The sequence below is a fragment of the Mesocricetus auratus genome, unplaced genomic scaffold, assembly GCF_017639785.1.
Source record: "Mesocricetus auratus isolate SY011 unplaced genomic scaffold, BCM_Maur_2.0 Super-Scaffold_100010, whole genome shotgun sequence".
In the NCBI taxonomy this organism is placed as follows: Eukaryota; Metazoa; Chordata; class Mammalia; order Rodentia; family Cricetidae; genus Mesocricetus; species Mesocricetus auratus.
In genome coordinates this window covers 56,432,469-56,576,647 of record NW_024429194.1, presented here as the reverse complement: position 1 = coordinate 56,576,647, position 144,179 = coordinate 56,432,469, and the positions used below count along the sequence as shown (strand labels likewise).

Genomic DNA, 144,179 nt, shown 5'->3' with positions numbered 1-144,179 from the left:
AAATTCCCAATATAAAAACAGCCTCTGTACTTAAGAAAATAAAATAAACCACCGCCAAAAGAAACAAACAACCAAAAATTGTAACCAAATAAAATAACATACCCACAAATCTTTGGAATCTATTATATGTTATCCAACCACTCCTGACTATTAGGCCTGTCTTGGGGTGGTTGATGCCTAATGAGAGCATGATTAAGGTCATTCGTTAATGTGTTGTACTTTTCACCTCTCCTCAGAGCTTAAGAATGTTTCTCCTCCTTAGTCACACAGTTGCCATCTTAAGCCTACCTAATAATTTTTCCCTCTGAGCCATTGCACTGACATCCCAAAAGACACTGATTTTCTTAGAATGCAAGTGTTTACCACCTTCGTGACAAGGTAAATATATGCTACTTGTTTTATCATAATTTCAAGATTCTAGACAAGGATGAGGTCATGTGAATTTATAAAAGGACATTTAGGTTCATTCAAATCACTGTGAAATTAGCATTATTACTTATTTTGAAAGAATCATAAAATTTTGTTTTATTGTTGTATGAATTGCTTTGGTTGTTATAGCCAATACAGTATGCTTATACAAACTTTGATTATAGGTATGGAGACACAGAAATGTTGTCAAGACTGATTTAAAACAAATGGATCTTTAGATCTATACAGGTCCTTCTATTGCATTAGAGCAGCATTCTAATTGATTACCTCTTAATACTGCTGAGCATATTGGTACTGGTTGCTGATGGTTTACTCATTTATCACCAATTCATGAGTTACTAATATCAACCTAAACAAAAAACTTATATCTTACCACCTCATCTATCTAGAGTTAATCTTCATTCGTGTATACACATGTTAGATAAAACTACAAATCCTCCATATATTCTATTCTGAAATATTGTTTTAGCCCAGAAAGACAAAAAGGCAGAATTTTTTCTCAGAAAGACAAATTACTCTACTAACACACAAATGGCAGTCTCTTAGGCTGAATTGATATTTTCCACAGGTTTCCAGCTAAGTAGCAGAAGAAATATAATAATACAGCTCCCATATAATTAAGGTATTTTCTTTTGTAACATCTATGTCTCATTTCAGCATTGAAAAGTATCATTTTCCTGTTGTTTGACATGGAAATAGAAAGCTTTCCTAGATTAAATCTTAAAGAATTCAAACACAGTATAAACTATTGGCTATAACAGTGTTGAAATATAGCAAGAATTTAATTCATGTTGAGATTTGCTCCTGAATAAATCTTGAGTTTTACTACAAATAGATGAGTATCACATAGTTTTTTTGTTATGTATGATACAGACATGTAAGGAGAGAAAGAGGAGTGCCACATAAATTGTTCCTGCAAAAGGCTCATAGTTTTTGGTTGATCATAGAAATCAGTTTATTTATCACGAATTGTAACACAGCAAGAAGAGAATATATGGGGTCAGAACTTAAGAACGTATCAGCAATATGTATTAGAACCACTTTAGTTGTGAAATGTGTTTCATTTTCATGGAGATGCTCATGAACTTGAAGAATCAGCCTAATAGAGCAAGTTATGGCTTCTTAATATGTTTCCATCTCTATGTAAAAATTATGCCTCTTTATCAGGTTAGGATAAAACATCAGACACTTGAAATTTGATCTGCAAAAATCACTAAGAAGTTAGCACATTATGCAGTCACAGAGCTAAGCAATCTATGCAGTAATGTGTAGAGAAGGTAGGAGAAGGGGATCCCAGGAGCTGGTGGCACTCCAGGGAAGTGTTCAATCAGTTGATAGGTGTCCTTGAATACCCACTTTCTCTTGTTTTTGCCGCAAGCAGTAAATGAAGACTTATTTTTATTCTATCAAAATCAGACTAGTTTTCTATTATATAATTCCCATGGCTGTACAACTTCATTACTTGAGTTATAATAGATAGGCAATTCTTTTAATTATCACATAAAATTCACTAGTTACAATAGTTTATCAGATAGATTAATTACTCCCTGACATTTACATATTTAATTGCCTCATGCTGTGCACACAATGCTTAACAGAAATCAATAGTTTTGACAGCACTTTAACTGAGTTATTTAATAAGGTGAGTTGAATAAATGCAGTTCTTGAGGTTAAGAATCAAATTCTATTGGTAGGTAAGCAACACACAGAATTTAAGTTCATTGCTGATTTCAATATTCTATGTAATAGATTTGATGAGAAAACTCATTTCATGAATAAAGCCACTACTTCTCAAAATTGACTGAAAAATGCCTCTTGCTTTCTAAATTGGTATAGAGAATTAAAGGCCCATTTTCACCACGATGTTTTGTTCTACCAGGCTGTATTTTATATTAAAAACATTATTGATTCTGTGTAGATACCACTTAAAGATTAACATAAAATATTTATCAAATTTCGTTAATCAGTGAGGAGATGAAAATGACTGAGTTCCTTATCTATGTGAGTGTATAGCAATTTGTATCTTTGATGATTTTCAACCCCTACCTGCAGGAAGCAAATCTTCAAATGTATTGATTCACTGATGTTATCAGATACCGTATTACCTACTCCATTTTTGTGTGTAAAAAATTAAAATGCCAATTTGTAAAGGTTTTTATCTGAGTTTTATTAATTTTCAGGTTTTTTTTACTTTTTAATTTTATTTTATTTTGAAAATAGATTCTTTTTCTCATACAACTTATCCTGATTATAGTTTCACATCTCTCTGCTGTTCTCAGTTCCTTCCCACCTCCCTCACTTCCAGATCTACTCCTTTTCTGTGTCTCATTAGAAAAGTTTCTAAAACTGGGTCATGGATTTCATCCAGATTTGTCATTGACATTATTATAGAATAGATGGGTTCCTGAGAAAACAAGTTCACAGGTGAGTTAAGACTGCCAGAAAAAAAAGGAGATTCTTGTAAGTAACCCAAATTTAGAGGTAAAGGCATGACAACCTTAAGCAACCTGACTTAAACACAGTATTACTAAGTAATTTTTGGATAACAAAGTATGGAAGTATGTAATCATTGATTTCCATTCTCAGTGGTTTCCAACATTGCTCAGTTGTCATTTCTGTTCCCATCGTGCCATCCACAGAGCTAGGACTTACTGCTTTGGAAGTCACAATTTGTAGAATGAGATATTTATCAGTGTTACATTGTGTATTCATCATGATAAATCAATGAAACACTTGTAATTATGTGGGGATCACAGACCCTGCCTGGAAACCCACTCCTCCATCAGCCTGGGAGCAGGTGGCAGCTGTGAGAAAATGTTTACTGAAAACGTGTTTACTGAAAACAACCCAATGCCATAAATTCCTGATAAGGGCTTGATGAGGACTCACTCACTGAAACACCCTGACTTTGATTTTCCTGATGGCTAGCTACTTCTTTCTGCTCCCTGTGGTTCCCAATTCTGGTGCCAGAGATTTAACCACCAGCCAGGAGGAAAGAGGAGAGGTGTGTGAGAGGTCTGTTGGAGATTTGTGCGTGGATGTTTGGCAGAAGCTTTTCTGGAGGGAAGCATTTTTCTTGGGAAGTTCTCCTAAGCCGATTTGGGGAGCATAAAGATTTCTTAACGCAACCGACTGGTCTCTGCGTCATCAATCCCGACCACCTCGCCACAATCTCGGATACAGGCTGCGCAGCAGGTGCGGCATAATTACTTCACTTTTCTTATGCAACTTTGAATACTAGGTTAAAATTTTTGTCTTAATTTTCAAATTTATTGATTTCCAGCTTCCAATCAATTTGAACTTGAACCCAGGAACTCTGACTCAGATGATCTACTGTTTCTCTGGAGCTTGCATTTTTGAAAGAAAGCAATTGTAGTAATTTGTGTTTAATTGCATCACTCTAAACAAAGTGGTGCTATCACATGAGTTGCTGTTAATGTGTGAACATGGTAGGGCACAGCAAATGTCACACAAGCAGTAGGAGCTCCGTAGGTTTGCTTCTGGCAGTCTCAAAACATTGTTTTCAATCTTTATCAGGACTGTATCAAATGCTGATGGGCCCAGCTCAAACACGAAGGCCAAGTTTATTAAAGAATTTTTAAAATACCATAAATTATCACACAGAAGAAAGCCAAGTAACTAAGATTGAAGATTTGTTGTTGTTGTTTTGGAATTAATAGCCTGAGAATCAAACAACAGGCATATCTGTGATTCCATTCCATGAGTACTATGTCTGAGTCATAGAACATATGAATACAGAGAATATAGCAGCAGACTGAAAGTTTTAATGGATGAGAAGAGTCTCCTTACTCATGTTTTCCAAAGAACAAAATAGACACAACTGTTCATGGACCTTTATTAACAGTTCACATGAGAACTACTCTTAGCATTAATTACATACACATCCATAGATATTTGTTTCAGGGACACATTTTCATTCTAATTGTTGTATTAAACATGAAACCCTTTTGGTTAAAATCCTCCAAGGATAGGGAGTTCAGATCTACAAGTGTGACCCTCCATAAGAAAATCCATAGGGGCATTTACTTCTCTCTCCACAAATAGAGGGCAGCAATCAAGTGCTGAAAAAAATTTCTGTGGGCCCATCATTACAGAGAGTTTTAATGTTTCAGGACAAATTAGCATAGGCCTCTGAGAAACAGTTGGTGTTCCACTAAAAACAAAACACATAGAGTATTTTTCCTTATTTTTCACAGACAAATTATTATACTATACTTCTCTTAAGAGTTGGATATCTGCTTCTCAAGGCACCAAAAAATCCCCAATAAACACATTTTACATTTCTACATTGCATAATCAGCCTGAGGCTACTCCATGCCTCATTAATAAAAACTTAATTGAAAAAAAACAATAACAAGGAGGAAACACCAAGAAAGCACAAATTAGTGGAGAGTAAAGCATTTCTCATCCCAGAAGGCTTGTTTCATTTATGAAATCAACCAAAGTCAATGAAAAATCAGCTCAGGGAGGTGTATTGACGTCACCAAGCTAGATGCTATAAGAGCAACTGACACCTCTGAGAAGGCACTGCAGACCAGATCAGGACAGCAGGTTTGCTTTAGCATTTGTGATGAACTTCTCCATATCACAAAGTGCAGGCTTCCCCCTAAGGTAATTTTTAAAATGGTAACATGCAGGCAAGTGAGAAGCCCACAGTCTGTCTGCAAATCCCTGTGCTGCATGTCAACGTTTATTTGACTAAGAACAAAAATTTCACTTAGAAAAAAATCTGCAGAAAACAAAGGTGCCCTTGCCAATATTTTGTTTCCTTTTGACAAGCCATGAGATTTCTGAGGGGAATCCACTGCAAATGGAATCAGGTCGTTCATTTATGCTGCTTGCAAATACAATTTAAAGATACAACTCCATGGAGAACAGGCTTCCCTGAGGGCAGGCATTTGAAACAGTGAGGGTAAAGTATTCTTCAAGATCAACTTATGAAGCCTGGTGTTCCTTGCATTCTGAAATGCCCTTGCTGCAAATATTGGGCATATTGATTAAACCTACTCTAATGAATAAACGGATGCACTCTAAAAAACACAACCTTCACCTCACCCAGGGCAATCCCCTTTAGAGCACAATCTACTTGACTCATTTCATGTTTGCTCCAGATTATACTAAAGAGGGATTGCTTCCTTATGCTATAGACAATTACAGAGGGTTTCCATGTCTTACTTAGCTGAGCCACAAATAAAGCTCAGATGAAAGATGTTTAAATGGCATGCCCATATATTTTTCTATAATGTTTCAACTCAATTTTATGCATGTAAATTTAATTAATAAGCAATAAATATTTTATCTTATAGGGTCATGTATCCAACACATATTTTAATACATGCAATCATATATTATCAGTATATTTTCATCTTAATAGCAACATTAGTATTTCACATATTAAAATTTTAAATAATAGTTATTTGAATATAGAGTTAAGCTAGCACTATTTGTGTATTTGACCATTTTTATTTGCATAGAAACCAATGAAAAATGTATGCTATCTTTTTGCATTCTTTCTGAATTGAGTCTTGTCTCAGGACTACAGTTGTTTGTTATAACTAAAATTATTTTGCTTTTGTAGTGAATTTCTGTGATAGAAATCATAGACCATATTAGGAACTTTCAAGCAACACCTACAAGAATTGTTCCTTGAATAGAGATAAAAGGTGTATTTATTATAGAAAGATGCTGATGACAACATGCTGTTTTCTTTGATGGACATAAACACTGCTAACTCCTAATGTGACCTTAATTGCTAGTCAATCTTGATTAATTCCTTCATTTACTGGGTCCTCTTGTTTTAAAATTACAACAAAAAGCTGTTTTGCAAAACAGGCTGACAGAATCAATGAAGCAAATACAGGAGATTTCTGCACATAAGGAGGAATATTTATGTGTGCTCAGACATAGTTAAGATCAGTAGTAGCAAAATAGAATAAGATCGAGTCCTTTGACAAGCTCAGCTGCATGCTACACAGCCTCTCACTGTATAACTGTCTTCTTTTTAGTGATTTTTGAAGAGTTACAGATATATTGCAGTTATGTTTCTGGTACATGGACTAAACAGGATTATGTTTAAAGAATGGTCATACAAGTTGATCATATTATACCTTGGTATTTACATTATATATTGCATGTTAAAGTTTGTGAATGATAATCATGGGTGAAGACACTGAAAGAGGACAGGTACAGGGCAGCTGAATCAAACCCTTCTAAATATTTTCACACATGTATGCTCCCTAATTCTGCTACAGTAAATATATATAGTCAACTAGAGAGGGTTTTCCCAGTAAGGAGGGCACTGTACAGAGATTCCAATGAGTAAAGCCAAAGTGAAAACTTCATTCCACAATAAGATTAAAAGGCCCAGATGACAGTATGATTGGGGAAGACTTGTTAAGTGTTAAAGGTTGTGACCTTTCTTGCTTACTATGTAACAAGTGACAATGTAGTTCAGGAAGTGAAAACAGTAAACTCTTCCATTTTAAAATAATCCATATGATATTCTCGTCTGTATTAATGCTGTTGAAAAACAGAGCAGTGAAAATCATGTCTACTTTTCTTGTAATTTTTTGTGCTCTAATCCACCTACCAATATACTCTAAAACATATGCCACACACTCAAGCACGCACACACACACACACACACACACACACGCACACACATAAATGTAGAAATGCATGGATAATGTCTGGTAATAACACTTTCATGAAATTAGCTGTTCTAGGTTCTGTAGAAGCTAAAATCATGTAGTCTTTGTTTCTGTTCTTCATTTTACTAAATTTAATATCCATCATTTCCCATATCTGGAAAATATCCAAAAAAATGAAATAAATATTTTATAGACAATCTACATTGTAGTATTTTGCATTATTCTTCATAAGAGCCAAAATACAGAATCAACCACCATGCTCATTCACTAGAGAATGAAAAAATGTTATATATATATATATACATATATATATATATATGTCTGTGGATACTATGCAGCTATGAGAAATAATGAAGCCCCATTTGTCACTTCCTGTATGAAGGTGAATGATTTTAGTTGAAACTTCATAGTGTGTTTGTCTTCATCTTCTCCATGATGAAAGTGAAATTCAAAGAATTTTAAGATGCCAGCATCCTTGACAATGTATTGATAGACATTATATTGGAAGAGTTATAAAGCCTTTAAAAAAGAAGGCATGAAACCCAGAACTAAAATTCCCAATATTCAGCATCTTGTTACTCAACATGTACTGCAACACAAACACTGACATAGTGCTCTGAAGGAAATATTCATTTATAAAACCAAGAAGGCTGCAGAATATTCCAAACATTTACCAAAAAGAATGAAGGTGGTCAAAGAAAACAATGAGGAACAGATTGCCAAGAGACACAGCCTGTGCTCACTGAGAACTCTCACTTGAGTTCAGTCAAATAGAAGTTAACCTGGAAGCAACCTAGATGCCCCTCAACTTCAGAGTATATAGAGAAAATGTGGTACATTTACATAATGGAGTACTACTCAACTGAAAAAAAAATGGAATCTTGAAATTTGCAGGCAAAATGGATGGCACTAGAAGAAACCATCCTGGGTGAGGTAACCCAGTCACAAAAATAGAAGCATGGTATGCACTCATTCATATATGGATTTTAGAGATGAAACAGGGGAGTGCCAGTCTACAATCACACTGTCAGAGTGTCTGGGAAACAGAACCTTCAACCAATGACTGATGGAAGCAGAAGCAGACACCCACAGCTAAATGCTGAGATGAACTCAAGAAACCGAGTGATAGAGATGGAGGACTGATGAGCATAGGGGTAAAGACTGGGCTTGTCTAACACACAAAAACAGCTGACCTGCTCTTGAGCCCCAGACTGATGGCTGGGAATACAGCATGGGACTTATCCAGACCCCCTGAATGTGTGTGTCAGTGAGCAGGCCTTTGTTAGTAGATCACTATTTATCCCTGGCATACAAATAGACTTTGAGTGCCCATTCCACAATGCGAGATGCTCTCTCAGCCTGGACTCTTGGGGGAGGACCTAGGCCCTGCCCTGGATGAAATGACAGACTAGGGACATCCCCCATGGAGGGCCTCACCCTCCCTGGGGAAAGGAGTGGGGATTGGGGGAGGGGGATGTGGGTTGTTGGGTGGGCCTGGGAGGAGATGAGGTAGAATGCGAGGGAGCCGGGTTTGATATGTGAAGCAACCTTCTTTCTTATTTAAATTTACAAATAAAAAAGACAAAAAAGAGCAGCAAATAATCAGAACCTGGGAAAATGACAAAAACTCATTGTTTCTTTTGAATAACAATAACTGTCATTAGTCATTCCAAACCCCAATACGCCTAGAATGTCCATTTAACCAATCTATGAGTTCTTCCTTTACACTTTGTGCATGTGTATTTCAATCAAACTTCTCCATGCACAATGACCTTGGGAATCAGTTTGCTATTCTTTTCAGTGAGAGGTTTTCTTAGAAATGCAAAAAGTTGTAAGATGAAGGATTGCCTGCCTAGCCATACACAAAGACTTTTATGCCACCAGTGTCACTCTCGCATAGCTTCCACGTCTAGGTAAAAATATGTGTAGCCCATAATCTCAGCACAGGAAAGGAAATGTAATAGCAGGAGTGTTTCTCATATATCCAATTTAAGAATGCTTCTGAAAAACCAAATCAGAACTGTTGAAAATATACTTTCAAAGATGAATTTGTCTGCAGGAAGACAAATACGCTGAGGACACAACTTCTAGAGATTTTAGTATGTAGTTAATAACCTAAAACCAAGGTAAATCGAATTGAATGTTATCCATGAAATATATTATCTAAGAGGGTTTAAGAAGAATGGCCATTATCTTATACAGGTTCTCTCTTCAGATGTCAGCAGTGTACATAATTGGAGTACCAGAGCAAAGATCACCACCTATCTCTACAAATAAAGCTTCATGAGATCACAGATATGCCACTTGTTTTCATATCATATATGGCCAATTTCATACTTTGAATGTAAAACTGAATAGTTGCCATGGAGATTTTATATTTTGCCATATATAAGTATTAATGGCATGGCTGCATGTAGAAAATGTCAATGTCTACTCTAGGGTAATGACACTAGCAAGCAATGTTACATTAGATTTACCACTTCTCCGAGGAAATCTCTAATTTATACCTATGTCTTTATAACCAAATAAATAAATATATAGCCTACATTTAGTTTCCAGAAGGTAATTAGAAAATATACGATCACCCAAACTAAGATGAAAATAAGAAAAAAAAATGTAACTAGAACTCCATAGTTCAGCAATGGGACTCCACTCTCAGATTTCAGAGAGTGACCTTCTGTTCTAGTATAAGCCTGGTTTGTTTAGGGGTCTCCATGGAACTCCATCAGTGAACAACTCAATTTAATGTAACCCAATCCCTTTGCTGGAAGCTTTGCCTATCTACAGGCAAGATGGCTAGTTCAGACTCTGTATCCTCAATTACTACGAGTCATCATGATTTTTTTCTAGTTGTACACATTTGTCTAAAAATTTCATGACATAATTTTTTAACAGCTGAGTAATACTCCATTTGGAAATGTACCATGAGCTTTATATTTGGATATAGGGTAAAACGAAAAACATGCTTGCATCACCACAAAACCAAACTTCTATATCATTTCTAAAGATAATTAGTATCAAGTAAGAGAATAACAACTACTTTCAGTATGTTCTACCAAATGTATAAGATTTATCTATCAAAGTTGTTATTGATCTCTGAAAAAGATATTTGCAAAGGAGATGACAATCTGAGTAGCTATATCTTACTAAAGTAGTTTTTCTAAAAAAGTTAAAGACTTTGCTATTCAAAATGATTATTGAGGTTTCTGTAAGTCAAATCATATAAATTATATTACATGCTCTGCCTTATAGGAACTTGATAAAAAGAGCAAAAAATAAGCCATTTGAATGTATAGAATCACAATTTCTGATTGTTATTACTCAGTAAGATGAAAGGGAATCTTCCATGTTGATCTCAAGTACAATGCAAAGAAGGAAACAGTAATTTAAGAATCAAGTGTTCAACAGTTTCCTCATGAACTGTCCTCAGTTTAAAGTTACTGAAAGTCACAAAATCCCTACATTTCCCAGAATCCTCCTCGACTCCTAGTCCCACCTATCTTGCTTCCCTATTTGCCAACAGTACTTTATTCATCAACCAATAAGACAAACATACACATAGAAGGACTTCCCCCATCACAATTATACTTGTCTATGTCACATTATTTCTATATAACAAGAATCAATCTCTATCACTTGAGAACACAAAGCTTTATGTTCTTGGTACCAGCAATTCAACTATATGTATTTCTATTAAATTTGGTGACATTTGTGCTAAATGCACATGCATGCCTTATAAAGTTTTCTGTTGAAAAATTTTTTGTTTTCATGGATGCAAAGTTAAGCTTTTTAAGTATCATTCACAGAAGGTACTAATCAATTCTATTTCACTTCCTCAAAAACTGTACATCCAAGTCAAAATAATTTCTTGGTCCTACATCAATTTCTCCAAACTTGCACATTCAAGTTAGTGTCTGTTTCTCATGTACTGGTTTCTCTTTGGCACATGGATTTAATCTTAGGTCTGGCATTGGGGTCTTTCTTTTTGAATGCAGTGTTATCTGGTCTGGCCGTTTGCATGTCCCATTCAGACATTGATAGCTGTTGAAAGCTCTTGGTTCAACATCACCATCATGTATGGAAGATATTCATTTATAATAGGCCTCTAACTCATGTGATTTTTACAGTCATTCTGCCCCCTCCCCATGATTTCTGAGCCTTGCGTATTCAGGTTTTGTTTGACAAGTTCTATTTGGAGATGGGCAATCCACAGTCAATTATCATCTACTGTTTACCTCTGAATAGTCTTCGGAATGTTATAAAGGAGAACTTCTTCGATGAGGGCTAAGGTCTATGCTAATATAGGTAAAAAGACAGATATGTAGGAGGCAGCAGTATCGATCTAGAAAAATGATAATAGTAGGTTCTAGTTTGAAGGCGTACATGTTTTATTTTGGGTAGTTCTTGTTTTATTTGGTAGAGTAATTTTTCTAATTTCTGTACTAAACCTGCCCCTTGTCCTGATGCATCTGACTTAAATCATATGCATGCCTAGCTATGCATGGCCATAAAATGTCAAATAAGGGATCCCACAAAAGTGTCTTTGAGGTCTCTTCTTGCCATGCATATAACCATGTAACCACAAATATTTTAAACCTTTTCATTCTTCTACAAGGATGCAATGGCAGTGTGTTTGGATAGGATCTACTTATGTCTGATTGTTCTTAGTGGGGGAAGACTCATTCTATTGTTTGAAGATAGGTATCCATGCAGCTTAGTACTGGATATAATGGTCACAGGCATGTATGGGAATGCATGTGTGGTTTCCATGTGTGCACTAGGAGATCTCACCTGCTAAGTGCTTTGTTTCTAGGAGAAGCAAGTGAAAAGAACTCAAACCACTATTCTGTATTCCTGCTTATCTCTTTAGTTATACCCATTTCATAGAATCACAAATGATAATTTTACCAAATATGGTAAACTGGATTTTTTTCAATTTTAGTAACAGAAAATATCCCAAGAAGAAATCTACAGGCATTCTTGGATGTCAATTCATGGGAAAAAAACTGAAATGGAACTGAACAGAGGGGAGGATGGGATTGGAGGAATATCACACGATCTGATCCATGGTCTTGTTACTATCACAGACTAGCAGATCCCCATCAGCATGGAGCTGGCTCATCTTTGAGCATCAATCATAGAAGCAGAGGCTTCAGAGCAACACTGCCCCAGGGTCCCCCTACTTCTAACTATATACAATACACAGCTCAAAGTCAACTGCTAGGAAATCCCTAAAGCTAGTCAGACTAGGAAAAAAATATATATTCATGGCAAAAACTCAAAATGTCCAGTGTACCAATGAAAAATGTTAAAATTCATTGTGGATATTTTCCAGTGTTACAAATAGAGCAATATGTCATAGTCCTGTCAACTCTAATCGTTTAATTGTGGAGTAAATTATGTTGTTCTGTTTTCAGCGTTTAATTTTTAAATTAGCTCTTGGCTGCAGAGTCCTTGATTATAGAACTTAATTAGCTGAGTCTGTTGACGGGAATGATGCTACATACTGGATGCAGCATCACATAGAAATGTTTAATAAAAGCAACCAGAACCATAGGAAACCTGTCCTACAGTTTCTCAAAAGTGGAAAAGAAGTTGTAAAATTGGCAATATTTCACAAACTAAAATTATAATCACAAAGAACAAGACTAACATGAAGCACTGTTATAAATTTAGGTAAAGATTTCATTGATTGGCAGGTGTTCATTTTCAGAAGCCCAAATTATTATTTACTATGCTTGTGACAGCTCCCCAGGAGAAAGAGCAAATGGCAATATGGATACCACCTAATCACTAAATTAACCAGCAACAACAGAAAGGAAATTTTCTTTTTAGAACATTTTTCTAATCTGCTGGCTAACTTCAAAAACATGATTTTACCTACAATTGTGTAAACTTGATCTTTTTCTTTCCACTAGATGGTAATGATAGCTTCTATTGTTCTGCATGAAAATTACACAAATACCATTTGCAGTGGAGACGAAATGGCTTTTAAACAGTATCCAATAAACTAGTTAAGTTAACAGAACTGATTATGTACACGGATATATTTTCTTCAAAATCTTTACACTACTAGATGTTAGTTAGCCAATTATAAATATTCAATATAAATTTCCAAAAGAACAAGAGAAATTTGAGCAGTCAAGAAATTATGTCCTGGGAAGTTATTTCTTTTGAACAGCTTTGATGATATAAAAGTCAGTTACTATATGAAATTTTTATATTTTGAGCACAGGTCATATCTCCAGGAGTAGATGGACAATACAAAATTAGCTCCCTGTTGCTTGTGTCGTTTTATTGTTTGTTTCGTTTGGTTTGGTTTTTTCCTTTTTTTGTTTTTTAAATGGAAAAAAAGCATGAAGTTCAGTGGGTAGAGAAGTGGGAAGCATATGAAAAGATTTGGGGGGATTAAATAATATATTATAATGTATAACTTTAAAATAAACTTAAAATAAACTTTAAAATGTGATAAAAATAAAATGAGTCTTAAATAAAATGAGCTTTGACTGGATTATGACTGAGACTGTTTTCAACTTGGCCTTACTATGATGCAACCACTTTCAGATCCAGGACAAATTCCTGCACATTGATGAAGACTTGAAATTTCTTCCAAATCAGGACTCCAACTTTTTCCATTATTGTAAATTCTCCTAAACATCTAAGTATTTCCATGTACTGCCTTATATGATAATGGAAAAGCATACAAGTAGTGTTCTGATAAAAGCAAACCCCCAAATCCCATTCACCACTGGGATATTTTCCCTACTCTCAGCCTTGGGTTACTCACAGTCTGCCCAGTCCTTCTGTGTCCTGGAACAGCAGTGAGAGTATATGGCCTTGCACACAACTGAATATTTCCAATTTTTCCATCAGATTGTGTTAAAATAAAACTCCATGATCAAAACCGCATTTGAATGTATTATTTATCCTTCTCTCAGACAATGGCTGATGTTTGGAAAGTTACTTAACCTTAACAATTTATACAATCTGGAATGTGGCCTAGCAGAATCTTTAAGGAAGTCACCAGAGAGACTTCATCCAATAACAGAAGGAGCAGATGCCGAGTCTCACAGCTAAACATTAGGCAGAGGGCCAGGCATCCTGCAGAAGAAGGGGAAAGAAGGATTGGAGGAAACAGAGGGGTTAGGGACACAGGAGGACATGCCCCACAGAATCAACACACCTAGATTCATGTGATCTCACTGATCAAATAGCCTGTAGGAGTCTGAACTAGGTCCTTTGCATGTATGCTGCTGCTGAGTAGCGTGGTGCTCTTGTGGGATTCAGGTGGGATTCTTGTGGAGTTTGGGTTTTCAGTGGGAGGCAGCGCCATTTGCTGACTCTTTGGCCAATTTATGGGACCTTTTCCCTCCTACTGGGTTGCTTCATCCAGTATTGATGGGATAGTACGCGGCTTGTCTTATCTTATTTTAGCATGTTGTGTCATGTTTGGTTGCTCCCCTGAGAGATCTGCTCTTTTCTGAGGGGACACAAAGTGGTTAATGGATCTGTATAGGGGAGAGACTAGTGGAGCAGAGGTAGTGTAAACTGTAGTCAGGATATAATAAATGAGAAAAGAATTTAAAATAATAGTAATAAAAAGAGAAAAAATCAAACATTGTGTCATGAGCTTCACATACTAGGCTTTCAGAGTTATGTAGAATTATATTTAATTAGAATTTTTATTATACAAAGGCAAAACAATCATGCAAATATACAAATAAATGCTTATTATCTGGACTACTATGTTTAGTTTTAGATGTAATCATTATCTTATGACTGTTTCAGTTTTTGATTTCAGGGAATATTATTAATTAACAATAATTCTTTTCAGAGATGTGACATATATGTTTTCATTATCATTAACACCTCTTGAATTTGATAAACTACCAGATATAGTTTCTACTAAATATCATTATGATCCCTTATCTAATTTACTTGGTATTTAATTATATTCTACAAGTTTTAAAATTTTCCTTGTTTCATGCATATATGTGTGTATGTAAGTTTAGTTTTATAGTTTGACAATTTTGGATAATTCTGAAATTTTAAAGTATAGGAACAAAATCAGTCACTGTAAATATGGAATCATACCAATCATACCACCATTGCAAATAAAACCTGGTGAACATAAAACAAACAAGCAAACAGCACCAGAAATAACTAACATATTTTTCCTTTTTAGATTGTAGCATGGTACTTGGTGAAAACATTTTATAATTTTAACTTTCCATGACTATTTTAAAGTAGTTGAATTAAGATGTTTAAAAGATTTAAGAGTAGTTTGTTTCCCCAGTTAAACTATATTTTAAAGATCATGTATACACAGAACTTTGATCAAAAAATATCAAAACATTTATCTTATTCTTAATTTAATATGCTAGAAAGATACACATACAAGACAGAATGACCTTTAGAAGACTAGATTCTAAGTTTTATACATAAATTCAATTTCCTGTTTATTACATATTGCAAACCATTACAGACGTTGGAAACCAATGTTGCAGATTGCATCCTATTTTTTAAAGTGAAGTCACTGATATCAAGTAATGAGAGCTCCTTCATGAACCATAAGAAGGAAAGATATTCCTTGATTAAGAAACTATATATTGGTTATTTTTATCTACCCATTTTGTTTAGGATCCAATAATCAACTACGTTTATAGTGTCTAACTTATTTTCAAGTCTAATGCAATTTTGCTGCTGAGTCATCATATGTTTGTGTCTCAGTTGTCCACACATGAGTGTGTCTCACCAAACACCAGTTATGCCAACATGCTAACATGGCAGTGAACTCAGCACTTACTCACACAACCATCTTCAATTTCTTGAAGCTTCATTAACTACAACAACAAAAATAAAAACATTAAGTAGTTTGTGTATTTTGCATAGACATGTATCTTCATTTAGACATGCTTTTTTCAGTTTTGTTGGTTAAAGTATTAAGCAACTTCAACTTAATATTTTCTTAAATTGAAATTTGTATAGCCATCACCAAGTCTTCACTTAGAGAAAAGGCTCATGGAGCTAATTTTCTATGTGTTTGTTCTTTTTTGACCTTCTTTCCCTCATTGCATTTCACAGTCAAGGTAGCTTCTGAGAACTGCAGATTCGGTTGTCTTCATGTGTCATTCAGCTCGGGGTATGGAGGAATTAAGCTTTGCAGCAATGTGCCAAACCATAGAACAATTTGATACTCGAAAGCACTGGTACCAAACATTTCAAAGGCAGCCATAATCAGAGCCCATGCACTCTGCATCAGCACATGCAAAACACACCTGTGGTTTGTCAGGAGTTTTCTTAGGCAAGAAAATAGAGGCCAAACATTATTTATTACTTGCAAATACATGAGGTTATTTAGTATAGTGCATTTTTAGGAGCCTATGATTGACTCAAAATATGTATTTTTCACTTTAAAATGTGAGTTACAAAATAAACTTTGAAAAGTATACTTACTAGATTTAGTTTGCAATCCTAAATTCTCATTTAATCATGGCAAAATATGATGAAAATTTTCTTAATGGATATTTTTCATTTATGGGATTTATAATGTTCATAAGGTTCATAAATATTAGCTTATCAGTCCTTTTATAAGAGTCCTTTTATAAGTATTGATATTTTAGTATGCAAAATTAATACAGAAAAAATAAAATGTGCTAGTCTTCAAGATTTTTAAAGCATTTAATGCAAGTTAATACATCATCAATATCTAAAGACTTTTGTAAGAAAACAAAAGAACTTGCCATGTTTTTTCATGAAATTATATAAATACATTATGCTGATAGCTAGAATTCACTTTTGCCTCTTGATTTTTCCTAAAATAATATACTAGAGCATCTGTTTTACAGTTATGAACAACTTCAGCACTTCCTTGGGTCACCAGATGACTAGAATAAATAATGTTCTGAAAAACATTTAAATGCCTAACACTTAAAGTAGATTAATGAATAAAAATTAGAATAAAAAAGTTCTAAAAGCTGCACTGAATCCTCAACTGGATTATTTGTTAAAGATACCAAAGGCAGAGATAAAAGATTGGGATGGCAAAGATGTAAAGTCCACATTCTTGATGTTGCCTTGGTCTTTGAAGTGAGGCTGGAAAACATGTCCAAGTTCAAGCTGGTGTCACAAACACTGTAGACCTGATTTAAATGTAGAAAACCTTTCCAGTCTTAGAAACTCATCAGTTCAGGACTATATAAAATGATAGACTTCTTGTTAACAGCTTATTACTTCTTAACTTATATGCAATAATTTCACATGCTCATAGAGCATTATTTTTTTCAGCAGAAAAAAAACAATGGAATCATGAAATTTACAGGCAAATGGACTGCACTAGAGGAAACCATCCTGAATGAGGTAATCCAGTCACAGAAAGACAAATATGGTATGTACTCACTCATACATGGATTTTAGAGATGGATGAGGGGAGTGCCATCCTACAATCCCACTGACAGAGAGTCTGGGATACAGAACCTTCAAACAATAACTGATGGAAGCAGAGGCAGACACCTACAGCTAAACACTAAACTGAACTCCTGGAATGCAGTGACAGAGAAGGAGGACTGACGAGCATAGGGGTCAAGACTGGGCTTTTTTAACACACAGAAACAGCTTACTACAACATCAGGGAGCTCTCGTATTCCAGACTGATGGCTAGGAATCCAGAATGGGACTGATTCAGACCACCTGAATGTGGGTGTCAGTGAGGAGGCCAAGCGATTCTATGAGGCTTTGGGTAGTAGATCAGTATTTTTCCCTGGCATACAAATGGACTCTGAGTGCCCATCACATAATGTGAGATGCTCTCTCTGCCTGGACTCTTGGGGGAAGACCCCCCCACTATCCTCCCCATCCTCCCACCCTATTGACAATTCCTTCCAAATAGGGGATATCTAGAGTCTGTCATTTCACTCAGGGTAGGGTCCCGGCACTACCCTAAGAGTCCAGGCTGAGAGAGCATCCCTCTTTGTGTTATGGACACACGATGACTGTTAGTATTCGAGGGATAAACACTGATCCACTGCTCAGGACCCCATAGGTTGCCCAGGCCTCCTCACTGACTCTCACATTCAGGTGGTCTGGATCAGTCCCATGCTGGCCTCCCAGCTGTCGGTTTGGGGTCCAAGAGCTCTCCCCTGTTCAGATCAGCTGTGTCTGCTGGTTTTGCCAGCCCATTCTTTGCCAATTTGCTCATTGCTCCTCTCTCTTTGTCGCTGGGTTCCTTGGGTTCAGTTCAGTGTTTAACTGTGGGTGTTTGCCTCTGCTTCCATCAGTCACTGGATGAAGGCTCCAGGATGGTTATAGATATCAAGTTCATTATCAGGAATGGGCATTTGAGGTGGTCTTTCCACTATTACTTAGCTTGCCAGTTGGTGTCCTCCCTTTAGATCACTAGAGGTCACACTGGTGTCTGATCTGTCTTCTAACCTATGATTCCCTCTTCCCCCTATCCTACTCCCCCAGTCAACCTTCCTGTTCCTCAATGACCTACTCTCTCTTCCTCTTCTCCCCATCTCTATTTCCCAGCTCTACCTCATGTCACCCCTCGCCGTGTTCCCCATCTGTTCAAAGGATCTTGCCTCATTTCTCTTCTCTTGGGTACCATGCATATCTTTTATAACCATCCTGGAGCCTTCATCCAGTGACTGATGCAAGCAGAGGCAAACACCCACAGTTAAACACTGATGTGTCTCTTTTTCTTGCTCTTCTGTATACCTCCCTGCACTCAATCTTACTGATCCCTCATGTTCTTCTCCCCTCCCCTCCTCTTTCTCCTCCCTCCATTCCTTGTGCTCCCAATTTATTTGTTCAGGAGTTCTTGTCCCTTTCCTCTTCTCCAGGCAACCATGTGTGTATGTATGTCTCTCTTAGTGTCTTCCTTGTTTCCTAGCTTCTCTGGAGGTGTGGATTATAGTCTGGTATGCTGGTAATCCTTTGCTCTATGATATATATATATATATATATATATATATATATATATATGAGTGACTACATATGATGGTTGTCTTTCTGTGACTGTGTTACTGCACTCAGGATGGTTTCTTCTAGTTCCATCCATTTGCTTGAAAATTTCAAGATTCCATAATTTCAACATTTCATGTTTTTCACTGTATAGTACTTTTTATGTAAATGTATTACATTTTTTATCCTTCTTAGGTTGAGAGGCATCTAGGTTGCTTCCAGGTTCTGGCAATCACAAATACTGCTACTATGAACAGATATTCTTGTTATATGAATGTGCATCCTTTGGCTATATGCCTAAGAGTGGAATTGCTGGATCTTGAGGTAGACTGATTCCCATTTTCCTGAGAAACCACCATACGGATTTCCAAAGTAGTTGTGCAATTTTGCACTCCTACTAGCAACGGAGGAGAATTTCCCTGTTTCCACATCCTCTCGAGCATAACGATCATGGGTGTTTTTTATTTTAGCCATTCTGAAGTGTGTAAAATGGTGCCTCAGAGGTGTTTTGATTTACATTTCCTTATGACTAAGGATGTTGAGCAATTTCTTAAGTGTCTTTCAGCCATTTTTGATTCCTCTATTGAGAATTCTCTCTTTATTTCTTTTAGTTGGATTATTTGGTGTTTTGGCAAGTAACTTCTTGTGTTCCTTGTATATTTTGAATATTAGCCCTCTAACAGATATAGTGTTGGTGAATATCTTTTCCTATTCTGTTAGCTGCCATTTGCCTTGTTGATTGTGTCCTTTGTCTTACAGAAACTTTTCAGCTTCAGGAGGTCCTATTTATTAATTATCGGTCTCAGTGTCTGTACTATTGGCGTTATGTTTAGGAAGTGGTCTCCTGTAACAATTTCATTCAAGGGTATTTCCCTCTTTCTCTTTTAAGAGGTTTAATGTGGCTTGATTTATGTTGAGGCCTTTGATCAATTTGAACTTAAGTTTTGTGCATGGCTATAGATAAGGATCTATCTGCAGTCTTCTTCATTCCAGCACCATTTGTTGAAGATGCTTCCTTTTTCCATTGTAGTTTTAGCTTTTTTGTCAGAAATATGATGTTCTTTGGTAGGTAGATTAACATCAGGGTCTTCAATTTGATTCTGTTGGTCTACGTGTCATTTTTTTTTACCAATACCAAGCTTTTTTCATTAATATAGCTCTATAGTAGGCATGATGATGTCTCTGGAAGTTTCTTTATTGTACAGGGTTGTTTTGACTATCTTTTGTGGTTTTTTTCCATATAAAGTTGAGTATTGCCCTTTCAAGATGTGGGAAGAATTGTAGTGGGATTTTGATGGTAATTGCATTAAATCTGCACATTGCTCTTGATAAGATTGCTGAATCTGCATATTTTGTTGGTAAGATTGTCATTTTTGCTATGTTGATCCTACCTATTCAAGAGCATGGGAGATCTTTCCACTTTCTGGTATCTTCTTTAATTTCTTTCTTTAAAGACCCAAACTTCTTGTTCATCCATTTGGTTAGAGTTACCCTAAAATATTTTTTGTTGTTTGTGGCTATTGAAATGGTGATGTTTCTCTGACTTCTCCTCAGCCCCTTTATTGTCTATGTATAGTAGGGCTACTAATTTTTTTAGTTAATCTTGTATCCTGATAATTTGCTGAAGGTGTTTATTAGCTGTAGCTGTTCCCTGGTAAAATTCTTTGGGTCACTAAGGTAAACTATCATATCATCTTCAAATAGTGAAAGTTTTCCTTTCCAATTTGTATCCCCTTGATTTCCTTTTTTTTTTTTTTGTCTTATTGCTCTAGCATGTATTTCAAGTATAATGATGAATAGATATGGAGAGAGTGGACAGCCTTTTCTTTTCCTGATATTTAGAGGAATCACATAGAGTTTCTCTCCATTTAGTTTGATGTTGGCTCTTGGATTGTTGTATATTGCCTTTATTATGTTTACGTATGTTCCTATTATTCCTGATCTCTCCAAGACCTTTATCATGAAGGGATGTTGAATTTTGTCAAAGTTTTTTCAGTATCTAGTGAGATGATCATGTGGATTTTATCTTTCAGTTTGTTTATGTGGTGGATTACACTGATGGATTTTTATTTCCCTGCATTTGTGGAATGAAGTCTACATGATCATGTTGGATGATTTTTCTGATGTGTCTTTGAATTCTATTTGCCAGTATTTTATTGAGTATTGGTCTATCTTTGTTGCGTCTTTGTAAAGTTTGGATACCAAGGTAATTGTGTAGCCTTGTAAAAAGAGTTTGGAAATGATCCTTCTGCTTCAATTGTGTGGCACAATTAGAGGAGTATGGGTTTCACATCTCCTATGAATTCCTGGTAGAAATCTGCGCTACAACTTCTGGCCATAGACTCTTTTGATCAGAGATTTTGATGACTACTTCAATTTTGCTAGGGGTTATATGTCTATTTAAATTGGTTATTTCTTCTTGATTTAATTTTGGTAAGTGATACTTATCTAGAAAATTGTCCATTTCTTTCAAATTTTCCAATTTTGTGGGCACTTAGCGCTATGAACTTCCGTCTTAGCACTGCTTTCAAAGTGTCCAATAGCTTTGGGTATGCTGTGCCTTCATTTTCATTGAATTCTAGGAAGTCTTTGATTTCATTCTTTATTTCTTCCTTTACTCGGGGGTGAGGCAATTGAGCATTGTTCAGTTTCTGAGTTTGTAGGGTTTCTGCAAATTTTGTTTTTGCTGATTTCTAATTATAAGCCATGGTGGTCTGATAAGATACAGGAAGTTATTCTAAGTTTTTGTATCTATTGAGGTTTGCTTTATTGCCCAGTATATGGTTGATTTTAGAGAAGGTTCCATGTGGCGCTGAGAAGAACACCTATAGTTTTGTGTTTGGATGGAATGTATAGATGCCTGTTAAACCCAATTGAGTCATAACTTCTGTTAGTTCATTTCCATGTTAAGTTTTTGTCTGATCGTCCTGTGTAGTGGTGAGATTGGGGTGTCCAAATCTCCCTCTACAAGTGAGTGTTTTTTAATGTATGATTAGAGTTTTAATAATATTTCTTTTATGAATGTAGGTGCCTTTGTATTTGGGGCATAGATGTTCATAATTGAGACTTCATCTTAATGGACTTTTCCTGTGATGAATAGTAAATGACCTTCTTCATCTCTTTTGTTTAATTTTCATTTGAAGTATAATTTGTTAGATATTAGGATAGCTACACCACCTTGCTTCTTAGGGCCATTTGATTAGAAAATCTTTTCCCAACTCTTTGCTGTTAGGTATTGTATGTCTTTGTCTTTGAGGCATGTTTTTTTACATAGAAGGATGCATTCTGTCTTCGTAATCCTATGTTAGCCTATGTCTTTTTATAGGTGAGTTAAGATCATTGATATTGGGGGATATTAATGGCCATTGATTGTTGATTCTTGTTTACTTTGAATTTGGCTTTGGTGGTGGTAATTTGCGTGAATTTTTTCTCTTTTCTTGTTTTTGGTAAAGTGAGATTATCTATTGCCAATGTTTTTGTGAATGTAGTTAACTTCCTTGAGTTGCAGTTTTCCTTCCACTTCTTTCTATAGGGCTGGATTTGTGGATATGTATTGTGTAAAGCTGTTTTGTCCATGCAATATTTTGTTTTCTCCATCTATATTGATTGAGAGTTTTGCTGGGTATAGTATTCTGTGCTGGCCTCTGTGGTCTCTTAGTATTTGGAGAATACCTATCTAGGACCTTTTGTCTTTCATAGTTTCCATGGAGAAGTCAGGTATAATTCTGATAGGTCTGCTCTTATAGGTTACTTGATCTTTTTCCTTTACTGCTCGTAATATTTTTTCTTTTTTGTATGTTTGGTATTTTGATTATTATGTTGCAAGGGGATTTTTTTTGGCCAGTATACTTGGTATTCAGTAAGCTTCTCCCACTTTCATAGGCATGTCTTTCTTCAGGTTTAGAACATTTTCTTCTATGATTTTGTCGAATATGTTTTCTGCACAAAGAGTTGGGCTTCTTGCCTTCTTCTATACTTATTATTCTTAGGTTTTCTCTTTTCATAGTGTCCCATATTACCTGGATATTTCGTGTTAAGGATTTGATGGACTTAAGATTTTCCTTGGTCGATGAATCTATTTCTTCTATTTTATCTTCAGCACCTGAGATTCTCTCTTCCATTTCTTGTATTCTGTTGGTTATGCTTGCATCTGTTGTTACTGATCATTTACACAGATTTTTCTATTTCCAGCATTACCTTGATTTGTGTTTTCTTTATTGGCTCTATTTCAGTTTTCAGATCTTAAATTGTTTCCTTTATCTGTTTGATTGTTTTTACTTGGTTTTCTTTGCTTTCTTTAAGAGATCTGTTTATTTCTTGCATTGTTTTGTTTGCCTTTTCCTCTATTTCTTCCATTTTTTTGTTTTTTCTTCCATTTCTTTAAGGGGGTTTCTCATTTCCTCTTTGCTGGACTCTATCATTTTCATAAAGTTGTTTGTAATGTCATTCTCTTCTGCTTAATCTGCATTGGGATGCTTAGGTCTTACTGGTGTAGAATCCCTAACATGTGGGGGTATCATATAAGTCTTTCTATTTTGGAATTTGTTCTTATGCTGTCCTCTTTCCATCTCTTCCAATGGGTACAAGTGGTGTCTCTCTCCATCCTGGTGGTTGTGGCTTCAAGACTCTGTCGTCTCCTCTCTTCTGGAGGGTGCAGGGGTAAAACAGGGATGACAGCAATGCTGAATGCTTTGTTCTACCTCCAGGACCCTCTGTGGGATTCTGTGGCAGGAAGGTTCTGGTGGCCACAGGCCAGGGGACTCAAAGAGGGAAAGGTAGACTGGAAGAGCCCTGGTACTCACCTCTCTCCTGAAGGGTGGAGAGGCAAGTGTAGCATGTTTTCTTTATTCTTGTGTTGTGGAACATCCAAGTTGCTTTCAATTTTTGGCTTTGAAATAACACAGCTATGAACATGGTTGAACAAGTGTCAATTTTCTTATTTTATATATTTAGGAATTTTGAAGAAACAAATATTATAATGGTATGCAATTGCTGCAAATATCTGCTAATATTGCAGAAATTATTTGTTAAATGTATGCATGAATCTTCTGGTTGAATACTTAACTTCAGTAAGTGAGGATGAAAATCTTAACTGTCACTCTGAACACAAGAGTGTGTATTTTAGCTACTAGTATTACTTAAATTGAGTATCACATCATATATATATATACATATATGTATGTATTTTTGTTTTTTATTATAACTATGTTTTTTTACTTAAAATTTTTTTCTAAATTTAAATTCAAATTAGAAACAAGGTTTCTTCACATGTCAATCTCACATCCCTTTCCCTTTCTGTCCCCTCCTCCCACCCCTCCCACCACCAATGCAATACCCCCTCCTTTCCCCAGAGAGTGTGAGTTCTTCCATGGGGGTGTACATAGTCTGTCATTTCATCCAGGACAGGCCCTAGAACGTCCCCCAAGAGTCCAGGGTAAGAGTGCATCTCTCATTGTGGGATGGGCATCCAACATCCATTTGTATGCCAGGAATAAATACTGGTCAACTACCAAAGGCCCCATAGATTGCCTAGGCCTCCTCACTGACACCCCCATTCAGGAGGTCTTGAATAGCCCCATGCTGGATTCCCAGGTATCAGCCTGGGATTCAAGAGTTAACCCTTGTCAGGTCAGCTGTTTCCGGGGGTTAAACCAACCCAGTCTTAATCCTTTTGGTCATCAGTCCTCTCTCTCTGTTACTGGCTATCTTGAGTTCATCCCATTGCTTAGCCATGGTAGTCTGCCTCTGCCTCCATCAGCAACTGAATGAGGTTTCTGTTTCGCTGACACTCTGGCCATGGGATTGTAGGCTGGCAATACCCAGATCTATGTCTAAAATTCATATATGAGAGAATACATGCCATGTTACTCTTTTTGTGACTGGGTTACCTCACTCAGGATGGTTTCTTCTAGTGTCATCCATTTGCCTGCAAATCTCAGGATTCCATTGTTTTTTTCTGCTGAATAGTACTCTATTGTGTAATGTACCGTATTTTCTCTATCTACCCTTCAGTTGAGGGGCATCTAGGTTGCTTCCATGTTCAGGCTATTACAAATAATGTTGCAATGAACATAGTGGAACAGACATCCTTGTTGTATGAATGGGCATCTTTTGGATATATGCCTAAGAGTGGAATTGCTGGGTCTTGTTGTAGGTTTATTCCCATTTTTCTGAGGAATCTCCATACTGATTTCCAAAGTGGATGAACAAGTTGGCACTCCAACCAGCAATGGAAGAGTGTTCCCCTTTTACCACATCCTCTCCAGCATAAATTCTAATTGGTGTTTTTGATTTTAGCCATTCTAACAGGAGTGAGATGTTGTTTTCATTTGCATTTCCCAGATTGCTAAGGATGTTGAACACTTTCTCAAGTGCCTCTCAGCCATTTTAGACTCTTCTATTGAAAATTCTCTATTTACTTCTGCAGCCCACTTTTTAATTGGATACTTTGTTGATTTGGAGACTTGCTTCTTGAGTTCTTTGTAAATTTTGGAGATCAATCCTTTGTCAGATGTGGGGTTAGTGAATATTTTTTCCCATTCTGTGGGTTGCCTTTTTGTCTTGCTGACTGTGTCCTTTGCCTTACAGAAGCTTCTCTGTTTCATGAGGTCCTATCAATTACTTGTGGATATCACTGTCTGTGCTAGTGGTGTTATGTTCAGGAAGCTGTCTCCTGTATCAATTCATTCAAGGGTACCACCCACTTTCTCTTCTAAGAGGTTCAGTGTGGCTTGATTTATGTTGAGGTCTTTGATCCATTTGGACTTAAGTTTTGGACATGGAGATAGACATGGATCGATCCACAGTCTTCTACATGCCAGCCTCCAGTTATACCAGCACCATTTGTTGAAGATGCTTTCTTTATTCCATTGTATATTTTTACCTTCTTTGTCAAAGATCAGATGTTCATATGTGTGTGGGTTAGTATCAGGGTTTTCAATTTGATTCCACTGGTCTACCTGTTTATTTTTGTGCCAATACCAAGCGGTTTTCAGGACTATAGCTCTGTAATAGAGTTTGAGGTCAGTGATGGTGTTGCCTCCGGATGGTGCCTTGTTGAACAGGGTTGTTTTGGCTATCCTGGGTCTTTTGTTTTTCCCTATAAAATTGATTATTGTTCTTTCAAGGTCTGTGAAGAATTGTGCTGGGATTTTAATGGGGATTGCATTGAATCTGTAGATTGCTTTTGGCAGGATTGCCATTTTTACTACATTGATCCTACCTATCCAAGAGCATGGGAGATCTTTCCATTTTCTGAGGGCTTCTTTAATTTCTTTCTTTAAAGATTCAAAGTTCTTGCGATACAGACCTTTCACTTGTTTGGTTAGCGTTACCCCAAGGTATTTTATGTTGTTTGTGGCAATTGTAAAGGGTGATGTTTCTCTGATTTCTTTTTCAGCCCTTTTATCATGTGTATATATTAGGGCTACTGATTTTCTTGAGTTGATCTTGTAGCCTGCCACTTTGCTGTAGGTGTTAATCAGCTGTAAGTGTAGCCTGATAGAGTTCTTTGGGACATTTATGTAAACTATCATATCATTTGCAAATAGTGAAAGGTTGACCTCTTCCTTCCCAATTTGTATCCCGTTGATCCCCTTTTGTTGTCATATGACTCTGGCTAGAACTTCAAGTACAATGTTGAAAAGGTATGTGGAGAGTGGATAGCCTTCTCTTGTTCCTGATTTGAGAGGAATTGCGTTGAGTTTCTGTCCATTTAGTTTGATGTTGGCTGTTGGGTTACTGTATGTAGCTTTTATTATGTTTAAGTATGTTCTTGTTATTCCATATCTCTCCAAGAGCTTTATCATGAAGGGGTGTTGGATTTTGTCAAAGGCTTTTTCAGCATCTAGTGAGATGATCATGTGATTTTTGTTTTTCAGCTTGTTTATATGGTGGATTGTGTTGATGGATTTTTGTATGTTGAACCATCCCAGCATCCCTGGGATGAAGCCTACATAGGGTCTAATAGAAGTAATAGAAGTGGTGAATGTTTGTTTTGATGTGTTCTTGGATCCGATTTGCCAGTATTTTATTGAGTATTTTTGCATCAAAGTTCATGAGAGATATTGGTCTCTTTCTTAGTTGTGTCTTTGTGTGGCTTGAGTCAATGTTATTGAAGCCTCGTAGAAAGCATTTGGCAAAGAACTTTCTCCTTCTATCACGTGAAATACTTTGAGAAGAATTGGTATAAGTTGTTCTTCGGAGTTCTGGTAGAATTCTGCACTGAGGCCATCAGGACCTGGGCTTTTTTGGGTTGGGAGACTTTTGATGACTGCTTTTATTTCCATAGGTGTTATAGGCCTATTTAATTTGCTTACCTGTTCTTGATTTAATTTTGGCAAGTGATTGCTATCCAGGAAGTCATCCATTTCCTTTAAATTTTTGAATTTTGTGGATTACAGGATTTCAAATTATGACCTAATGATTCTCTGAATTTCCTCAGATTCTGTTGTTATGTCCCCCTTTTCAGTTCTGATTTTGTTAATTTGCATGTTCACACTCTGCTGTTTGGTAAGTTTGGACAAATCTTGTTGATTTTCTCAAAGAACCAACTCTTTGTTGCATTGATTCTTTGTATTGTTTTCCTAGTTTCTACTTTATTGATTTCAGCCTTCAATTTGATTATTTCCTGGTATCTACTCCTCCTGGTGGAGTTTGCTTCTTTGTGTTCTAGAGCTTTCAGCTATACTGTTAATTCTCTAGTAAAACTATTCTCCAGTTTCTTCATGTGGGCACTTAGTGCTATGAACTTCCCCCGTAGCACTGCTTTCAAAGTGTCACATAGGTTTTAGTATGTTGTGTCTTCATTGTCATTGAACTCTAGGAAGTCTTTAATTTCTTTTTTTATTTCTTCTTTGACCCAGGTATGGTACAGTTGTGCATTATTCAATTGGTTTTCTGCAATTTGTGTTGTTGTTGAATTCTAATTTTAAAGCATGGAGGTTTGATAAGATCCATGCAGTTATTCCAATTTTTTTGAAGCTGCTGTGGTTTGACATGCTGCCAAGTATGTGGTCGATTTTTGAGAAGTTTCTATGTGGTGGTGAGAAGAAGGCATATTCTTTTTTATGTGGATGAAATGTTCTATAGATATCTGTTCATCCCAGCTGGGTCATTACTTCTATTAGACCCTATGCTTCTTTGTTGAGTTTCTGTCTGGTATTCCTGTCTAGTGGTGAGAGTGGTGTGTTGAAATCTCCCACTATAAGTGTGTGGGGCTTCATATTTGATTTAAGTTTTAGTAATGTTTCTTTTATGAATGTGGATGCCTTTGTATTTGGGGCATAGATATTCATGATAGACACTTCATCTTGGTGGATTTCACCTGTGATGAGTATGTAATGACATCCTTCATCTCTTTTGATTGGTTTTATTTTAAAGTATAATTTGTTAGATATTAGGATTGCTACCCCTGCTTGTTTCTTGGGTCCATTTGATTGGAAAAATTTTTCCCAACTTTTTACTCTGAGATAATGTCTGTCATTGAGGGTAAGGTGGGTTTCTTGTATGCAGCAGAAGGATGAGTTCTGTGTTCGAATCCATTCTGCTAGCCTGTGTCGTTTTATGGGTGAGTTAAGGCCATTAATGTTTTGGGATATTAATGACCATTGATTGCTCATTCTTCTTTGATTTGGAATTGTTGTTGGTGGTGGAGTTATGTGTGGAATTTCAACCCTTTGTTCTTTTGGCTGTTGGTAGAGAGGGATTCTCTAATGCCTATGTTTTTCTGGTTGTAGTTAACTTCCTTTGGTTGGATTTTTCCTTCCAAACTTTCTGTAGGGCTGCGTTAGTGGATAAGTATTGCTTGAATCTAGTTTTGTCATGGAAAATCTTGTTTTCTCCATCTATAGTGATTGAGAGCTTTCCCGGGTTTCGAAGTCTGGACTGGCATCCTTGGTCTCTTAGTGTTTGTAGAATATCTATACAGAACTTTCTGGCTTTCTGAGTTTCCATGGAGAGGTCAGGTGTAATTCTGATAGGTTTGCTTTTATATGTTACTTGGCCTTTTACCTTAGCTGCTCTTAATATTCTTTCTTTATTCTGTGTATTTGGGTTCTTGATAATTATGTGGCTAGGGGACTTTTTTTCGTGATCCACTCTATTTGTTGTTCTGTAAGCTTCTTGTACCTTCATTGGCTTGTCTTTCTTAAGGTTGGGAAAGTTTTCTTCTATGATTTTGTTGAATATGTTTTCTGCCCCTTTGAGGTGGTTTTCTTCTCCTTCTTCTATACCTATTATTCTTAGGTTTGGTCTTTTCATGGTGTCCCATATTTCCTGGATGTTTTGTGTAAAGGATGTGTTGGACTTAAGATTTTCTTTGGCTGATGAATCCATTTCTCCTAGTGTATCTTCAACACCTGAGATTCTCTCTTCCATCTCTTGTATTCTGTTGATAATGCTTGTATTGGTAGTACCTGACCGTTTGCCCAGCTTTTCTATTTCCAGCCTTTCTTCAGATTGTGTTTTTTTAATTGTCTCCATTTCAGTTTTCAACCCTTGCACTGTTTGCGTTGTTTCTTGCAATTTTCGGTTTATCTTTTCATCTATTTGTTTCATTTTATGAATTTTTTGGTTTGTTCTTTCTTCCATTTCATGAATTTTTTGGTTTGCTTTTTCTTCCTTTCTTGCATTGTTTGGTTTGTTCTTTCTTCCATTTCGTGCATTTTTTTGGTTTGCATTTTCTTCATTTCTTGCATTTTTTTGCTTTGTTTTTTCTTCCATTTCTTGCATTTTTTGCTTTGTTTCTTTTTCCATTTCTTACATTTTTGCTTTGTTTTTTCTTTCATTTCTTGCTTGTTTTTTCTTCCATTTCTTGCATTTTTTGGTTTGTTTCTTCTTCCATTTCCTGCCTTTTTTGGTTTGTTTTTTCTTCCATGTCTTGCATTTTTTTGGTTTGTTTTTTCATCCATTTCTTTGGGGAATTTTCCTATATCCTCTTTTAGGGCCTCTATCATTTTCATGAAGGTGGTTTTCAGGTTATTCTCTTCTGCTTCATTTGCATTGGAATGTTGGAGTCTTGCTGGTGTGGAGTCTCTAGAATCTGGAGGTGTCATATTTCTTTTTCTGTTGCTGAGTGTGTTTTTGTATTGTCTCTTTCCCATCTCTTCTTCTGGTGGGTGCAGAAAGGAGCCCCTTACTGGTCTGGTAGTTAGGGGACCAGAGTTCCCTTCTCATGGGTGCTAGCAAGTTCAATAATCTGGTAGTTCTATTCCTCGTCCTCATTCTGGTCCCATGGGTGGAGAAGAAGACCAGGAATCTGGGGTGCTTAGCCTCCCACCTGGTCCCCTGCTCCCTTTGCTGGATCTGGTGGTTTCCTGGTGTCATTTATGGGAGAAAAGACCTGGCATCTGGGGTGCTTGGCTCACGCTGGGATTGGAAGCTCCATGCAGTTCCCAGGTGATCCCCAGGCACTGGAACACAGGCCCAGATTCAGGGCCTGTTGTACCTGGTCCAGGCGGAACAGCTGGTTCTCTGGCCTCACTGGATCCACTGGATCTGCTGGTTTCCTGTTCTCTTTGGTGGGAGAGAAGACCTGGAATCTGGGGTGCTTGGCTCCTGCCGTGATTGGAAGATCTGGGCAGTTCCCAGGCGATCCCCAGGCATTGGGACACAGGCCCGGAGGCAGGACCTGTTTTACCTGGTCCCAGCTGAACAGCTGGTCCCCTGGTCTCCCTGAATATATATATATATATATATATATATATATATATATATATATATATATGTATATATATATGTATTCAAATTAATGCAAATACAAAAGTACTTTTGTAGACAAAAATATTATTAGAATACAACTGCAATATAACTGAATTAGTTGTGACATGTTTATCAACTTTCCCAACCTTAATTTTTATAGCTTCAAAATTAATTCTCATATAATCTCTGGATAGATTTGCTCTGTGTTTCTTAACACCAAAGAAAGTCAGTATTACTTGGGTAAAAATTTTATTTCTCCTCTCATAATGTGGAAAGGTAATTTATTTCTTGACAATAAATATTTAGTACCTAATCATAAAACATTGCATGCAAATAGATGCATTCAGCTTAGCATAAGTTTCACAAAAGTGAGTATATCTGCAAATAGTAGCAATCTCATAAGAGAAATGCAAACATCAAAGTAATGCTTAAATAAATAAATATTGTTGGGTAAAATGCTTTTAGCAAAAATAGCTAAATATCCTTCAGCATAAATCATGGAATTTAATCAATTTATGACCATGAAGTTCTTAAATTAAATAAGAGCTGTTCTTTCTACACAGTGGACTCTGTGGTATCCAGGGAGATTATTGCACAACATCTCAGTTGTACTAGTGAGAGAGTATCATGAAGTCCCATGGGTCAAGACCCTGAAACATGAATAAAAGGTGTGCTTAGGTACTAGAGAGGCTAACTTCACCATGATTATGGATTTCTTGGAAAGTATTTGCAAAGAGCCAATAGCTATGTTTAACATTTTAGCTATGTTTAGCTACATGTATAGGACAGAATTGTATTCATATTTTTAATGTATTAAGAATATTGCAGTATTCCTTGGGATACAAACTTAAGATGGGAAAGGTCAGAAAGAGAACGACTAATTAGGCAAGACTTAGTAATTCCTATGTAGGATGAATTAGACCTGATGAAAACTACAATTTAGTTTTCATATACTGCTAACTATGAATGTACTTAACTCCAAATTATTCATGACAAATCTTTCCACTTTCTGCTAATTGTAGACCTATGTGTAACTTATAAAAGAACAAGGATGTATGAAATACAGATAATAAAAATTTGCAAAATGATATGAAGGAATGTTGAAGCATGATCTCCATAAAAATGTAAGAGAGTAGCATCAATCCAAAGCTCATGGTGAAGTAAATTTAGCACAATATTTAAATTTTCTGTAAGTGTCAAATATGGTCACTTTGTTAATAGTGTTTATCAATTGTCTTATATTTTCCCTGACTTACTTTGTTAATTTTTTCTATTAGCTATGTTAATAAGAATGTTTAATATTTCAATATAATGATGAGTTTCTTTCTTAAATTTTGCCATTCTATATATAAAATAAAAACCGTGCTATTCATTGCATACAATTTTTGGTTGCTTTGCATTTTAAAAGTCATTTACCTGTGTGCTAAAAAATTGAAATTATATGTATATTCCTCAAAATATACATTGAGAAAATACTACTAAGATTAATTATAAAATATTTACTGTCTTCCCTGGGGCTATATGCTTGCATGGCATTTGAGTTTGTATGCTGTTAATATTTATCTACCCATGTCTTCACTTTTAAAGCAGAGTTTTAAAGCAGCACATACTTATTGGATTTCTCACCTATTTTGACAATGTATTCATTTTAAGCATGTTGTGTTTCTTAGTAAAATTTTATATTATGCCATTTTTTTATTTGAATCTGTTATTATTTTTAAATATCTCATTTTCTGTCTGTGTTCTCTCCTTTCCTTGTTCTCCTATAGTTGCTTGAAATAACTAGCAGCACCCAATCTTAATTTCTCATTTTCTCTTACCTAGATATTCAACTTTTAGTGTTTTATGAAGTATATAGCATATATTTTGCTTATTATAATGAGCGACTTCTTGGCAGTCAGAATTACAAAACAATGTACTTCAATATTTACATTATTCCACATTAGATTTCTATACATATAACATGCTTCTCAAAATACTATCACATGCCAACCTTATACACCCATTTTAAAAAATAAATGAATAAATACATTTATTTACAATAAATCAGAATATAATAGCCTGTTTAATTTGGTTACTTAGGTTCAAATACTAATGATCATTATCTTGTTCATTATTCTCTATGGTTTTTACTTATTAACTATATCAAAAAATTGTCAATAAATTCCCTTGGTTTTGCAGGACCTCTCTCTCTCTCTGTTTCTCTCTCTCTGTCTCTCTCTCTATATATATATATATTTGTATGTATATATGATTTTGATGCTTGTGTGCATGTGATTTCAGATATGATGACTGTATATTGGGTAAATAATTTGGGGGCTCATCCCTGAGAGATACTAATTTTATTCTACCTTTTTCATCAGTCATTATCTGTCAACAGTAATTTGCCCATAGTTGGGAAATGTAAGAGATATTCCTCCTTCTGCATTATCTGTTTTATTTGTTCAGGTCTTGTTTGTAGGGGTATTTCCAGGAGGAACTATTTCATAGAAGACTTCTTGATGTTCTGGATCTTGAAATATGTCCATCTCCTCTTAGAGCATGCTTCCTGAGCCATATGTAGAAGAACTGTGGAGCTAAGATACAGAAGTATTCATTGGGGTTAGGTAACTCACAATTTGTGAATTTCTGTATTGTGTCCAGTTGTACTTCTGTGTAATCTTTCCACTAGCAGAAAGCTGATATATATGTGATAGGAAGGGGAAAATATCAAGTGGGCTTCAACTGGGGAGGGGAAATAGAGGTAAATACAAAAGGAAGGAGTTGGGATAAATAATGCTAAGGTTGTTTTATGTCTAACAAGTTCTCAAGGAATCATTATTTTATATCTACCTAAAATTAATTATGATGCATATCTGTTTCATATATCTATATCTATATATATACCCTCCTATCGGTAACTATATATTTGAATCTATATCATTTATTCTGTACCTATATGAAATGAAATTATACTATTTTCACTGACAATGCTTCTCAAAAGAACCATAAACTAAAAAAAAAAACCCAGTTCTATAACTAGACCTCTCCTTTTGCGTGCTTGGTCAGCATAGTACACGTGACTCCAAAAAGAATACGGGCCATTTATTTTGTGGGGTTTTTTTTTTGTCTTTCAGAGGTTGAGGAAGAGCCACTATAGCTGAAGACTGTATATTTAGGAAAGAAGTCTCAGTTGATCCAAACTGAGTCAAATCTAAGAAACTTTAGTCATTAGTTTAGATTACATTCTTCTAGACTTCACCTATGAACCATTACAATGAACAACATGGCAATACAGTTGTGAAGATGTAGCAAGAAGCGCATACACATTGGTGCCATCTAGCATCTGTCTAATTGGGTTGAAGACTCACTCAACAGGAGGGAAGCCATGTCTGGTACTGGAAACCAAGGGAAATACTCAGGGTGAGTATGGTAGTGGTTCACAGATGATCCATATACTAACTACACTTTGCTAGATAATCATAGTTCTCACATATTTATTTACTTATTTTATTGAAAATTAATGCAATATAGCTTGATTAAAGTACCTGTCAGCTAGTTTCATTATATGCAGAAATTCTGGCTATGGTTCTAATGGTGGGAATATCTCTGGCAATGTTCATTCTTTGCTGCTATTTTCCAGAAATTGTGTGTTTTAATTGTATGAAGCTTGCTATGTATAGAGTTTACAGACTGATACTTTATCACATAAATAAACATGGACTTCAAAGATTGAAATTTTCATAATGTACTGTTAATTAAATCTGAGTGGCTATAGAAATCCAGATTGTATCTCGTGCATTTTCTGTAATCATCATTTATTCACCAGAGATTTCTGTTCTTAATTGAAATAATGTATTGTATGTGTATTGTGACAGAATACTTAATTAAGAGGTTATTTGTGTGAGGATGTGTGCCTGTGTGAATGTATGTGGGTCTGTATGTATGTATGTGTGTGCATTTATGAGTGGATTTGTGATTGGTGTGTGTGAATGAGAATGTGTATATGTGTGTCTGTGTGTAAATGTATGTGTCCTATATATCTCTTTGTGTGTCTAGTGCATGTCTTTTATTTGCATACTTATATTTGCACAGTGTAATGTTCAGATACATGTTCATGAGTTTGTATTCATAACTGAAGGACAGAGGATAGTGTTAGGTGTCTTCCAATATATCTATTTACCTTAGCCTTAAGACATAGTCATCACCAAACATAAATTTTATCAGTTGATGCTTGTGAAAAACAGCTTATCGAGAACTCTGGGCATCCTTTATCAACTAAGGGTCAGGCATCTCTCTCACATAAAGTTTCCATTGCTGGAATTCACATCATCTAGTTGTGCAGTATCTGCTCTCTGTCCGTCTCCTCCCCAAGCTATACTTTCACAGACTAGGCTTTAGGGAACATAAATTCTCTCTTGTTCTATTTCTGAGACTTGTTTTTTATTTACAAATATTCTCATATATATTTGGTTTTTATTTTAGAATAATGCATTTATATATTATTTTATTGTCTTAGTGTTTCTCTACATTTTAGCTGATATGAAAACATTCTTTATATATTAATGCTGCTGTCTTCCAAAGGTTATTTACAATATCATATGGATTTTAGAACATTTTCAATTCAATATGGAATGGCAATTATAACCACGGTTTTTTTTTCCTTTTATTTATTAAAAGTTCTAGGACACTGACTACACTAAATGTTGATGAGGCTGTTGTCCAATTTTACTACTTCCTATTTTCTATGATTTCATGAAAACTTATTTTTACATAAAAGAAGGACATGATTGTCCATCATAGATTTTCTTAAAATAAACCTTATGAAATAGCAACAATGTCTGTGTCCTTTGCCTTGCAGAAGCTTCTCAGTTTCAGGAGGTCACATGTATTAATTGTCGATCTCAGTGTCTGTGCTACTGGTGTTATGTTCAGGAAGCAGACTCCCGTACCAATTTATTCAAGGGTACCACATACTTTCTCTAATAAAAGGTTCAGTGTGGCTGGAATTTTGCTGATGTCTTGATTCATTTGTACTTATGTCTTGTGCATGCCAATAGATATGAATCTATCTGCAGTCTTCTACATGCCAGCCTCGAGTTATGCTGGCATCGTTTGTTGAAGATGCTTTCTTTTTTCCATTGTATAATTTTAGCTTCTTTGTTAAAACTCAGGAATTCTTAGGTATGTGGGTCCTTATCAGGGTTTTCAATTAGAATCCATTGGTCTACCTGCCTATTTTTGTGCTAATACCAAGCTGTTTTCAGGACAATAGCTCTATAATAGAGTTTGAAGTCAGGATGGTAATGCCTCCTGAAGTTCCTTTATCATACAGGGTTTTTTGGCTATCCTGGGTCTTTTCTTTTTCCATATAAAGTTGAGAATTGTTCTTTCCAGATCTACGAAGAATTATGCTGGCGTTTTGATGGGGGTTGCACTGAATCTGTATATTGCTTTTGGTAAGATTGCTATTTTTACTATATTGATCCTACCTATTCAAGAGCATGGGAGATCTTTCCATTTTCTGGTATCTTCTTTAATTTCTTTATTCAATGACTCAAAGTTCTTGCTATACAGGTCTTTTACTTGTTTGGTTGGTTTTACTCCAAGGTATTTTATGTGGTTTATGGTAAATGTAAAGTGTGATGTTTCTAAGAGACACATATATGTTCCCCTGGAGAAGGTGAAATAGACAAGATTTCCTGAGCTAATTGGTAATAAGAGTTTGGAGAAAGAGAAGGGAAGGAGAGGAGAACATGAGAGAGCAGGAAGATTGAGTCAGGTAAAGAAGAGGAGAGAGCAAGCAAATAGATACCATAAGAGAGGGAGCCATTATATGTTTAAAGAGAAATATGGCACCAGGTAATTATCCAGATATCTACAAGGTTGACCTTAATTAACAATCTAAGCAATTGTTGAGAGGCTACCTTAAATGCCCTTCTTTGATAATGAGATTGATGACTAACTTATATGCCATCCTAGAACCTTCATCTAGTAGCTGATGGAATCAGAAGCAGACACTCACAAGTAAATACTAACCTGAACTCTGGAATCCAGTTGCAGAATGGGAGGAGTAATGACCAAAGGGTTCAAGGCTATGCTGGAGTAACCCACAGAAACAGCTGACCTGAACAAGGGGGAGCTCATGGACCCCAGACTGATAGCTGGGAAACCAGCCTAAGACTATTCCAGACTCTCTGAACATGGACGTCAGTTTGGAGGTATGGTTAAACTATGGGGCCTCTGGTAGTGGATCAGTATTTTTCCCTAGCACATGAATGAACTTTGGGAGCAGATTTCACATAGAGGGATACTCTCTCAGCCTAGACACATGGGCTGCTCCAAATGATATGACAGACTTTGAAGATCCTCCATGGAAGGCCTCACCCTCACTGCAGTGTAGAAAGGGTACATGATAGGTCATTGATGGGGGCAGGGAAAGAGGCAAGAAAGAACGAACTGGAATTGACATGTAAAACAAGCTTGTTTATAATTTAAATTTTTTTAAAAAAGGAGAAAAAAGAAGTAAATTATTTGGGAAATCATGGACCTTACGAAAAATGGATTAAACTAAATCGCCAAGGTCATCATATTAGTTACATCTATAATGTATATTAATAATCATGAAAACTGAGGTGAGGTCTTAATAAGGAGATATGGGACTTTCTGAATTACTTCTCTACTGAAGTTTTCTTTAAAGTAAATTTGAATTATAGCTTCTTAGTTAAAAAATTAACAAGAGTAATATTTTTGTCAACCTTTATTGTAGAAATTCAAATATTTTTAAAGTATTTTAATTATTTAAGTTTTTAAATTTTTGTATAGATCTATCTCTCACTATTTAAGCTTGAGAATCTGTTTTATAATTAATGACACATTAATCTGGTGAGGATTTTTCCTCTTGTTTTTATATGCCCTGGCTCTTTTAGGTCAATTCCAAGTACTCTATATCCTTAGCACTAATTCACAGCCCTGGACCAAGCCACAGCATCTAGTCACAGAGGACCTGCATGGCCATTACTTCATAAGGAAGAATAGTAAATGGATAAATGAACTCACTTTTTGAAAATCTCTTTCTTAACTCACTCATGTTTCCCAACAGGATAACACTTAAATTCCTAGTTAAAACAGTGTATTTTTTGTGTGAAGAAGTTGTGACCAGTGAACAGGTCAACTCTTTTTCTTGTGGCTAGTAGGCATCATTATACCAGTATACTGTATGAAATCTACAATTTCACCAATTCATTACACAAATATGCATCCAGACAGCTGTATTTGGTTTTAAGTAGTGCTTTTTCTCATTAGAAATTCAGGTTATTGAGAAGATGATCATTCACTGATTCACTCATTAGTGATTCAATTAACATTTATACATGACAATGTATGATGCCAGAATCATATATATATATATAAAGGATGTGATGTAAGCTAATTAATAATGATTATTTTTGGGACCATGTAACTAAAAAACAAAGCTAGCCTTCATTTTCTTTTACATAATCAATATTATTTCTCCCTATATTCTATAAAAATATGATAGTTTCTGGAATTTATTCCAAAACTTTTAAATAAGATACTCCCTGAAGGTATCCTTTACTTATGATATATTTTTACTATACTCCGCAAATCTGGTACCAATCCAGAAAAATCATCATTTAGTACATTTTAATATATATTATATTATTTGTGATTAGCAAAGAAAAGGAATATAGTGTAAAATTAAATATTAGAAATTTTCATTTAAAAACTCAGTAGATGTTCAACTGGCAGAGAGTATCAGGGACTAAAGGCCCGTACTATGAAGGCTGAAAGCCCACATGATGGAAGGAGAAAACCAACAACCTCTAGCTGCTATCTGACCTCAATGTGGGTACCACAGCTTGTGTGCATCCCTCCTATCTCACCAACATATAACTATATGAAGGAAATAAAAAATTAAATAAGCCGGGTGTGGTGGGGCACATCTCTAATCCCAGTACTTGGGAGGCAGAGGCAGGAAGGTTTCTGTGATTTCCAGACAGCCTGGTCTATATAGTGAGTTTCAGGACAGCCAGGGAAACACAGAGGTACTATGTCTTAAGCAAAGAAACCAACAAAAAACAAACAAATCTTATAGGGAGAAGCACCGTTTTTTTTTCAGTTTTATTAAAAATAGATTCTTTTCTCATACAGTATATGCTTATCACAGTCTGTCCCCCTTCTTCTCTTCCCAGCTCTTCTCCACCTTTTCTCCCATCTGGATCTACTCATTTTCTATCATTAGAAAGACACAAGCTTCTAAGAGATTAGAATAAAACATAACAAAATACAATATAATCAAATAAAACATAAACTATCACATTGAAATTGGACAAAGAAACAAAAGGAAAAGAGACCAAGGGAAGGCAAAGGAATCAGGAACCCACTTCTTCTACACTCAGACTCATACTTGTCCTGTGTTTGCTTCAGTCCCTATGAGTTCATATGAGCTTTGCTCAGCTGGTTTACCCTTGTTGTCCTATTATCCCCCATCCTATCTCTCTCAACCACTCCTTCTGCCTCCTCTTCTGTGGGGTTCCATGAGTTCAAAGGGGGAGGAAATTAATGTAGCCATCCAATGTCTCTCTTTTTATGTAAAGTCTGGATGTGGGTCTCTGTAATTGTTCCCAAATGTTGCAGGAGGAAATATTCCTGATGTCACCTGAGTAAGACACCCATCTATGAGTAAAGCAAAACATCATTTCAAGTCATTTTATTGTTACATTTAAGAAAGCCTTAGTGGAGAGGTTATCTTAAATGCCCTTTCCCTATAATGAGATTGATGACTACCTTAAATGCCATCATAGAGCCTTCATCCAGTAGCTTATAGAAGCAGAAACAAAGATTCAGAGCTAAGAACTGAGCCAAACTCCTGGGATCCAGTTGTAGAGAGAAAACAGTGTTGAGCAAAGGGATCAAGACCATGCTGGGGAAACCACAGATACAGCTGACCTGAACAAGGGGGAGCTCATGGGCCCCAGGCTGACATCTGGGGAACCAACATAGGACAGAACCACGCCCCCTGAACGTGGATGTCAGTTAGGAGGCCTGGGCAGTCAGTCTATGCTGCCTCTTGCATAGTATACAAATGGTCTTTGGAAGCCCATTCTCTGTGGAGGGATACTCTCTCAGCCTAGATACATGAAGGAGGGCTTATGTCCTGCCCCAAATGATGAGACAGTCTTTGATGATTCCCCCATCAGAGGCCTCACCCTCCCTGGGGAATAGATGGTTTTGGGATATGGGGATGGTGGAGAGAATAGGAGGACAGGAGGGAGAGGGAACTGGGATTGGTATGTAAAATAAGATCATTTTTAATTTAAATAAAAATTAACTTAAAAACCGCAGTATTTGATTTTACTCTATGTCTCTGGGATATCTTGTCTCTTGCTTTTGGTCACTCAAGCAGTATTTGGTATGGGTTCCATCTCTCGATATAAGCTTTAAGTTAAATTAGCCTTTGGTTGATTGATCCTCTAAGTTTTGTGCCCTTATTGTCCTAGCATATCTTGCAGGCTGGACAGATTGTTGATTACAGGTTTAGTAGCTGGGCTGGTGTTTATGTCTGTTGTTAGCCTGCAGAGTACCTTCCTGTACTATAAACATTAGAAGACTGGCAGAGAGGGTGGTACTTTGTAAGCACCAGCTCTACAACTCCATGTTCAATGAGTTGCATCGCTTTCTTTAGTCATGGGGACTTGCTGTCAATTTGTGGAGAACAACCTATTACATTGACAACCACCTGTATTATAAGGGATTTCCATGGCACCCCTTTGGCCACAAGTCAACTGGGTATGCCCTGGCCCTGGTACCGGATGTGTCTTTGGTGACAAAAGATAATCGGTTGGGACTCCAACTCCTTCATTATTTGGAGACTTCATTAGGAATGCCTTCATATATTTTAAAGTTGCCACTGCACCAGGTTTCCATACCATTTCAAATGTTCCTCAATTTTAACTGTCTCACTTTTCATTCCCTTCCTCAACCCCATCTCCTGTCGTACTTCCCACATAATACTCTCCATTCCCATACTACCCCTGTTCTGCATAACCATCCTCATACAAAATCTATTCTATTTCTCTCTTCCAGGGTTATCCATTTATAGCCCTAGTCCCTTCCTCTATATATGACCTCTTTGGGTCTACATAATGTAGCTGAGTTATCAATTATTTAAAAGCTAATATCCACATATAAGTTAATACATGCCATATTTCTCTTTCTAGGTCTGGGTTACCTCATTCTGAATGTGTTTTGCAGTTCTTACATTTAACTGAAAATTTAATGAGATGGTTTTTTTGCTGTTTTGTTTAAATAGATTCTTTTCTCATGAAATATAACTTGATTTGAGTATTCCCTCTTTCAATGCCTCCCAGTCACACCTACCTCTCCTCCCCTACAGATTTAATCCCTTTCTATCTTATTAATAAGGAACAGACATCTAGGAGATAACAATCAATCATACAAAATGAAACATAATAAAAATCATCACATTGAGAATAGACAAGGTAACCCAGCAGAATGTAAAGAACCCAAAAATCAGGCACAAGAATAAGAGCGCCACTCGTTCACACATACTGCAGTCCCACAGAACTGCTAACTTCAAAGCTGTAATATATAAGCAGAAGACCAAGTGAAGACCCAGTGTAGACCTTGTTCTTGCTGCTTCATTCTCATAAAGTCCATACAAACCTTGTTCAGATGATTCAGAGGACCTTGTTCTGGTATACTCTGTACTCTGTTCCCTCTGGCTCTTATACTCTATCCTTCTCTGCTTCTGTAGATTTCTCTGAGCTCTGTGGGGAAGGATTTGATAGAGAAATCCCATTTAAGGCTGTGTGTTCCAAAGACTCTTTGTATAATGTCTTTGGGTTTCTATTTGTTTTCCTATCTGCTGCTGGAAGAAGCCTCTCTGATGATGGATTAATAAGGCATCAGTCTATGAGTATAACAGAGTATCATTAGAAAGCATTTTTTTACGCTAGGACTCTGTGCTATTGAGTCTCTAGTTGCTTTTCTCTCAAACATTGTCATGTATTATTTCTATCTCATGGAGTGGGGTTTAAGTGAAATAAGACATAGGTTTACTATTTCCACAAGTTCTATGCTTCCATTGCATTAGCATATCTTTCAGACAGGACAGATTGTAGGTCAAAAGTTTTGTGGATGGGCTGGTGTTTATGTTTCTCTTTTGGTAGTCTTCATAGTAAATTTCTGCATTGAAGACATTAGAAGTTACGGAAAAAGTCTCCCTGTGAACTGCAGCTTGATTCTCCATGTTCAAAGAATCTTGTGAGTGTGTTGTCCACAAAAATTGAACTGGAGAGCAGTGCATTGTATGAACAACATGCTGGGATGTCTGTGGATTTCCATAGTTCTGCATTGGACAAAAAGTCATTAAAGCAACCCAGTCCAGTACTGGAAGACTGGTTTGGTGACAAAAGATGACTAGTTATGAATCTGTCACCAACATTATGAAGAGACCTCATTAGGATCACTTTTATTTAGTTTAGGGAGTTTCTACTGCACTAGGTTTCCACAAATGCCCCTCAGTTCTAGCTATATCTCACTACATTCCCTCCCTCAACTATCTCCACTTTTCCTTATGTAATTTTGCTACTTTCTTCCTGACACGATAACAGTCAACCCATAAAATCTGTTTTAATTGCCCATCTGTTGGAGACCCATATGTCAACTCTAGTCACTTCCTCAATACCTATACTCTCAGGGTTTACACATTATAGACTGGTTATCATTTACATAATGGCTAATATCCACATATAAATGAATAATACTATATTTAGCTTTTGAATCTGAGTTACATAACTCAGAATGAATTTTTTCTAGTTCATTTTATTTGCCTGCAAATTTCATGATGTCTTTTTTGAAAATAGCTGAGGAATACTCCATGATGTAAATGTATTACATATTCATTATTTGTTCTTTGAAGAGTTTAAGGCATGTAGATTGTTTTAAATTTTCGTATATTCTGAATAGAACAGCAATGAACATGTTTGAACACGTGCCTCTGTGGTAGAATTGAATATCCTTTGAGTACATGCTCAAGTGTGGTACAGCTGGATCTTGAGGTATATCAATTCCAAACTTTCTGAGGAACTGCCATAATGATTTCCATAGTGGCTGTACAAGTTTGCACTTTTACCAAGAGTGAAAGAGTACTTTTATCCCACAGCTTTGGCAGCATGGGCTGTCATTTGTGTTAACGATCATAACCATTCTGACAGGTATACAATGTAATCGCAACACAGCTTTCATTTGCATATCTTTAAAAATCACATTTCTCAGCCATTTGAGTTTTCCTGTATTGGGAATTCCCTATTTAGATCTGCATGCTTGTTTTTTCCCCCCTGGTATCTAGCTTCTCAAGTTCTTTATGTGTTTTGGCTATTAGTCCTATATGATATGTAGAGTTGGTAAAAATATTTTCTCAATCTGTAGGCTTCTGCTTTATTGTGTTCTTTGCTGTGTAGAGGCTTCTAAGTTTCATGAGGCCCCATTTAATAACTGTTGATCTTTGTCCCTTTGGTTATGGTGACCTATTCAGAAACATTATTCTAATATGTTCAAAGTTATGCTACACCTATTCTTTAAAGTTTAGTGTATCTGATTTTATGATTAGGTCTTTGATCAAGATAGAACTGAGATTTATTCAGGGTGGTAAGTATGGTTCTATTAGGATTCTTCTATATGCAGTCATTCAGTTTGATCAGCAATATTTGTTGAAGAAGCTTTCTTTTTATGCAGTGTATATTTCTGCCTTTTTTGTCAAAAGACAGGTGTCTATTGATGTATGTGCTCATGTCTGTGTCTTCAGTTTGGTTCTTTTCCTCATTATACCTGTTTTTATGGCAATATCATGTTGTTTTATTACTATATATTTGGTGTACTTGATATCAGTAATGGCCATAATGATTTGTTTATGATTGTTTTAGCTCTTCTAGGTTTTTAAGTTTTTGCCCATATAGAGTTTAGAATAGTTGTTTCAATGACTGTGAAGAATTTCTGTTGGAATTTTGATTGGCGATTGCATTTAATATGTAGATTGATTTTGGTAGGTTGGACATTTTTACTATGTTATCCTTACCAATCCATGAGCATTGAAGAACTTTGCATCTTCTGATATAGTCTTTAACTTCTATTTTCAAACTTGAAGCTATTTTTTTCTATTATATGTCTTTCAGTTACTTGATTAGAGTTACCTCAAGACATTTTATATTACTTGAAGCAGTAATTGTGAAAGGTCTTTTTCCCTGAATTCTTTTTCAATGAGTTTGCCATTTGTATAGAGGAAGACTAAAGATTTTTGTGATTTAATCTTGTTTCCAATTACTTTGCTGAAGGTGTATATGAGCTGTAGTAGTTCTCTGACTTTATTTATTGAGCCACATATGTATACTACCATACCATCTGTAAATAATGATACTTTGAATTCTTAATTTCCAGTTTCTAATCTGATCTCCTTCAGTTGGTCTGGAGAAAGTAGACAACTTTATGTTGTTACTAATTTTAGTGGAAAACTTTGGATTTCACTCTATTTAATTTGATGTTGATTGTAGGCATGCTTTTAAATAGCCTTTATTATGCCTATGTATGTCCTTTTAATCACTAATATCTCCAGAACTTTTGTCTTGATAGAGTGTTGGATTTTGTCAAAGGACTTTTCTCCATTTAATGAGATAATGATGTATTTTTTCTTTCAGTTTGTTTATATAATTGATTGCATTTTGTTGTTTTCATATAATGGACGATCCATGCATAAATCATCTTTCATTGTGGTAGATGATCTTTTTGATATGTTCTTTATGAGGGAAATGGTCTGTAATTCTATTTATTTTTTGGGTTGCTATGTGGTTTGGGTATCAAGGTAACTGTGGCCTCTTACAATGAAATGTGCAAGGTTTCCTTTGTTTCTATTTTGTAGAATAATTTGAGGAGTCTTGGTGTTATCTATTCTTTAACATTCTGATAGAATTTTGTACCAAAACCACCTGGCCCTGGGCTTTTATTTCTTTTAATTGGGGTATTTTAGTGATAACTTCTATTCCACTATGTCTATTTAAATTATTTTTCTTATCCTGGTTTATATTTGGTAGCCAGCATTCATTTATATAATTATGCATTTCTTTTAGATTTTCTTATTTCATGAAATACAGGATTTTATATTCTTATGATTCTCTAAATTTCTTAGGTGTCTAGTCTCTTGCCCCCTTTTCCTTTCTGATTTTGTTGGTTTGGATAATCTCTGTTGGTCTTTACGTTGTTTGGATAAGGGTTTGCCTATTTTGCTGGTTTTCTCACTAATCCAGCTCTTTGTTTCTTGATTCTTCCTAATGTTCTTTGTTTCTATTTTATTGATTTCAGCTCATAATGATTATTTATTGCGTTTTATTCTTCTTGGGAATGATTACTTCTAGTTGATTTAGAGATTTCAGCTGTGTTGTTAAGGGACAAATATGAGATCTCTCCATTTAGTTCTATGAGCTCACCTCTTAGAACCATCGTCATCATGTCTTGTAAGTTTGGGTACGTTGCTTATTTATTTCATTGAATTTCAGAAAGTCTGTAATTTTTTCTTTATTTCTGTCTTGACCTTTTCTTTATTCAGTAAAGAGCTTTTCAGTTTATATGAGTTTGCAAGCTTTTCATTGCTTTTTTTATATATACAGCTTTAATCTTTGGTGTTCTGATAGGAGGCAGGGAATTCTATCAATTGTCCTGTGCCTGTTGAGACTTACTTTGTGTCCTAGTCTGTGGTCAATTTTAAAGAAAGTTACATGATGTGTTGGTGAAATGTTCTGTAAACATCTGTAAGGTCTATTTGGTTTATAATGTATGTTAGGTCCAACATTTCTCTGTTTAGTTTTTGTTTGGATTACCTGTCCATTGGCAAGAATTAGGTATTTAAGTTTCCCATTATTAGATAGTTTCATATGTGTGTATCTATGTATTATGTTATGATATGAAGTAGCTAAGGCTTATTTAAATTAAAGGATGAATAAAGAATAATCATTTTCTTGAAAAAACACCTTTGTCAGAATGGGTATACTTGATCTCACAATAAAAGGAAAAAATAAGATTCTTATTGTGATTTAAGATAATTGGGTGGGGGTCTGAGGGGTCTGATGGGGGGTACAAGGGAGGAGGGGTAGGAGAGGGAGCTGGGATTGACATGTGAAGCATTCATGTTTATAATTTAAATATAAACTTATATTGAGGTAAAAAGAAAATTAAAAAAGATAATGTGAGGTAAAATAATATGATTTAAGATACTCTCAACATTATGATTTAATATTTGTCTGAATTATGGATTGAAAAATGAAGGATTGTTTTTCTATGATAACACAATTTTACACATATGCATTTATTTACAGAACAAGTATAAGTGCACACTGACTGCATGCATGTAATTGTAATATATGTACATATTTCAATATTATTAAATGTACAAATATTTGAATTCTTTGCTCAGCCCTGGTACAAGGGCTTGGTTATACTTCAACTTAATAGACCAGGCTTTGTTTACTCCCCCATGGGAGGCCTCACCTTGTGGGAGGAGTAGATGAGGGGTTGGCTGTTGGTGTAGGCAAAGAGTAGTGGAAGGAGGGGTGGGAGGGAGAACTGTGGTTGGAATGAAAAATGAAATTTAAAAGATCTTTTAAAAAAGTGTTTCAAAGAAAATCTGTTGCAAGTGATGTTAATACACCAAATGTGGTTAGAACCATGGATATGTGAAGTTAAAACTAGGAACTTTTATAGAGGGTTGAACAAAATTAGAGAAAGAAATTCCCTATGTAATGTGGTACTCCAGTTACATTATTGAATGATTTTGTTGATGTTGCTTGTTTGTTTTTGATACAGTAATCCCCTATGTCATGTTGAATCCCTAGGTGTCCTGGGACTTAAACACTCTACTCTTCAACTTGGAGTAATCCTTTTACTTCTGCCTCCATAGTGTTAGGACTCTTGACATGTTCTGCCATGCCTGGTGTTAAATGGAAGTTGTCACATATGAAAAATAAAAATAGATGCCACATAAATAACAAATTCCAAGAAACATCACATTTTATTGCACCTATTAGAGGAATGTGAATTTTAGTATTCCTGTCAAACACTTATGAGGAGTGATAATATAAGATTTATTCTAACAACCTCTGGATTCCAGCAACATCCCTACCCCCATGCCATGTAGCTGGGGTGTGAGCTGTGGGTTGGGGTTACTAACCCATGCCTGCCACCAGATTCTGACAGCACCCATACTCCACAGCATGTGACACCAGTAATAGGAACACAGCCAAAAACAGCAACCAAGAGCCTATGACACAGGGTGGTTAGCCACCGTGATAAGGAAGTATGGACCGGCCCAGAATCATGGCCAACTGAGTGAGTGGGACAAGAAAACCCACAGCCAGTTCTGGAGCTGTCTACCCAGGATTCCAAGAAGAAAACTCAGGACCGCCTGGCACCTTGCAACACTAGGCAGATGCACACTATTGACCCATTGACCGTCTGCAGCACACAGGACAGAAAGCCCTGTATTTTCGGCAGCACAGCAGAACTGACCTTGTTGACTAGAGCTCAGGGGAGCCAATCCGAAATCCTGAGTGTGGGAATGCCAGCCTGAGATGGTGATCTTGGGTGACCGAACCCCAGCCCTCATCTGCCATGTGGCCCCATGGGCTGGGGAGAGATACCTTCTTCGACACCCATCCTTCAATGCCTAAGGCAGGTGGGAGAGCTGACCCTGAGGTAACAAGAGTGGTAGAACTGTCGCTGCCTACCACCACAAGCTGCACCACTCAGGAGAGCAGGCCCTGCACCTCACAAGGACAATACAATACCACCAAACCTGTAGACACAAGATGTAGGGGATTCAGCCCTGAAATGGTGAACATTGGAGATCTGCCCCTTTCTGACTTGTGGCAGCATGGACTGGGGAAGATACCCTTTCCCTAATCCCCACCCACTAACACCTGATGGAGGTGGGAGAGCTGGCCCTGAAGTCACAAAAGCAGGAGAGCAGGCCCTGACCACCCCCAACACTGCCCAGCACATACAACATTCAGGAAATCAGGCATTGAACTTTGTCAGGACAGCATGATAGACTCAACCCTGTTAGCACAGGTATGGGTAAGTCAGTACTGAAATTGTGAGTATGGGCGAGTTAACATGTGGCAGGATGGCCAGGAAGAGATACTCTCCTCTCCCACTCCCTCCCCATCATACTTGAGATAGGTAGAGAAGCTGGCCATAAGAGCATGAGAATCTTTGCAGACCCTCACCAGCTGTAGCATTCCGTAGAGTGGCCCCTGTACCTCGAAAGATCAACACAATAGTGCTGGTCCTGATGATAGAGGTGTTGGAGAACAGACCCTGAGGGCAGGAAAACACCTCTTGTTCATTGCTACAACAGGTGAATTAACTGGGAGCAATGCTGGAGAACTCACTCTGGTGGTGAGGACAGACGAGAACTGCTGGTCTGACAATCTCTGCAGAGGCTCAGGCCCAAAACAAAAGTTAGGACTTGACTAGCCCTAACATCTACCCCATCTACAATCTGCTGGAGCATGTGAAGGAACCTGACCCTCAGACCCAAAGCTGCAGGTCTCCACAACACAGGGCTAAAACAGGATATCCAAGAAGAGGCCTCGATCTAGACCAATGACCTCAATGAACACTTGCATGAAAAAATACACGGACAAAGGAGTTTATTGCATGATTCCCTATGCAACACTACAGATTCCAAGATGAGTTTTTAAATTTGCCCTGTTTATTTTGTTTTATGGGGGGTGCATGGGCAAAGAGTGGCTGTGAAGGGATAGGGAAATGAATAGGATCATGATACAAGATGTAAAAGACACAAAAAGCATGAAAAAAGAGAATTAAAATGTGGTTGAAAAAGTGAAAGTTTAATTTGTTGACCTTTCATTTTACATCCCAAGGTTGAACAAGCTGTGTCATATTCCAAAGTAAAAAATAAAAACAAAGTCTAATTTCAGTTCAAAGAAAAAGAGAGAGAGATTTCTAATTACCCCTCCATATAAAATAAAAATGATTACATCAATTGTATACAGCAGCAACAGCATCATATAGCTACATGAAAGACAACTGTAGGCATGCATTTTTAGTGGTGATACATTATTTTTCTTCTACAATATTAACTAATTATTAGGGTCTGGCATTTACTTAAATAACTTTGAATAAATACTCTTCAATAATTTTCTCCTTTAAAGAAATTTACTCAGTGTTATAATTCAGTCATATCTATAAAATGATAAAGTAAACTCTACCACCTGGGGTTCTTAGGAGGGTATAATGAATGTGTCTATATTCCTAAAATGAGTACCTTAAATGAGTGTCAGCATTTATTATTATCATAATAGTTAAATGATAACTCTAGGTGCAACATGACAGTTGTTTCCACACAAGAGTCCACAATAACCCTACTCCAAACATTTCTTAGCCAAGTGCTTTCTCTAACCTTTCATTCTGTACCCATTCCAATTCTTTACTCCATGATGTTTGGACAATTCCTGCAACCTCTAATATAATTCAGTAACAGCAACTCTGTGTGCAGGAGGAAATAAATGGACAGCAATTAATAACTTTGTTTTTGAGATGCAGCTGTGTAAGATGAGTAAGTGTTCTTAAAATAGGATGGGATTAGAGGAAAGATATGGAGAAATTTAAATTATATTATAATATCAAAAAAGAAATAAAAAGAGATGAACATTCATAGAAAGCCCAACTGAATAGATTAAAATAAAACACCATCTTCTAGACATAACATAACAGAATGGATGCATATGTGAACTCACAAATACCATGGCAGGAGGCATAGGACCAGAACAGACCTCCTTACTAAGAGTGGGGAGTAGACCCAGGGTCCCACTCTTAACCAAGAAATTATCTGCTATTGATACCCACAGGCAAAGTGAAATCCATTTTTCTCCAGTAAAATGTTACTACATATATCAAACACTCCAGGGGAATACCTATGCCCAGAAACAGTAGGCCAACACCATATCAACTCTATGGTAACTGCTTACTTGTGTTTCTCTGTGTAGGAGGAGCAAGTGTTTGTTTTATGGGCTTTAGAATATTTGGTCTTATGCTGTTGTTGTTTTGATTTTAGTGGGGTCTTTCATTTGCTTTTTTTGCTTTTTTCTGTTCTTTTTCTTTCTTTCTTTTTTTTGAGAGTTAGGGATAGTGAAAGAAAAAGTACACGAAGTTGGTTCCATAGAGTGATGGGTAACATCAAGAAGGAGATGAAAAAGATATTAAATAGGAACAAAAGGAGGAAGGGCTGAAGAGTGGATGGGTGGGAGGATTCACTGTCTGTGGCAGAGTGCTGAATTAGAAGGCAGTTTAATGGAATGGAAGAAACATTACTGTGAGTGATCTCTGAGCAAAATTGCTACCGCTGGTGGGACCCTAATCACAGAGTGTATTCCAAGAATCCCTTCTTAAATTCTTGACATGATTGCTTCATTAGGGACAAGATAAATTACTATTTTCTAGTAGTGTTTGAGGAAATTTTCTATGTAGCTATAGATGGATGCAAAATAAAACATTAGTATTTGATATCATTTTACTCCAGTTGGTAATGAACTGTACAGGAGAAGACTGGTCAGCCTTAAGGATAATATAAAGCCAGAAGGATTTAGCAGAAGCTATAGAAAGCCAGAAGGAGAGCAGGGGAATTTAGTCTGTGTACTGGCATCTTGAATACAAAAGAGTTTGCTTCTGGTAACATGAAAAATAGATAATGCCCTGATTTCTTCATTCTGGGAAGGATGAAGTCAGAAAGCAGACTGTGTTCTTAGAGTCTTTGGGAAATACAGCCAAGAATGGAGGTGAGGCAAAGTCTTCCACATTTTATCATTAAACAAAACTTAAGTCCAAATGGATCAAAGACCTCAACATAAATCCAGCCACACTGAACCTGTTAGAAGAGAAAGTGGGAGGCAACCTTGAACAAATTGTTACAGGAGACCACTTCCTGAACATAACTCCAGTAGCACAGACACTAAGATCGACAATTAATAAATGGGACCTCATGAAACTGAGAAGCTTCTATAAGGCAAAGGACATAGTCAACAAGACAAAAAGGCACCCCACATTGGTAAAATATATTCACTAACCCCACATCTGACAGAGGGCTGATCTCCAAAATTTACAAAGAACTCAAGAAGCAAGTCTCCAAAACACCAAAGGATCCAATCAAAAAAATGGAGTACAGAACTAAATAGAGAATTCTCAATAGAGGAGACTAAAATGGCTGAGAGATACTTGAGAAAGTGCTCAATATCCCTAGCCATCATGGAAATGCAAATCAAATCAGCTCTGAGATACCATGTCACTCCTGTCAGAATGACTAAAATAAAAAATTCCAACGACAGTTTATTCTGGAGAGCAGGTGGAGAAATGGAAATACTCCTACACTGCTGGTGGGAGTGCTGACTTGTACAGCCACTTTTGAAATCAGTATGGAGATTCTTCAGGAAAATGGGACTCAGTCTACCACAAGACCCAGTAATTCCACTCTTAGGCATATAACCAAAAGATGCCCATTCATACAACAAGGATGCCTGTTCCACTATGTTCATAGCAGCATTATTTTTAATAGCCAGAACCTGCAAGCAACCTAGATGCCCCTCAACTGAAGAGTGGATAGAGAAAATGTGGTACATTTACACAATGGAGTACTATTCATCAAAAAAAAAAACAAAAACAAAAACAATGGAATCTTGAAATTTGCAGGCAAATGGAAGGCACTAGAAGAAACCATACTGAGTGAGGTAACCCAGTCACAAAAAGAGAAACATGGTATGTACTCACTCATTTATGGATTTTAGACATGAATCAGGAGAATGCCAGCATACAAGCCCACTGCCAGAGATTCTAGGAAACAGAACCTTCATCTAGCAAATGATGAAAGCATAGGCAGATACCCAGACAAACACTGAACTGAACTCCTGGAATCCAGTGTCAGAAAGAGAGAACTGATGGGCAAAGGAGTTAAGACTGAGCTGATTTAACCCACAGAAACAGATGATCTGAACAAGGGGGAGCTCTTGGTCTCCAGATTGACGGCTATGTGGAAAGCATGGGACTGATGTAGACTCCCTAAATGTGTGTGTCAGTGAGGAACCCTAGGTAATCTATGGGGCCTTGGGTAGTATTCATTCCTGGCGTACAAATAGATTTTGAGTGCCCATACCACAATATGGGAGGCTCTCTCAGCCGGGACATTTGTGGGAGGGCCTGACAATTATTGGAGATCCACCAGTGAGTGTCTCACCCTCCTAGGGGATTGGACTGGAGAGTGAGTGGGGAGGGCTGGGGGACCTGGTGGGGAGGGAGAGGGAGGAGGGGAGAGAGAAGGATCTGGGATTGACATGTTAAACAAGATTATTTCTAACCTAAATTTAAAAAAAAGAAAGAAAATTCTATGTTGAGAATACTTCCAAGTATCTCTGTAGTATATCTATTCTAAATTAAACCAACAAAATGAAATTTGTTTTGAAATTCTGAAAGAGTGTTTACAAAAATCTATCAGGCAGTCCAGGGCATAGATATATTTAAAATTAAAAAACAAATGTGATAAAGGGGGAAAGAAAGATTCTCAGTAGTTATTATCACTTGTTGCTCTTCCAGAGGACCTGGGTTAGATTCCCAGCACCCATGTTGACTTACAACCATCTGTAACTCCAATTCCTGTTTAGCCAAAACTTCTTCCAGTTTCTGTGGGCACTAGGCACACATGTGGTAGAAGGACATATTAGTATTCAAGACACTCATATACTCAGATACACATTATGGCAAAGGTTTTTAGATAAAGGTATAAATTATATATTGACATAGTCAAAATTCAAGATGATTCTTATTCATTATACAGGCACACACAAATACTACATATATATATGTAAATATATATATATATTTCATGATTTTAGAGCAGCCATGTTGTCAGAAGGATAGTCACATCACCCCCTTCACCATCAGTATGTGCCAATAATTATTTCTGCATTGTCAGAAGTTGAGCATATATTAAAGAAAACTAAAATTTTATTATTTGAGATTATAGGACATCAGAGTTTTAGCTGTCATAAGTAATTTTCAAGCATAACCTCCATTGTTTTGTGTTTCTTTGTGACTTCATTAATCCTATTATTATATATTTGGGTAATTCTTACATAGGTTATATGGAGTGCACCTAAAAAATTGCTCTGTTCCCTTAAATCTGAGTAGGTTCAATGAACAATTAAGTTATCACAATATAGAATATATGATACTATGTCATATTCATCACTAAGTGGAATTTCACTTATTCTTTAATTTTGGAAGCTTTTTAATATTCAACAAAAATCTATTATTCTGAGACCATTCCAAGAAAATTTTAAGAAGGACCGTCATTAGGGCATAAATGAATATTAAACCTTATAAAGCATTGTGAAGAACCAGTTTAACCATAGTTGACAGTTTGATAATTAATGTTTTGATTGAGTCCTTCCAACACTTCAAACAAAAAAATCATGAACAGAAGTTGTAAGGTACCAAATGTTTGTAGATGATTGCAGAGCAACTGCTGCTCTGAAAACCAATTATTCAAGAACTTGAATTTTATTCACAAAGTTTAGATGACAAATTGGCTATCAGAATATATCTGTAGCCCTATGGCAAATGCATTTAAATTTGGCAGCAAGTTCAAGTGACTTTAATCTTTATGATCCCATCCTGGGGATCAATTAACAACCATACAAACAACTGGGAATTAGAAGACAGCCTTAGAAACTTTGGTGATATTAGAAAACTGTAAATCAACTATGATTATTACACATTTATTTATCTCATAAAGGAAAATATGGCAAGTATTGTGATGAATTTTAAACATTCAGTGTGGACTAAAATATAACCATAATCCTTGTAGACCTGACAACATAGACATATAAACAGATAATAATGAAATGAAGACACAAATAGATATAGAACTAAAACCAAATAGGGACTAAATCCAGTCACCCATTAAGATCTCATACATCAAAGTTTTCTAAGTGTTTACTTACTATGTACCACAACTTCATTATGAAGATGATCATATCACATTGATAAAGGAGTTGGCTTGTTTCACTCCAAGAATGATTTCACTGCATTAACAAAACAAATATATGTGAGAAAAATGCAATTAATTTATGAGCTTGGGTAAGAACATAATCTGTCTTGTAATACTTTGTTTACATTTTTAAAATTTCATGCATAAATATTGTATTTACATCATACTTTTATTTTATTTAAATTAGAAACATGCTTGCTTGACATGTCAATACAAGCTCTCTCACCCTCCCCTCCTCTCCTGCCTCCCACTAACCGCCTCCAACCCAGCAACCCATTCTTGCTCCATTCTGCAGGGAATGTCAGGCCCTCCATGGGGAATCCTCAAAGTATGTCACATCATATGAGGCAGGGCCTAGACCCTCCCCCATGTGTCCATACTGAGACAGCATCCCTCCATGTGGAATTGGCTCCCAAAGTCCACTTGTACGCCAGGGCTAAATACTGCTTTACTATCTAAGGCCCCATAGATTACTGAGATATCTATCCTCACTGACACCCACGTTCAGGGGTTCTGGGTCAGTCTCATGTTGTCCTGTCAGTCACTAGTCTGGGGTCCAAGGGCTCCCCCTTGTTCAGATCATCTGCCTCTATGGGTTTCACTAGCTAAGTCTAGACTCCTTTGCTCATCACACCTCCCTCTCTGCAACTGGTTTCCAAGAGTTCAGTTCAGTATTTACCTGTGGGTGTCTGTCTCTGCTTCCATTAGCCACTGAATGAAGGCTCTAGGATGGCATATAAGGTAATCATCAATCTCACTATCAAGGGAGGGCATTTAAGGTAGCCTTTCCACTATTTGTTAGTTTGCCAGTTGTTGTCATCCTTGTAGATCTCTGAAAATCTCCCTAGTGCCATATCTCTTCTCAAACCTTCCTGCTCCCCCATGTCCTTCTCTCCTCTCCTCTTCTCCCCTCTTTCTCTAAGCTTCCTATCCCCTTCTCTCACCCCATGTTCACAATCGCCTCAGGCAATCCCATTCCCCTTCTCTGGGGTACCATGTATATCTCCTTATGATCCTCCCTGTTTCCTAGACTCTGGTGATGGAATCGTAGGCTGGAAATCTCCTGTTCCATGTCTAAAATCCATATATGAGTACATACCATGTTTTTCTTTTTGTTACTGAGTTGCCTCATTCAGGATGGTGTCTTCTATTAATTATTTTTCCCCTGACTAGTACTCCATTGTGTAAACATAGCACATTTTCTTTACCCACATTTCAGTTGAGGTACATCTGGGTTGCTTCCAGGTTCTGGCTATTACAAATAATGATGCTATGAACATAGTTGAAGATGTCCTTATTGTATGAATGTGCATCTTTTGTGAATATGCCTAAGAGTGGAATTGTTGGATCTTGTGGTAGACTGATTGCCATTTCCCTAAGGACTATCCATACTGATCTCCAAAGTGGCTGTCCAAGTTGGCACTCACACCGAGAGTGGATGAGTGTTCCCATTTCTCCAAATCCTCTCCAGCATAAAGTATCTATCATTGATGTTTTTGATTTTAGCCATTCTTACAGGAGTATTTATATCATTTTAACCTTTCCCCTCTGTCTCTAAGTTTTACTGTCTCCCTATTTCCCTGTTAATTTATTGATTCTTCATTACAATTATTATTGTTATACACACACACACACACACAGATATCCTACTGAGTGCATTTACTGTTGTTTATATTCATATGTGTTCAGGGTGACCACATTGAATTGGATAACATATTAGGGAGCTGTCCTTGAGAAAAAAAAGATTCTCCTGTCCCATTGATTAGCTGTACAATTTTTTTTATCTAGGGGTGCCTTTAGAATTTTTGCAATCTATCATGGCATGTCAATTGGTGTCATTATTCAAGTCTTATTTAGACAGCCATATATTTTTATATTTCATGGTAAAGCTTCCCTGTCATGTCTAGAAGACATTCTCTTTGAGAAGACATCCTGGTCCTCTGTTTCTTACAATCTTCCTAGTCCCTGTTACCTGATTTTCCTTCAACCTTAGTTGTAGGGATTTTGTTTTGGCTATCTCAAAAGTAATTGGGAACCCATGATAAACTAATCTCAGCATTTGACTGGTTGTTTATCTCTGTGATTGTCTCCATTTGCTGTTTCTTTAACAATGGCCATCATTAGCAGTTTTCTAAGTAGAAGTCTAAGTATTTAGAAGATGGCGATCTTTCTGGTTTAATTAATGGTGGTAGCAGGTTATTCCTTAGAGTCTATAAACTCTCAAACCAGTCAGATGCCTAACAACATCAGCCATGAATTGCCTCCTATTGGGTGGGCCTATGGTGTATTTAATCAGCCGTTGGTTATCCCCCCCCCCAAAAAAAGCACAACTATTGCACCATTGATGATATATTGCCACACTACAAACATGCTTGGTTCTTAGGCGTTATAACTCAGTAGGACTACCTAGTTCTCTTCTGCCTCGGCAGTTTGTATGGCACCTTCCCATACTGTGAGACATAGTAGTCATGAAAAAGGCAAGTAATTCCAAACACCGCAATTGTCTCAATCTCCCAAGCCCCACAGGTATCGAATGCATTACCATGTCAAAGTTTTTCATAGTTTCTGTGATTGAGTGATGGTACTCATGATTATGAAGCAAGTGCTTAATGCTCTGAGCTGCCTTCCTAGGCCACAAACGGAATATTTAAAAGATAAACTTCTTTCAGTACACATGAAAGAAAATATATATATATATAGAAATGGAAGAATTTTGTCTAAATCCTTGATAATATGAAATATCTCATGTTTTTAAAATAATTCCTCTGAAGAAGTTTGAAATCAATATTCAGCTTCTAATATTTCCAAACTGTCATCAAGGTATCTCAATATATTGGGTGCTGCATTTGAGCTCATGACTTCCAGATGAATTTTATTAAGATAGTATGAATATTTTCTTTCTATGGAGATAGAATATTCAATGGATATAAGCATATTGTTAGTCTCAGGAAACATGTTTGTGTCTCTTTTTCAAGTAGCCATACTTTTAATTATACAGATAATGTTAAGAGCTAGAGATTTAGTCAGGAAATCTTTCCCTTGCAATCATGGGAACATGAAATGATTCTCAGATAACATATAAAACAACACCAACAATAATAAAACTGGGCAAGGTGGTACTGTCAAACCCAAAAGCTGGATGGATGATGAGATAGGTTACTTCCTGTGGGAATGGCATTATCACTGTGAATACACAGCAATCTACAAGCTAGAAAAGATTGTGTCAAGATAACATATTTAAGAAAATAAACCCCAGCATTTCCCTTTGCTTTACATATATGCGTATTTACAAATATGCAAGCATATTTTCCTGTACATATATACACTCCTACTGCCCAACCACACAATGCCTTTCAGCATAAAGATATCTTTCTTATCCTGTTTGATACCATCTTTCTCATACAAATAATGTCTTTGCAGAAATTAATATCATTTTGGAATTGTATATTTCAGGAGTGTTTCACATACCAGTTCTTCAGCATTTTTTAAATAACATTTCTCTACTGGATATACAAATGGTATTTTCATTAAAAAGGAAAATGAATCAGCAATCAGCATTGTTCAATTAGTATCATTCAATTATTTGAGGTAAATACACTGTCATTTCTCTTCATCCTTTAAGTTCATTGAAAATTGATTTAATGTTTGTCAAGGTTAGTACTTTAAGCACTGCTGAAAGAATGCATTTTTTGTATCTCCTGCACTGTCCTTCCTGCTAGGGTCATATTTTTTCTTGTTTAAAGGGAGAATTCTTACCCGTGGAGGATGCTGAGGCTTAGTATTGCATCAGAGTGAGCCTGGATTACTGATTCCTGAAGATAAGAGCTATTTTAAAAGACTGTCAAAAACAAAGAATTTGAAAATGTTTTGTTTTTAATTGATATGATTCTTTAATGTATGACATTTGAAGAAGTGTTTTACTAGGAAAGTGTGGGGGAGTATACACAAATGAAACAAACGTTTCCCTTCTTAAATAATTTAAATTGTTACTTTTATATGTAAGAGAGTTTTGCCTGACTGTTGGTATGTGCATCAGTTTTACGCAGTGCACAAAGAAACCAAAAGAGGCCATGGTATGCCACAGAATACAGTGACAGACTGTTGTCGGCTGTAGAGTAGCTTCAGGGAAGTAAACCCTAGTCCTCTGGCAAAAAGAGCAGCCAGTGCTCCTGGCAACCCCTGAACCAAAAAGAACATGTCTAATCCAGAATTCCATAATTTCAGAGAAGGCAACAAATGGGCTGTTTCGTGTGTGTGTGTGTGTGTACAGTTATAGAAAAAGAAGCCTTGTATTTAAATTAGCAAGAGAAATTACATGGGAGTGATTTGAGGGAGGAGAGGTAAGGGAGGAAATGATGTAACTGTAACATAATCTCAAAATTAGTTTAAAATTCCAGCAAATTAATTTTTTCCATTCTTGTAAAATGAGTTCAAGGATTACATCGAAAAGTGAAAGATTATTTTTATTGAATGTACTGTTGGAGTGCCAAGTAGTTACCTGAAATTATTCAAAGACATAACAAAATTATAATTACCAAGACACGGTAATATTTTCTTATTTTTTGTTTGTTTTTGACACATCTTGTGTGAGCCTGGTGCAATAGTGCAGAAAGTTTTCAAGAAATTCTCAGTCACTGATACAGTTGTTAGTGGTTGTCACAGGTGCAGTAAAATATTAAGGAATAAAAACCCACACTTCTTCCTTTTTATTAAAGTTAAAAAACACAAGGAATGAATAAACTGAGTTACTTGTTTCTTTTTCTGTTGAATGTTTAAAAAAAGGCCTGGAAAATAATAATCTTTAAGGGAGATCTTCATATTAAAGTAAAATTGAGATTTTTATAAGCATAGTGAAAAAATCCAAATTCAGAGATTATAATATAGTGAAATGTGTACTGTCAGGAGGTTTCCTAGGTGAATACAGAAAGGTGATATTTGTCAATAACATATTTTTGCTCAACAGAAATACTCCACATTCTCTTTATATGTATATTTAAATTTTCAGTATCTCTACTCTTGTGCATTATATCTATTATTAGGCAACATATAATTATTTTTAACCAAGACATCATGATCCTGTACCAATTTAATAAATAACCCTTTCAAGGTGTATATAATAAGGTACTTTTAAGACAAACTCTGAGGCAAGTAAAGGGGACATGATGTGATTACGTTAAGATTTTAAAAGTAAAAGGAGTAATAGAAGAAGCATTTATTAACAATGGTTATAGAGCATTGGTATGCCAGGTAACATGAAGATTCATATCCTGTGTGGACTTGGTTTGGGAAAAATCAGCTTTTCCCACGTCCTTCTGAAAAAAAATGTTCAGTTTAGAAACTTAAACCATCCTGAGCGAGGTAACCCAGTCACAAAAAGAGAAACATGGCATGTACTCTCTCATATATGGATTTTAGACATAGATCTGGGGAGTGCCAGCCTACAATCCCATGGCCAGAAAGTCTGGGAAACAGAAACTTCATTCAGTGGCTGATGGAAGAAGAGGCAGACTCCCAAGGCTAAGCACTGAGCTGAACTCAAGAAAGCCAGTGAGAGAGAGGGAGGACTGATGACCAAAGGGATTAAGACTGGGCTGGTTTAACCCCTAGAAACAGCTGACCTGACAAGGGTTAGCTCTTGAATCCCAGGCGGATGCCTGGGTATCCAGCATGGGACTGATCAAGACCCCCTGAATGTGGGTGTCAGTGAGGAGGCCTAGGTAATCTATTGAGCCTTGGACAGTAGATCAGTATTTATCCCAGGTATACAAATGGACTTTGGACCCCCATCCAACAATGTGAGATGCACTCTCACCCTGAACCCTTGTGGGAGGGTCTAGGCCCTGCCCTGGGTGAAAGGACAGACTATGGACACCCCAAAGGAAGGCCTCACCCTCCCTGGGGAAATGAGGGGATATTGGGGGGGCTCGAGGGGAGGGCACGGGAGGAGAGGGACCTGGAATTGACATGTGAAACAACCTTGTTTCTAATTTAAATTTAAATTAAAAAAGAAAGAAAGAAGGAAACTTAAATTGTTGATTCAAAGAGTATCTCATTTAACAACTTCAGACTACAGAAGGCACCAGAATTGGTAGAAAGTTAAAACATAGATAAGTAAATACTACTTTGTTCTACTAGTGTTAGCCAAATGACTACCATGGTTTCATTGAGGTATATGGGTACGTTTTCCCACTTTTGAAACTTGATGCTACAGTACTTTAGCATCAAAAAATTACTCCAAATAACTCACAAATATAATTTGCAGCATTAGTTTACTTTACCTTTGTTTTTAAAAGCTTGGATGTATACATAAAAGGAAAATCATAGGACACTCATTCATCAATTAGTGTGAGAAAATGAAGAGATCTGAAAACATTGAAAGCTAATTCACTCTTAACCAGTGAATTAGTACCAGTTAACCTCACCCCATAGTATTCCTCCAAATTATCCAGGCTTCAGAGTGGAACTCACAAGAGAAATTATGAAATATACCTAATTTGGTGATGTGTAAGATGCTTTAAAAAGTATGATCTAATAAAACCACTTAGGTGAATTCTATTTTTACTTGTTTATATTAAGAATGAGATGGGAGTAAAAACTATTAAAAACTCACATGTTCATTTTATTAAAGTACAAATTTAGTAGTAAGATACACTCAAAATAAATAAATCTATTATAATCAGTATGAATTAATAATAAAACTGATAATACATTTTCAAAAGCCAAATCTAGGTCTTTGCAAATATAAAAGCATACAGAAGCCAAGCGAGGCTAATAGGAAATGAAAACAGAAAGCAAAAATTACCATCAGGAAAATTAGTAATTACCATGCAGTTTATTTAAATCAAATGATGCAGGTACTATTATGAATACTTTATGTCCATTATTAATTATACATTAATTAAATTCAAGGAAATTATTTTAAAATTTGGATTCTAAAAAAGATAACAAAATAAAATGGAACTGACCCATAGATACCACAAAATTTTATTTTATAAAAGACAGAAGAAATTCTAGGTTTGGAACAAAACATTAAAATTGCTGCTCAAAATAAGGAAAAAGAATAATTTATAGTTTTTACTGTGGACAGAGACATGGACAATTAAATTTATTTAAATAATGAAAGCTGTTTTCCCATAACAAAAGCATTCACCGTCATTTATCACATAAGCAAATTATTTGGGAGAAAACATCTGATCACTTGTTTGAGCTACAGAGAGAGCATTTGTCATTTGGTTAATTTTATTATTCATAAACTGTAAGATTCTCATAAAACTTGAGCAGAACTTTTATTTTTACAACAGACATTCACATTCTATAAACTATATGACCAAAATAGTTAGCGAGGTTACCAAATAGCAAAAGGTAGACATATTCATTTAATTGAATATAAGACTATAAATTGTTACCATTAAAATACAACAAGAAAAAAATAAAATCCAAAGATAAGAAAAGAATAAATTTGCCAATATTAAAAATATTAGTGTAAATATTTTATAAATCTACAAGGACTGATTACAATTAAACAATTTTTTACTATATAAAATAACAGAATTCAATTTTAGTTGCACATGAACAAAATGCAAATGAAGCATTAAATTGCAAAGTCAAGTTATAATTGTAACAAAATAAACATGAAAAATATAAATTAGACAAAAATATATTAGATTTCTAGATAAAAAATTAATCTGTTTTCTCAACCTGAAAAAAGGTAATTCAATCTAAGTTTTTTGTTTGTTTGTTTGTTTTTTTTGAGATAGGGTTTCTCTGTATTGTTTTGGAGCCTGTCCTGGAACTCGCTTGTTAGACCAGGCTTGGTCTCGAACTAACAGAGATCCACATGCCTCTGCCTCCCGAGTGCTGGGATTAAAGGAGTGTGCCACCACCACCCGGCTAAGTTTTAACAGATTTCTTTTCAATAGCTGTATGTATACCTAGGTCTTGGAATATGTTTGTTAATTAGAAATATAACTAAGCTTTAGAAAAATTATTTTTAAGTGCAAGTGATTTTTATTTAAACATCAAATGCTTTAAATAATTTTCCAAGTTATTTAGTCTCCATATTAACCTTTCAATTATAATTCTATAAAACCGTTATTATTTAAAACTCTGAAAATACTGATTTAGAAGGCTAGACAAAACTTCAGAGGAGACATTGGCAGCTGTCAGGTATCAGAACAGTATGGAGGACTAATCTGCCTCCCTGAAATGCTGCTAAGTCAAAATAGTTTTCAAAATAAGATCACTGACTTATTAAGAAGCATAAAATTAAGCTAAAATATGTCCATGACAATCATTTGTTTCTTTTCAAGTTTTGAAAATAAGTGACTTTAATTATAGATTCAGAAATGAATAACATGTCAAATGTTTCAAGTGGAAATAAATAAAAGCCTGAAGAGAAGGTGAAACAAAGAAGATCACTCTCATATGTTTGTCATAGCATAAAATGTCTTAGAAAAATACTTCAGATTTTTGTGTTTAAGATCCTACAACAAAGACAAGAATGATATGATGATACTTCAGTGTGGTAATTAGAGAACACTAAATATATGTAGTACCATAATGGTATAACATTTTTGAATAAATAAAATAGTCAAAAACTACAGAAGTGCATATATCTAATGTCAAAATTATTTGTATAGTTTTATAGAGAGGGAAATATCAACATTCTCTAATAGAACTAGAGATATCGCAGAAGAGATTTTTTTTATCATTTTAACTCCACAGTACCCAAAACTTTGTGATTACATATCATATGTATACATATATCATATATATGTATATATAATGGGTATTTTATAGAAAAGAAACATTCACAGATTGCAATTTTCATTAGAGTAGTTGTATGTTTTTTAAAAGTAAGTCCTTCATTTTAAGTGGGAACTCACTTTTTTATAGGGAAAATTTATATTTATGTTGTGTTTTGATTAAGAAATATTCCCTCATGTGCTTAGGCATTCAAACTACTTGGGAGTTTATTGGGCAGCTGCAGCATTGCTGAAAAACAATGCTTCATTATGAGTGTGCTGAGAGAGTTTACAGCCTTGCCTCAAGTCCAGTTCACTCTCTGCTTCCTGCTTGTGTCTGGATAAAGATGTGGCCTTTCACCCTATTGCTCATGCCTCCACTTCTGCACGTTGGCTTTGTGTCTCTGCCAAGCTTGGATGGAATCTTACCTCTCTAGGACAAGAAGACAAAGTAAAGTCTCTTCCTCAAATTGCTGTTGGTCATGATGTTTATCACAGCAGTTGCTTTTTCTTTTCTTCACTGATCTTTTATTGAATTCAGCTATTTTACACTTGTAGTTAGAACACTGATACTGTTTATGAGAGTTTGATTACTATGTGTACATGTATTATTTTAGATGTAGCTATTGTGTTTATATTTTAACTTCTTTTTTTTAAAAGATGGAGCTATTTCCTTATGGAGAGTCTGTGGTTCATTTTCACACAGTTTTTTAATACATTTTTTACATTTAAATTACAAGCAAGCTCAGTTCCAGCTCCCTCTCCCTCACCTCTCCCCCGCCCTCCCAGCTCCACCAGCCCCCCACCCAATCCCCACTCCCTTTCCTAGGGAGGGTGAGTCCCTCCATGGGAGATCTCAAGAGTCTGTCATTTTCTCTAGGGCAGGGCCTAGGTCCTTCCCCAAGAGTCCAGGCTGAGAGAGCATCCCTCATTGTGGGACAGGTGCCCAAAATCCATTTGTATGCCAAGAATAAGCACTGATCTACTACCCAAGGCCCCATAGATTTCCTAGGCCTCTTCACTGACATCCACATTCAGGGGGCCTGAATCAGCCATCATTCTGGGGTCCAAGAGCTCCCCTTGTTCAGGTCAGCTGTTTCTCTGAGTTTCACTAGCCTGGTCTTGACCTCTTTGCTCATCACACCTCCCTCTCTGTCACTGGGTTGCAGAAATTCAGTTCAGTATTTAGCTGTGGATGTCTGCCTCTGCTTTCATCAGTCACTGGATGAAGCTTCTAGGGTGGCATATAAGGTAGTCATCAAACTCATTATCAGGGAGGGGAATTTAAGGTAGTCTCTCCACTATTGCTTAGTTTATATCTTTAATAGAATTGAAATTTTCTAAATTATGTTGTCAACATTCTCCATAAACTATGATATTCCCAATTGCCTGGTTGCTGTAACAAAGCAAAATAACATTTATAAAGCCAACAAAACAAAGTTTTAGCAACTTTGCACACCTTCTCCAATATAATAATACAGCAAAGGTGCTGCTTTCCAGTGGCTGTGAGGGAAAATGTCTTCCAGTTCTCTCTCTTTGTCCAATAACTGATCACTCCATGTCTGTTTACACTGTAGAGCTGGCTGTGTTTAGTTTCCCACTCCTTCTATGATATCAGTCATGGTTGGTTAGGACACGCACTAACATTTGATTTTGACTTTATTCCCTCTGCAAAATTGGCTGCCTCTAAATAAAGTTAAAACTCTAAAAGAATTGTAGAAGGGATTTTAAAACAGAAATTTGAAAAAAGCAGCCAGTAACAGTGTAAAAATCTGTCCTAGTTAATAAAATTGCCCTCTCTAATCAGCACTGAATATTTTCCGGATTCCCCTTTTCCTTGGCTATGAATGAAATCTTATAATTCTCAAGCTTTTAGTTTATAGTTCCCCAATTGTTAAGGACAATCTTTGGATTGAAACTTTTGCAACTAAGCTGACTGAAAGGGTTATTAGAACCAGGACATGGAGCTGTCCCTCCTGCAGCATCAGGTAAACAGGCCGGCTTCCCGGCCTGTGTTCCAGAGCCTGCAGATCGCCTGGGAACTGCACAGAGCTCCCAATCCCGGAGGGAGCCAAGCACCCCAGACTCCAGATCTTCTCTTCCACCAACGAGACCAGGAAACTAGAGGAGCCAGGGAGACCAGGGGAGTAGCTGTTCCAGATCAGGTACAACAGGACCCAGCATAGGGTCCAGGGGACCAGGTAGGAGGCTAAGCGCCCCAGATTCCTGTTCTTCTTCTCCACCCACGGACCACCATTTGGACAAGGTATAGAAGAACCAACAGATTATTGGACTTGCTAGCACCAACCAAAAGGGAACTCTGGTCCCCAGAACAGTACGGGGTTCTTTCTGCACCCACTAGAAGAAGAGATAGAAAAGAGACAATACAAAAACACAGTCAGCAACAGAAAAACAAATATGACACCGCCAGATTCTAGAGACTCCACACCAGCAAGACCCCAACATTCCAATGGGAAGGAAGCAGAAGAGAACGACTTTAAAAGCACTTTCATGAAAATGATAGGGGCCCTAAAAGAGGATATTGGAAAATCCCTCAAAGAAATGGAAGAAAAAACAAACCAAAAAATGCAAGAACTGGAAGAAAAAACAAACCAAAAAATGCAAGAACTGGAAGAAAAAACAAACCAAAAAAGGCACGAAATGGAAGAAGAAATGAAGCAAAAAATGCAAGAAATGGAAGAAAAAACAAAGCAAAAAATGCAAGAATTAGAAGAAGAAACATACCAAAAAAGGCAGGAAATGGAAGAAGAAACAAAGCAAAAAATGCAAGAAATGGTAGAAAAAACAAAGCAAAAAATGAAAGAAATGGAAGAAGAAACAAACCAAAAAAGGCAGGAAATGGAAGAAGAAACAAAGCACAAAATCCAAGAAATGGAACATAAAGCAAACCAAAAAATGCAAGAAATGGAAGAAAGAACAAACCAAAAAGTTCATAAAAGGCAACAAACAGACGAACAGATAAACAGAAAATTGCAAGAAGCAATGCAAACGCTGCAAGGGTTGAAAACTGAAATAGAGACATTAAAAAAACACAATCTGAAGAAAGGCAGAAAATAGAAAAGCTGGACAAACAGTCAGGCACTACCAATACCAACAGAATAGAAGAGATGGAAGAGAGAATCTCAAGTGTTGAAGATACACTAGGAGAAATGGATTTATCAACCAAAGAAAACCTTAAATCCAACAAATCCTTAACACAAAACATCCAGGAATTATGGGACACCATGAAAAGACCAAACCTAAGAATAATAGGTATAGAAGAAGGAGAAGAAATCCACCTCAAAGGGGCAGAAGGCATATTCAACAAAATCATAGAAAAAAACTTTCCCAACCTTAAGAAAGACATGCCAATGAAGGTACAAGAAGCCTACAGAACACCAAATAGAGTGGACCACAAAAAAATCCCCTCGCCACATAATAATCAAGACCCCAAACATACAGAATAAAGAAAGAATATTAAGAGCAGCTAAGGAAAAAGGTCAAGTAACATATAAAGGCAGACCTATCAGAATTACACCTGATTTCTCCATGGAAACTCTGAAAGCCAGAAGGTCCTGGATAGATATTCTACCTACACTAAGAGACCATGGGTGCCAGCCCAGACTACTATACCTGGCAAAGCTTTCAATCACTATAGACGGAGAAAACAAGATATTCCATGACAAAACTAGATTCAAGCAATATGTGTCCACTAACCCAGCCCTACAGAAAATTTTGGAAGGAAAACTCCAACCCAAGGAAGCTAACTACAACCAGAAAAACATAAGCATTAGAGAATCCCTCTCTACCAACAGCCAAAAGAAGAAAGGGGTGAAATTCCACCCATAATTCCACCAACATCAACCATCGCAAATCGAAGAAGGATGAGCAATCAATGGTCATTAATATCCCTCAATATTAACGGCCTTAACTCACCCATAAAAAGACACAGACTAGCAGAATGGATTCGAAGACAGAACCCTTCCTTCTGCTGCATACAAGAAACACACCTCACCCTCAAAGACAGACATTACCTGAGAGTTAAAGGTTGGGAAAAAATTTTTCAATCAAATGGACCCAAGAAACAAGCAGGGGTAGCAATCCTAATATCTAACAAACTAGACTTTAAAATAAAATCAATCAAAAGAGATAAAGGAGGTCATTACATACTCATCAGAGGTGAAACCCACCAAGATGAAGTGTCTATCCTGAACAACTATGCCCCCAATACAAAGGCATCCACATTCGTTAAAGAAACATTATTAGAACTTGAATCTCATCTAAAGACCCACACAGTTATAGTGGGAGATTTCAACACACCACTCTCACCACTAGACAAGAATTCCAGACAGAAACTCAACAAAGAAGCAAAGGGTCTAATAGAAGTAATGACCCAACTGGGATTAACAGATATCTATATAACATTTCATCCACATAAAAAAGAATATACCTTCTTCTCACCACCACATGGAACCTTCTCAAAAATCGACCACATACTTGGCAACATATCAAACCTCAGCAGCTACAAAAAAAATTGGAATAACTCCATGCATCTTATCAGACCACCATGCCTTAAAATTAGAATTCAACAACAACACAAACTGCAGAAAACCTACAAACTCATGGAAATTGAATAATGATCAACTGCACCATCCCTGGGTCAAAGAGGAAATAAAAAAAGAAATTAAAGACTTCCTTGAATTCAATGAGAATGAAGACAACACATACCCAAACCTATGGGACACTTTGAAAGCAGTGCTACGGGGGAAGTTCATAGCACTAAGTGCTCACATGAAGAAACAGGAAAACAGTTATACCAGAGAATTAACATCACAGCTAAAAGCTCTAGAACACAAAGAAGCAAACTCCCCCAGGAGACGCCAGGAAATAATCAAATTGAGGGCTGAAATCAACAAAGTAGAAACCAGGAAAACAATACAAAGAATCAATGCAACGAAGAGTTGGTTCTTTGAGAAAATCAACAAGATAGACAAACCTTTGTCCAAACTTACCAAACAGCAGAGAGTGAACATGCAAATTAACAAAATCAGAAATGAAAAGGGGGACATAACAACAGACTCTGAGGAAATCCAGAGAATCAATAGGTCATACTTTGAAAACCTGTACTCCATAAAATTCGAAATTTAAAGGAAATGGATGACTTCCTGGACAGCTATCATTTGCCAAAACTAAATCAAGAACAGATAAGCAATTTAAATAGACCTATAACCCCTATGGAAATAGAAGCTGTCATCAAAAGTCTCCCAACCAAAAAAAATCCAGGTCCAGATGGCCTCAGTGCAGAATTCTACCACAAATTCAAAGAACAGCTTATACCAATTCTTCTCAAAGTGTTCCACACAATAGAAGCAGAAGGGTCTTTGCCAAACTCTTTCTATGAGGCTTCAATAACCTTGATCTCCAAGCCACACAAAGATACAACCAAGAAAGAGAACTTCAGACCAATATCCCTCATGAACATTGATGCAAAAATACTCAATAAAATACTGGCAAATCAGATCCAAGAACACATCAAAACAATCATTCACCATGATCAAGTAGGTTTCATCCCAGGGATGCAGGGATGGTTCAACATACGAAAATCCATCAACGTAATCCACCATATAAACAAACTGAAAAACAAAAATCACATGATCATCTCACTAGATGCTGAAAAAGCCTTTGACAAAATCCAACACCCCTTCATGATAAAGGTCTTGCAGAGATCTGGGATAACAGGGACATACTTAAACATAATAAAAGCCATATACAGTAAACCAACAGCCAACATCAAACTAAATGGACAGAAACTCAACGCAATTCCTCTAAAATCAGGAACAAAACAAGGCTGTCCACTCTCTCCATACCTTTTCAACATGGTACTTGAAGTTCTAGCTATTGCCATATGACAACAAAGGGGGATCAAGGGGATACAAATTGGGAAGGAAGAGGTCAAACTTTCACTGTTTGCAGACGATATGATAGTTTACATCAATGACCCAAAGAACTCTACCAGGGAACTCTTACAGCTGATTAACACCTTCAGCAAAGTGGCAGGCTGCAAGATCAACTCAAGAAAGTCAGTAGCCCTATTATATACAGATGATAAAAGGGCTGAAAGAGAAATCAGAGAAACATCACCCTTTACAATTGCCACAAACAACATAAAATACCTTGGGGTAACGCTAACCAAACAAGTGAAAGACCTGTATCGTAAGAACTTTGAATCTCTAAAGAAAGAAATTAAAGAAGCCCTCAGAAAATGGAAAGATCTCCCATGCTCTTGGATAGGTAGGATCAATGTAGTAAAAATGGCAATCCTGCCAAAAGCAATCTACAGATTCAATGCTATCCCCATTAAAATCCCAGCACAATTCTTCACAGACCTTTAAAGAACAATAATCAATTTTGTATGGAAAAACAAAAGACCCAGGATAGCCAAAACAACCCTGTTCAACAAGGCAACGTCCGGAGGCATCACCATCCCTGACCTCAAGCTCTATTATAGAGCTATAGTCCTGAAAACAGCTTGGTATTGGCACAAAAATAGACAGGTAGACCAATGGAATCGAATTGAAAATCTGGGTATTAACCCACACACGTACGAACATCTGATCTTTGACAAAGAAGCTAAAAATATACAATGGAATAAAGAAAGTATCTTCAACAAATGGTGCTGGCATAATTGGAGACTGGCATGTAGAAGAATGCGGATCAATCCATGTTTATCGCCATGCACAAAACTTAAGTCCAAATGGATCAAAGACCTCAACATAAATCCAGCCACACTGAACCTCATAGAAGAGAAAGTGGGTGGTACCCTTGAACGAATTGGTACAGGAGACAGCTTCCTGAACATAACACCAGTAGCACAGACAGTGAGATCAACAATTAATAAATGGGACCTACTGAAACTGAGAAGCTTCTGTAAGGCAAAGGACACAGTCAGCAAGACAAAAAGGCAGCCCACAGAATGGGAAAAAATATTTACTAATCTCACATCTGACAGAGGGTTGATCTCCAAAATTTACAAAGAACTCAAGAAGCAAGTCTCCAAAACACCAAAGGACCCAATTAAAAAGTGGGCTGCAGAACTAAATAGAGAGTTTTCAATAGAGGAGTCTAAAATGGCTGAGAGGCACTTGAGAACGTGCTCAACATCCTTAGCCATCCGGGAAATGCAAATCAAAACAACTCTGAGATACCTCACTCCTGTCAGAATGGCTAAAATCAAAAACACCAATGACAATTTATGCTGGAGAGGATGTGGTGAAAGGGGGACACTCCTCCATTGCTGGTGGGAGTGCCAACTGGTTCAGCCACTTTGGAAAGCAGTATGGAGATTCCTCAGAAAAATGGGAATAAACCTACCACAAGATCCAGCAACTCCACTCTTAGGCATATACCCAAAAGATGCCCATTCATACAACAAAGATGTCTGTTCCACTATGTTCATAGCAGCTTTATTTGTAATAGCCAGAACTTGGAAGCAACCTAGATGTCCCTCAACCAAAGAGTGGATAGAGAAAATGTGGTACATCTACACAATGGAGTACTATTCAGCAGAAAAAAATAATGGAATCATGAGATTCACAGGCAAATGGATGACACTAGAAGAAACCATCCTGAGTGAGGTAACCCAGTCACAAAAAGAGAAACATGGCATGTACTCTCTCATATATGGATTTTAGACATAAATCTGGGGAGTGCCAGCCTACAATCCTATGGCCAGACAGTCAGGGAAACAGAAACTACATTTAGTGGCTGGTTAAGTACTGAGCTGAACTCAAGAAAGCCAGTATCAGAGAGGGAGGATTGATGATCAAAGGGATTAAGACTGGGCTGGTTTAACCCCCAGAAACAGCTGACCAGACAAAGATTAATTCTTGAATCCCAGGCATCAACCTGGGAATCCAACATGGGACTGATCAAGACCCCCTGAATCTGGGTGTCAGTGGGGAGGCCTAGGTAATCTATTGAGCCTTGGGCAGCATATCAGTACCCATCCCAAGTATATACACGGATTTTGGACTCCCATAGAACAATGTGAGGTGCACTCTCACCCTGAACTCTTGGGGAAGGGTCTAGGCCCTGCCCTATATGAAATGACAGACTAAGGACACCCTATGGAGGGCCTCACCCTCCCTGGGGGAACGAGGGGATAACGGGGGGGATGGGGGGAGGGCACGGGAGGAGGGGAGGGAAAGGGAGAGGGACCTGGAACTGACTTGTGAAGCAACCTTGTTTCTTATCTAAATTTAAAAAAAAGAATAAAAAAAAATACAAAAGGAAAAAAAAACCATTAAAGAAACTACATCAGAAGCGTTGAAAAAAAAAAAACTATTGATGGGGAAAACCATCAGTTTTCTTCTTGTTGAGGAAGTGTGTATTTCCATTCCTATCCCAGTGTATGGGGAAAGATGCATCACTTTAAGTTGCTAGACCCTACTGAGAATTCAGAAATTCACAATGAAAATCGGACAGAGCAACATGTTACTGTTCGGGCTTTGCTTGTCCACTCCACAGCGAAGTAATTTTGAGAGTGCATTGCGAAAGAGATGTGCCTTGTTTGGTTACTACCCTCACCCCTATGCATTTTTATTTGCAAAAATCACCTATGAAATTCTTAAACTTTTGGATTGCCCAGGACAGGAGAAGCACTCCAGTTCTTGAACTCTCTGTAGAGAGTTCGGATGAGTTCAGATGACCATGAGTTAAATCGGTGTCACTTTTGTACACCTTAATGACTTGGGGACTTACAAACTGCATTAAGCACTTGCCGTCTTAAGTTTTGGGTGGATTCATTCCACTGCATTTTGTTGACTCGAGATATGTTATAAGGATAATTCGGTTTTAGTTCCCAAATGGAACTAGCTAATGTATCCTATTATTCATATTGAAAGACAATGACCATGTCATTTTTATTTTTCTTTAACATCTCTTAAAGTTAAATGTTTTCATTGAGAAAAAAAAAAAAAAGAACCAGGACATGAAAAACACATATGTTAGTCAAGGTTATATTTAGGTCTGTAGACAACTATGAAGATTAAACTTCTGCTTTAAACTAGAATCCACTCTGAACATAACAATAAAACAATAAAAGATATTGTTTGTGTATAATTTTTAAAAGTATTGTCTTCGATCATGAAGTGTGTTTCTATCTTTACACCTAGGCATAAGGGCATACTACCAAAATAATTTATTACCTTTTTAAAAAGTTTAATCACTGACTGTGTGAGATGGCTCAGTAGGTAAGGAACTTGCCCTACAATCCTTATAACCTGAGTTTGATTCCCAGAACCTACATAAAGATGGAGTGAAAACCTCACCCAAGAGTGCTCTTCTGACCTCTATGAAAGACCTGTGGCTATTGTGCACTATCAATATATGTGATAAAGATACAATCATAATGAAAACCAAATTTAATTGAAGCTTAATGATTATAAATATCAGTAGGATATAACATGTACCTCAATACAAGCATATAAAATACAATAATCAAATTATGGACCTTTTTTAAATTTTTAAACCGATTTCCTTCAAATTTCTAGATTTTTCTCAGTTTATATAATTTAATATCAAGTCATATTTAGCTTCCCCCAATGTATTAAAATTTTTTTTATATAATTCATATCATTATTGGAAAAGTTATCATTTTTATTGTTCGTTTACAGTTTTTCAATATATGGAATATTACATAAGCACCTAAAAGCCTAATTAACTTTGCACAGAAACCCAAAGAAATATGTTTTAGGAATAATTAATATATCCATCCCTGGTGAGGCAGATTTATAACACCCCATCAACTCAAGAATTAAGGATAGCATGTTTAAGGTCTTTCTAGATTTCAGAGAAAGCTCAAGGATTGTTTGGGCAACTGAGAACTGATCTGAAAATAAAATGCAATAAGAGGACTAGGGACGTTCAAGGCTAGAGTTGGAGTTTATTGTATATTAGAGACTAGGTTAGTACTAAAATTAAAAATTATACTTCAAATTTATTATAACTGCATAATGAAATAATAATTTTGTAACAAACATAAGGATTTAATAAAGCATATGGGCACACTAATATAAATTTGTTACGTGATAAAATTATTAGGGCAAATTGATATTGCTAGAATTAAATAGATGACTGCTAAAACACCAACAGAAAATATAAGCATCAGTTACTAATTTGCTATTTTTGTCATATTTATTATGTACCTTGCATATATTTATTTCACTGATATGAAATTTCCTGGATGCCTTGTTCAGCTTTCATCAGAGAATCTTCCTCCTATAGCAGATAGAAACAAATACAGAGATCCACAGCCAGATATTACAAAAAGAGTGAGAGATCTTGGAACACTAAGCTCTAAATGGGCTGTCTCCTTTAAATCCCTTCCCTCAGAGCTCATACAGCCTCAGGGAAGGAGAGGAAGAAGGAATAAAAGGGCAAAAGGGAATGAAAGAAACCAGGAAAACAGGAACTCTAAATAAAATGAGCAAACCTCATATGAACTCGGAGAGACTGAAACAGTAAGGCCAACACTTGCAAATGTCTCCAGCAGGTCCTCTAGGTATATATTATGACTTCCACTTTAATGTTTTTACGGGATTCCTGAGTGGGTTTTTGATTATAGTGCCTTCTTTTGGGTTCCTTTCTTTTTGTTGTTATGTCTTGTCCAACTCCTAAGTGATAGTTTTTGTTTTATCTTATTGCATTTTATTTTACTATATTAAAAATGAATGAAAACTGGACTGTCCCTTATACCAGCTGGGATAGCAAAAATCAATTTTCTTCAGTAGAGTGACACTGGATATATCAACCACTCTAAGACAGCTAACTGACCTATGATTAAATCCACACTACAGATTCCACAGGTTGTTTTGTGTTGTGTGTGTGTGTGTGTGTGTGTGTGTGTGTGTGTGCTTTTATTTGTTTATTATGCTGGTAAATATTTTATAGGGAGACTTGGAACATTAATTTTGTTTCCTTGGTTTTGGGGAATTTATTGTCGTATTGGGTTCTTGTTTCTTTTTGGAGAAAAAAACTTAATGTTGGATGGATAGGGACAGGGAGAAGATCTGGAAGGACTTGGGGGAAGAGAAGAATATGATCAAAATATATTTAAATTGAAAATTGTTTTAAACATTTTAAATACATTATAATAAGAAGATGAAAAGAATTATTTTTTTCTGAATGTGTTAGTGTCCTCTTTTCACTTGAGAACCCATCAGTTATAGAATAAGTATCTGGCTCATGATGCATTTCCTAACATGTGTTTTAAAATGCACATGTTTGCATAAGAGAGTAATGAAACAGGTGAGAGGTAATATTGGAACATTGTTGATATATTTCTCTCTGTTTCTGTTTTATTTGTCTGTTTGTTGTTCTACTATTTGTTTATTACTTTGTGTCACCTGGATATTCTAAGAAGGCCTAACACATCACAGGCTGATGATATACTCCAGTACCTTGATTCATAGTTCTACAAATTGTATCTTAGGTGCTCTTACTCAAGTTTTAGGTACAATTTATCCTTTTAAATTTCAGTAAATTTAAACAGTAACACACTTTTACATTTTTATTTTTGTTTGGATTTAATTTGAATTTTTAACCCTCCTCTGTTTACAGCTTTAGAAGTCTCTTTAAGCACTTACAGATGGATATTGTAGGGGTTGTGGGAAATATACCCAGAAATGTTGAGACATTTTCCTCTTTTCATTTTGTCAGACAAGTCAGGCTGTGCAATCAACTGTCCAACAACATACCCTGTCCTGGACTGACTGCTTTGTGATGGACATTGTGCACATAAGGTAATAAGGTCATATTTGAGAGGAAGTGGCAAGGGGTTAAGTGGGACAAATCGCAAATGGAAGAAAAAACATTGAAAATTATGTAAGTACAGTCCTTATAAATTAAATTCTCAGAAGAAATACATATCAAATTGAAAAATAACCACTTCACATATTCCTGCTTTACTATTATGCACTTTTAATTTTTTATTTTTCATTTACTTTTGAGATTATAGTTACATAATTTGCCCAATCATTTCCTCCCCTGAAATCTTCCCATATATCACTACTTTCTTGTTTTCAAATTCATGGCCTCTTTTATTGTTAATTGTTGATACAAGCATATATATATGTATATATATATAGTGTGTGTGATTATATATATTCATAAATATAATCTTTTTAGTCTATATAATGTTCCTGATATACATGTTCTCAGAGCTGACCATTTGTCATTGGATGAACCATTGATATGCTCTTTCCTGGAGAAGATGATTTCTCTCAGCATTTCCTTATTTTCCTGTAGTCTTTCTATAACATTATTTAATTTTAAAAAACATTCTTTTCCCTGTCTCTAATAATCTAAAAAGACTCTTTATAAAAGGAACCAATGATATCCAACCCACATTCCACATGCCCAGAGAGGCTAGATAATAAAGGAGGCCCAAAGAGGGATGCATGAATTTCCCCGGGAAGGGGAAATAGAAGAGGTCTCGTGGGTAAACTGGGAACAGGGGTGGGGGATATAGGAACTTCACAGGGAGCAGGGTGAGTGCTAAGTGGCCTGGGCTCAGGAGTGGGTTGGGGGCTGAATGGAGGAGAGTAACAAAAGAGCCATTTTCATGGTGGAGGCATTTCTAGATTATGGAGAAATCCATTGCCAGGGAAACTCCCAGGAATCCTCAAGCATGACCATGACTAAGACTCCTAGCAATGATGGAGATAGTGCCTGAACTTGTCATCTACTATAAACAGATTGTTGACTAACCTAATTGTCATCAGGGATAATACTCTATTCTATAACTGCTAGAAGCAGATTCGGAGATCCATGGTGAAGCATTGGGCTGAAACCCGGAGTTGTTGCTAAAGAAAAGGAGGGATTGTACAAGCCTGGGGTGTCAATATCATGATCATGACTGGGAAAGCCACAGAGACAGCTGAGCCCAGCTTGATGGAGCACATGAACTCTGGACAAACAGTCAGGGAGCCTGCATCGGACCCACCTAGGCCCTCTTCATTAGTGTGACAGTTGTATAGCTTGATTTGTTTGTAAGGATCCTAGCAGTGAGATTAGGACCTATCCCTGGTGCTTTGCTGGATTTTGGGCACCTGTTCCCCATGATGGATTACCTTGCTCAGCCTTGACACAAGAGTTGGAATTTGGTCCTACCTCCACTTGAAGTGCTATGCTTTGTTTGAGCCCATGGGAGGTCTGGCCTTGCCTGAATTTCTGAATGGAGACAGAGGAGCAGTGGATGGGAAGGGAGAGTAGATGGGAGTTGAGGGGGAGGAGCAGGAGGAAAGGAGATAGGGAAAATTGTGGTCTGTATATAAAATAAATGACAAAAAGTTAATTAAATGAAATAAAATAAAATAACAAAAGTAAATAATTGGAGTTAATATATTTCTTAGAGTCTGAAAATCCAAGGAACATCCACCATAATGACTCAATTCTATGCAACACCATTGTTTCATTGCAGGTTTCTGATTTCCTTCTTTTCACAATAGAAAACAAAGAACTGAAAAATGAGCATGCTTATCACATCCCCAGGGTTGATTGGGTAGGATATTGAAGGTACATCTGGGAAGGGTTGGGTAAGGAGAGTAGATATGAACAAAACACAGATGAAACTGTCAAAGAATTAAATATATACATATATATATATATATAATCTGACATATACATATACGTGTGTATACATATGACCTAGTAGATATTATCTAGTTAGAATCCATAGGTCTTACCACTTAGTGTAGTCATACTGCCATTTAACTTTCATTGTATGACCATCAAGGGACACAGACATTCTAACCATTTACCCAGTAGTGATCTTCTATCACAAGTTTTCATCAAATTCAAGGATTGGATGGTTGGAAATACTCTGGATCTTACTGTTTAACAGCTGTTTCTCTCCATTTGATTCTGATCTCTTTCAGATAAGAAGCCGTGATTGTTTTGGAGGCCGGCCAAATGACTAATTTATACTTAATTTTTACTAAGTTACACAACAAAGGGAACTATTCAAGTGTTAGCTACTTCTCTGCATACAAGTTAAACCAAGGCATTATTTGTACATCTGTTCATGAAAAGCATTCTATGAATGCTAAAAATGCTGTGATATTTCATTTTACCAAGAATATAGTAAATATCAATTTGGATTTCTAAACTTTATAGTTTGAGAAATAATTTTAAATTGCATTAATAATTTAGATATTTACTTATATCAATTTAAATAAAATATGGTAATAGATGCTTAAATTTAGAAGATATTGACACAATAGTCCCCATCTCATGGACAGTATCTCATATAATACTGAAAATAGATTGATTCTATTTTGTGAAACCGTAGTAGCTACCATCTTTGCAAAAGATGTCAAGAGTTTCATCTCCATATCTTCACTACTAAATGGGAAGGTGATTAAGATGGTGATTTAAAACTTATATCTTTATGAAATCTGTGAACTTTTCTTTTGCTCTGTATTATGGCTACTGCCTTTAATATCAGATCTTGTAGTTAGAGAATCAGTAGGTCAAGGCAACCTTTATGTACATGTTGAACTCCAAGATAGCCTAGGCTATATAAGAAATTAGTAGAAGCATCAAGAGAAGAACAAATACCATAATTTTTGGGATGCCCCAGTTGAAGAAAGGAAGGGATATGGTTTGTCACCTAATTCAGAGTACATTAATAATAAGGCTTTTACAGTGAGGAGAATATCTATTAAATATATCAGATTGTGTCAGAGCAAAGCTTGAGTAAAGGCAGCTGTATCCCTGGGTCATTATTTTTTGGGCAAAGCCATGTTAGCTGTTTCAAAAGATGTAAGTAGCCAAATTAAAAAAAAATGTTCTGACACAGAGTTCTTGCTTCAATTGCAGAACAATTTGAGATTTTTTAAACTTTAGATTTAGATTAGAAACAAGGTTGCTTCACAAGTCAGTTCCAGGTCCCTCTCCATTTCCCTACCCTCCTCTCATGCCCTCTTCCCAACCCCCCGATTATCCCCCCATTTCCCCAGAGAGGGTGAGACCCTCCATGGGGGTGTCCATAGTCTGTCATTTCATCCAGTGCAGGGCATAGACCCTCCCCCAAGAGTTCAGGGTGAGAGTGCATCTCACATTATTGGATGGGAGTCCAAAGTCTATGTGTATACTCAGGATGAATACTAATCTACTACCCAAAGCTCAATATATTACTTAGGCCTCCTCACTGATACCCACATTCAGGGGGTCTTCATCAGACCCATGCTGGATTTCCAGACATCAGTCTGTGATTCAAGAGCTAAACCTTGTCTGGTTAGCTGTTTCTGGTGGTTAAACCAACCCAGTCTTAATCACTTTGGTCATCAGTCCTCCCTCTCTGCACTGGCTTTCTTGAGTTCAGCTCAGTGTTTAGCCATGGGAGACTGCCTCTGCCTCTATCAGCCACTGAATGAAGGTTCTGTTTCCCAGACCATCTGGCCATGGGATTGTAGGCTGGCACTCCCCAGATCTATGTCTAAAATCCATATATGAGAGAGTACATGCCATGTTTCTCTTTTTGTGACTGGGTTACCTCTTTTAGGATAGTTTCTTATAGTGTCATCCATTTGCCTGCTAATCTCAGGATTCCATTGTTTTTTTCTGCTGAAATTGTGTAAATGTACCACATTTCTCTATCCACTCTTCGGTTGAGGGGCACCTATGTTGCTTCCAAGTTCTGGCTATTACAAACAACGCTGCTATGAACATAGTGGAACAGACATTCTTGTTGTATGAAAGGGCATCTTTTGGATATATGCCTAAGAGTAGAGTTGCTGGGTCTTGTGGTAGGTTTATTCCCATTTTTCTGAAGAATCTCCATAGTGATTTCCAAAGTGGCTGAACAAGTTGGCACTCCCACCAGCAATGGAGGAGTATTCCCCTTTTACCACATCCTCTCCAGCATAAATTGTCATTGGTGTTTTTGATTTTAGCCATTCTGACAGGAGTGAGATGGTATCTCAGATTTGTTTTGATTTGCATTTCCCAGATGGCTAGGTATATTGAGCACTTTCTCAGGTGCTTCTCAGCCATTTTAGACTCCTCTATTGAAAATTCTCTATTTAGTTCTGCAGCCCACTTTTTAATTGGATCCTTTGGTGTTTTGGAGACTTGCTTCTTGAGTTCTTTGCAAATTTTGGAGATCAACCCCCTGTCAGAATTGGGGTTAGTGAATATTTTTTCCCATTCTGTGTGCTGCCTTTTTGTCTTGCTGACTGTGTCCTTTGCCTTACAGAAGCTTCTCAGTTTCAGGAGGTCCCATTTATTAATTGAGGATCTCACTGTCTGTTCTACTGGTGTTATGTCCAGGAAGCTGTCTCCTGTACCAATTCGTGCAAGGGTACCACCCAATTTCTCATCTAAGAGGTTCTATGTGGCTGGATTTATGTTGAGGTCTTTGATCCATTTGGACTTAAGTTTTGTGCATGGTGGTAAACATGGATCGATCCGCATTCATCTACATGCCAGCCTCCAGTTATGATAGCACCATTTGCTGAAGATGCTTTCTTTATTCCATTGTATATTTTTAGCTTCTTTGTCAAAGATCAGATGTTCATACATGTGTGGATTAATATCAGGGTTTTCAATTCAATTCCATTGGTCTACCTGTCTATTTTTGTGCCAGTAACAAGCTGTTCTCAGGACTATGGCTCTGTAATAGAGCTTGAAGTCAGGGAAGGTGACACCTCCGGACGTTGCCTTATTGAACAGGGCTGTTTTGGCTATCCTGGGCCTTTTGTTTTTCCATACATAATTGATTATTGTTCTTTAAAGGTCTGTGAAGAATTGTGCTGGGATTTTAATGGGGATTGCACTGAATCTGTAGATTGCTTTTGGCAGGGTTGCCATTTTTTCTACATTGATCCTACCTATCCAAGAGCATGGGAGATCTTTCCATTTTCTGAGGGCTTCTTTAATTTCCTTCTTTAAAGATTCAAAGTTCTTGCGATACAGATCTTTCACTTGTTTGGTTAGTGTTACCCCAACGTATTTTATGTTGTTTGTGGTAATTGTAAAGGGTGATGCTTCTCTGATTTCTTTCTCAGCCCTTTTATCATCTGTATATAGAAGGGCTACTGATTTTCTTGAGTTGATCTTGTAGCCAGGTGTTAATCAGCTGTCAGAGTTCCCTGGTAGAGTTCTTTGGGTCATTTATGTAAACTATCATATCATCTGCAAACAGTGAAAGTTTGACCTCTTCCTTCCAAATTTGTATCCCGTTGATCCCCTTTTGTTGTTGTATGGCAATGGCTAGAACTTCAAGTACAATGTTGAAAAGGTATGGAGAGAGTGGACAGCCTTGTCTTGTTCCTGATTTTGAAGAATTGTGTTTTCTATCCATTTAGTTTGATACTGGCTGTTGGTTTACTGTATATAGCTTTTATTATGTTTAAGTATGTTCCTGTTATTCCAGATCTCTCCAAGACCTTTATCATAAAGGTGTGTTGGATTTTGTTAAAGACTTTCTCAACATCTAGTGAGATGATCATGTGATTTTTGTTTTTCAACTTGTTTATATGGTGGATTACGTTGATAAATTTTTGTATGATGAACCATCCCAGCATCCTTGGGATGAAACCTACTTGATCATGGAGAATGATTGTTTTGATGTGTTCTTGGATCTGATTTGCCAGTATTTTATTGAGTATTTTTGCATCAATGTTCATGAGGAATATTGGTCTGAAGTTCCCATTCTTAGTTGTGTCTTTGTGTGGCTTGAGGATGCAGGTAATTGAAGCCTCATAGAAAGAGTTTGGCAAAGACCCTTCTGCTTCTATTGTGTGGAATATTTGAGAAGAATGGTATAAGCTGTTCTTTGAATTTCTGGTAGAAGTCTGCACTGAGGCCATTTGGACCTGGGCGTTTTTTGTTTGGGAGACTTTTGATGACTGCTTCAATTTCCATAGGGGTTATACATCTATTTAAATTGCTTATCTGTTCTTGATTTAATTTTGGTAAGTGATAGCTATCCAGGAAGTCATACATTTCCTTTACATTTTCAAATTTTGTGGAGTACAGGTTTTCAAATTATGACCTGATGATTCTCTGAATTTCCTCAGAGTCTGTTGTTATGTCCCCCTTCCCGTTTCTGATTTTGTTAATTTGCATGTTCAATCTCTGCTGTTTGTTAAGTTTGGACAAAGGTTTTTCTATATTGTTGATTTTCTCAAAGAACCAACTCTTCTTTGCATTTATTCTTTGTATTGTTTTCCTAGTTTCTACTTTATTGATTTCAGCCCTCAATTTGATTATTTCCTGGTGTCTATTCCTCCTGGGGGAGTTTGCTACTTTGTGTTCTTGAGCTTTCAGCTGTGCTGTTAATTCTCTAATATAACTATTCTCCAGTTTCATCATGTGTGCACTTAGTGCTATGGACTTCCCCTGTAGCACTGATTTCAAGGTGTCCCATAGGTTTTGGTATGTGTTGTCTTCATTCTCATTGAATTCTAGAAAGTCTTTAATTTCATTTTTTATTTCTTCCTTGACCCTGGAATGATGCAGTTGTGCATTATTCAATTTCCATGAGTTTGTAGGTTTTGTGCAATTTGTGTTGTTGTTGAATTCTAACTTTAACGCATGGTGGTCTGATAAGATGTATGGAGTTATTCCAATATTTTTGAAGCTGCTGTGGTTGGATATGTTGCCAAGTATATGGTCGATTTTTGAGAAGGTTCCATGTGGTGGTGAGAAGAAGGTATATTCTTTTTTATGTGGATGAAATGTTCTATAGATGTCTGTTAATCCATGTGCCATTAATTCTATTAGAACCTTTGCTTCTTTGTTGAGTTTTTGTCTGGTATTCCTGTCTAGTGGTGAGAGTGGTGTGTTGAAATCTTCCAGTATAAGTGTGTGAGGCTTTATATGTGATTTAAGTTTTAGTAATGTTTCTTTACAAATGTGGATGCCTTTGCATATGGGTCATAGATGTTCAGGATAGACACTTCATCTTGGTGGATTTTACCTGTGATGTTTATGTAATGACCTCCTTCATCTTTTTTGATTGATTTTATTTTAAAGTCTAATTTGTTAGATATTAGGATTGCTACCCTTGCTTGTTTCTTGGGTCCATTTGATTGGAAAAAATTTTCCCAACTTTTAACTCTTAGGTAATGTCTGTCTTTGATGGTGAGGTGTGTTTCTTGTATGCGGCAGAAGGATGAATTCTATCTCCGAATCCATTATGCTAGCCTGTGTCTTTTTATGGGTGAGTTAAGGCCATTAATGTTGAGGGATATTAAGACCATTGATTGCTCTTTCTTCTTTGATTTGGAATGGTTGTTGTTGTTGGAATATTTGTGTAATTTCAGCCCTTTGTTCTTCTGGCTGTTGGTAGAGAGGGATTCTCTAATGCCTATGTTTCTCTGGTTGTAGTTAACTTCCTTGTATTGGATTTTTCCTTCCTAAACTTTCTGTAGGGCTTGGCTAGTGGATACGGATTGCTGGAATCTAGTTTGACATGGAATATCTTGTTTTCGGCACCTATGGTAATTGAGAGCTTTGCCGGGTATAATAGTCTGGGCTGGCATCCATGGTCTTCTAGTGTTGGTAGAATATCTATCCAGAACCTTCTGGCTTTCAGAGTTTCCTTGGAGAAGTCAGGTATAATTCTGGTAGGTCTGCCTTTATATGTTACTTGGCTTTTTAACTTAACTGCTGTTAATATTATTTCTTTTTTCTGTATATTTGTGCTCTTGATTATTATGTGGCAAGGGGTCTTTTTTTTGTGATCCACTCTCTTTGGTGTTCTGTAAGCTTCTTGTACCTTCATTGGCTTGTCTTTCTTAAGGTTGGGAAAGTTTTCTTCTATGATTTTGTTGAATATATTTTCTGACCCTTTGAGGTGGTTTTCTTCTCCTTCTTCTATACCTATTATTCTTAGGTTTGGTCTTTTCATGGTGTCCCATATTTCCTGGATGTTTTGTGCTAAGGATTTGTTGGAGTTAAGATTTTCTTTGTTTGAGGTATCCATTTCTCCTAGTGTATCTTCAACATCTTAGTTTCTCTATTCCATCTCTTGTATTCTGTTGGTAATGATTGTATTGGTAGTACCTGACCATTTGTCCAGCTTCTCTATTTCCTGCCTTTCTTCAGATTGTGTTTTTTTTATTGTCTCTATTTATGTTTTCAACCCTTGCACTGTTTGCATTGTTTATTACAATTTTTGGTTTATTTTGCGTCCATTTGTTGCCTTTTATGAATTTTTTGGTTTCTTCTTTCTTCCATTTCCTGCCTTTTTTGGTTTGTTTCTTTTTCCATTTCTTGCATTTTTTGCTTTGTTACTTCTTCCATTTCCTGCCTTATTTGGTTTGTTTTTTGTTCCATTTCTTGCATTTTTTTGGTTTGTTTTTTCTTCCATTTCTTGCATTTTTTTGGTTTGTTTTTTCTTCCATTTCTTGTTTTTTTGGTTTGTTTTTCATCCATTTCTTTGAGGTATTTTCCTATATCCTCTTTTAGGGCCTCTATTATTTTCATGAAAGTGGCTTTAAGGTCATTCTCTTCTGCTTCAATTGCATTGGTATGTTGGAGTCTTGCTGGTGTGGAGTCTCTATTATCTGGTGGTGTCATATTTGCTTTTCTGTTGTTGAGTGTGTTTTTGTATTGTCTCTTTCCCATATCTTCTTCCAGTGGGTGCAGAAAGAGCCCCTTACTGGTCCTATGGTTAGGGAACCAGAGTTCCGTTTTGGTGGGTGCTTGCAAGTCCAATAATCTGGTAGTTCATCTATTCCTTGTCCTCGTTCTGGTCCCGTGGGTGGAGAAGAAGACCAGGAATCTGGGGTGCTAGCCTCCCACCTTGTCCCCTGGTCCCTTTGCTGGATCTGCTAGTTTCCTGGTCTCATTGGTGGGAGAGAAGCCCTGGAGTCTGGGGTGTTTGGCTCCAGCCAGGATTGGAAGCTCTGTGCAGTTCCCAGGTGATTCCCCAGGCACTGGAACACAGGCCCAGATGCAGGGCCTTTTGTACCTGGTTCCACAGGAACAGCTGGTCCCCTGGTCTCCCTTGCTCCACTGGTTTCCTGTTCTCATTGGTGGGAGAGAAGTCATGGAGTCTGGGGTGTTTGGCTCCCACCGGGATTGAGAGCTCTGTGCAGTTCACAGGCAATCCTCAGGAAACGGAACACAGGCCCAGATGCAGGGCCTATTGTACCTGGTCCTGCCTGAACTGCTGGTCCCCTGGTCTCTCTGTCTCCACTCCAATTTGAGATCATCATTCGCCTCCTCTTTTAGAAATTTGATGCTCCCAAATGCAACTACCTCATAGTTATACAAAGCACTCATACTAAGAGGCAGACATACAAGTAATAAACAGCCTTTTGTTCCCCACTTATCTTCTCCGAGAAGTCATAAACATTTGCACTCCTTAAACACTAGATGAGGTTGCATGATGTATTTCCAATTTGGGGACTACGAAAAGGATTTTCACATTAGAAGCAAATTTGGGGCTCCATCACATATACTCATGTGGTTGACATTATTGATTCCAAGAAGTCATGGTAAATGTTAAAAAATGTTAAAGAAGCATCTTAAACAAATGGTGCTGGCATAACTGAATGCTGGCATTAGAAGACTTCAGATTGATCCACATCTATCACCATGAACAAAACTTAAGTTCATATGAATCAAAAACCTCAACATAAATCCACCCATACTAAACCTCTAAGAAGAGAAAGTAGGTGGTACCCTCTAACACATTGGTACAAGAGACAGCTTCCTGAATATAACACCAGTAGCACAGACACTGAAATCTGCAATTAATAAATGGGACCTCCTGAAACTGAGAAGCTTCTATAAGGCAAAGGAAACAGTCAACAAGACAAAATAGCAGCCCACAGAAGGGGAAAAGATATTCACCAACCCCACATCTGACAGAGGGCTGATTTCCAAATATACAAAGAACTTAAGAAGCTAGTCACCAAAACACCAAATAATCCAATTAAAAAGTGGGGTACAGAACTAAATTGAAAATTTTCAATAGGGGAATCCAAAAGGAATGAAAGACACATAAGAAAGTATTCAACATCCTTAGCCATCAGAGAAATGGAAATTAAAATAACACTGAGATACCATCTTACTCCTTTCACAATGGCTAAAATCAAAAACAGCAATGACAGTTTATGCTGGAGCAGTTGTGGTGAAATGCTGATGGGAGTGCAAACTCATATAGCCACTTTGGAAATCAGTATGGCAGTTCCTCAGGAAAATGGGAATCAATCTACCACAAGTCCAGCAATTCTACTCTTAGGCATATACCGTAAGATCTGCATTCATACAACAAGGACATATGTTCAATAATGTTCATAGCAGAATTATTTGTAATAGCCAGAACCTGTGAACAACCTATATGCCCTTCAACTGAAGAATTGATGCACAAAATGTGTCACATTTATACAATGGAGTACTATTACTCAGCAGACAAAACCAATGGAATCTTGAAATTCACAGGCAAATGGATGGCACTAGAAGAAACCATCCTGAGTGAAGTAATCTAATCACAAAAAGAAAAACATGCTATGTGCTCACTCATATAGGGATTATATACATAGATCAAATTGTTACCAGCCTATAATCCACACTACCAGAGAAGCTAGGAAACAAGGAGGACCCTATAAAAGACATACATGGTCCCCAGAAGAAGGGAAAGGAGACAAGATTTCCTGAGCTAATTGTGAGCATAGGGGGAGAGAAGAGGTAGTTAGGAGAAAGATAAGGGAGAGGAGGACATGAGAGAGCAGGAAGATTGAGTCAGAGGAAGAATAGAGGAGAGCAAGAAAAGATATACCATAATAGAGGGAGCCATTATAGGCTTAAAGATAAATCTGGCACTAGGGAAATGTCCAGAGATCTACAAGGTTGATTCCAACTAACAATCTAAGCAATAGTCAAGAGGCTACCTTAAATGTACCACATTTTCTTTATCCAATTTATTTGAGGTCCATCTAGGTTGCTCCCAGGTTCTAGCTATTACAAATAATGCTGCTATGAATATAGTGGGACGGACGTTCTTGTAAATGTGCATCGTTTGGGTGTATGCCTAAAATTGCTGGGTCTTTCGTTAGACTGATTCCCATTTTCCTGAGGAATCTCCATACTGGTTTCCCAAGTGGCTGTGCAAGTCGGCGCTCCCACCAGCAATGGACGAGTGTTTCCCTTTCTCCACATCCTCTCCAGCATAAACTGTCATTGGTGTTTTTCCTAAATGCCTATATGAAATGATTTAGAATGCACTAATATCAAAAATGAAAAATAAATCATATAGCAGTAAAACAATAATAGTTAATCAATACAGAAATGGCCCTCTTACTACTTAAAAATATGGAGAGTGGATTACACCAGGTCTCTTTTTTATTTAATTAATTTATTTATTTTACTTCCTGGCTGTAGCTGTCCCTCCCTTCTCTGCTTCCACTGACTCTCTTAAAATCCTTTCTGTCCTTTCCCCTATCTATACCTCCTCTGTATTTACTCAGAAAGATGCAGGCTTCCCAGGGGCACCCGCAAAGCATGGCATATGGCATATCAACTGCCATAAGATGAAACTCCTCTCCTTGTATTCAGGCTGGGAAAGTCAATTAATCATGAGAATAGGTTACCAAGAGCCAGCCACAGCACCAGGGATAGCCCCTGCTCCCTTTGCCAGGAGTCCCACAAATGGACCAAGCTACACAACTGTCACATATATGCAGAGGGCCTAGCTAGTCCCATGCATGCTTCCTGGTTGTTGGTTCAGATTCTGTGAGTTCCCATGTACTGAACTGGACATTTCTGTGATGTCCCTGACCCCCTGGCTCCTACAACTCCCCTTCCTTTTCCTCAGCAGGATTCCCCCTTGCTAGACCCAGTAATGGCTATGGTCTGTGAATTTGCCTCCATCAGTCACTGGATGAAGGCAGTCTGATGACAAGTTGGGTTGTCACCAATCTGATCTCACAGGATGACTAGTTTAGGCTGTGTGCCCACTGATGCCAGGAGTCTTTGCTGGGGCTATCCTTGCAGACTTGTGGGGGTTTCCCTTCATCAGGCTTCTGCCAGCCTCCACAAAGCTCCATTGCGAGTCATCTTTCTAAACACTCTCCCCTCTGGCTATCCCCAAAGCCCATCACTTAAGTTGTTATGCTAACACACCCTCAGTCAAAACAATTGATCTCCTCTATTTCCTCTTCACAGAGTAATCCATGCACCACCCCCCCACCTTGGCCCTCTTTGTTACCTAGCCTCTCTGGATTTATGGTTTATAGTATGGTTATCCTTTACTTTACAACTCATAATCACCTAGGAATTTAAAGACCCCGAATTTATAGAAATAAAATATAAGCTTATACAGGGAGGGCACCCCACTAGAGAACTTGGGAAGGGAACAAAAGACCCCATCCCAGGAACCGGCCATACCACAGAATGGAATGTATGGTTTAGCAACCTTAATTGCAGAAGGGCTGTAAATCCACAAAAAGCCAATTATGGGCTGCTGACCATCTGTGAAGAACTGACCAGGGCGTCAGAGATGGGCAAACAAGACTACTGGGAAACAAGGAGATAACACTATTTACTTAGGGAGAGATAATTAACTCATGCCAAGGTTTGAGGAATTTACAACATAAAGGTCAGGAAGACATCTACTTCCCCAGGACAGGAGTCATATAACCCCTTCCCCTGTCACGAGATAGAGACCCCTCCCAAAAGCTTGTGGTTTTTGTCTTTAAAAGCTGATTGTAACTGAACCTCGAGGCCAATCGGTCTAAAAGCTGACCGAGAGGCCCATCTGCAGATGCCTAATTAAAGCCTCTTGCGTGTTGCATCAATTGGCGCATGGGCTCTTGATTCTTGGGGTGACGAATCCAGCTTGGGGACCCCTCCTCAATTCGGGGTACCCCAACATTGGAGGTCCCACCGAGATTGTGTCCCCCAGACTCAACTCCACTGCCAATTGGAGGTAAGGCTGAGCTCAAAATTTATGTTCTGTGTGTTCTCTCCTGTCTGAGCCTATTCTAGTGCAGGACCTGTATTTGTGCTCTGGGGGGCCTGTATTACCCGGGTTTCGTTTTTGCACCCCAGAGACCTGGATTGTGCCCTGGGACGAAAGTTCCAGGGACTTGTATTGTGCCCCAGATGGAGGTGCTGGTGACCTGTATTGTGCCCTGGACAGAGGTGCCAGGTTCCTGTATTTGAGCCTCAGACAAAAGTTGTGAGGACCTGAAGTGCCTGCAGGACCTGTATTTCGTGCCCGCACCGGAATCTCCTTTATAGCTGCGGCCTGTCTGTCATCTTTCGTACTGTTTGTCTTTATCTGTACCCATGGGACAATCTCTAACCACCCCCTTAAGTTTGACTTTAGATCATTGGCCAGACGTCCTAGAACTGGCTCAAGATGAAGCGATGGAGGTATGAAAGAAGAGATAGCGAACTTTCTGGTCTCCAGAATGGCCCACCTTTAACGTGGGCTGGCCTAGGGATGGTACCTTTAATATCACCATTATTTTGCAGTTTAAAGCTCGGATTGTTCAACCCAAACCTCAAGGCCGTCCTAACCAGGTCCCTTACATCGTCACCTGGGAAAGTCTGAGCTGCAACCCACCCCCCTCTACCAGGCTGCAGCCAAGGAAAGATCGAACAGCAGGAGGGAGCCAATATGCCTGGGACCTCCCAGGCTTTCCCACTCTGCTCGATGGGGGGAGGGAACTACCAATACTGGCCCTTCTCCTCTGCTGATCTCTACAACTGGAAAACTCATAATCCTTCTTTCTCACAAGACCCCCAGGCCCTAACAGGTCTCATCGAGTCCATCCTCATGGGACAATTGCCAGCACCTACTACAAACTTTCCTCACAACAGAGGAGAGGCAGAGAGACCTCCTGGAAGCTAGAAAGAACGTCCTGGGGCCGGACAGGAGACCTACCCAGCTTCCCGATGAGATAGAGGCTCACTTTCCCTTAACCTGCCCGGAATGGGACTTCAACACACCACACAGTAGGGAGCGTCACCATCTCTATTGCCAGACTCTGTTGGCAGGTCTCAAAGGGGCAGGGAGATGCCCCACAAATTTGGCCAAGGTATGTGCAGTAACTCAAGGTAAGGAAGAAACCCCTGCTGGGTTTCTAGAGCGCCTCATGGAGGCTTACAGAATGTATACTCCTTTTGACCCCCAGGCCCAGGAGAGGGAAGATGACATAATCATGTCATTCATCGGACAGTCAGCACCCGATATACGCCTCGAGGGGCTGCAGGACTATACCCTGCAGGACTTAGTAAAGGAGGCTGAAAAGATTTTTAACATAAGGGAGACACAGGAAGAGAAGGAGGAGAGGCTACTAAGTTGCAGGAGGAGAGAGAGGGAGGACAAGAAAGATAGCACAATCAGAAATTAACAGAAATTTTGGCCACCATAGTGCAGGAGTCTAAAAATAGGCCTAGACAGGTGAGAGACCTGGGAGACAAAGCAAGACCAAGCTAATGCAGTTGGGTACCCTTAAACTCTGTCATAGTCCATGGAACACTCCCTTCCTCCCTGTGAAGAAGCCAGATACGGGGGACTAGAGGCCAGTGCAGGACCTCCGGGAAGTGAATCAGAGGACAGAGGACATTCATCCAACAGTACCCAACCTGCCTCCAAGCCACTTCTGGTATACAGTACTCAACCTTAAAGATGCATTCTTTTGCCTCAGACTGAGTCCTCAGAGTCAGCCCCTATTTGCCTTTGAATGGAAAGATCCTGGGACCGGGTTCTCTGGCCAACTCACATGGACTCCCGACTCCCTCAAGGGTTCAAGAACTCACCAACCCTCTCTGATGAAACCCTGCACCAAGATTTGGCGGCCTTCTGAGTCCACAACCCCAATATAATTTTACTCCAATGTGTAGATGATCTCCTGGCTGCAGAATCAGAACATGACTGCTTCCAAGGTACCGGGGCATTATTACAAAGGTTGGGGAAAATGGGGTATTGGGCATCAGCAAAAAAGGCTCAGCTCTGTAAGAAGCAAGTCACTTACCTAGGGTATCGGCTTCAGGGCTTCAGGACTGTCAGTGCTGGCTGATGGAGGGACGAAAACAGGCTGTAGCCCTGATTCCCCCACCCAAAAATTCCAGGGAGGTGCATGAGTTTCTGGGTAGCATGGGGTTCTGCTGCCTCTGGATTCCTGGCTTTGCAGAATTAGCAGCCCCACTCTACCCTTTGACTAAAGTTATGGCCCCTTTGTATGGAAAAAGGAGCACAAGGAGGCCTTTGACAATATCAAAGGGCCTTGCTGTCTGCACCTGTCCTGAGTCTCCCCGAGATAAACAAGCCCTTCATCCTCTACGTGGATGAAAGGGCAGGACTGGCAAAAGGAGTCCTAACCCAGCAGCTTGGGCCATGAAAGAGACTGGTAGCATACTTCTCAAAGAAACTGGAAAATGTAGCGCCAGGATTGCCCCCATTCCTCTGAATGTTGGCTGTAGTGGCTGTCCTCGCCAAAGATGCAGACAAATTGACTTTGGGTCAGCCACTCACAGTGGTGGTCCCCCATGCAATAGAAGCTGTGGCCCGACAGCCGCCTGGTAGATGACTTTCAAATGCATAAATGCGGTTCAGGGCAGCCACATTCCTAAATCCAGCTTGGGGACCCCTCCTCAATTCGAGGGACCCCAACATCCAAGGAAGTCCTACTCCAGTTACATCGATGGACCCACCTCGGACATAAAAAACTCAAAGACAAGAGGAGCAACCTCAACAGCCTCCTTCAACAAATCACCAGTTCCTGCTGTGCTCCCTGTGCCTAAGTAAACACAGGGCGGGTGGCTCAAGCTGCCTGAGGAGATTAGAGTCAGAGGTGAGCCACCCGGAACTAACTGGGAAGTCAACTTCACTAAAATCAAACCTGGAAGCCTCGGAAACAGGTACCTTTTGGTTTTCATAGACACTTTTTCAGGATGGACTGAGGCATTTCCCACCAAGCGTGAGGCTGCACAAGTGGTGGTCAAGAAAATCCTTAAAGAGATCTTCCCACGGTTCAGGCTACCCAAGGTAATGAGGTCTGGTAACAGACCTGCCTTTGTCTCTCAGGTGAGTCAAAATGTTTTTGTTTTTTTGGTGGACAAAACATTGGAAATTGATTGAAAACTACATTGTGCATACAGACCCCAAAGTTCAGGACAGGTAGAGAGGGTAAATAGAAAAATTAAAGGGACCTTAACCAAATTGACCTTAGAGACTGGCACTAGAGACTCTGTACGACTCCTACCCATGGCACTGTTCCAGTTCAGAACACCCCTTCAGTGCATGGGCTAACTCCATTTGAGATCCTATTTGGAGGGCCCCTGCCTATCCTGAGTACACTTCCCATAGACCCTAATCATCCTATTGACCCCCCCCCCCCATCCCTCCAGGCCCAGTTACATGCCCTTCAACTCGTTCAGAATCAGATCTGGAAACCACTGGCTGCAGTATACTAGGCTGGAAATCCCACAGTGCCCCACCCGTTCCAGATCGGGGACTCCGTGTACGTCCGACACCACCAAGCTAAGACTCTTGAACCCCGCTGGAGAGGCCCTTACACCGTGATCCTGATGACCCCCAGAGCTCTCAACGTTGACGGGATTGCAGCATGGATCCATGCCTCTCACGCCAAGAAGGCCATGGCCAGCAGAGGTTCAGCAGAGGAAAAAACCCGCTCAAGCTAAGACTCTCACAAACTGCTTGATTGTCTTGTTATGCTTAATGCTTTTCTGTTTCCCCACCCCACCTGAGGGAACCCCACATGCTCCCCAACAGCTGACCCTCACCCAAGTCTTGGGAAATGGCACATGCTTGGGAAATGTCCCCAGGTCCCACCAGGACCTCTGTAACCAAACCCTCCTACAACCCAAAACTAATATGGGCTCTATGTATCTGGTACCCAACCCCAGATTATAGTGAGCCTGTAATACTGGGCTCACCCTCTGTCTCCTTAACACTGGGACTATCCTTGCAGACTTGTGGGGGTTTCCCTTCATCAGGCTTCTGCCAGCCTCCACAAAGCTCCCCCTCACAACACTCTCCCCTCTGGCTATCCCCAAAGCCCATCACTTAAGTTGTTATGCTAACACACCCTCAGTCAAAACAATTGATCTCCTCTATTTCCTCTTCACAGAGTAATCCATGCACCCTCCCACCTTGGCCCTCCTTGTTACCTAGCCTCTCTGGATTTATGGTTTATAGTATGGTTATCCTTTACTTTACAACTCATAATCACCTAGGAATGAGTACAAACAATATTTGTCTACTGGGTCTGGGTTGCCTCACTGAGGATGATTTTGTTTTCTAGTTCCATTCATTTGCCTGCAATTTTCATGATGCCGTTGTTTTTTAACAGCTGAGTAGTACTTCATTGAGTAAATGCACCACATTTCCTTCATCCACTTGTCAATTGAGGGACATATATGTTGTTTGTAGGTTATGCCTATCACTAATAAAGCTTCCATGAGCATAATTGAGTAAGTTTCCATATTGGTTTTTTGATGTCTATTTTCTTTTTTAATTTTTATTTTAGAAACAATCTTATTTTACATATCAATCCCCAATTATCTTACCCTACCATCCACCCATGCCACCCCCCACTGACCTCCCCAATCCATCCTTACCCACTCCCCAAGGATAGTGAGGTCTTCTATGGGGGATCATCAAGTCTGTCACATCATTTTCTTGAGTTCTTCATATATATTTTAGAAATGAGTCCTTTGTTGGATATGGGGTTGTTGAAGATCTTTTCCCATTTTGCGGGATGCCATTTTGTCTTGTTGACTGTTTCCTGGTGTTTTGTACTATCTTCAGTCTCCTTTGCCTTATAGAAAGTTTTCAGTTTCATGAGGTCTAATTTGTTAATTGTCATTTTTAGTGTTTATACTACTGCTGTTCTATTCACGAAGCTGTTTCTGTACCAATGTATTCAAGGCTATTCCCCACTTTCTCTTCTATCAAATTCAATGTAACTGGAATAATTTTGAGGGGCTTGATACAATTGGACTTGAGTTTTGTGCAGGTTGATAGATATGTATATATTTGTATTCTTCTACATGATAACATCCAGTTATGCCAGCATCATTTGTTGAAGAAGCTTTCTTTTATCCCTTGTATAGTTTTGGGTTCTTTGCCAAAAATGAAGTATCTATAGGTGTGTGGTTTTACCTCTGAGTCTTCAATTTTATTCCATTGAGCAAACCTTTCTGTTTTTATGACAATACCATGAAGTTGTATTACTATAACTCTGTACTTGACCTTGAGATTAGTTATGGTGATACTTCTAGAAAGTTTTACTTTTTTTTTACTCTACAGGATTGTTTTACATATCCTGGTTTTTTTTTTGTTTCCAAATTAAGTTGAATATTGTTCTTTCAAGTTCTATAAAGAATTGTGTTGGAATTTTAATGGGGCTTGATTGAATCTGTAGCCATTTTTACTATGTTAGCCCTGCTGATCCATGGGCATGGGAGATTTTTACATCTTCTGATACTTTCTGTAATTTCTTTCTTCAAAGTCTTGAAGTTCTTGTCATACAGGTCTTTCACTTGTTTGGTTAGAGTTACTCCAAGTTATTTTATATTGTCTGTAACTATTCTGAAGGGTGTTGTTTCCCTGATTTCTGTCTCAACCCTTTCATCATTTGTGTATAAAAGGCCTGCTGATTTATTTTTTGAGTTAATCCTTTATCCAGCTAATTCACTACAGTTGTTTATCAGCTGTAGGAGTCCCCAGTTGAATTTCTGAGATTGCATGTGTCAGGTCATCTGCAAACAGAGATACATTGATTTCTTCTTTTCTAATTACCAGCTGCTTTATCTCCTTTTGTTTTCTTATTGCTCTTAATGGATATATTTCATTATTTTTCTAATTTAAAAAGATAAGATTTATATTTGATTTTACAAATATTCTAAATTTATATGAGTGTTTTATCCACATGTATTGCACATCACATGCATGGCTGGTTCCCACGGGCATGAAAAGAGGATATTGGATCTCTTGAGTATTTACATATATTTGAAAACACACACACACACACACACACACACAAGAATGAGTCTGCTTCCCTCCTCATCTCTCTCCTGTTTTCTACCTGTATGTGGTGTGTGAGTGTGTGTGTGTGTGTGTGTGTGTGTGTGTGTGTGTCTTTACAAATGAGTTTGCAAGCACTCATGTCTCAGTTTATAGGTCAGGTGACAACTTATGAGCATCAGTCTGTCCTTTCATCATGTGGCTATAAAGGACTTAACACAGGTCATCAGACTTAGCTACAGATTACCCAAAGTGTCACTATGCTGACTCTCGCAATATTTTAAAATTAAAATTATAAAAAACAACAGATTTTGTACACATTTATTTCATTTTAATTTTTCTTAAAAGGCATAAAAACATTTTTACAAGCTTAAATATTTTGTTTACTTCTTAATTAAGTAAATAGAAGCATTATGTAATGTTATTATTGGGTTAAGGAAACATTCCTTATCCAGAAATGACTATTTTTATTTAGAGTACTATTTGGACATTAAAATGAACAAAAGTTCTGTTTTGAAATATCATGGTGCTTTGTTCAATCCATCATGTAGTTTATGGTATGCTTCTATAAATAACGAAGAACAAAAAATCCCTACCATATCCCTTTTTGTTTAGATTTGATCTCATATGTTGATGATGATGCACTTAATCAAATATATATTCAAACAAAGCTACAATATTTATCCAAGATTGTCATTTGTAGTTTTGTTCATGATTGCAGTTGTGAAACTTTGTTTTTCTTGAATAAACTGTGCAAGACTTTTCTAATAAGATTGTAAATGCAGCAACTTGTTCCGGGTTGAGTTTTGCAAATTGAGTTGTATATTCAACACACTTATCTGTTGTTTAATAGCAACAAGGGTGAGTCTGTCAAAGACAAAAAATTAAATGGAAGTAAACCAATTTGAAGGAAAGAAAATTTCTAAATGTACTTCTGTGTAGACTGGCCATGTATCATGGCTTACCTGAGGCAGGCCTGGGTTTTGTGCGCTGACTGTGTGTAATTATTCATTGTACTGGTTTATTTTCAAATAGCCTTGTTCAGATGAAAAATTATGCAGTGGTCCTAGCTACAGGATATAAGGACTTGCAAAAAAGAAATACCAGCCAAGAATAGCTCAGAGGCTGGAAAGCAGAAGGGTCACAGCTGTCTAGAAAAAGAATAGTCATTTTTTAGATCATACCTCTCAAAAGTTTTCTATATAATTCAAGAAATACTTCAGGAACCAAACTTCCTTTAGAAATAAGAGATCCCTATAATATAACAAATAAACCTGGGGGAGTAATTCATAGTATGTTCTCATAATAAATGCTCAAGATATTGTTTAGGAAATAGTAACTTTATGACGGGCATTGGTGGCACACCCCTTTTATCCCAGCATTCTGGAGGCAGAGGCAGGCAGACCTTTTTGAGTTTGAAACCAGCCTGGTCTGCTGAGTGAGTTCCAGGACAGGATCCAAAACAATACAGAGAAACCCTGTCTTGAAAAACCAAAAAAAAAAATAGTAATTAAACAATTTATAATTTCTTAATGAGGCATTGCTTAAAAGTTTACTCTTCTCAAAGTTTACTACTCTCAATTCATTTTGTCATGCAGGGTCAATTAAAAGAAAAATAATAACGTTCTCTCATTTATTTATTCATTCATTGATTTGTTTATTTTGTTTTTTAAGACAATGTTTCTCTGGATTGCTTTGGAGCCTGTCCTGGAACTTGTTCTGTAGACCATGTTGGCCTTGAACTCACAGAGATCCTCCTGCCTCTGCCTCCTGAGTGCTGGGATAAAAGTTGTACGACCAATGCGTGGCTATTGAAATAATAACTATTATTTATTTGTTTGTTATTTTAATTTTTGTGGAAATTCTATTTTTTAATTTATTTTTAAATTTAATTTTAAATTAGAAACAAGGTTGTTTCACAAGTCAGATCCAGGTCCCTCTCTGTTTCACTCCCCTAACAGGCAGGATCTTGCAATGAAAATTTGGCTAACTTGGAATTGCTCATAACATGGAACCAGCTGGTCCCAATAGACACCAACCTCTGCCTGCTGTGTTGGGATTAAAAGGTGTGAACCACTGGGTCTAGAAAGAATTGGTGGTCTTATAAGTGAGATGAAGATATACTTTATTGTCTAAATGGGGATTCCTGAAAAGGCAAGAAAAAGAGAATTATATAACAATTAGCAATTTACCTGGATGATGTTGCAGAGGGAAATTGCACTGGGTAAAGGAAGTGGGTTTAGAATGATAGGGTATTAAAACTATCTTACATAATCTTCTCTTGACTCTCAGTCCATTGAGCTTGCTGCATATCATCACCAATATTGAGCATGACACTCATATCAATGCATAAACCCTTATCTTGTTTCTGTTTATGTCTGTTTCCCACTTCCAAGCATCAGAATCTCATTCTTTTACAGTGTGGTTGAAAAATAGAAAAAGATGAAATTCTAAGACCTGCCCCCTATCATCACTGTGCAATTTCCTACACAGGGCCAATTAGGAAAGAACTGACCAAATTTCAATAAAATACTTAGCAGACAGGAAGAATTTTTGCATTATGAGAATGGATGTCAATGAAGTAGAATTGGAGGCTTCATATATTAAGATGAATTAGTTAAGCAATTCCATGGATGGAATTGAATTTCACTGTATGGATGGATTTGTTGCATGTGTATTGTTAAGTTTAAAAAATACTCAGTTACTGGAAACCTGCTGCAACTGTAATAAACTAATCAAACCAAATTGATAAATCTAGGATTAATCTGAGCAAAGCGTTCTTCAGTGGCCCCAGGGTTAGGAGCAGGTCATGAGGTAAATCTAGAGGTGGGGGCTTTTAATGTCCTAGGGGTAGAGCCATCATTGTTTGGCCTTTTAGAGGCAGAGTCTGGACTGATGCAACTCTAGGAGAGGAGCCGAACCATTGGCACCCTGAGGGCAGGGTTTGGAACAGGATGAGATGGGGGTCCCAAATATATATGACTGATTGTACATGAAACCAAAAAAGTTCATAAATGGGTTTAAGTGTCAATTTTATTATTTTGCTATTTGAACAATACTTTAAGAAATATAAACATTTCAGAAAAACAATATTACTGAAGAATCTGTGAAAAAAACTTGAAAGTAAGTGGCTAAAAATCTAAGGTTTTGTGGGTTATACATGCCATTAACTAAGGAACCTAGGTTAACACGGTTAAATTCGGTAATGAAACATTAGTTTAAGCTATGCTAAATACTGCTGTTCTAACTTGGCTGTTATTTCCATGCCAGTCAAACAGCAAAAATAACCCCACAAAACAGATAATTAGCCACTATTGCAGATTTGTTGTAAAGCCATTTAGGTCATAGCACCATATAACAAACTGAGAGAAAACGGGAAAGGAGACATGGACAGGAGATAACAAAATAGCTCTGCCTGTGTACCTGTCCCTGTTTGTTCCCAATAGTAATAGTCATCCGTATGCACATTTAGCAGCTTAGTCCCTTTATCTTTTGGTCCTGTTATATCCGCCTATTTTCCCTAGTCATTTATTATCTATCTCTTTAATTATATAATTTTGAGTATGCCATCTGTTTCCTATTTGTATTTATGTAAATTTGGAGAATTAAACAATGCAAGTATTCATCCTTGCTACAATTCTGTGCTAGCTTTTCTTTTTTATTTCCTCTAGGCCATTCTTTCTTTCATATTATTTCCTGCACTGCACTTCCGATTTGACTTTTGACAGGCGAGTACATGTGATTACATCTTAGTAAATAGTAGTGTATCACATCCTGACTCAAATTAGCAGTGTCACAAGAATTGTATTGTCAAATCCAGATATCAACCTATACTCACATGCATTTAATGGCTACCACACAAAGAAATTCCATTAAAAACTGATGACTTTTCCAACAGGAACCTTTTGACAGATTTGTTCAAAAAGTCATATATATGTGAAAATAAGTGAATCCCTTCTCTGGGTACTTGGTGCTAAGCTTCGTATCTCCTGATCATTTTCTGAATATCATGTGCCATTTGAGTCCATAAAACAGATGCATTATCTTTTGTTTATTCTCCTCCACAAGCCAATAACTTTGATGATGGTCACTAGGTGATAGTTCAGGCTGTTGTCTAAGGTAAGCAGGTTTGCCCCTCTATTTTAAGAAAACTGTGTGTGCTTAGTACCACAAAATATCTTCCTTTAAGTGAGAAATTCTCAACCTGTGGGCATGACCCCTTTCAGGGTTGACTGACTATTTCACAAAGGTCACCTAAGATGATCTGAAAACACAGACATTTATACTATGATTCATAATCATAGAAAATTATAGTTCATAATTTTATGGCTGGAAGTCACCACAACACAAGGAACTGTATTCAAGGGTCACAGCATTAGGAAGGTTGAGAACCATTGTCTTAAGTTTATAATACTGTTTTTCATTCTGACCACAATATCAATAAAAATTATATGAACATCGCTCTATGTCAATCCATGGACACGCTAAGCCGGGAATGTTATCCTGAATGTGTCCCTGAGAAATAACTTAAAAATGCTATTCAAAAAACTAATTACAGGATATATCCAATGATACACCTCAGCAACACATAACACCATGGATTAGGCACTGAGAATAACCTCTTTAATGAAACCAGAAACCTTGTAAAATCAAACTTACCTCTAGTTTTCATATAAATTTAATGTCTACTTTACTTTCATAGAGCATATTAAAAATACTTATAAGGTAAGAATGGTATAGTATTCTTGTGTTACTTGTCATCTGAACAAGGAACACATTTTTTCATCTTCCCCTGAAATTATCCCATAGACATTGGTAAAAGTGGAGACAGAACTGTAATGAAATCAGCCCCACTGCTTACACTGATGTGAAGTGCGGACTTGCCAGAGTTAATTATCACATATTAGAATAAGTGGTTCTCTGATCTCTGATTTTCAGGTGTGCTGCAGCTAAGCTACAAAGAAAAATCACATACTGAAAGGGGGAGTTTTACCAAAAACAATATAAAATGGGATGACTTGTGTGAGAATTGAAAGAGATCGTTTTTCACCCTCTAACTGCACTCCCATCAAAGAAAAGTAATTGTGACTTAACATGAAAGTCATTTTCAATGAAAGTGAGCAGAAATAGGAATGTATGGAGGTTGAGATCTCAATGTAATTTAGGAAACTTTTCCTTGAATGTATCCATGGAAACTATGATGTTGACAGATCAGCAGGATGCAGCTTCAGCCAGGCCCTCAGTCTGTTCTCTTTTCCTCCTTATCCCTTAGAGCAGTGTGATAGGGCACACTGACCTCCCTTATTACCATTCTATAGTTATTGTTATTATTGGAATATCTTTTAGAACATGAACTTTTATTCTTAAAACTCTGTAAAAAGGATTCTGTACATTATTAACCAAATTATAACTGTCTACAGAAATTCTCTAATCCTGTTCATTAAAAAAACATTATATGTTATTCAAGTTTCATAGCAGTAAACCTTACATTTCAGAGATGTTATTGTAAACTAATCTTTTTTATTAATCATTTTAAATTTTGCAATTATATAAAATGTACTAATAATTTTAAATTTTAAAAATATTCAATTGAGCACATATAGTTAACAAATAAATCAATATTGGTTGCTTCAAGCATGACGGGAATCTTTTTTTAGAGACACTCCTAAAAAATTCAACCCACCACCACAAACAACAAAATAAAACAATAGCAACAACAACAACAACAACAAAAACCCCAGTAACTACTAGTCTGGCTTCTGAAACTAAATTTAGTATTTTTAAGCTTCCTGTTAATCTACTTTGGCATGTACCTTTTATTTTGCACTTGTAATCCCATGTCCAGGGGCCCAGAGATAGAAAGATACCTTCCTGTTACTACAGATCTGGCCTAATCAACATGCTGAGTTCCTGTCCTGGGAAAGAACATGTAAATAGTTGGGTGAAACCTGAAAGGCAATATCCAGAGTATCCTCTGGAAATTGCATGCATGGACGCACACCCAAGTATAACTTACCCAAACACATTGAAGCATATACACAAACAAACACATAGGAGCAAGCACCCATATGCACCTTAACACACACACAAAGCTAATTATTTAAGTTAATCTTAAACTGTTGATGTATGCTTTTACTGATGTCCACCATGGGTAATTTTCAGTCTGAGGCCATTGCATATCACTGTGTAGTAAGGATAATATTAGTCTGTACCCTGGCTATTGTTCATTCTCTTATACTCCTGAAATAGAGTGAAATACAAGTTTTTAAATCCTATGTGACTTTTTGAGGAGAAGCAAAACCACACCTCACTCTTTTGGAGTAGACAAACATGAATATGTCCATCACTTCAATGAGAATCTTGTTTTAATCTAACCATAGCTTTCTGCAATAGCATAAACATATAGCATGCACATACTCACATGCACATGTTTCTACAGTTTGGGATGTATATTAGTAGATAGTGACTACATGTCAATATGAATTTGAAATATGTGTTTCCAAATCATGGAATATTGCATGTAAAGATATTTCAAAGTGAGCACATCTTGATTTATACTACCAAGTTCACAATGAGGCCAACTCTATTTGTGTCTTTTACTACATATACCTTTAAATGCACTCTAAAGAAATAGTTTTAGATAACATTAAAAATAAGCTTTATTTTATATTCCAAATATCAAAGTAGATACCAGTTTCAAATCCAAAGTAAGATACTGTTATAACTATGTGCATAATGATTATGTATATTTTTCACAGGATGTCAATTAGGCTTCATGTTTAGTTTCCTATGTACACCTTCATGTAAAACTGAGAAAATACTTTAAAAATATCACCCTATCTCCATTACATCTATAATAACATCTTATCAAAATTGATATGGCTGCAAAAGTGGAAATGTGTTTGTAGATCCCATGTTTTCTAATGTTTTCCTGGCCTATACTTGTGTTGGAGTCTAATTAATTTTCCATGACTACAGAAAATACAATTGGACATAAATTTTTGTCAAGACTTCCTCAACTATTGAATGGTTTTCATTTCTGAATCATGTTCAGCATCAATCTACCAATACAGAATAGAGAAAATATATTAAAAATTCTTTGCATAGAAAAATTTAAAGAGTAATAATTAGTTATTTACATATATCTTAAGAAAATTTATATTCACCTATTATTTATTCCATTAATGTTTTTGGGTTTTGTATATCTTACAGAGTAACGCCACACACTTGGATTTCTTATCATTGATAATTTACAATGTTATATTTAAATGATTCTTTTATTTTAGCATCTAATTATTTATTACTTTAATGAAGAAGCATTAAAGACAAAACATGAAAGACACTAATTGTTCCACGCACTAAGCGTTGAGTTCACTTCCTCATGGTGGAGGTCACATTGCCTTGAAATCAGTCATAGAAGGAAAACAAGTAATATTTTTGTAAGCTATTAGTAGTACATCAGCAAATAAAACTTTATTTCATCCCAAGTTTTCTAGCTTCATTTCATTAAAAATTTAGAAGTCTAGCCCTTCTTTTCATCTACTAAGCCCTTCACATGATTGCTCTCAATTTTCTTGTTTATTTGTAAAATTACATTGGTTGATTTTCATTGTTAACAATACATGCACTCTTTTATTCCCAGATTCTTAGTCTCTTGGTGACTTCTAAAAGTTTGTAATTCTACAGGACCATGCCTGCTAAAATATAGAACTTCCCCTCTTAAATGATTCTTTTCTCCTTTAGATACAGCCACTTTGGAAATCAGTATGGTGGTTTCTCAGAAAATTGAAAATCAATCCACAAGAACCAGTAATACCATTATTGGGTATATACCTAAGGGATGCTCAATCATACCACAAGGACTTTTGTTCATCTATGTTCATATCAGCTATATTTAAAATAGCCAGAATCTGGAAGTAGCCTAGATGCACCAGGAATCCAAAAGGACGATCCCAACTCAGAATCTAAGCAACAGTGGAGAGGCTACATTAACTACCTTTCCCCTGTAATCACATTGATGACTACCTTAAATGCCATCATAGAACCTTCATCCCATTACTGATGGAAGCAGATGTAGAGACCCATATCAAAGCACTGGGCAGATCTCCTGTAGTCCAGTTATAGAGCTGGAGGAGCAATAATATAAGAAAAGTGGTCAAGCCCATGATGGGGAAACAAACCTATAAAAACAGCTACCCAAACAAGTGGGAGCTCACTGATTCTGGACTATCATCTGGAAAATGTGCATAAGACCAAACTAGGCCCTCTGAATTTGGGCGACAGCTGGCTGGCTTGGGAAGTTTGTGGGGCCACTAGCAGGGGAACCAGTATTTGTCTCTACTTTGTGAAAGGCTTTTTGCAGAGATATCTTACTCAGCCCAGATATGGGGGAGGCACTTGGACCAGCCTCAAATGATGTGACAGACTTATTTGATTCCCCTTGAGAGGTCTCACCTTCTCTTAGGAGTAGATGGGGTTGTACTGGGACAAAGTGCAGTATGGGAGGATGGAAGGGAGAGGGAACTGGGATTGGTAAGTAAAATAAGATTGTTTTAAAAATAAAAAAAATAAAAAGAAAATAAAAGAGATACTATTATCTTTCATTTAAGAGAGGGTATCTGTGAAGCCATGTTGCTATGGGCTCAATTATGATATTGAAATTCAACGTGCACCATCTTCCTCTGAAGTGCTGAAACTGCAGATCTTTCTTTGCCTACACTCCTTGTTTTACATGTTACCCAGAATAGAAGTCAGGGCTTCAAGTATGCTAAGGTAATATTCACCTTACTGAAACATATACCAAACTTGTAAAAACAATTTTATTATCTCCATAATTCTACATAATATTAAAATATGATACATAAGAAATCTTATGTGTTTGTGTTATGAGTGACAAGTTCTGACTCTTTTCTTTTTGCTCTACACTGATCTGCTTAAACATTTTTAAAAATATCCATATTCTTTGAATATATAGGATGTGGAGGATCATATGCTTCTCCTTTGAACTTTGAAACACTCTTATCCAGTTGATCACATTAAGGCCTGTAGCACCCTATAAGACAATTTTGTACATATGCCGTGTGCTCAACAGTTCAGTTAGTTAGAATTTTTACATTCATTTTCCAAAAAGGGGAACTGAAATAGATAAAAAATTGAAATACATACAATTCTAAAATCAGTGAATAGAAAAAGGAGGCTCTGGCTTGCACATTTCCATATGAAAATAAGAAAAGAATTGCATAAATGAGTTGACAATTGTCTCAAGATTCTAGTTACAATTCTTATTTTTGTTCTTTGCATAAAATTATGCTTTTAGCAAAAATTCATGAATAATATTTTCAAATCAAAATGTGATTTTGAGATTATATTATATATGTATTGTGTGTATATTTAGTGAATATTTAAGTATTCAGTCTGGGTTTAAACAAACTACACTTAAGACAAGTTTATACAGCCATAAATTATGAGATAAAATAAATGGACCATTCAATGTCAGAATGACTACCTTATTTAGTGACATCTGAAGACACGAGAATATATTCTCTCATACAAAATGATAATCCAAAAAGTATTTCTAGGCTTGGTCCAGTTTTTTGTTTGAAGAAAACTTGTACTATACATTAAATTTGAAAATATGTGTATTTAATATTCTTAAGTATTTCCTTGGTCACTTTGTGAATTGTGCAACATTTAGTGACTTCTGTATTTAAAGATGCCTGCGCAGGTTTCTTTATGTGTGGCCTAGATAAGATACCTTGACAAGAATAAACCAAGAAAGGAATTGTTTGTTTGCCGTTACAGAACCTTGTGATAGGGATGTAGAGCAGCAGAAGCTTAAAACGGATTCTCATGATCTATCCTGGTCAGAAGAACAATGGATACACTCATGCAGTTTAATGTTCAGCCCTCTTTCTACATCAACCACAGTGGACAAGACCCTCCCACATCAATCAGTAATAAAGAAAAAGTCCATTCTGTGGGCTGCCTTTTTGTCTTGTTGGCTGTGTCCTTTGCTTTACAGAAGCTTCTCTGTTTCAGGAAGTACCATGTATTAATTGTTGACTTCAGTGCCTGTGCTACTGGTGTTATGTTCAGGAAGCAGTCTCCTGTACACATTCGTTCAAGGGAACCTCCCACTTTTGCTTCTAAGAGATTCAATGTGGCTGGATTTATGTTGAGGTCTTTGATTTTCAGTAACCTCACATCTGACAGAGGCCTGATCTCTAAAATTTACAAAGAACTCAAGAATCAAGTCTCCAAAACACCAAAGGGACCAATTAAAAAGTGGGCTACAGAACTAAATAGAGAATTCTTAATAGAGGAGTCTAAAATGTCTGAGAGACATGTAAGAAAGTGCTCAATATCCCTAGCCATCAGGGAAATGCAAACTAAAACAACACTGAGATACCATCTTACTTCTGTCAGAATGGCTAAAATCAAAAACACCAATGATATTTTAGGTTGGAGAGGATGTGGAAAAAGGGGAACAGTCCTCCACTGCTGATGGGAGTGCCAACTTGTACAGCCATTTTGGAAATCAGTATGGAGATTCCTCGGGAAAATGGGAATCAGTTTACCAGAAGACCCAGCAATTCCACTCTTAGGCATATACCAAAAAGATGCATATTCATACAGCAAGGACGTCTGTTCTACTATATTCATAGCAGCAGTATTTGTAATAGCCAGAACCTGGAAGCAACCTAGATGCCCCACAACTGAAGAGTGGATAGAGAAAATGTGGTACATTTGCACAATGGAGTACTACTCAGCAGACAAAAACATTGGAATCTTGAAATTTGCAGACAAATGGATGGCACTAGAAGAAACCATCCTGAGTGAGGTAACACAGTCACAAAAAGACAAACATGGTATGTACTCACTCACATATGGATTTTAGACATGGAGCATGGGAGTGCCTGCCTACAGTCCCATTGCCAGAGAGTCTTGGAAACAACCTTCAACCAATGACTGACAGAAGCAGAGGCAGACACCCACAGCTAAACACTGAGCTGAACTCAAGGAACCCAGTGACAGAGAGGGAGGAATGATGAGCAAAGGGGTCAAGTGAAGGCTGGTGAAACCCACAGAAACAGCAGAACAAGGGGGAGCTTTTGAACCCCAGACTGATGGCTGGAACCCAGCACGGATTAAGTTTTTCATTTTGATGAAATTTTAGCTCCATTTTTGTTGTTTGGACAGATCTCTCTATGTAGCAATGGCTGTCCTGTGGTTTTCTCTGTAGACTAGACTTGTCTCAAATGCACAGAGATCTATAATCTCTGTCTCTTGAATACTCAGATAAAAGGCTTGCACCACCAGGCACAGCTCAAGTTTTAATCTCTTGACATAATCCTTTGGTTATAGTCATTATTAATGAGAATCTGATTGTTCACATCTCTTCTTGGTTTTAGTTTTTAAAGTCTTCTCCATCTTTTAGCTGATCTTTTGTCATGTTTTCATTTTTATATAAACTTCCTGCCCTATCCTGTCTTAGATTACTATTTCGATCCTTTATTGTGATTTCAAAGTCTTTTAATACTTTTGTGTCAAAAATCCTAAAGGCCTATTTATTTTTATATGTAAAACATATCAAATTGTGTCTATATTACTTTCAACAGTCACGTAAGATGTGAAAATATTCAACAATGTTTTCTATTTTATCCTTACTTTTCATAATACTTGTGCTGCATGTCATGTGTTTTACAGGATTCTTCATTGACTTATGTTTTTGGTCATTGGCTAAGACAGATTCATCTAAAAGTTTAACCCTGCCATTTGCTTCTGTTCCCTCAGTTGAGTGTTTGGAGTTGATTCCTCATTAACAGAGTCCAAATAAGCCAGAAGCTTATTTTCCATTTAAATGTGGGTTTTGTGCATAAATTTAAACAGAGTACCTGTGTAACATTTATACTCCAGATTTGCTGTTTACTTTTCCTGTTTTCTCTGCTTGATGGTGACTATTGCCAGTTTTCAGACAAGAGGTACTGAAACTGTATGGCTAGCCCTTTCTCTTTTTATTTATCTGACTATTGTCTAACCCCAGTTTTCTTTCATTACTCCACATTAGCCTCATGTGGATGAACATTATAATTTGTGAAAATGCTTGAGTTTTCCTCAGAGACATAAATCTTGTAGACACTATGACATGGCTACACATATCCTGCGTACAATTTTGAATGAATTTATTCCATCTGGGACACTTAGTTATTTGTAAGCATTATTCAATTAAGAAAAGAATTGACTGGAAAACTACACCACACCATTTTTCCCTGGTCCTATTTTCTCATGAAAAGCTTTTATTCTCAATTACAAATTATCTACAGGAGAAAATCAATTTTTTTAAAAAAAATGGTTTCCTCTTTTGTTATATATTTTATTAAAGTTTAGTCTAAGATTTGAATTTTCTTCCTTTCTCTCACCATCTGCTCCTCTTGGCTTCTCTATCCTCTACTCAATTATTCCTTCCTTCCAAATCACGTGTGCAATTTTTTACAGGGCTACTCAGATTCCACTTTAGATATTCAAATACTAGTTTTAAACTGGAGAATTCAAACTTAGCATTTTTAATATCTGCTCTCCCAATTGTGTTTCAATTCATTTAATAAATATTTAATGGAAATTTTTATTTGTCAGTTGAGTTAATGATTATGAATACAGGGGTGGATAGAAACTATCTCTCTCATAGAGATCAGTCACACTTTTTAGTGCGAAAGCACTCACAACAAAAGCATGGAAATAAAGTCACTAAAGTAGCATGCTTGATGCTAACTACAATACAGTGAAAATGTTCTTCTTGCCTCATAAAATTTTATAAATAATTTTTGTTATTTCATATTAGAGAGTAAACCATTATTCTTTAAGTTATCTTTATTATTAATTATATGTGTTTTCTTGTTTTTCCACAAAGAAATCCCAAGATTCAATTATTACATTTTTTTCAAGAATTTGCACATCACACAAAATGTTTTGCCATCACCAGTCTTAAACCTCATTCTGATTTTATGTTCACAAAATCACCTTGTGCTGTTCTCACATAATTTTGAAATAATTGAAATATTGCTAGTTTATTTATTACTATTTTAAGGCTTTGAAGGAAAGACCAAACAAAAGGTATTAGAAACTGTAGAATGTCAACACACTGAAGTTTCACTATCTGTAATCACATACACACTCACACACACACTCACACACACACACACTTTCAATTACAGAAGAATGCATGTACTCACTAATAATGATATCGAATGTTTTCTCACAGATAGCACACTCAGTTGCAGCATAAGAAGATCACCATAACAATGAGAAGCCAGCATCAAGTAGGTGTTATGAACTTGTTCATCCTTTTAGCAAAATGAGTAGAAAGGGATTCTTAGAGGTCTGTAAGTTTCAGGGTCTAAGCAAGCTTTGTATTCAAAATATTAATGAGGAACTACTTTTTTAAAATCTATATTTCAGGCCATAGATTTTAGGACATGTGGTACAATAAAGCATATTATTAATTACTGGACAGAGCATGCTGGCAAATGATCTTAGGACCTTAAACACTCTCAAACTGTTTTTACCTGTGAGACACAGGCTAGGTAGCATTCTTTGGATATCCCATTGAAGTCTGAGCCCATGCAGAAGGAAATAAACAGAATGTGTTGCCTTAGTGGTCACAGACATAGAATACCCTACTTAGGAAAGCAGATGAAGATGGAGAATAGAGTTTTCTAAGGTAAAGATAACTTTCCTACTTGCATGAAAAATCAGAATTTAACTAGGTCATGTTCACTAATCATCCAAATTCTGAGGAACCTGGCAAAAAAGGAAAAATTATGCGCAAGGAGAATGGAGAGTAAACAATGTTCAAGGATGGGACTCAGGAGCTTGTGGCAGTTTAGAATATTAATGAACACATTTTTATAACCCATGTTGAAGAGTATGAACTACTTACATACACCTTGTCATGAAATAGTTATGGAAAAAGGAAATTCTATTCAACTATTGAAAAGGACAAGAGAATAGCTTTTAAAATGTGAATATTTTCCAAAACCCTGTAATTATTTTTTAGGTTTTGAAGAACTATATTTAAAAAGGTAAGCGTCAAGTAAAAATGAATCACTGTGACCTGCATAATGGATTCTGAGCTTGAAAAATAAGAACAATTGAAGAAATTTGGTATATGTTTTGGAAAGGTAAATAAATGTACACAATGTAAGGATATAGGAAGAAAGTGAGGTAACGAGATATACAGACACAACTACCTACCCACAAACAGAAACACACACACACACACAAACACACACTCACTCATGCACATGTGTGTACAAGCACACATCTATCTCTATCATGTATCTGTCTTTCTATCATCTATCATTTTCTGTTTGTCTATCTGTGTCTGTCTGTCTGTCTGTCTGACCTCTGTAGAGAGTTAGGAAGCTACCATATTTACAGTAATTAATATGGAAATCAGAATAGTACAGCCAACTTGGAAAAATATTGACAATATAAACATATTTTCAACATAGAAAACAGTACCTATAAATCTTGGTATTGTTTTAAAGAAAGTGACTATGCTTGTAACTTGAAGTACTTTCCCTGATTGTTCCTTTCACTCATTTAAGTGGTTGAGTTCTTGCATCAACACATTTGATCAAATTTGAATGAGTTTGTCAAAGGTGAGATTTAAGGATCTTGTTTTATTTTTGTGGTTTGGATTTGCAGCTTTTACAACACCATATGGCTGTTTGATTTATATTCTTTTGGTACATTTCATTATGTCTTGTATTTTCAGTTCTTGGTAGTACTTTTGTTTCATATCTAAGTTACATAGCTAGATACAATGCAGAAAACACTGTTTCTAAAACATTGCCACTCTGAGAGACTCAGCCCCTCACTGTCCACATCATGCTTACATATATGTAAACATATCCTGATATTCTGTGTGTGTGTATATGTTACTACGTGTGTGTGTGTGTGTGTGTGTGTGTGTGTGTGTGTGTGTGTGTGCACTTTCCTGGGTTTTGTCTTTTGTTTTTGTTTTCATTTCTTTCTATTATTAATTTTCTTTTGAGACACAATCTCTTCCTACAAACCAGATTGGCTCCTAATCATAATTAGCCTGTTTGGTCATTCCAAGTGCTATGAGCCTAATGGTTTTCAAAGTTATTTTCTAGAAAAATTAAGTAAATCTTGCACATTTCAATGTGAATAAAAATAATTTTCATTTACAACATTTTTGTCATAAACCTCTATAATTAATCAAATATAATCACATTTACATCTAATTAATACCAGATTAAATAAATGTCTCTTCATAAAACTTCTTACACACAATTATGGATCTTTTCTATTTTAGACTAGGCTGGTCTTGAACTCACAGAGAGATGCACCAGTCTGTGCCCCCTGAGTGCTGGGATTAAAGATGTGCCACCAACATCCAGCTTGATGGGTCTTTTATAAGTAAGCACACTTTGCTTTCTTCATATTCTCATTTGACTCATTTGTCACTGAAATTTATATGTTGTTATTATTCTGCACTTATTATCTTAAATTGTTGTATCTCCTGCTATTCATCTAAGAACATAACATTAGAGAGAGACCTCTTTCCTTTTGCGGCCATTGCTGGATCGCAGCCGCCAAAATGAAGTTCAATCCCTTTGTGACTTCTGACCGAAACAAGAGCCGCAAACGGCATTTCAATGCACCTTCTCATATTCGGAGGAAGATCATGTCTTCCCCTCTTTCCAAAGAGCTGAGACAGAAGTACAATGTTCGGTCGATGACCATTTGAAAGGGTGACGAAGTTCAGGTTGTCCGAGGACACTACAAAGGTCAGCAGATTGGCAAAGTGATCCAGGTGTACAGGAAGAAATACGTCATCTACATCGAACGAGTGCAGTGAGAAAGGCTAATGGCACGACTGTTCATGTGGGCATCCACCCCAGCAAGGTGGTTATCACCAGGCAAAAGCTGGATAAAGACTGCAAGAAGATCCTGGAAAGGAAAGCCAAGTCTTGGCAAGTAGCAAGGAGAAGGGCAAATACAAGGAAGAAACGATTGAGAAGATGCAGGAGTAGGGGCGTCTCATACACAGCTTCCATTAAAGACTGTTCGAGTAAAAAAAAAAAAAAAAAGAACATAACATTAATCTTAAGTGCCTATATTGAAAAACCCAATATATTTGCGTTTACTAGTAAATTTTATGCCACTTTGAATTTAATATATATATATACATTGTAAGAACTTCAGTGTTTGAAACCTGACAATTATATCACAAGAACACAATTGATTATTACATTAGATATCCTATAAATATTTATATAAAATTTAAAATATTAAAAGTGACATTGCAGGCAATTTAAGTTAAATGACAGAATCCCCTAGTAAGGGATTAATGAAAGGCATCTATGTTATGGCTATAAGTTTTAAACATGGAGATATTATGTGGTCACTGTTCTTGTTCACTGCTGTTCCTTGCACTCATCACGAAGACATTCTCTTACCATATTCTGATTCTTAATTGTTAGTTTTTGTGACTTCCTTTTTAAATGTTCATTAGTTCTTTTTTGAAGTTTTCATGCATGTTATTATGTTTACAGTATTCTCACCTCCTCCTTTTTTCACTCCAACCTCTTCAGTGCCATCCCATTCCATCTCAAAAACATTTCTTTACTGTTGAGTATCACAGTACCATATGGGAATGCCAACATCTGTTCTTATACCTGTAATCTAATGAACATTTGATTGTAAACTTCTTATTTTTGTGAATCAAGCTGGTTTGAATATTTAAAGGTCTTTATTTTGACAAGCAATATTCACATAACTTTGACAAACACCAAGTAATGATATTTTGGTTAATGTTATAAATGATTTTTAACTTTGTATATTTTTATGACTTGATGGAATGCTACAAAATAATTCATGTTAGCATAGATAATTATAAATGGCATAACTTGCAACCATGGCACTCAAGGGTTTGAAAAGTATATATACTATGTTTATTGATTTCATAAAGGCAATTTCAATTTTTTGCTTTGTAGCTCCAGGTAGGAATTAGCCACAGAGGTACCCACTGGGTTTCCTTATTGTTATTAGCCATTGTAACCATATAGAACTGTCATGGACAAGCTTCTACTGGGATGAAGTATCTGTACTGAGTTACACATGCCATATTTTCCCATTTTAACAGAAATAGAATGAAACTTTCCATGTGCCAAGAGAGAAAAGACAAATATTTATCTAGCCATTGGCAGTGTCTCCTCATGACTTCTTAAGTTTTCTTGATTAATATAAAGATATTTTATCTCTTGAAGAACAGGAATGTCTTAGAGTTGTGATATAACTGATACTGACCTCATATTCTGGACCATCCACCCTCTTCTACTTTAGTTCTGGGATCACAGGAATGAACCACTATGTCCAACTGCAATTTGTATAATTCTAAGGGTCAAAGGGTAATACATAAGAGTTATAAGGAGATGATGCAGTTGAAGAAGATTGACAGAAGATGTCCATTAACCTTTACAGTGTCAGGTAGGAAGACATAGGAAACCTTCAACAAATGATAAGAGAGGAAGTACAGTGAATTTGATGTTCGTTAGGACTTCCTGAGAGTGAGGTGCAATTAGTCATGTAACAAAATGATTCTTATTTGTCTATTGGATTACAAACATTTTATATTCCTCACCATTCTTTTCTCATAAGAACAAGGAATATACCACAAATCATGTAATAAATAAAATATGTTTTGTTCTAAATCTTATGTGTAGAGTCTCTATGTATAAATAATAAACATAACTTATTTATATGTACATATATGTGTATACATGCACACAAAGAAATGTTCATATGTACATATTTTTTCTGTTTTAATTAGTTTTAATTTAAATAAAAAACAATCTTATTTCACATACGAATCTTAGTTCCCTCTGACTCCCTTCGTCCCATTCCCCCCAACCCCATCCACACTTCAGGGAGGGTGAGGCCTCCCATTGGGGATCATCAAAGTCTGTCCCATCATTTGGGGCAGCTCCTGGGCCCTCCCCCACGTATCTAGGCTGAGAGAGTATCCCTTAATAGGGAATGGACTCCAAAAGCCCATTTATACACTAGGGATAAATACTGGTTCTATTGCCAAAAGCCACATAGAGTGTCCAAGTCCACCAACTGACACCAATATTCAGGAGGCCTGTTTCAGTCTATGCAGGTTTTCCAGATGTCAGTCTGGAGTCCTTGAGTTCCCATTTATTCAGGTAAACTGTTTCTGTGTGTTTCCCCGGTACACTCTTGACCCCTTTGCTTAACACTCCTCTCATTCTACAACTGGATTCCAGAAGTTTCACTCAGTGCTTAGCTGTGAATCTCTGCTTCTGCTTCCATCAGCTACTGGATGAAGACTCTATGATGACATTTAAGATTGTCTCATCAATCTCATTATGGAGGGAGGGCATTTAAGTTAGCATCTCCACTATTGCTTAGATTCTTAGTTGATGCCATCCTTGTGGATTCCTGGAAATTTCCCTAGTGCCAGGTTTCTTGTTAAGCCCATAATGGCTCCTTCTATAACAATATCTCTTTTTCTTGCTCTCTTTCTCTCTTTTCCCAATTGAACCATCTTGATCTTTCATGTTCTCCTCTATATTCCAATCATAGTTCTCCCTCCCACCCCTCTTCCTACCCTCCTTGCCTCCTCCCAACCCCACCTCCTCCAATCCCCTCACTTCTCCTATGCTCCCTCACACCTCCCTTAGCCCACCCACAGTCCAATCCTCCTCAAGGATATGCGACTTGAAATTTTGTTGTAAATTTCTGATTCAGTAATCTCATCTTGTCCATACTCCTTTTTTCTTCTCATTCTTACCTTTCTCTTCTTTCCATTTCTGTTTGTCTTCTGTCTTCTCCTCCCTCTGTGTAAGAAACACTACAAGTAGGCAACATTTATGAGGAAAAAATACAATATGTATATATAAAACGTTAATATTAGTTACATTTCAAAAGTATTATTTTAAAATTAATTCATTAGTTAATACTTTTCTATCATTGTTTCACTATTTATGGCCTATCATTTGCGGATTTGCTTCTATTAGACGAGTGTTTTACCACTGAAAATTATATGATCCCCTAAACATTTTCAACTGTTAAAATCAAAGGCAAGTTACCAGCTTAATATTCTTATTAGCTCACCATTTTCTTGAATTATGATTTAAAAATTGGTATTTTCATAAATGTAAAGACATGTTAAAAGTTGAAGTAGATGATCATCCCTCAGACCGCTATATTTATAAAAGAAAGTGAATGAAACTCTCAATACAACAACACTGAGTGACATCTAGATCTGAAGTATACTTCAATGTGAAAGGCTTTCTTTTTCTCCTTGTCTGAGAAAGTATTTAGTCATATTGAATGTAGGAAAAAGAAACAGTGTCTGTTTCTGAAACTGATCTGTGACTATATCTGATAAGATTTAGCAGGGCAGGCATCTGTGTATTTCAGGCACTAAGAATGAGATCACTAATGCAGTCTTGACTGAAGTGACATCACACATGCTTTTTGTCACAGTAGATTGAATGTGTTACATGAATTCCTACCTCTAAGCAGGTTAGTAACTTATGCCTTTCCATTTTCTTGTTAACATCTGGAGGTGATAAAAAGCATCTATCTCCCTAGATAGTTTTGAAGTACATGGCTCAGAACATATGAAACATTATTACTCCAAAAGCAAAATAAACTCCCACCTTCCATCCTATTCCCTATTTACTATGACAATTAGTGTAATAGTAAATTGTAACCCTCATCACCTCACCATCTGCATGGCAACTAGTCCTCTAATAGGTTTACTTTTGACCTTTGATAGACCTTCACCCAAATGATTATATAATTTTTGCATTTCCCTTATTTTCCACAGACTGAATTTGCTTTGTCTACAAGACAGTGTTTAAAACATAGATCAGTGAGTTGTTTTATACTGGTTGCTATATATTTGACAGAGTTTTAGTTTCAGATTCATATTTATATTTTCAATGCTTCGGCTGTCTTAATGAGGACATACCATATTTGACCTAGTTGTTGATGTACAATAGAAATATCCCAGTGCTTTGTGTGTATGATTTTATTAATGAATTTATTTATTTATTTATTTATTTTGTAACACTTTTTATTATATATTTAAATTAGAAAGAAGATTGCTCCCCATGTCAGTCCCAGCTCCCTCTCCCTCACCTCTATGTCTGCTCCCAGGCCCTCCCCCAAGGGTTCAGACTGAGAGAGCATCCCTCATCATGGGATGGGCACCCAAAGACCATTTGAGTTCCAGGGATAAATACTGGTCTACTACCCAAAGCCCTATAGATTACCTAGGTCTCCACACTGACACCCACATTCAGGGGATCTGGATCAGTCCCATGCTGTCCTCTCAGCCATCAGTCTGGGGTCCAAGATCTCCCCCTTGTTCAGGTCAGCTCTTTCTCTGGGTTTCACCAGCCCAGTCTTGACCCCTTTGCTCATCACTCCAACCTCTCTGTCACTGAGTTCCAGTTCAGTTCAGTGTTTAGCTGTGGATGTCTGCCTCTGCTTCTGTCTGTCACTGGATGGAGGTTCTAGCATGGTATATAAGACAGTCGTCAAAATCATTATCAGGGAGGGGCATTTAAGGTAGTCTCTCCACTATTGCTTCATTTGCCAGTTAGCATCATCCTTGTAGATCTCTGGAAATCTCACTAGTGCCAGATCTCCCTTCAAATCTAGAATGCATTAATGTAAATATTCACATTTGCTTATGCTTTACATACATAAAATTAAATATACATTCACATATGTAGAGGGTTTATAGACATAATATGGTATTGAAAAACAACAGTATATTAATTACTTGTCAAGGAAAATTTTTATTATAGACATACTTTTATACAATCTAATTTGATCTTGACAATTTTCTTGTAAGGTAGATACTATAACTCATCCCATTTTACCAATTAAACACTTTACCTTAGCTTAATAATTTAGATGACATTTTATAGCCACAAATTAACTCATGATATGTAGTTTGTTAATCTTTGCCCATAAACACTGTGCTTCTGCACCTGTAATAATAATGGTGTCAGGTATTTCACCTCATGTCTGGGTATATCACTTCATTGTACTCCATTCAAATATATATTTGGCTGACTAAATTTATAAATTCAATTAAATGTATCATTACAACAATGTTCTCCTCATACGTTACATTTTTTCAATATTTGTTTGAAGAATTGTGTTAACATATCTCATTATGGTGGTACATTAAATTTTTGCCCGATAATGTTATAATATTTTAGTTACTTTATCATGTGAAATTGCATTGTTTTGAAGATACATATGTACGTATGTATATATATGTATATAACTTCATTATCAGTATTAAGTTATAGAACTGAATTACATTAGATCATTAGTTTTATTGTTACTTAATGTTTTACTAAATATACAGATATTCCTACTTGTGTTACATTACTTGAAATTCATATTGCTTGGTTGTGGCAGTCCTCCTACATTGCCTACCTATCAAACTAGAAGAACCTGGTCCTGCAGACAGGGTCTTCTCTGAGAATCATTTTGTATGAAACTCACTCTGCTCTTCTCAGAAAATTTTTGTCTGATGCTTCCTAGTCAGGCTGCATTCCACTCTCGCTGTTTCAGATATGGAGGTCTTTGCTCCAGCCATGTCCAGAAGAGGTTTCCACTAAGAAATTTGTCTCACCTACTAGATTTTGTTTTGCCTTCAGTTATGCTAGATAAAATTTTATTCTTTATCATTTTGAGAATCCTCCTAATTTGCCTTGAATTAGCATTAGATTATTCATTTTCATTCTCTTCTGAATTTATCACTTTTGAGGGTCACTGAGGCATACACCCTTTGAACAATCTTGAAATATGTATTCTCTCACTCCAGGAAATTCCATTAATTACTAGTGGCACTTGCGAGGAAAAATTGAGTCTCCTGTTACTGAGTCATGTGCATCTCTCTAAGAAGAAAATGTTGTTATACCCATTAAGCTAGTCAATTTTGTTACATTAATGTAATATTTACTTTGACTAAAATAAATTTTAGTGAAGAATTTCAGCCCTAGTTCCTTTTGACAGTAATGTCTTTTAGCCTATGTCTTTCCATGGGAATTTGTGATAAATACTAAATAGGACATTATAATGTCAAAATGGTTCCTACAAATCAAAGTTCCTAATAAGATTGCTGCCATAGCTTATGGTTTCTGTGAATTCTTCTGCCAATTATACGTGTAGCACAACTGACAGAGGAAACGTACTATTTTTCTGTTTATGAAACCTTACTTCTCTCCTTTAACAGTTTCTGTTTAGATTTTTTCATTTTTCCTTCCTATTTAAAATTAAAGTTGTTAGAATTTCATTTACATTTCATGTTTCTTTGCTATACACATGCCCACTGGCTTATGAAGAACTGCTAATTCATAGAGTTATACATAAAGGTGGGATTGGATAATCCATAAGTGGTTATCCCTTGAGAAAAAAATCTGTCCTTTTTCTTCCAGCCAGTAGTTGCCTACAACTATTCATCTGTGGGTGGTGCCTGGTGAAACTGTCTCCACATATGTTGCCATGTCAGTGTATGTTGTCATTCTTCAGGCCTTGTGTAGTCAACAATGTTTGGCTGTAGTTTCATTTCATGTCTAGAAGAAACAATCTCACAGTAGACAACCTGGTCCTCTGGCTCTTGTAGCTGTCCCCCAACAGCTTTGGAATATTCCCTGAATATTGGGAATAGGGATTGAGTTGAGATTTACCATAGTCACTTACTCTGTAAATTTTAACCAGTTGTAGGTTTCTGTAACAGCCTGCCTGCTGCAAAAAGAAACACTTTTTATTAGACGATGAAGACTAAGCCTATCTGTGAATATGAGGATAGATACTTAGAAAAGGTATAATAAGAGACCATACTGTCTCTTTATACACACACGCACACACACACACACACACACACACACACACACACACACACATACAAACAGACCACACTGTCTCTTTATATACACACACACATATTTATATATGCTGAGGATACAGAATAAATAGCAAAAATTCAGTCAATGAGTATAAATAGAATTGTCACAAAAAAGCAATTATTTATTAACAGTCTCAAGGGAAAATTTCAAGATGAGTAAGTGATTACTATACAGAAAACTTTATATCCATGCTTAGTAAACTAAGTTTGAAAGTAAAATATCAATAATAAAAAGTCAAAAGAGAGTTTAGCTTGGTCATATATGAAATGGAAATTCTTTTTTCTCAAGGTAAATAATAACAATGAAATATTTAACCATATTTTGCTCAAGAAATTAATATAAAATGGATAAACTGCAGCTTGAAGAGTCCTTGCACACTGAGACTCAACCAATTATTCTTCTAGTCCCATATAACTATCTACTTAAAAAACATTAAAATCAAATCACTTCAGGCAAGTGCTTTGTAATGGATTAACTTGTCCATGATATAATCAAGCCTTAGAATAATATTACAAATGCCAAACAAGAGTTTCACCCAGCAACATTAAGACACTTTGCCAGCTGAATCCATTACTGCAGAGAGAAATCCTTCAGGCAATGTTAGGTCAGTGATTATAGCAATTTATTTCTCATTAGCTTATAACTACCTGACCTCTTCATCTGTTTCTGTTCTGTGAAATTACACTTCAGAATGTATACATACAAATTCATGCTTATGGAATCATTTTATTTCTTTCACAGAAAAATGTGAGTATAGTTTAATGAAAGTAGTTACTCGCTGGGATTCAATTGTAAAGTGCTGACCAATTGGTTTTATACTTGGAATTTCTTAACATAGTAATATTATTTACAATGAAATACTTATAATCAGAGTATATACTGGGTTATGATTGTAACAGCCACCATAGTGTATTTAGGACATTTAAACTAGCATAAAATTGCACACTTTATAACTTAAAAGTTTAGAGAGATAAAAAATAAAGTAATAAAGAATCCTTGAGAATTAAAATTTAACTATTTCAACAGTATAAAAATTTATTAAATAGCAACCACTTTAATTTTTCTAAATTTAGTATAAGCATAATTCTTTGAAATAAATATATAAAAAGTATACATGATATAATTCAAGAAGCTAGAATTCAGTTTCATTTGGCTAATATTAAATCTGAAAATATGGGCACCCCAACCAATGCATCATAGGGGAATGTACTTCAGGACATTTCCTCTGTGTTGACAACATTACTAGCACTCATTAAATGACAGGTTTCATTCCTTTTAAAATAATCAATACATTATGATATGTGAGCCAGATTATCTCTTTCAGTCCTTTTCCTAGTTACTGGAGCTTTTCTCTATGCATGGAAAGTGTATATACTTGTTCTTTTCTTTTTTCCTCATTTTTATTTAATTTAAATTAGGAAAAGTTTGCTTCACATGTCAATTCCAGCTTCCTCTCCCTCCCTTCCTCTCCTGCCTCCCTTCAACACTCCCTCAAGCAGAGCTGTCGTATGAGTAGTGTTAAAATTCAGAAATATAAATATTCTGTCTGAATTAATTGTCTTCTCTGTGGATTACAGTTTTATGCTTGGAAGTTTTTTCTTTTAAGTAACTGTTTTGAGGTCAAATACTCAGTATTTTATTAAATGGAAAAGTAATGTATATTATAGACCACTCAACAACTGCCTGGTGGGTTTATAAATCACCAGCATAAAATATAATAGCACAATGTGAGTTTTAAAAAGATGTTAAAATGAACAAATTAACGACTTTTATAAAAGTTGATTTGTCAGATTTCTACATTTGATTGATTTGTAAGAACAGAAAGATGTGTCAAAATCCATATTAATATTCATTCTAAAAGCCGCAGAACTTTATATATTTTTTTACAATTTGTAACATATTTTATTTTAAATAGCTTTTTTTACATGTCAATCCCAGTTCCCTCTCCCTCCCCTCCTCCCGCACCCCCTCTCCACCATCCACCCCATCCTCCACCCAATTGCCAATTCCTTCCACATAGAGGATATCTAGAGTCTATCATTTCATTCAGGGTAGGGTCCAGGCACTTCCCTAAGAGTCCAGGCAGAGAGAGCAACCCTCTTTGTGTTATGGACACATGATATCTGTTAGTATTCGAGGGATTAACACTGATCCACTGCTCAGGACCCCATAGGTAGCCAAGGCCTCCTCATTGACTCTCACATTCAGGGGGTCTGGATCGGTCCCATGCTGGCCTCCCAGCTGTCGGTCTGGGGTCCAAGAGCTCTCCCCTGTTCGGATCAGCTGTCTCTGCTGGTTTTGCCAGCCCATTCTTTGCCAATTTGCTCTTCGCTCCTCTCTCTCTGTCGCTGGGTTCTGTGGGTTCTGTTCAGTATCTAACTGTGGGTGTTTGCCTCTGCTTCCATCAGTCACTGGATGAAGGCTCCAGGATGGTTATAGACATCAAGTATTTGCATTAGCTCCCAGCATTAGACATCGTGTACTTAGCAAAAGTAAGTAGTAGTAATCTCCAAAATTTGTATAACAGTAGAGGCTCCAAATTTCATTGTTTCATAAATCATAGTAGTCCCACCTTCTATATCTTTCACAAGTCATAGTAGCCCCATCCTCTTTATCCATGATACCCCCTTTCTTACTTAATTGAAAATTTCTCACCTACCTGTAAAAGTGCTGCTGCAACATCTTAGATTGAGCCTTATGACTGGATGGTGATTAAAAACCATCCTCCATATAGCAGCTTGGCAGTGGTAGCACACGCCTTTAATCCAGATTAAGGAGGCAGAGGCAGGCAGATCTCTGTGAGTTTGGGGCTAGTCTGGTCTACAAAGCTGCACAGAGAAACCATGACTTGAAAAATTAAAAAAGATAATAATCCCCCCCAAAAAACAGAACATAAAACATCCTCCATATAGCACCAAGCCTCAGCAATAAGGATTCTTACATACTTTAAAGAGAAAACTCTGCTGGGGCTAAAGTTTGTATTTTTAATTTGAAAAGCTCGAGTTCCTCTTAATAATCATAGGACAATGGATTATTTAAAGTATGGGAGAAAATTAATGAAAATATTAAAATAAAATATACTAGATTTAAGTTATAAAATTATTATCTTCTCTCTTAAAATTGCCATTTATTTCACTTTAATAACAATACTGATTATCTATTTTGATAATAACAATTGAACACTCCTTTATCACAATATTTAAAACATTACAAATTATATACAGTCTTTGCATGCTACAAGAAAAGGATAATAAGAATAGTAACATGCATAAAAATTATTTTTGGTTTAGCTAGCTCTCTTTTCGTGACTGGGTTACCTTGCTCAGGATGGTTTCTTCTAGTGCCATCCATTTGCCTGCAAATCTCAGGATTCCATTGTTTTCTTTCTGCTGAATTGTGTAAATGTACCACATTATCTCTATCCACTCTTTGGTTGAGGATGCTTCCAAGTTCTGGCTATTACAAATAATGCTGCTATGAACATAGTGGAACAGACATCCTTAGTGTATGAATGGGCATCTTTTGGGTATATGCCTAAGAGTGGAGTTGCTGGGTCTTGTGGTAGGTTTATTCCAATTTATCTGAGGAATCTCTATACTGATTTCCAAAGTGGCTGTACAAGTTGGCACTCCCACCAGCATAGCACTATAGACTAAAAATGCAGGTAGACTTACGCCGCCAGAGTGGCCATGGCTCCATACGTGGCTACACAGAGGGCAGTGATTCTGGGAATGAAATGAAATGTTTAATATCTCATTGAATAAATAATCATTATACCCAGCTATTTTGCATGACATTTGGTGAATATCTTTCTTGAATGATAGTTTCCTATTCAAGCTATTGACTGTCATGATTAGATTAACTATTTTTAGTTGAGTGGTCCAATTTTCTGGGGTATCATACATGTCTCTTGGGAAACAACCTGTTCCCCAGACTCACTGGAACTGGGATTGTAGGCCAACATTCTACTGACCCATGTTTAAAATCCATATATGAGTGAGTACATACCATGTTTGTCTTTTTGTGACTGGGTTACCCCACTCAGGATGCTTTCATCTAGTGCCGTCCATTTGCCTGCAAATTTCAAGAGTCGAGTATTTTTTGTTGTTGTTGTTTTCTGCTGAGTAGTACTCCACTGTTTAAATGTACCACATTTTCTCTATCCACTGTTCAGTTGTTGGGCATCTAGGTTGCCACCAGGACCTAGCTATTACATATAATGCTGCTATGAACATAGTGGAACAGTCATCCTTGTTGTGTGACTGGGAGTCTTTGGGTATATGCCTAAGAGTGGAATTGCAGGGTCTTGTGGTAAACTGAGTCCCATACTGATTTCCCATACAGAATCTCCATACTGATTTCCAAAGTGGCTGTACATGTTTGCACTCCAACCAGCAATGTTTCTGCTCCCTCCTATCCTCAAAGCTCTGTCACCCCAAGCCACCTTGTCTCTGCCCCAGATCTATTCCCCCATTTCCCTTCAGCAAATGGCAGGCACATTCCCTTATGTTGATGCTGATGAGGCAACTCAGCAGGAGGAAAAGGGAACCCCAAACAGGCAAATGTGTCAGAGATCAGTCTTGTTCCCAATTTTAAGTGTCTTAAAAGAACAGGAATCTACACATCCATAATATATATGTGCAACAAAAAACAGCACACTTGATGAGGATATAGGTAACTATTTATTGTAGAAATTACTTACCAGAAAAAACTGGCAACCAAGGTGAGTCAGCAGTTTTTGCTACAGAACTGGAAGCCCAAAAGAGAACGTGCATCTCTCCTGCACAGCCTTTTATTACCATCTCCATATGCACCTATAGCCATGCCCAAAGTGGGCATGGTTAGCTGGTGGGCAGTTCACTGCCCTTTCATTACCACATCTGTGTGCACCTCTAGTCATGCCCAAAGTGGGTGTAGTTAGCCGTGCAGTCCTAGTGTCTCTTCCTACAATTACCCTTTTAGTCTAAAGAAGATATTTAAGCCTCCAAGACAATACAGAGAAACCCTGTCTCGAAAAACCAAAAAAAGATAGTAAGCTTAAAACAAAACTAATTTGTGCCAATGAACAAAATGTCTCAAATATCTATCCCATATAAAACTAAGCTTATCTGAAATACCCAAGTCTGAACACTTCCTTCAATCCCAACCCTAAAATAATTGAAAACTAACACTAACATGTGTAAACTATCCTGCAATATCAACAGTAGGGAGAGGGGGCATGGAATTCTCAAAATTGCTTCCACCTGAAAAGGGAGGATGGCCATCTCATGGGGACTTTTGTGAAGGAAAAATGTTAGTGTAACAAGAGTCTTAAGTAGGTTAAGACAGTCTCTTTTTGGCTGGAGATGCTTGATTGAAGTTCTTGACTGGAGTTCTAGTGTTGACTGAAGCTCTTGTCCAAAGCTCTGGCCAGATTGTAGAAGGTACACTGTATCAATTATTTGGTCTGGAGTTATATTGAGCGGTGTAGTTCCAAGTCATTATCAACAAGATAAGTGGGACTATGAATCGAGGAGGATTTTGGGAAAGAGAGACACAGGCAGACACAATGTATGCTGCCAGAGGAGTAAGAGGTCTGGACAATTTTCTCCAGTAAGAGAAATACTTAGATTAACAATTGTGGTTTAAATTCTTAAGTCAGAGCTAGCCAGTAAGAAACAAGCTTCACAATTATATAGTGTCTTGTGTGTTATTTGGGAACTGCAACTGTAGCAGGGCCCAGGCTGTTGGCAAGGAAGACTATACATTACATATATGCAAATGTTCTGGGTCAGACCCTTAAAGACTGACTGTTGGTTCAATCTCTGTGAGCCCCTTTTGGCCCTGGTTACTTGATTTTGTGGGCCATTTTTTTGTGGTGTCTTTGAATCCTCTGACTCCCTCAATCATTTCTCACCCTATTCCAAAAATTCCCTGAGCTCTGTCTATTGTTTGGCCCTGGGTTTCTGCATTTGCCCCCATCAGTTTCTATATAGAGCTTTTCTGATGATGATTATGCACAAATCTACAAGTATAGCAGAGTAAGATTTATTGATTTATTTATTTGTTTGTTTGTTTGCTTGTTTGTTTACTTTGTTAAAAACTCATGGTTGGCATTAGAGTTTTAAATAGATGGACTTTTGGCTTTTATTTTTAGCCCATATAAGAAAAATTTTATTTAAAATATATATGTATGCTTATGTACAAACAGTTGTGTATTATAGTTTATCTTTCTAGATGGTTAGTAGTATGATTTCTTAGGATGTTTACAGATATCTCTGCTGTTACTCTTCTTGGTCCTTCTGTGTTTATTTCCATTCTGCCCTCCTTTAATTATAGTCTCAATTTTCATTTCTTTGATCAGATTATACTTCTCTGTGACTCTCCTCCATCTTTCCCCGATACCCATCCCAGAACCAGTTCCTTTTTGTTTCTGCATTTAGTTCAGGATATGTAATCACGTACTCACACATGCATATTTGTAGCAAGAAACCTCCAATTATGTCTTCGTAGGTCTGTGATGCATTACTTGATATAAAATTTTATCCATTTACCTACAAAGCTCATGATTTCATTGTTTAACATTTTTACATTTGAATAATATTCTAAATGTATACTAACCATTATTTTATTACATTTTTTCAATAAAGGCACTTAGATTGTTTACACATCCTAGATATTATGAACAGAGCATCAATAAACTTGTCTGAGCAATTATCCCTAGAGTAGACTGTCTAGTCCTTTGGACACATGCCAAACAGTGTTATACTTGGGTCATATGATTTATTTTTGATGTTTTAAAAATTCTCCACATTTATTTCCATAGTCACTGCCCCAGTTTGCAAACATACAAACAGTGAATGAGGATTTCTTTTTCCACAGTGACTTCAATATTTGTTGTTGGTTTTTGCATTCTTACTGGCATAACGTGAAGTCTCTTAACCTCTGAGCCATCTCTCCAGCCCCAACATGAAGTCTCAAAGTTGCTTTGAGTTTGATTTCTGTACATTCAAGTTTATTTGTCACATTGCTGAATCTGCTTATCTTCATGTTTTGTGGTAGAATTTTTAGGATATCTTATGTGATCTGCATCTGTAAATAGTGGTAGTTTGACTTCTTTCTCTATTTCTATCCCTTTAGTTTCCCTCTTTTTCATTATTGTTCCAGCTAGAATTTCAGGCACATCATTGAAAAGAAATGGGCATAATGACCATCCCTGTATCATTCCTGACTTAGTAAGATTGCAAGTCATTTATTTAAGATGATGCTGGCTGTATCTTTTCATCCATAGCTTTTATTATATCAAAGTTTGTTGCCTCTGGTACCTCTAGTGCCACGTACTGTAAGACCTTTTATTGTGTATGCCTGTTAGATTTCCCTCAAAGGCCTCTTTTGTGGTCTAGAATAATACTTTTATAATTTTTGTATTCAGGTCCATTTTTATGTTTTATTTCTTTTACTGACTTGTGTATGTTTAATCATCTGGAGTTCTGGAGCTCTCTTCTTCTCCTTCCTCTATCCCTGCTATTTGTAGAATTGGACTTTTCATGGTTTCCTAGGTACCACAGACATTCTTTGCCTAGATCATTTTTTGTTTGCTTAGATTTCACATTTTCTTTGAATGATGTATCCATTTCTTCTACCTTGAATTCAACTCTCCAGATACACTATCCCATGCATTGTGCTCTAGATGTGTCACTTACCTCTGATGTTTGATTTGCTTTCTAAAATTTTCACTTTCAGCTTTATCTCATTTTAGATTTTCTTTTGTGATTCCATTTCTACTTTCATGCCTTTCGTTTGTTTGTTTGTCACCTTTCTCTCCAACTTTAGAACTGCAAATTTAAAAAAATGGGTTTTACTTTTAAAAGAAATGGTGTGAGAGAAACATAAATACACTAAAAGCTTATTTTAAATAACAAATTTTAAGATAGTCACTTAAAAAAACACAACTTCACTTCCTGAGGTGCAAAATATACAGATGACAAATGTGGAAATGTGATTAGAAAGAACAGAAGACAAGCCACAGAGCAAAACATTAAAAGAAATAACCATGTGCTGTTGAAAATATCCTAAACTGAATGGATCATGTATTTTAAATATATATAGTTTAATTTTGTTTTTATTGAAAAGACATTATTTTACTATACAATATATCCTGCTTATACTTTCCTTTCCCTCCACACCTTCCATTTGTTCTTCAGATACACTCCCTTTCTGTCTATCATTAGAAATAACAGGCCTCTAAGAGACAACAAGTAAAATGACAAAATAAAATATACATAATAAGGTGATATAAAAAATATCATATGGAAGTTGGAAACAGCAACCCAACAGGAAGGGAAAGAAATCTACGAGCATGAACAATAGTCACAGACCCATTTATTCTTAAATTCATGAGTCCCATAAAAGTGCTAAGCTTTCAGCTAAATTATGTATGCAGAGAACATAGTGTATGTAGATGCAACCCTATTCTTTCAGCTTCAGTCTCTGTGAGTTCACATGAGGCTTGCTTAGTTGGTTCAGAGGGCCTTGTTCTCCTGGTGTCCTTCATCCTCTCTGCCTCTTATAATCTGGCATCTTCATATTAAGGGGTATTCCCTGAGCTCTGATGGGAGGGATTTGATGGAGATCTTTCACTCAGATTCCCTTCTTTCCTCATAATGTTTGTCTGTGGGTCTCTGTGTCTGTTTCCATCTGATATTGGAGGTAACTTCTCTGATGATGAAGAATAGATAAATCACTAATCTGTGGTTATAGCAGAATAAATACACCCCCCCACACACAATAGTGTTTGGATTTACCCTAGATCTCATGGCTATCTAGTCATCTAGTCTCTGGTCTTTGGTTACAAAAGCCAGGTTTGGTATCTGTTTTGTCTTGAAGAGTGGACGGTAATTCCAAGTAGATATTGCTTGACTTTCCCCCACGTACTGTGACACCATTGTCCTAACATATTTTACAAGCAGGAAAGATTGTAGGTAAAAGCTTCAGCTGATAAGCTGTTTTCCACATTTCTCTTTCAGTTGTCTGCAGAGTACCTTTCATCAGCAAAGATACTAGAACGTGGGAGTGAAGGCTGTTGTTGAGACCAGATTGACTTTTCCATGTTTAATGAATTCTGTGAATATTGAGGAACATCTAGTTGTTTTCAGAATTTGGTTATTATGAATAAAGCTGCAATAAACATGGTTAAGCATGTGTCTTTGTGGTTGGAAGGAACATCTTTTGGGTACAAGTTCACAAGTGATATTGCTGGATACTGAGTAGATATCTATTTCCAGATTTCTGAGGAACCACCACATATATTTCCAATGTAGCTGTACAAGTTTGCACTGCCACTATCAATGGAAGAGTATTCTGCTTGCATTACATCCTTACCCAAGTGAGCTGTCACTTGTGCTATTGATATTAGTCATTCTGACAGATGTGAGATGAAATTTCAAAGTAGTTTTGAATTGCATTTCCCTGATGACTAAAAATGTTGAACCTTTCTTTAATTTTCAAGTCTTAAACCATTGTGTATGTAGGTGTGTGTGGGTTTTCTTTCTCTTCATTGGGGTATTTACTCATATCCCCTTCATGGTCATTGAGCATATTAATAATTGCTATTTTGAAGTGTTTGTCTTGAAATTCAATTGTATCACATTTCTTAGATCTTTCTGTAGTAGGATTTCTGTGATCTGGTGTAGGCATATTGACTTGGTTGTTGATGTTTCTTTTTGCTAGTGGAGTCTCAGTATTTAGGGTTATGCTTGTTGAGGTGATTCTAGCTATTGATTGGTCCTGTCTTTGTTGAGGGAGATTTGGTTCCTTGGTTTCTATTACTTCTCTTGATCTGAATGTGTGGTTAGTGGGTAGCAGACAGGATTAGAGATAGATAGAAGAAAAGACCTAAGGGAATGTTAGAAAGAGTTAGAATCCTATCCACACTAAAGGATTAAGAATGCTAAACTGCTTCCTGATATCATTTTATTGAAGCATAATTGCCACAATTTTACTCAAAGAGATTGCTTATTTTTCTAATTAATATGTCCTACTTGCATACAGTACATAGATGGAATTTGTTTGTGGAATATTCAGTTAGCTTGTCTGCTACTTGAAGAATTGAAGTTGCTACTATTTTATATTGAAATATTAATGCCATTTGTAGTCATTGTGTTATGGAATTTGATGGTGCATGCTTGTGTGTATACATGTGTGGATGCATATATGTACTCTTTCTTAATTGTTAGCCAATTTGTATTAAACCATATATCTCTACATTGTCTTGGCTTATCAATGATGCCCATGTCTCTTTCTTTCTTGGCAGTTACATGGCGTCTCCTCTAGGTTCACTCTTTGTATTTCTCTTCCCAGCATTCTCCTAGTCTGGTAGCCCTGCCTATACTTCCCGCATGACTACATTCTGCCTGTCCATTAATTTAAATATCTTTATTTACCAAGCAATAAGAGAAAAGTATATTCAGAGCATACAGAAGGATATACCTCATCGGGGCATAATTTTTTTCAGCTGTTTATATCATAACAAGATATTCTTTTCCTTTCAAATTTGGCAGATAACTTTTGCTAGGTTTAATAATCTAGTCTGGCCACTGTAATCTTTTACGTATTCAGAATGCATTGCTCTAGGATCTTCTGGCTCTAAGAGTTATCATTGACAAATCAGCTGTTATTGTGAAGGAGTTGCTTCCGTGATTATTTTTTTTCTCTTGCAGCTTTCAATACACGTTCTTCTTCTGTATCTGTAGTGTTTCAACTATGATATGTCATAGCAATTTTGTTTTATGCCCTTGTATGTTTGATGTTCTCTGGTCTTTTCCAGTGGTATGGCACTCCTTAATTTGGGGAAGCTTTTATGTACAATGTTGCTGAAGATGTGCTTTATGCCACTTACTTGGAATTCTTCACTTCATCTGTACCAATAATTCGAGTATTTTTTCCTTAAATGCATCTGACATTTTCAGTATGCTGTATTCCTTTGTTTTTACTTATTTATTACTATTCCTTGGTTATATGGTCTAGATTCTCCATATCTTCTGCTTGATATTTTCTACTTGTAAATCTTGTCTTTGAGTATCATAGTTGATTTATTGTCTCTCAATTCATATTAATTTCTGTTTGAGTGTTTTTTAGTGTTCATTTCTCTTTATTGAATTTTCTTCTGCAATTCTGTAAATATTCACATCATGGTTTCCATCCTTTTGTATTTGTTTTTACTTGAATAACACTCAGGCATTTGTTCTCATTAATTTCACTGAGTTGTTCCTTTCTGTCTTTTACAAACTCCTTGAAATATTTGATGAGGATTTTGTTAACATTTTTAAATTCTATGACCTGAAATTCAGATAGATAATTCTCACTGATAAACATTTCTTCAGAACTTGTAGATTTTGAGGAGGAAATATTGTTTTATCTATCTTATTTTTTGTGTATTTGTCATGAGATCTGGGCATGTGGGACTTCTTATGTTAATTCTATATCTGATATTAATGATCAGGTTGGAACAGAAAGAATGTAAAAACAATGGCTTGGGTGGAATGAAGACAACTGGGCAGAGGGGAGTGTTCTGTAATATATGATATAGTTTCTTGTCCAGTCCCAGAGTGAGGGAGTGTATATGATTCAGTGTAGGTGTTGGATGTTGTGTGGGAAGGCCTTTGGGCTGGTGACAGATAAGATAGGTCCTGGCCAAATTATAGAGGTTGTTTGCTGTGCAGACAGGTTGACCTGACTAGGCTAGGACCCTTGGCACTTATTCTGGACACAGTCTTGTGAATTGTATTAGGTGTGCTCAAGGAAGGACCAGGCAGATTCACTAATTTAGACCATAGAGCTGAATATGCTGAATCTGGTTCAGTGGGAGATTGGATGCGATATAGTAGGAACTTGTAGTTTGGGAGCAAGTAGAGAAAATTTGGTCTAACTGTGAAGGTAGTTTGTGATTAACATATAACTCATTATTAATACCTTCTCAATGCTACATAATTCCATGATGAAATAGTAATTATTCTTACCTTCATTATCATTTTGTGTTTTCTGTGTGTTATACATATAAGGAGATAAATATATTTGCATATGGACATGCATAGATATTAGCTATTAACCTTTACAATTTTTTTAAAAATCGGCAGTGTAGTATATTGGATTGTAATATTGTTACTAAACCAGCTTCTGCAAGGAATTGTAAAGCAAATTATATATATATATATATATATATATCTTTTCTGTTACAGAATTTTAAACTGCTTCTTCTTACATCTTAAATCTATACATATACTTCCATTTATGTAAATATGATATCACTATATCACTAGTTGATTTGTTTTATTTCCATGTTCTCCTCTAAATGAAATGTGGTTTGAAGGATGAAATCTAATATAAGGAACATATGTCTGAGGTAAATTTACCAAGGTAGTAAAATAAACCTCACAGAATATATAAAATAGCTCAGAGTTCTAGAATGTGGAGTTAATGCTGACAATACACAGTGCCGTGTGCTTATCCTATCTTTATTATCCTCATCTGTATTCTAGAGGTTCCCTTGGGATTGCCTTTTCTTGCTAATGGAATTTTGTTGACACATTAGATGTCAGCATCCAAAAAATTTATGGAGTGGAACAGAAGGGTGTTTCCTTCTTAAAGTTTTATGTACCCAGGTTTTTGTCTCCTGATGTGGCAATTGGGATTATCTTTGGATCTCATGCTGGGATTTTTGCCAGAAAATATTTGAAGAGTAAAGAGAAGAAAGGAAGAACACCAAAGTTTCAGATAGACAGCACATGTCCACACGCTTAAAATCAGAAGTATTTTTTATTTAGATAGGTTCACATGGTATCAATATCATTTATGTTTTTAGGATTAATTCACATAGATATTTTGCATATTCAATTAACATGACACTATATATATATACATATATATATATATATATCCTCTATTAAGCTGTGGCTATGATGACCTTTCATCTGTCTTACAGAAATAATTATATTTTATCTAAGGAACAGGTAAACACTTGTCATACTGTTACTCTTGTCATACTGTTACTGTTCTTAAACGTCATTCAATTTCCATTTCAAAACTCCTGTGTTTAAGAGGTATCAAAGTTACTAGCTTCAAACTCCAAGCTCCATCCCCACACCTGACTAAATGATTGAGCCATTGTAAGGAAGTCAATGCTTTCCCACATACCATCTTACAATCATAGGATTTCTTTCCTTAAGTACTTATGCATCAGTATAAGTAAACATAGCACAAACATATATAATCAACATGTTTTTGATAGAGTAAAAAATGTTCATGAGTGATATTAAGTGATATTCAGTGATTCTGAAAAACAAATCCTTGTTTTTGTAATGTTTTATTTAAATTAGGAACATGAATGCTTCACATGTCAATCCCAGCTCTCTCTCCCACACCTCCTCCCTTGTTCCTCCACCAGCGCCCCCAACACCCCACCCAATCCCCACATCATTCCCCAGGGAGGGTGGGGCGCTCCTTGAGAGATCTCTAAAGTCTGTCATTTCATCCAGGGCAGGACCTAGGCCCTTCCTCATGTATACAATATAGGAAACAAATCCTTTTTAATGTAGAAAATACTTGCTGCAGATATTTTAATATTTTATTACCTAATAGAATTTCAGAAAATTTTATTTACTTATTCATTATCTTCATAGATAATGTAGTGTAGAAAATATTTCATTGTCGTCCATGAGAAATCTATGTAAAGTTTTATAGTTCTCGAATGAATATTTGCGGAATGCTTTTATCTATGGGAGTGTTAAATAATTAAAAGGAGAATAGAATACTTCTGGGGAGATATTATTTCTTCTTTCTAAAAATTGAGTGACTGTCCTTAGCTATACTAATAGTCAAAGAAAGGCTCTGGTCTTTACTTAAAATATCCTATAGTAAAAATGAAATCAGGTGTTGCTCTGAAGACACAAAATTTAAACCTAACTTTGAGGCTTTTATTTTACAAAGAAAGTATATAATTTTAAAGGAATGTGTGGAGTTTTATGTACGAAATTAAGGAAAATGAATGAGAATATTGTGTGTGTGTATGTTGTATTGCCAATAATCAACAGTTATTTAATCAGACTTAAGACATATTCAACAAGAAGGAAAAAAATTTCCTGCACTGCAAATCTAGGTAAGTGCTCAATGCTTGTGAAATCATGATTATTGGAGGAGAATCTACAACTGCTAATTTAGTATTCCAACATAATCCTAATCCCTAACAACACTATATAACATTGGCATTATACCCACAGTTTAAGTATAGTCTTATTCAAGATAACTTCTCTTCAAAATAGATGGACCCATTACCAACACTCACAACCAATCAAAATTCAAAATTGCGAAGCCCTGTCTAAATGGATATATCTACAAAATAATCACAGTCCTAAATATCTTTTCAAGAGGGGTCAAAAGTATTTTGATAGCCATCAGATGAAGGGGTTTCCTGTGAGGTTGTGTCCCTGCGTGTTATCAGAATCTACACTGCATAAAGTCTTATTAATATGCCTAAATATGAGCTGAATTATGACAACACCAAAGACAATGATGAAGTACTGGCGTAACCGGATGTCAACATGTAGAAGATTGGAAATAAATACATATCTATCGCCAGGCACAAAACTCAAGTTCAAGTGAATCAAAGGCCTCAACATAAATCCAATTTCATTGAACTTGTTAGAAGAGAAAGTGGGAAATAGTCTTGAATTCATCAGCACAGGAGATCAGTTCGTAAATATAACATCAGTATCATAGACAGTGAGAGCAACAATGAATAAATGGAACTTCCTGAAACTGAAAAGCTTATGTAAGGCAAAGTACACTGTCAACAAGACAAAGTGACAGCCTACAGAGTGGGAAAAGATCTTCACCACTCCCACATCTGACAGAGGACTGATCTCCAAAATACATAAAGAACTTAAGAAGCTGGATATTAAAATGCAAATTATTCAGTTGCAAAACCAGGTACAGAGCTAAACAGAGAATCTCAAGTAGACAAAAGACATTTAAGGAATTGCTCAACATCCTTAGCCATCAGGAAAATGCAAATTGAAAATATTCTGAGATAAACCATCTTATTCTTGTCAGGAAGGCTATGATCAAAAATACTGAGGACAGCTTATGTTGGAGAGGATGTGAAATAAGAGGAACATTCCTCCACTGCTGGTGAAAGTCCAAACTTTTAGAATCACTTTGGAAATCAGTATGGCAGTTTCTCAGAAAATTCAGAACCAATGTATCTCAAGACCCAGTGATACCACTCTTGGGCATATACCCTAAGGATACTTAATCATACCAGGAGGACACTTGCTCAAAAATGTCTATAACAGCATTATTCATACTAGCCAGAACCTGGAAACAACCTAGATGTCCCTTAATTAATGAATGGACACAGAAAATGTGGTACATTTCCACACTGTAATATTACTTGCCTGTAAGAAAACTATGACACCATGAAATCTGCAGGCAAATAAATGGACTAGAAAAAGCAATGCTGAGTGAGGAACCCAGTCTCAGAAAGACAAATAAGGTATATCCTCATTCATAAGTAGATATTAGATGCAAAGTAAAGGATAACAAGGCTACAATCCACAGCTCCAGAGAAGCTAGGTTACAATGAGAACCCTAAGAGAGACACATTGATGACCCTGGAAAGGGGAATTAAATGAGATCTACAGGAAGGGGGATGGTAAGGGGAGGGGAAGGGGTGAGAACACAGAGGAACAAATGGTCAAGTTGGGGTGGAGTGGGAGAGAAATCAAAGACAGGTCTTGACAGAGAGAGCCACTATGGGGTTAGGGAGAAACTTGGTGTTGGGGGAAATTCCAGGAATCTGCAAGGATGACCCAATCTAAGACTCCTAGCAATAGTAGAGAGGGTGCCTGAACTGGCCTTCTCCTGTAATCAGACTGGTAAATATCCAAAATGTCTGCAGAGAGCCTTCATCTAGTAATTGATGGAATCAGATGCACAGATCCACAAGCAAGCACTAGGCTGACCTATGGAATTCAGTTGAAGAGAGAGAGAGAAGGGAATAGACTACATGAGCAAGGGAAGCCAAGATGATGAAGGGGAAATCTACAGAGACAGCTGAACCAAACTTGTGGGACCTTATGAACTCCAGACTGACAGCCGTGGAGCCTTCTTGGGACAGAACTAGACCCTCTGCGTAAGGGAGACAGTTGTGTATCTGGGTCTATCTGAGAGGCCCCTGACCTTAGGACCAGTATCTGTCCCTGGTGCATGAGCTAGCTTGTTGGAGTCCATTCCACAGTGTGGGATTCCATTCTCGGCTTTAACGCAGAGGAAAGGGCTTTGTTCTGCCTCAACTTAATGAGCCAGGCTTTATTGATGCCCCCATGGAAGCCCTTACTATTTGAGAGGAGTGGATAGGGGTATGCTGAGGATGACAATGCCCCTTTTATATTGAAGAAAGAGTCCAATCTTTTTTTATGTTCTTTTTTACTGGGTTAGTATTACAATTTATTAATTATGTTTTTATTTGAAAGACCATTTTGTAGCATGAGTAATAAAAACCCAGAGACAAATATTGTCTTTAAGGGGATGATCAGAGAATAAACTAGCCAGTCACTGGAGAGTTCTCACCTCTACCAAATCTCCACTAAACCTCAGACTCACTTCGTCCCTGTCTTCTTCCACCTTATATTCCTCTCTAAAAGGTGTGGGACCTGAGTGCTGAGATCACCTTTGTGTGAGCTCTGTTTCGCTTTTAGACTAGATAAATTTCGTGAAGCTCAGAGTGGCTTTGGCTTTGAGCTAACAGAGGTCCGACTGCCTCTGTTTCTTGAGAGCTGGGATTAAAGGTGTGTGCCACCACTGCCTGGCCTCAATGTCTACCTTGTGTGACTAAGTTTCCAGCTGATTTTCAGGCAAGCTTTGTCTGTTATATCACAAACAAAGTGTCACCACACTTTTCATGTCTGTATACATTGCCAACAAAGAATGACTTTATCTTTAACATCTTTAGTGTTTTGCCTTGATTCTGTGCATTGATATCATGCCACTGCTCCACACACTGTGTGCTTAAAAAGCATGGTGGGAGATAATCCTGTTTTATGAACAAGAAAACAAGTGGACGCTTAGGTTTCTTTTATTTGTGTGCTAGAATTTATATTTGAGCTTCACACATTTTTCAAGTAGGATTTAAACTCATGATTACCTGTAATAGTTAATGCAATATAAAAATTGTAAAATATAGTTTCATGTGTTACATATGAAGAAATGGATCAAAATCATCTGTATGTGCTCAATATATAAACCATTTTATTTCAAACATTTGCAATACAGAATGATTTGAAGTTTCAAATTCAACCCTATTTTTATACTGAGCCAAGTTTATTTCAAATCTGAATCTCATGAAATCAATGAAGTTATGCAGCCAGCTGCATTTCTTTATTGTAACAATCTCTGTAAGCTATGAAATGATTTAATTAATATTTTGTAGGCAGGCCATGTTTGATGTGTTCTTCCCCTTTTTAAAATGATTTGCACAGTTCTAGTTGCAACAGGTTTGTTTTTTCCTTTGCCATTAAAATGGACATACTTCAGAGGGATTGGTGATAAATACTTGTTGGTTCATATTGTTTTCTGTAAACTTTCATCAGTAATTATGTATTTATTTTGAATTCAATGAGGGGATTTTAAAAGCCACAAGACCATGTTGGGGTAGACATAAAATTTCAAATTAATACACTTAACAATTATTCATCCATATCCTTGATTACATAGCAATCAGGAGATTACAAACAGGAGAAAGACACGGTGCAAATGCTTTACACTGTCCATCTTCACTTATGATCCTTAATAGTGATAGGAAATCAGCACCGGGAATTAATAGAGACACTGTTAACACATCACACTAAGAGTCACTATCACTAAACACTGGTTAGATTTGTGTCCACACCCAGATATGCTTTCATGCATGTGACTCTCTCTCTCTCTCTCTCTCTCTCTCTCTCTCTCTCTCTCTCTCTCTCTCTCTCTCTCTCTCTCTCTCTGTCCCTCTCTCTCTCTCGCAAACACACACATAAACACTAAATTTTCTCAGTGATCAAACATTTAGTTTCATATTTATGCAAAAGTTGGCAGGTAATTGAATATCATCACATAACAAGTGAAATTAAGAAATGAAATTTGAACCTTATAAACAAAAATTCTAAGATCAACTTCAAATATGTGTTGCCTCTTTGAACTTAGATTATGTAATATTTATATAGTAATGATCTACTGTAGCATGTGAGCATCTAAAATGAGGGTGACATATGGTTAACTTCTGTATACAGGTTATTGTAACAGAACATGCTTAGCAGGCTGTTGGGATGATATGTGGTACAAAGGAGATAAATGAATTGTGGGGACAGAGAATTGGAAAGCCTTGAGAATAACTCAAAATACTAATATTCATGATTCCAACCCTTGATATTTGGTTACTATCCAGTCCTATGTAGTTTTCTTTGCTCTTAATGACTGATTTTAAGTTGGAGCTATGGTATTTAATTACTTACTGCTAACTATTATTTACTTTTTGAATTATAACTATACTCAGTATTACTGAATAATATTCTTGAAGAGAAAGGAAAAGTCATAAAAGGAAAACTAGGAACTTAAGTGGAGAATGGTGAAGAAAGGAAGGAAGAAAGCTCACTGAATTTTTATCATAGTAAGGGAACATAAATGGCAAGAGAATAAGTGTTATTCTTTTAGCAGAAAAATTATAGAAATTGGAAACATATGAATAACGATTACATATTATACATATTTAGAGATGTCTATGCACACTCATGATTGGAAGTACAGAAATATTGTATAAAATTATAGAATATTACTTAAAATAATTGGATCACTCAGTATGTATGCATTATTACATGCATGCACATATATTTGTGAGGTTTTTTTAACTTTTCAAAAGCTTTGGTATTTTAGATATGCAGTATGAAACATTGAACACTACCCATCTTGAACCCATAATGGAAATATCATAACAGAAAGTCCCCACATACTTCATCTCCTTACACAAGACATCTGCTACTTCATAAATTAAATAAATCATTAGCATTACCATTCCTGAACACAAATGACAGCAGATTGTAGAAGGGTGCTCTGGTTCATACTGTCATCACAAGCATTTGACTTAAAGCATTTGAATTGGAAACAGTTTTCTCAGACTGAATATATTACATAAAAGACTATAACTCACATAGAGCAACTTGACCTCGATTCCTCTGTGAGCAATGCCTGTGTGCTTTATATCTAATGAGCAAACTATAGACATTGACAGTGGAGATATTTGACTAACTCCAGCTATCTTCTTGACGGTTACAAGAAAATTGTCAGGAAAAGAGAAGTATTCAATTATACCAGTTCCCTATTAACTAGTCCTGCAAAATAAACTAGATTAGATGAAAAAAATCCAAACTAGTCACAACCAATCTTCACGTACCTACTAATTCACCATTCAAATATACAATAACTCTACTGTTTTTATGTATTTTTTGGGTGGTAACTTTTGTCTGACATTCTAATCAAGAACATTTAGCAATAAAGAAGGCATTAAAATCTCCTGTTATATATATTGGAAGGGTTAGATATAATGGGTATAAAATGTCTCAATGATACCTTAAATGTACTATTTATTTGATATATCATATGACTAAGTGAGAAAATTCCATCAACATAACTACTAAATCTATATACGGAACTTCTTCAAGTCAACCTGTACAAAAATCAAGACAAGTTATAATCTCAAAATACTTTCATTTCATTGTCTTGTGCTAACAACATACCCACAGGGCACAACTTTGCAAATATGATAAAAGTAAAACTAAATAAATCTGTCTATATAGAACTATAAATAAAACAGTTTTGTAGGAGGAAAACAATGCCACCATTAACCATGTGACTTACTAGAGGTGCATACAGATGAGGTAATAAAAGAGCGGTTTACCACACCACTAACCACACCCACTTTAGGCATGACTAAAGACATATACGGACAGACGTAAAGACTTATATGGACATAGGCAGTGAACTACGTCACTAGCCAGGCCCACTTTTGGGCGTGGCTAGGGGCATTCCGGGGGTGGGGAGGTATAAAAGACTGAACAACGGAAGTCTTGGTCTCTTTTTCTGGGTTTCGGCTTCTAGTTCGGCAGCAGAAAACTACTCGGCTCACCTGGGTTACTTGTTTGGTATCTTGTGAGTAATTTCTACAATAAATACTTAGTTTTACTTTCAGTAAGTGTGCTGTTTATCGTTACAACATCACAGTTTTATACAATCTTGTGTTTTTCTTCTGCCTCAATAGTTGTAGAAGTGTGTTGTATAAAAAGATAATGTACCTTTTTCAGTAAAATTAATGATAATTATGAATTCTAAGATACATCATAGATATTTTATTGCTCTGGTTGTGAACTTAGAGATGATAGATTTCTTCCTGATATAATTTACTGAAATTTTGCAAATACCATATAATAACACAGAAAGAATTTTATATAATTACTAATGATATAGTGAATATCCATATGAATTAATAGAATATGAACAATCATAAAGCTTTAAGTGTTCCATCTGTCTCTTACTTAATTTGTTGTATTTAGAGCTCTCTTCTTTTTTAACTTCTTTTTTAACTGTGACTTATATTCACAAATCCAAGCTTTATGGGTATGTGCATTCACTTTCAGTTCCCTCTCCCTCCCCTCCTCCCCCACACTCCAATCCTCCCAACCCATAACCCCCACCCCAACCCCCCGTTCCCCAGGAAGGGCATGGGCCTCTATGAGGGATTTTCAGGGTCTGTAACATGATCCTGGGAAGGGCCCAGTTTCTTCCTCATGTGCCCACGCTGAGACAACATCCCTCCATGTGGCATGGGTTCCCAGAGTCCTTCTGTATGCCAGGAATAAATACTGCACCACTCTCCCAGTTCCCACAGATTGCCAAGGCCTCCTCTCTGTCACCCAAGTTTGGTGGGAGGGTGTCTGGATCAGTCTCATGCTGGTCCTTCAGTCATCAGTCTGGGGTCCACGTGTTCCCCCTTGTCTAGATCAGCTGCCTCCGTGGGTTTGCCAGCCCGATCTTGATTCCTTTGGTCATCATGCTTCTTTGCATCTGGGTTCCAGGAGTTCAATTCGGTTCACAGCTGTGAGTAGTTGCCTCTGCCTCCATCAGCCATTGGATGAGTTCTAGGATGGCATATAAGGTAGTCATCATTCTCATTCTCATGGGGGGGCATTTAAGGTAACCTTAATTCCACTTGGTGTAATTCTTATAGATCTGTGAAGACTAACAAGTGTCAGATCTCTCCTCCAACTTATACTGGCTCCCTCTTTTCTGGTATCTCCCATCCTTTTCTCCTTTATTCTTACCCTGTCTCAACCTTCCTGCTCTCCCATGTGCTCCTCTCCCCTCCTCTTTCTCTCTTTCTCCCATCTCCTTCTACCTTCTTCTTCTCCACCCCCACAATCCAATTAGGAGATCGCATCCCCTAACCCTTCTCCAGGTTACCATGCATATCTCTCTTAGGGTCTTCCCTGCACCCCAGACTCTCTGGCGGTGAGGATTTGGGCTGACTATGCCCTGCTCCATGTCTAAAATCCATATATGAGTTATTACATATGATGCTTGTCTTTTGTGACTATGTTACCTCACTCAGGATGGCTTCTTCCAGTGCCATCCATTTGCCTATAAATTTCAAGATTCCATTATTTTTTCTGCTGAGTAGTACTCCATTGTGTAAATGTACCACATTTTCTTTATCCACTGTTCAGTTGATGGGCATCTAGGTTCTTTCCAGTTTCTGGCAATTACAAATAATGTTGCTATGAACATAGTTGAGCGGATATCCTTATTGTATGAGGGTACATTTTTTGGGTATATGCCTAAAAGTGGAATTGCTGGATCTTCTGGTAGACTGATTTCCATTTTTCTGAGGAATCTCCTTGCTTATCTCCAACGTGGCTACACTAGTTGACATTCCCACCAGCAGTGGAGGAGTGTACCCCTTTTTCCACATCCTCTCCAACATAAACTGTCATTAATGTTTTTGATTTTAGCCATTCTGATGGGAGTGAGATAGTATCTCAGAGTTGTTTTGATTTGCATTTCCCTAATAGCTAAAGATGTTGAGCTCTTTCTCATGTGTCTCTCAGCTATTTTGGATTCCTCTATTGAAAATTCTCTATTTAGTTCTGTACCCAACTTTTTAATTGGATCCTTTGGTGTTCTGGAGTCTTGCTTCTTGAGTTCTTTGTAAATTTTGGAGATCAGCCCTTTGTCAGATGTGGGGTTTATGAATATCTTTTTCTATTCTGTGGACTGTCATTTTGTCTTATTGACTGTGTCCTTTGCCTGCAGAAGCTCCTCAGTTTCAGGAGGTCCCATTTATTAATTGTCGATCTCAGTGTCTGTGCTAGTGGTGTTATGTTCAGGAAGCTGTCTCCTGTACCAATTCGTTCAAGGGTACTTCCCCCTTTCTCCTCTAAGTGATTCAGTATGGCTGGATTGATGTTGAGGTATTTGATCCATTTGGACTTAAGTTTTGTACATGGTGATAGATATGGCTCTATCTGTTGTGTTTTACATGCCAGCGTCCAGTTACTACATCAACATTTGTTGAGGATGCATTCTTTTTTCCATTGCATACTTTTAGCTTCTTAGTCAGCGATCAGGTATTCAAACGTGTGTGGTTTGATATCAGGGTCTTCGATTCGATTCCATTGGTCTACCTGTCTGCTTTTGTGCCAGTACCAAACTGTTTTCAGGACTATACCTCCATAGTCAGGAATGGTGATGCCTCCCGAGGTTCCTTTATTGTACAGAGTTGTGTCTTTTGTTTTTCCATATAAAGTTAAGGATTGTCCTTTCGAGGTCGGGGAAAATTGTGCTGGTATTTTGATAGGGATTGTATTGAATCTATAGATTGCTTTTGGTAGAATTGCCATTTTTACTACATTGATCCTAAGAATCTTGTGATTACTGAGTATGATGTAGTCTTTAAAGAAGTAGCATTTGATATTTAATATTAGTGTTGATTTTTAATAAATAGTGTAATATTTAAATTGGTTTGGTTAACTGTGCACATACACACATAATATGTATATACATATAAATTGCAATCAAATTGCTATCAAGTTTGCAATTAGTCATATTATTCATTAACTTAGGAATGCATTATTAGCAACATTGTAATTAATGTATAGTGTCCCCTTTTATTTTATTATTTTTAATTTGTATTATGAAATATACCATACAGTCAAGATTATTCACAGATTAATTTTGAAGAAGAGATGTTTATTAATAGGTTTATACAAAATAAAGTCATTATGTGAATAATATATACTCCCTGACATTTACTATTATTATACTTTTATCTGAAAAACTGAGCTATCATATGCATTTGGATTCACTTGCCTTAATATGCACTTAAATATTCCCATGTTCAGTAAATTAAGACCTAATTACAAAATGTAAGATGTAAGGTTAATATTTTAAAAATATTTTATATGTACTGGCAAAGGTAAATTTTCCTTATTGGGATTTTTTTGTGTGTGCCTGAAGTAGAATTTGTCTGAAGGGGTTAGCTCTGTTAGTATGAATCCCTTGATACTAAAAATCTAACATGGCAAACATCTCACACACTTCGGGATCAATAAAGTCTGCATTTCAGATGTCAGGTCAGGAACTTTGTGCTCACCCCTTGCTTTGATGTCTGCAGGAGGCTATCCCAGTTCCACAGAGTGCAGTCATACTCTTAGAACTTCTTTTGGCTTCTAAAAACGTTTTCTGATTCATGTGATGTTCACTGTAACTGCAGAGCTTCAAATTTTATAATTCTTCTTTCTGCTATTCAAATACTTCCTTAGTTTAAAAATAGCTTCTTAGAATATTATCTTTATTTCAAACTCATGTTCCTAGAATTTATTTTCAAATGAACATTGATTGTTAAATATAAAGAATTAAAAGAGCACACAAAAATAAAAAATTATAGAATGTTACATAATTGTGCTTTATGTAATCATATACAGATCTATTCAATAATATATGAAAATAAAATTCAAGCATACTCATGAAAATGGTTCTGCTTATTTAGTCTTGTTTCATTAAAGTAACTGTAATTATATGATTGTAATACATGCTGGTTACAATCTTTTTGCTATATCTACTACATCAAGGCACATGGGGGCCTTGTAAGATGCTATCTCCATGACTCTTTTCTCTCTTTGTTTTCAACCTATGTGATCTTCGGCTAATTTTAACTTGAGAAACTTTTTCCATCAACACCTAAAACAGGATTTGTGCTCATCAGTATTAAGCATTTGAGTTTTTTTCTATTTTTTATATTAGCACAGTTTGAATATGGAAGATGTACTCAAAATATTAATGGATTTCTCCTAGCTAGCATGCATAAAGTTTATCTCAACAAAGTTTCAAGTGTTTTACAAACAATTTTCATTATTCTCCATTATATTTATGTTATGACAACTGTTTTAGTTTAAAAATATAATGTCTGTATTTCAATTTTAGTGGATTACTTTAATATTGTGAATTTCATTCTCTGAGTGAGAATCCTGTTTGCCCAAAGTAATGAGTGCCCCCTGGAAGCTGATGGCAGACTATTACCATTATTAAAATTTACATGATCAGCCTACTCTCATTGGACTCATTTTTCAATAATAGATAGATTAATAACACTCCTGGTATTTGAGTTCTTCTTCGAGTTTTCTGCAGCAGAATAGCAGTGTCTTGTACTATATGCTGAAGATTTGACAGAATGACCCTATAATTCTTTGGGATCATTGTGAAATAACAGCTTATTTGTAGCTCTCAGACAAGACACTGTCAGTAATCCACAGTGAAAAACAGTGCATGACTCCAAAGTCAAATTCGATTCAGAAAAGAAAGAAGTATATAAAATAGCTTTGAAATCAGATATAAAGAGCTAAAAAGATAACATTAGAAATTTGATAAGAATAATTTAAAGCCACTAATGAGAAATTGAAAACAAGTTATTATTTGACAGTATAAGAACTATCTAGTTGTTAAGGAACACCCATTTTGTATTGATTCAAAAGTGTCATTGTGTTCCCCATCCATTCAGAGGATCTTGTCTCCATCCTCTTCTCTTGGGTACTGTGCATATATGCATATCTTTTAGGTTCTTTCCTGTTTACCAGACTTTCTATCAGTGGAAGTGCAGACTGGCACTATCCTGATCCATGTCTAACATTCATATATGAGTGAGTACATACCATGTTTGTCTTTTTGCGACTGGGTTACCTCACTCAGGATGGTTTCTTCCAGTACTATCCGTTTACCAGGAACTTTCAACATTCCATTGTTTTTTTTCTGCTGAGTAATACTCCATTGTGTAAATGTACCACATTTTCTCTATCCACTCTTCAGTTGAGGGGCATCTAGGTTGCTTCCAGGTTCTGGCTATTATAAATAATGCTGCTATGAACATAGTGGAGCAGATGCCCTTGTTGTATGAATTTGCCTCATTTGGATATATGCCTAAGAGTGGAATTGCTGGGTCTAGTGGTAGATTAATTCCCATTTTCCTGAGGAATCTCCATACTGATTTCCAAAGAGGCTGTATGAGTCAGCACTCCCACCAGCAGTGGAGGAGTGTTCCCCTCTCTCCACATCCTCTCCAGCATAAATTGTCTTCGGTGTTTTTGATTTTAGCAATTCTGACAGGACTAAGATGGTATCTCAGAGTTGTTTTGATTTGCATTTCCCTGATGGCTAAGGATGTTGAGCACTTTCTTAAGTGTCTCTTGGCCATTTTAGCCTCCTTTATTGAGAATTCTCTACTTAGTTCTGTACCCCACCTTTTAATTGGATCCTTTGGTGTTTTGGAGACTTGTTTCTTGAGTTCTTTGTAAAGTTTGGAGATTAGCCCTCTGTCAGATGTAGGGTTAGTGAATATCTTTTCCCATTCTGTGCCCTGCCTTTTTGTCTTTTTGACTGTGTCCTTTGCCTTACAGAAGCTTTTTTGTTTCAGCAGGTCCCATTTGTTAATTGTCGATCTGAGTGCCTGTGCCACTGGTGTTATGTTTAGGAAGTGGTCTCCTGTACCAACTCATTGAAGAGTATCTCCCACTTTCTCTTCTAAAAGTTTCAGTGTGGCTGGATTTATGTTGAGATCTTTGATCCACGGTGAGGGGTGGGGCGGAGTGGGAGCTGGGAAGAAGAGAGGGGGAGAAGAGAAAGAGAGAGTAGGTCATGGGGGTACAGGAAGTTGAGTGGGCAGGGGTAGAATAGGGGGAAGAGGGAATCATAGGTTAGAAGACAGATCAGGCACCAGAGTGACCTCTAGTGATCTAAAGGGATAACACCAATTGGCAAGCTAAGCAATAGTGGAGAGACCACCTCGAATGCCCATTCCTGATAATGAACTTGATGTCTATAACCATCTGGGAGATTTCATCCAGTGACTGATGGAAGCAGAGGCAAACACACAATTAAGCACTGAACTGAACCCAAGGAACCCAGTGGCAGAGAGAGAGGAGTGATGAGCAAATTGGCAAAGAATGGGCTGGCAAAACCAGCAGAGACAGCTGATCTGAACAAGGGAGAGCTCTTGGACCCCAGAATGACAGCGGGGAGGCTAACATGGGACTGATCTGGACCCCCCAAATGTGTCAGTGAGAAGGCCTGGGCAGCCTATGGGGCCTTGAGCAGTGGATCAGTGTCTGTCCCTGGAATACAAACAGTCATCGTGTGCCCATAGCACAAAGAGGGATGCTCTCTCAGCCTGGTCTCTTAGGGGAATGCCTGGACCCTACCCAGAGTGAAATGACAGACTCTAGATATCCCCTATGTGGAAGGAATTGGCAATAGGGTGGGAGGCTGGGGGGGAAGGGGAGTGCAGGAGGAGGGCAGGGAGAGGGAACTGGGATTGACATGTAAAACAAGCTATTTAAAATTAAAATAAAAATGATAAAAAGTGGCATTGTGTTTGCATTAATTTGTTATATAAAGATGCACAGATATATTTAAGGTTAACACCCAGTATATTGCATGTACTGACCATGGGAATTTTTAATGTTATGGTTGATTTTACCAATGAAAGTATTATTGTAGTAGGTTATACAAGGAATATTCATGGGGTTTGTTGCCCGCTCCAGCTCCATTTCTGCAATGGAAGGAAAATAGTCCCTTCAGGAATGTTGAAGGAGCATCAGAAGTTTCAGATTTTGTCTCCAAACAAAATAAATAAATAGGAGGCAAATTGGGAAGGAAGGTTAAAAGAAAGAAAGGGCAGAACAACAGGAAGAAAATTAAAGAACATTATAGTAGCAATATAGAAAAATATGAGAATGAAAGAAACAGATGGAGTCAGAGCATTCTTTGAACAACTGCTTCAATGGAATATATAGTTCATGATGTAATGCTTTGCATTATTATTATCATTATTCTGTGTGTGTGTGCATGTGTGTGCTTGTGTGTAGGTGTATGTGTTTTGTGTATTTAGTGTGTGTATGTTCAAGCTTATGCATGCCCAGGTATTGA

The 144,179-nt window shown here is 36.9% G+C and overlaps 1 pseudogene; it reads left to right on the top strand.

Moving 5' to 3' along the window:
• Window positions 1–109,264: 109,264 nt before the first annotated feature.
• LOC101841914 lies at window positions 109,265–109,715 on the top strand (annotated as a pseudogene).
• Window positions 109,716–144,179: the final 34,464 nt, after the last annotated feature.